Here is a 144,179-nt window from a genome sequence, read left to right as displayed (position 1 = left end):
ATAGTCAAATTAAGTTATGGACAACAAGCATAAGTCAACATTCAGCTATGCAGTCATGGAGTCATTTATGGAAAGTATTTTTTCATTTACAAATGAACTTCGATTCATAAAGTCTGCACTGCAGTCTGAGGTTTTCGGTTACATGCTGATTGCGAAACAAAGAGCTCAATGATAAAAACTTAAGTTTTAATATAAGTAAGAGACAGATGAGAAAAAAAAATTTGAACAAAGAGAGATAATTCAGCTTTAATAACGGTTTATTGAATGAAATGTGACCGTAATGTTGCATATTATGAAGTTGGTTTGGATAATGCTTTGAGAGAAACGAATACAAGAAAGGTTTTAGCTCCTCAGCTTGAATCAATACATAGAATTTTATACTGAATCGTTTTAATGTCAGATGAATTAATAAACAGTGGGAACAAAACACAAATGTCCCTGCATTCTCTTAAAGGATTTCACTGATACACCTGATTATCTCAGGCTTCTAAAATACAACATCAACCAGCTTCTCATACATTTAAAATCACCATTATTAATCTTCACTTTAAAGTACAGTGTTCAAGATGTTGTTTTGCTGTTATACAAAGCTTGATTGGATCATTTTGTTTAGAATTCACTTTGTTTTTTGTTTTGTAACAAATAGTGACAGAGCCTGTATGAGCCTATCAGGGTCTGTTTGTTTTGTTTGCTTTGCTTGGATTTAAAAAAGACTATGTGAGTTAAAATAAGTTAAAATATGGACATGTGTTACTGTATTTATATGATAAAAATAATAACATGTCAAAGCATTGATTTTTTTGGGGTGGTGCTGCTCAGGCATGAGTCTTAATCTTTTTTTTCCTGATATTTATTCTACCTCAATATGTTACATCACTTTCGTCGTAAAAGTTTACTTTTTTGGTTCAAAATGCATCTCGCTGGTTAAAATCATGCTCATTGTCTTCCCATTTTGTTGATTCTTTCGCTTCTTTTTAAAAAAAAATATATATATATATATATTTTCCTCTCTATCTTGTTCCTCTCCAGCCATAATTACACTTGCTGGAAATCCAATTTGATCCTGCAGTTTAGTCTTTTCGCTCTCTATGTAATTACTGGTACCTCCGACACCTGTATTGAACACATCTTTCATGGTTACAATTCTGTTTTATTTATGTGGGGACGATTAAAACGTAGTCATCTCACTGCACTTAGCATTAATGTGTAATGTGAAGGGGAGGGGGGGTAGTACGTGCATTTGCGTTAATGTTTAGTTTAATTTGGATTGTGTAGTTACATCCTCAAGTTGCTTGCCCACTTGGCGACGAGCTGGAAACACGACGCAGACACATTGAATAAAGTTGATATGCAGCACACGGTGCCAAACAGTGTTTACGCATACTTCGGGTACAGGGCGACGTCAACACTCATTTGGATTGGCTTTACAGGCAACCCGATGGCAGCAAGTCCAATATTTATTCTGCTTATAGTTCTGCTTTGCTCCGCAGTAACTCCTGGGGGAAATATCAGGCTCTTTAGCTGCTAACTGCCTCAACGGCAAGAGGCAAACTTTGTCTCTCAGCTGTGCAGGGCTGCACCTGTAGTGTAGAATGAGCTTAGCAGAGCTTCGGCTCTGACGCGGCCGCAGCACAAAGAAACAGAGCGGATGAAAGCAAACAAATCAACAATGAAGCAAATAAGAACTAGAGTCACCAAAACCGGGTTATGGTTGAACTCAAAACCCATGTAAGAACATCCAAACTCTGCTCGTGAGGCAAGAGTGTAAACCACAACCCCTCCATGCAGCCCTGGCATCATTAGATGCATCTCCAGATTAAAAACACATTGTGCGAGTTATAAAACTGAGGTTATAGCTGCAGATGTTATTCTGAACATCTGACGGTAAGTGGACATCACTTATTCAAGCAACATTTGTTTTATTAAACAAAGTGTAACACATATACGCTTTATTGTTTGCAGACAGATTCTCGCTGCGCTTGTTGCCGAGGTGGATTTGTCTCCTCAAATGTAAAATTCATCGGATGCTGTGCGCGGTGTTCTTTGTGCCGTGTCGCATGGGTCCAAAGTACCTGCAGAGTCACCGTATAGCATGCTGGCTGTGCGAGTACCCCATGCAGCCTTTGTTGAGTGTGTGAACTTCCTTCTTTCATGTCGAGGAGGCATTACAAACAATTTACCATTTTAAAGTGGCAGCCTGTATTTTGACCAAAGTTAAGACAGCCCAGTGTGCAGCAAGGCAATGCAGCAGATTTGCGTCTCGCAGTGACAAAAGGCGGCAGATTTTCTTGTTATTCACGGTTGTTTTGTGTTTGTCTCATTCCAGACGATGAGTTCATCTGTTTCTGTGTTTGAATGAAAACCAAACTTAATTGTGTTTTTGATGAATTCAAATTCGGCCTAACAAGCTCCTCCAAGGTGACTAAAGATTATCATAGAAAAAAATAAAGAAAAAATACGGAAGGGAGAACGCACACCTACTGTATTGCAATAAGCTGAAGCCCCGGAGGCAATAAATCAATAAAAGAAAGCCTCTGATAAATTTATTCCAACTTTCAGCTGGCGTTTATTCCAAGTGTCTAAGCTCAAAATGAAGATCATAAACTCAAAACCATGAGAACCCAGAAGAGAATTTGAGGGCTTCACAACAATCCTTCCTCATTAGTCGTATAAATCAGTTTCTTACTCGGAGATTACTGGATTCTGACCTGTTTGTCCCAAATCCCCCTTAAGTGAAATGATGAGCAAACGAGAAATTGATCTGAGACAAATTATCTCGCCCAGTTTGAACCGGTCACGTCCTGCTCAGGTGTGAGAGCAGCCCACCACTTGGCTGTTGTATGAGCCGAAGCCACCACCGTTTCCTTTTAACTCTGGGTTTTGTTGTTTTGTTTTATGAGCAGTGGCACATTTTTTAGAAGTGTATTAACAACATTGTGAAATATTATCGACATTAATGTTTCCTCCGTTTGGGTTCAGCATCCTATATTCAATGTCTAATCAATCTTTAAGATGCCCAAGGTTTCTACAAACTAGCTGGACAATGTGCAGTTTGCCAGATGATTTAGATGAAAATCTGAAGTTACCAGTAACAAAGTTTAGTAGTTTTGACGTTTTTGGATATCTGTGTTTTTTTCAGATGATAATTATTTTCCACTTTTACTTGCTACTTCGACACTTTTCAACTCTTAACATGCTGAAAATTGACTAACTATTTGTTTCTTCCATGGATGAGGAGATTAGTTGTGAAAGGATCAAGGCTCAATACTGAAGCTGCAGAAGACGCCAATTTTAAGAGTTTCAGTTTTAGGCCAATGATTGAATGCCATGATCTCCTGTTTCTGCTTCCACAATAGTGTTTCATATACAATCCAGCTTCGCTATGACATTTTTTCGGGGGTAATGTAGACACTTATTTTGTTTCTGACTCAAAACTGTGATGCAAGTTGAAATATTGAGGATAATTAAAATGCTCTATAATCAACGATGACACGGTAAAGTGAAATGTGTACTTTAAGAGAATATAAAAATCTTTTTTATTTGTTAAATGTTGGATTATTTAACCCCTCCCAGCCCAAATGTGAGGCGGACATGCAGGAATCCTCCGAGTTATAAAACTCGACTTCACCCCCTTCATATCGATTAATGTTTCTAAAACCAGCAAATGATACAAAACGCTCAAAATAAATGCACTTTGACATGTAAGTAAAGTGCTGCAGCTTGAGAACAATTGTGGATTTTTACTCTCTGCACTGGAGCTAAAATGCGATGTGCAACAACAAACCCAAACAACTCACATGTTGAAAATAGAACTGGTTTATACTTAGTATCTCAAAATTGCACAATAAACACCAAAAAAAACATACATATGTATGTTTAAAAAAACGCAGTTTACTTTCAAATCCGATAAACAATCATTTTACGTCTTGGATTTTTTTAGGTTTTGCTTTTCTTCTCACGTGAAATTTCCAGTTATTCGTTTATTTATTCAGGGTAATAGTAAGCTGCACCTCTGTGCCGGCAGCCAGGTCAAGTCAAGTGAACTTTCGCCTTGTGAATTTTCTGCTGCAACAAGACGTTTCAGCGTTGACCTCCGACTGTGCGGCGGCGAGACTGTCATGTGACTTTGATTTCACCTTCGTGGGTTGCTGTAAAAAAAAACAACAACAACAAACAAAAACAAAGCGGTCTGCACGCGGCCATGAGCCAGAAGCGGATGTGGAAACACATGCCTCCTGTCCCATCAGCTTAAATGAAACAAAGCTTTGCCAGCTAACGAGCATGTTAACTGACCGTTAGATACGCTCGTTAGCTCTCCGGGCATTATTTTCCCATTTCTATAACTTTTTTATCGACAAAATGTTGGAGCAGAATGAGGGAGCAAGAGCACAGAAATTCTGCGGGAGCTGTTGTGTTTGTGTGGCTTTAGCTGAGTTCACCCGCGTAACACACAGTATTGCCGCTACGGCAGCCATCTACAAAATAATAAGTGTGCGGCGTGTTATCTGTTGCTGTGCTGCTTTCTATTATGAAGCAAGTCTGTTGAGTCTTAACAAAATGAAAGAGCATCGTATCATATTTTTACAGCGCATGATTTTTCATTTTCCTCTTTTTTTCCCCACCGTGTTACCTGAAGATCTTGAAACCGTTCCATAATTTATCAGGTCAGGGGGCTTTTTATTATGCTTTCTTTTTTTTTCTTATTATTATTATTGGTATTATTTTTCCTGGCTCCATCTGTGACAGGAAGCAGCAGACTGTGAAAAGTAAAGTCAAAGAGTTTGACAAAGAGCAGGCACTGTTTAATAACTTTTCTCCTTTCTCTTAGTCTGAACGTGAATTTTTATGTCGCGAGCCATCTCATATTCGAAGAAGGGGATTGTTAATGACTCGTTAGGCACTCTGAGGAGTAAAAACTCTAGAAACGAGAGCCGTCATTGCGTTTGCGCCGTGGACGATGATGAATGGTTCCAAACAGGATTTTTAAAAGGTTTTGGTTAAACACCGTGACTCCATTTCTATAAGGTTTGTGAGCTTCTGTTGCACATAATTGAAAGACCCTGACAGAGACCAACAGCTCGTTAGAAAAAAGAAAACAACAATACAGTATTTTCTACTTTTAATAATTAAATTTTCCCCTCGTATAGTTTTTTGTTTTTTTTCCTGAAATTGGCCGGGCATGTGAATGTGATGACCAGGTTTGGTCTCAGCCAGTCAATGATGAAAAGCTGGGGGGGGGGGGGGGGGGGGTGGGGGGGGGGGGGTAATTCATTAATATCGCTGGTAAAGCAATTATGAAATATGTATGTGGAACACATTGCATCAGCGTGATGAAAGTCTGTCATTGTCCTCACTGCTGGTTTTAGCATTGACATTTTAATTGGTGATTTTCAGCTCTCATTCTGCACCAAAAATACTCTGACGACGGAGAAAGTTTCTAGGACATTTCAGAGAGAATGTTAGCTTCTAAGCCGGTCACATACACACCCATGCACGCTGACACAAACACACACACACTCACACTCGCTCACACACACACACACACACACACACACACACACACACACACACACACACACACACACACACACACACACACACACACACACACACACACACACACACACACACACAGCAGAGTCATTGAAATTGAGTAGTCTGACTGCGCCTTGTGTGGGCTCAGTGACAGCGTTGATTAAACATTAAGGAAGAGATATAATGCCATTTTACCATTGTGAGTTATCCAACCCCTTTGTACTATCATTTCATCTTTGCCCTTGAACTCAAACACATTGCCGACTGACAGGAAAGAAAGAATAATGATAATGAATTATGCATAAATGAGAACTTGAATTCATCTTTATCCAACTTCGGAAACTTGGTGCATTTGAGGACCCCTGAGTGTTATTTGTCATGCAGCTGACAGGAAACGCTGCGGTGGGCGCTTGTAAAAATGGTTCAGTGTCTCTGGCAAAATGAACAGTTTTGTGCAGCGTCGTGGACAGCAATCCTGATCCCGCCCATCTTTGGTGGGCATTAGCAGGTGAGAGATGGAAGAAAGGAAAAAAAATGAGCAATGTGTGCGCTGCTTTTTCTTTCAGATCCTTTTTCTTTTGTTGTCAAATGACGGCGTCAAATTATCTGCACATTGGAGTTGAAATACCTGGTCTGGTTGCATCCAGCATCTGTTTTGCTCAATATATGAAATGCAACAGCACCAGGACACTTCCTTTCTTCCTTTCTGCCTAACACTGTATGTCTCATATCTAATACTCTCAGATGCAGCAGCCGCTGAATTTCCTTTTCCTGCGAAACAGTAAAGTGACAACAGAGCCTGTGATTCCGGATGAAGTGTCTGCTGAGATACAGAGGAGCAGCAGACATTCAGAGAGCGGATAGGATTTCTAGCAGCAGCGGTGTCTCACCGATTGTTGTTTTGTCATAAGCTTGTCTGATCCATCACAGTGGAGTCGTAGTTAGTAAATAGAGGTCATAGATGTCTTCTCCTATACATATCAATAATGTCGAAAGCGTGAGCTTTAGATACACTTGGACAATCAGTAAAAAATTGCAGCCAAATACACTGATATATTCATAGCTTTATTCCCACCCAGGTTACACACTTATCACTTTCATTTTGGCCAAGATATTGCTGTTGGGATACGTGTAATTTTCTCTGCAGGCCTTCACATTTCCTGGATATCTTATCATCAGCCTGTGCCCTTTGATATCATGAACTTTTGAGCGTGATATGAAAGGCGGTTTTGTTTGCTTCTCATGAAGGTGCGCGGCATAGTTTGTGGGGTTTTCAACGTTTTTTTTTTATTTTTTTTTTATTTTTACTCTGTGAATCCCTGCAAATTATTTCTGGGAAACTGTGCAGGGGCGACTCGTGTACGGTTGGTTTCCAAGTTACAGATGAAGTGCTGTTATTCAGACATGTTGAGTTTTTCTTACATCTGCTCCCCGCAGTGTAATAGATTACCCGAGGCGGCTCTCAGCTAACCTGCCAAACTTGAGGCGAGAAAGTACAACTTTTAGGCTGTACCATTTACTTTGAAACAATCCACTGGTTGAGTACATTTCAACTTTCCATTATTACAGAAACCACAAGCTTGTACTTGCCCTGTGTCCGGAATGGAGAAAAACAGATGATAATAACAAGCCGTGCGACATGGATACTATAACACCACTGCTATTTAGCAAAGCTTCAGTAATGTTACTATTGACAAAGCACAGTGAGACTTACCATACTTAACTTGACCTCTCTCGTAAAACTTTGTTTTAGAAAAATAAATAAATCTCCCTGTTACCATTTTGAAAAGCTCCTGTTGACTTAAGAAACACTACAATAACACAGATCCCAGAGTCCATTAAAAAGAGTAACTACTACTTGGAATGTTTCACTATTTTTATCAACATCTTGCATTATGTTCTCTATGCTCTCCCTTCATTATTGGAATAATTACTTTTCACTTAATAATCAGCCTGCTGAGACGCTTTCGGAGTGTTCCGAGGTCATTCTGACTTCTTTGTTAAAGCCAGCAAGGTTTGTTTTTTTGTTTTATTTTTTATATGAGTGTTTTTCTTTTCCCATTTCATTATTCTGAAATCCAAGCTATGACTTTAGCTTTGTTAATAAACCAAACAACGCCTTAGGATCTTCCCTGCCTCCATGTGTGTGTGTTTTTTCTGAACCACTTGGCCGGTCATTACAGTGTTAAGAATGGGATGAACAAACATCCTGAGAACATAATCGTCTCCGGGCCACTGGAATCTATTTTCTCTACATTGGAAAACAAAAGCGTCACGAAGAAAAGCAAATACATTAATACTGTGCTCCTCAACATCAGATACAATTCTGACTTTAATTGGATCTGTCTTACCCAGATATGTGTGTATTTTTCAATGATGGATCAGTGTACTGTAGCGTTCAGAAAACTGCAAACCATATTGTTTTACAGTACTGTCTCTGTCTTTGGTGCTCGTGCTCTTTACAAGTGGGACACGGACAATTGTGGTCACTCCACCTTCAGGTTAATAGCTGTCATCACATTTTGATTGCACTGTTGCGAAATCCTAATTGTTGCACAGAAATCTTTTTTTCTTCTCACTGAGATAAAGAAGCCAAACAGGAATGGGATGAAATAATAACAGTTAAAATGGTCAGCTTTGGTAAATGGGATGCTCTCATTTTTGTAATTGCACCTTCACACACGGACAAAAAAACCCATGAATCATGTTAGTTAACAATTTCGTGTTGTTCTCCCTGACGCTGTAGCAAATTGTCCCTGTGACCCATTATTGTTTTAAGTAGCATCATTAGTCTAAGTGCCCTGTATATTTATCTGTGTTGTAAAGTTACGGACCCTTTGATAGAAAACAGCCATTTCATAACTTTGAAAGTGATTATACTTTTAAGAATTGTGTTGAAGCATATGCAGCTATTTTAATTCACTTGTGCACGGGGAGGCACTCTGCATCCAAGCTGCACTTGATAAAGGTGCTATCACCATCAATGAAAGCAATAATTATCACAACAACACATACATAAGTCCTCTATTAGATTAGGACCCACTTTAATAGACTCCCCGCAAGTGTGGGACTGGAGGCTTAATGTAATTGGTTACGAGCTGACACGGCGAGGTAGGAGTCACAAAGAATCAACCAGATTTATACTGTAGCTCAGCCATTTTTCCTCTCCCTCCCCGTCTCCTGCTGAAGCTTTATTTGACCACTCTAATCGCTCCTGTCCTGTGATCTCACAAGTGTGTCATATAAATGGCTGGCGCATTCTGTTTATTTTTCCCATCCATAATACATAGGGTATCTAAATCCTGCTGGCGTGTGCAGGAAACGGTGGGAGAGGGTGAGAAAGAAGGGGGGAAGATCAAGATAGAGAGCGAGAGAGAGAGAGAGAGAAAGAGAGAGAGAGCGAGGTGGCTTTCTGTTGGTGCGAGGCATAAAGGCTCAGAACAAAGTGGCAGAAATACATACACATAAGCCGACAAGAGCCGGCGAGGCCACGCACTGTGGTCCGCTGGCTGAGAAGTGGTGATTTGAGAGTTTGGAGCTTAGAAAAGCTTTAGGCCGAGTTTGATCTGCTCCTCTTCCAGTCGGTATTCAGAATCGGCCCCCTAACTATTGACTGATGCTCACCTGACTGCGAGGTCACCCCCCCCCCCCCCCCCCCAAAAAAAAATAAAGTGAGAAAAAACCCAACAAAAAAAACCAAAACAACATATTTTAATTCGGCTGTCTGGAAAGAACAAATTGCTCTCTTGTGTAACCTTTATCTTTCTTTATCCAACAGACACGGAACAATTGTTGTCTTTGTCCGGCACAATTCAGAGAATGGCGCCGACATTTCCATACACTCACTGGTTCATTTGCACAGCAGATCCTCGAGCTGGAGTCGTTTAGAGGCACAGCACAGTGTATCAGATGAAAATAAACAGGGGGAAGAATATGTTGTGCCGGCGTACAATCACCAGACACAGCCCCCGCCATTTCTGTTTAGCTGGGATTTATAGATTGAAGTCAGTAAATTCAGTGACTGGTGTTGCACATAAATCTGTATCCTAATCATATATACATACACGCGCCAAGGCTTTCCCCTTACATCCATTACCTTAACTACAAGTAACCGAATCAATAAAAATGCAGGCATATTTGTAATTACTGTATCAACATTTTTATGAGATTTTAAAACATTAAACAAGCTTATTTTACTTTTTCTACCTTCCGTGTACCTCTAGTATTAGACAAAAGCCACGTAAGTCAGGGCTTCAGCACGAAGATGGTTTTACTGTGTCACTGGCAGAGAAATTACTGTCCTCTTTTATTTACACAGGCATTGGGAATCAACTCCCCTACCTCTTGTTATGAACCAAAATTGGTTCTAAATGTTGCAGCTTTAATAACATACAGAAAGTACGCAGACACAACACAGGATGCGATGAGCAAAAAGTTCCCAAGTCCTTAAAGCCGATTCACACAATTCACTTATTCCTCTATTTGTTTTGTTTTGACTGATAGCTAAAGCTGTTAAACATTTTCCTTCTTGTTTCTGATCTATTCTCTTCTGCTGCTCCTCTTTGCCGGGGTCGCCACAAGTAATTGTGGAAGTAACTGCAATCTACATAATGGATTTGCATAGTTTTTACACCAGGTCCTGCTTTCCAACCTGAATCTTCTCAACTGTCAAGTCAAGCCACAACCTAATGCAGCACCAGGGGTTTGATTTTATTTTGTTCAGTTCTTTTCTATTCTACCCACAGGAACACAGACAGATTAAAAAGATTGTGAAAGAAATACTACCTCTTTTCCCTGCACATTCCAACCACTTTAGGTTCATTAATAGTTTTAAGAAATAGGGTCAAAGTCTGTGTGGAGTTATAATGCTAACAACAGAAAAAAACTTTGAATTGGAGCCTTTTTGAAAACTGTTCAGGGTACCTATGCCTCCTCTCCACTGCGGTTCTGTATGTGATTAATATTTGACCAGTGCACATTATCATGTGTTTTAGTGGGCGCATACTGTTGGTTGCCATGTTAAACATGAGAGTTTATTTTCCACTGGCTGAAAACAAATCCCCTCTCTTTCCACAAACTCGCCGAGAGCCCGACTAACTTGGCCCGCGGTTGATTGTGTAGCTGCGTACTTCTTGACTCATCTGCGCTCATATATATATGCAGCAGCCCATGAATATTTCAGCCTTTAACCCACAGCTAGACAATATCAGTGGAACATGAGTGTCATCTGTTTCAGAGAGATTATTAAAAGAAATTTTTGCCTTGCGTCCTCCGAATGACTCACAACAAATACAAACAAAATCCTACTCTATTGTTTTCTGGGACTCTTTTTTTTTTTTTTTCCCCCCCAGAAGGATTTTAATTTATTTTTTTTTCCTAATTTATTTTACATTCTGTGTCTTGCAGCAGAGCTTTATGCATAAGCTGCTGCTCAGAAAATGTGTCTCCTCTTGGTTTACTGCTGGTATTGCAGCGCAAAGCCAGGATAAACAGGTGCCCGTTCTGAGATTATTCAGTGTCGGGGAAACATTTGGAGCTGAACCGCACACTTCTCTACCTTCTACAGAGTTCATAGAAAGTACAAAACATGTATTTTTACCCAGCGCAAATTAAACACCGTACAGTGGCACGAACTGAAAAGAAACAGCCAAACACAAAAAAATTGTAGTTTTGCTTTTCTGATCCCAGGTTTGTCCAAAGGTATTATCCTTGATTTGATGAAGCTGTCAAAAGTGTCATGAAACGATGGTTTGGAGACAGCAGAGGATCAAAGCGCGTCTTTCTAATATCTGCCGTTAAGTAGTACAAGCATTCAGGAACTGCGTTCTGCAGAACTAAGTAATTACACCTGCCAAGTGTTATTCAAAAAAAGTCATGTTTTCCACCAGTTTCTCGGCCCCCTAAAACCCAATCTAGGCTGCATGAATGACAGGATTGCAAAAACTGTGGAAAAAGGAAAAACGAGAGTGACTGAACTGGAATAGAAGTGTCGTGGGGAGAAGATGGATTCCTGTGCTCTCAGTGGAAAGCTGTCATAACAGTCCTCGGCAGCTGTTCTGGGAGCAGCTAGGAGTCGCTGGAAATATGTCACACACACCTCCACTCCTCTGTACAGGCCCAGGCAGTAGTCCCACCTAACTGTGCCACATTTCCATCTCATTGTGGTGAAAGCCACCCAACAGAGAGCGAGAGGAGCCGGGGGTGGGGGGTGGGGGTCCTTTAATTTAGTCTCACAAGAAAGCTTTATGCCCCCATCCGCCCCATCCCACAAGAGAAGGAGTGCTCAGCGGGAAGACCTGCAGACGTACATCGGCCTCTCGTGTTGCTCCCCTCCGTGCCTCCATCAGATCTGCCGTGATGAGGAGTGACTGCGTAATGGGAATGAACATACACCCTCGTTGCTGGTATCCTTGCTGTGTAACCATCGAGTGCTGTAACCGGTATGTTTCCCCCTCAAAACGGAGTCGAACAAATGTACAGCATTAGAGTTAACAGCAGCGAGCAGTCGGGGGATCCGGAGAGTAAAAGTCATGTCATGGCTGATAAGACTCAGCCCCTGGCCCTACAGGAGGCAGTTTAAACTTTGGAAATTATGAATGCCCACCAGACTCTTATACCATGTTTGTACTCTCAGCCTGGAAAGCTCTGTGCCGCTAATTCTTTTTGCTCTAGTGGTTTGCAATGACAATGTTGGCACTTTTGTGAAACACCAAATTAAATGTGATACTTCGTTTATTCATGAGGGTTTTTTTTTTTTTTTCACTGTTATCTCACTGGTTAAGGTTTTAAGCTCAACATATTCAAGACGAGGATCCAAATAGGTGTCTAATGAAGCCGTCACAGATGCTTCAGGCAAATAAACTGCAGACAAGAAATAATAGCGTTGGATTCTTGCAGGCCACGCTGGTGATGCTAAGTCCTGTGAAGCGGTGGTTTTCAGTGTGGGTGGGCCTCCGTGCGGTGGCACCACAAATAATAACCCTAACCCACTAATTATTGGGAGCAAAACGGAAGAGTTAAAACTTTGTAATAAACTTTCACACGAAATATTAAGACATAGCTGATATTTGATTTAAATTAAATATTGAGGGGTGGGGGGGGGGGGGGTCCTCAACGAGTCCTCAAGGGGTTAAAGCATCAAACTAACATGAGGATGTTCAGTTGCTCCTGGATCCCAGATGTATATAATAGTTTCCAACTTTCAAATACAGCTTGAGACAAGTTGAAAGTGGCACAATGTGGTTAAACCTCTATGGAGTGGAACCTGGTTAATTCCTGTTGTAAAAGTTAAAACCACGAGCTCCAGAGCTCTCCCAAACTGGCTGGATTTGAGTATATTGGGAAACGTTTGATTGGATCTCTGAACTCTTCAGACACATTTGAATTATTTGTTCATAAAGATTTCATTCTTTTCATGTTCTGAATCTTCTTTAGATTTATATTTTTGGGCACATGTGACCAACGAACCCGCTGTAAGTGCACTCATAGGTACGAGTCAGACCATCTCCTGATGGTATAATGGTTCGATCATTGACCTTAGAGTGAGAACACCTCCAGTTTGTTTTCAGCATTAGTGGATTTGCATGTTCGTTATTTTTTACAGGTACTCCCGTTTCCTCACACTGTCCAAAATCATGTGTTTGAGGGAAATTGGTTACTCTGTATTCCCTGTGATGAACTGGCGACTTGTACGGTGTGTAATCTGCCCGGCCCTAAGTATAACAAAGCAGTATAAACGATGGTTGAATAGAAGAAGACCCTGGTGTTCTCTATGTGTGCAAGTTTGAATTTCCCTCGGGCATTCTGTCTTTCCCCCCACAACCCAAAGACATGTTGATTGCTAACCTGATTTTCCTGCAGATCTGAAAGACTTTTGTATGACTCTTTGTCTTTGCGGTTACCCTGTGATGGACTGGCTACTTGTCCAGAGTGCACCCCACCATTATCCAGTTGTCAGCTGGGATGAAGAGTGGATATGAATTGATAAGTGGAAGTAAGTGTTGGCACTCTCCATTTCTCCTCAAGGAAATACCAGGCTGCTCCTTTGTATCACCATGTTTATCGCTTCCTTTGTCCTTCCCATGTTTGTCACTGGATGCATCTTCAAACACCTCGCTGAAATTATATCAGTTTGTCAGGGCAACGTGACTGAATCAAGACAACCGAAAATACAATAAGTTGGTCTGTAAAGCCAAATCACATGGTAAATATATATTGTAATGGGCTGTAATCATTTGAGCCTCATTACAAAGTACAGTGATGAAAAGCTTGTTTGTATAAGTCTGTAGAAGTGTAAGGGAATTAATGATTTTTTTTTTTGCATCATGATTTTTCTTTTTTTAATTCTCAGATGTTATTCAGCATTTTTATATCCTATTTAATAAGTAAATGTGGCGCCACAAATAGATACAAAAAATTACTTTAATAATCTTAATGTATTTGTTCCTTGAGGCTATAGAGCAACAAAATGACTTTACATTTGTCACTTATAATCAATAAACTCAATAATATCTGTCATTATATTTCCCATCACGGAGTTTGTTATAATCACTTTAATCTTTCGGTAGAATTTCACATAATCTACCTCATATTAGGTGTCTCCAACGAGAATGAGTCTGACTCTAATAATTGAGTTTAATTTATTTTCTTTAATACTTTAAGATAGATTTGTTTGTTGACTTGCTGGAGGACACACACACACTGTTTCTCCACATTCTAATCAAAGGCCTCGCATCCATTGAAGGACGCTGCTGTGTCCTTCCAAAGACCCGAAGGCTAGCCAGAACCTGCTTCCTCTCCAAAAATGAAGCATTTCTAGCAGATAATAAACTAATGGTGCATCCGGGCAACGCTCACCAAGTTGAAAAGGTGAAAGGTTGTCCCGAGCAGGTGTCCTTGAATGAAGCCTGTCTACTGTGAATTGACAGTCTTTTTGTAACCACAGCTCTATATCACTGATTAAAATCACTAGTTGCTTGATTTTCACTGACTTTACAAGTGAGTAAGAACTGCCGCGAGGTGTTACCAAGTGCATCCTAAACAAATAGAAAATCAATGAAAAGTAAATAGTTTCTTCCATTTTTTTTTTTTTAATCAACACAAACATAGAAAGCTAAAATGACTAATAAGCAAACATCACAAAGTTTAAAAGAAACACTTATATGCAATTAATCTAAAATAATGAAAGTTTAATGGTTTTTCACTGAACTGAATCGTGTGAAAAAACTGAAACTTTTTTTATTGAGTCAACATTTATTTGAGGTGCACCTGTATTTTAGCTGCAGTAGCGTGCAATCCCTTGACTCCGAGCTGAAAATAGATTCAGAAGATGGTATGAGGTTGTTTTTTTTTTTATACTAGAGCAGTCCTCACCTGTTTTAATCAACACAATTTGTCGCAAACTTGAATATAAGGTCAACTTCTATGAACAGGCTTGTCATTCACTCAGTTCCACGAGTTAACACACGTCTAAATATATGAAATTCCCCTTTTTTTTTTTGCAGCGAGGATTTAGAAAAGCATATGTTTTGGAGATGCTGTTATCTAAAGCCTCCACTGCTGTAAATGTAGAGGAGCAAGACGCATATGAATCATAATGTAAAAGGGCATTTACCAAAATATTTTATTAGCTGCAGAGTATAGAAACCTCCTGAATACCCAGTAACTCGGCTGCTGATATTGTTTCACCGGACGAGAAAAGGATAGAATTGAATATGAAAAGACTCCACAATTCATTCCTTGAGGCCACACAGTGGTGGTTGGAGAACCCCGGTTTGTTTTTCTGCAGATATGTGACTGCTGATAATCAAAGTGTCAGCGAAAAGCTGTGCTTAATATTCAGCAGTAATAATGTATCTGTTTGTGTTTGTTGCCCACTTTTGAAAAGTACCTGTCCAAAACAAGTCAGGCATGGTGAACCACTTGCATACTTTTTCCGCTTGGTTAAGTTTACGGAACGACTGCGATTTGGGTTTGATGTTGCAGGAGACAACTGTGACTTAGATGTAAAACCTTCATAGCATATAGCTTGAACCTTGCACTATATACTGTTAAAAATGATTGTTTTGTTTTTTTTCGTTTCCAGACCCCACAGCTTCTCCTATCCTTACACAAACACTGTATTTCTTTGACTGTGAGCGTAATCCAAGCAGCAATTACATTTCTCAAGATGTAAACAGCAAATCAAATTAACTCCAGAACATCAGACTGACATATAATTGTCAGTCATTCTAGAAACAATTACCAGTCTGCAATAATGGCCTCAAATGCTCTGGAAGGGTTTTTCATCAGAATTTAGACTTTGGCTGTAGGGATTTTAGTGAATGAGCTTCACTACTGATGCTGGAAGATGTAATCTGATACATGTTCATGGTCCAATTCTTCCCAAAGATGATTTAGAAGGTTTGGATCGAGGCTCACTGTGAACCATCAGGTTTTCTAACACTATTTAGAAAAAAATGAATATTATCCTTCATGTGTAGGATCATGATCATTCCCCGAAGCCAGAAACAGGCTCAAGCTGGGAACATTGTCACGATGAAGCGTTATGACCCAATAATTGTTGGTTTGGTTGTCCCTGTGTTGAACTGCAGTGTTCATTAAGGTCTCCTCTCTCCTCCTGTCAGGGTGCATACATGTGTCGGAGTGTGATTGGTTGCTGCAAGACAGGTGGTGAGTGCTGATTGGGCTGACACAAGAAGACTAGAGACAGAAGGTATGTCCGAATAGTCCCTTCTATCTCCTTTCCCTTTTCCTTAACCCCCAGAAGTGTTTAAGTGGCTGTCATGATTAGGGACGTACAAATTGTCTATTAAGTAAGGAAAAGAGGCTCAATGCTTCCTTTATAACCTCCTTTAGCCGAGGAAACACTGATGCATCCTTTACCAATGGGGACAAGATAATGCTGCCCCACCTGCTCATCTGAGCGTTCACAAAAACTCACAATGACTCAACACAGATCATGTTAAATTACCAATGCAATAATATGCCTTGAACAACTTTAAATAATCTAAACCCTATATCCCAACTATGAATGTTATAATGTCGTAAAACAAACAGGGCAAAGTTAAGTTTTTGAGCCGGCTGTTCTCAGTTTGCATTGTTTATTTATTCACATTGCAGCCTCTTTTCCTTTGATGTCAATTCAAACCTTGTGATATTTGAGATTAAGATTAGAGGCACAGGGGAAAGTGTTTCTTGTGCTTCTTGTAGTCCATTTTTGGAAATTTGTAGTTTGATCATCACGGCAGACGTCACTGACCTGCGCCGCCGGCGGATTATTATTACGTCACCGAGTGGAAGTGTGGTCCAATTGTCACAACAACATCCTTTAGGAAGCCTCCGAACACTTGGATGACGTCACGGGGTTTAGGAAAAGTGGATAGGAAAGGAGATAGGAGGGACTATTTGGAAGCACCCAAAGCGTTTTTAGACCAATGGCTGCTCCACAAGCTCTCGGCTCCCTTTCACCTTTCCACCACCAACAAAACCAGTTCTTGGATTAAGTTTGTGTAGTCTGATGTGTGAGTTCCTTGTCACTGTGTTAAATAGATGACAAATCCAATTTGTGTTGAGTAGTATTATTGTGTTTAGTACTGTATATAGGGCACTTTAAGCAGTTTAGGTATGAGTGAGAAGGTTTTCTTCTGCTTTGAAAGGTAGGAATTTAGGTTAGAAAATGGCCTTTTGTTTCCTTTTTTCCTTTCTTTGTTGGGTAAGTTTAGGGCCGATTTGTGTATTTTTGTGTGTTGTTTTAGGCACATCTCACATCAAAAGTAAAATAAAATGCTTTCTTTGTATTAAAAAAACATGTGACTGTCCTTTCTTGGGAGTTGGAAGAGCAGAGGGACAAACCATGGACAAAACATAACAGAGATAAGACCATTAACACACGAACGTCAACGTCTCAGCTATAATTTATTCATTCAATTTACCGGTAATACTTTGTCACTGATTTCTTTTATATTGCTAGTGACTCATGCAGTCCTGTATCATAATTTGTACATTAACATTTCAGCCTGAACTGACCAGTCTCCATCATCAGATGCCGGCTCTGTTTTTTTAGATTTACTCTGTGAGACACACTGTTAAAAGTGAAAAGGTTTAATACAACCGCCTCACTCCCTATATCTGCATGGTTTTATTGTGAGATTTACGGCTGAGCCTGTAAATGCAACAGCGCGCTATTCCAATTGAAAAGCAACACAAAAATAAATAAATAAACAACATAAAGCCACAGCAGTGACTATCAAGTGAGTCCCTCGGCCTGCAGTTGCATATGCCAGATGGGATAATGATGCAGATGCAACAAGTTAAAGTGGTGACTGGTGGATGAACAATGACACGTTCATTTATTCGTATTTATTTCCCAAAACACTCCAATGACATAACAACCATAAAAGGATATTTCTGTGCTTGATTTTAGTGTTTCGCTGCCTTTAAACAGATCACGTCACGTTACCGAGCTGGTGAATTACTGACCATGATGTGAACAAATATAAACATGCATGCAATAGAAAGCAGGCATGCATGTGCTGATTACACAGGCGGTGGACCGAGGGGCATAGATGACTTTATTAGCACCAGAGGTCAGATTATATGGTTTTATTGTTTAACATGCCCACATCCTTTACTTAGCAATAGATGTCATCATCTTCTATTGCTTCCATTAACATTGTTGTCGTCAAAGTCATTGCTGATATCAAAGAACGTCGTGACATCTTTATAGCTGCTGCCCGCAGCGACAAAGCAACAAGGATTTAGAAAAGCATCATTTCTGGAGACGCCAATATATGGAGCCTTTGCTTGCGATTCGTGCAGTGGAAAGTTTCCTATAGAGCAAGATGGCAAGTGAACAAAATCTCCCTAAATAAATCAATATGGAAGAAAACTGTATGATTTATTAACAAATATTTGGCCCAAATTAAGACTCAAATGGACTGAATTGGCTCATAGTCCCACAGAAAAAAACACATGGGACAGCAGCCGTTGTTAACGCAGAGTCCTTCAAACAGTAAGTTCTTTTATAACCTGACGAGGAAGTCATAGATCCCATAAATAGAACTACGCTTTTGATTGTGAAAAGGTTGTTGAGCTTGATAATCGCGGCAATTGGAAACCGATTTTAAGTTCTGATGTGTAATTACAACAACCCAATGTCAAAAGCTCATACCCCTCAAGTACCCCTCAAGTACAGGCCTTTAGCATGACTATCAACTCCAATCTGTTACCTTGATTTCTGCGCTCACCTCTTTCGCAATGGTGTTTTTCTTTAAGTGGGACTTTATGCAAACCCCTTTGAGTCAAGATCATTTACAAAACTGTGAGTAGAAATACAACAAAATGGGGTTGTTTTTGTGTACTTAATGACATGTTTTACATCATAGATAAAACTGTGCACATTCATTCAGCCTAATGTTAACTACAGACCTTTTTTAGGCTTTTAACTGAAGATCCCTTGAAACAACTCATCGACTTCAGAATGAGGCAAATTGAAGTGCTAAAATACAAAGTTATTTTCAGGTTATACGACTCATTGCTCAACACTTTCTTCAGGCAGAAGTAAAAACACAGTCAGGGAGTGTAATCTGAAACTGCTGCAAAACACAAAATATAGTAAGTCTGCAGAAGAGACTGCACATCAAAAAGTGGAAAAGATGCATCTAAATGACTGTCGGGTTCATTTTTCATTCACTCATTCAAGTTCATTTCCGGTTTTCTCATTTTTTAAAAAGATTAAATTCAAATTTGATCCAGTTTCATTTTACGTCCTTTAAAAGGTTTTAAATATAGCTAACCAATGGTGATGGTTTTATACAGGTCGCTTTTGGTGAGAGGAAAATGAGTTTTGAAGTTAAGACTATAAATGTTTTTTGTATTCTCCTCCAATATTGAAAAGGTTTTTTTTTTGGGGGTTTTGCCGTTAATTTATTTTTTAAAGAGAATACTCTCGTCTACAGTTAATGTGTGGTGAGGAAACCTGTTTCAGTCAGTGGCTGGAAATGTCAGCCTTCCCAGGATGTTGTGGCCTTTCACTGTAATAATTTCCATCAAGAAATCAAGAGTTTACAGTCATTTTCTCAAAAATTGCTATGTAATTTTCTCTACTTAATGTGATTCATAGGAGAAAATTTTAAGGCGGGAAGTAGCATTTTGTTATTTCAACTACTCCTAAAAAGTGACTCATGTAATCACCAGGTGTGTGCATGCCTTCTTTGGGATTGCACACCGTATAATGCATTGTAAAATTACATTGTCCTTAAAATGGGGAAGGCAATTTGTTATAATCACTACAGTATGTAACCGTTTATAACAAAATGCGCAAAACATGATCACATATTGTATTCAGGCTATTCATTGCAAAAGGCGGCAGATTATAATAAAATTATGTCTTACCACACAATGAAGTAATATTTGCCTAATTTTCAGGTTTCAATATAATGCAGTGTATTGTGGTGTTACAGGGCATCCCAGAATATTGTTTAGGATATTTCAAGACATTCAAGAATCCTCACAAATTTTACAACTCCAATTATAATAATTATTACAACTCCAGAATTCCCAAACTGTCTTGAAATCTCACACATTCTGGACAATTCAGACATTCTAGAAATATGACACATTCGAAAATTTGGATCTCTGAACAATTCTGGAATCCTGAACACAAACGAGAACTCTCACAAGGTACACGTGTCTCGAACATTCTAAAATCATTGACATAGAGAACTTCACGGTGTCTTAAACTAATACATTGTGAAACTCTGACGCGTCCTAGTATTCCCACAAGTCTAGAACTCTGAATTATATAGAATATAGATTAAAATTCTATAACTCACAAACTTTTTCATCTTGCATAACTTCCAGTTTTTAGGAAATTTCGTTTTGATGGGGAGAAATTTGGAAAATTGCAATTCCCGGCAAATGTTGCATCGTTTGAATATTCTATTGAGTAAACCCTGATTTGGAGAATGAATGTAACCCACTCATCAGCAGCCTAATAAACTAAAATAATCCACCACTCTTTTGCAGACCGTAGTGCGGCTGTGTGGCCGGTTACTTCAATTCTGTAAAAGTTTGCTGCGCTTTCTCCCGCATGTCCACAGCTAGAATTCTACTTGTTCCCTCAGCAAACTGCGGCAGCTTGCAGCTACCGCACTGTCTTTCCTCCTGAAAATGCACAATCAAGATTGATTTGTTGTCTGATCCTGGTCTCACGATTAAATGGCTCCTTCAAGTGGTGATCATTTCAAAATGTGACAAACCTGGATGTCTTTTGCATGTATTTTCCAGTACAATCGACTTGTTTTTTTTAGTCATGTGGTGGTTTGAGCGATTGTGATCTGACTTTAAAACATTAATGTTGAGTCAGTTTTTGTTCTCAGATTTTAAAGATGGGCTCGCTAAATATCTCCTGTACCTCCCACCTGTTGCAGAGGAGCTGCTTGATAGAACAAGCAGACTTGTTTTTTTATTTTTTGTTCCTGCTTGCTTTTGTATCTGTTTAAAGATTGATGGAGATGAGGTGAGAGAATAAAGTGAAGTGGTGAGTGAGACAACCAATTACGTGTCGTGTAATTACTTTTCCAATGAGAAATTTTTCAAATAACACTCATAATTATGCCCAATTGGAATGATGTGCAAAAAATAGAGATAAAACCAAAAAGGAAAGGGCATTATGCTTGAAAATCACCACTGTCGAGGATCAGAACGATTCAAATTGCCACACAGTAGTTGGATTTATAAAGTAATATGGAAGAAAATGACATGTTGTGAGCGGCATGTCTCCGCCGAGATTGCGTAATTTGTCAAAAAAACAAAAACATGTCATTGGAATGATTTGAAAATGTAATAATCCCATCACAAAACGTGCAGGCTGAGAGTGAATGTTCAATAACATGAACTGAACATAATCCAGCACTCACGCAGCCATATTTTATCTGTGTGGGGAACGACTCGCATTGAGCCACAGAAGATACAGTAGCTTGAGCAGGGATATTTTCAGGAGGGGGTGTATTTGTTCAGTTTTCATTTTCATTCGTCCCCTCTTGCAAATCTTCACGGGTGTGTGTCTAACGTAGTCCTGGCCGTCTGTGTGTGTGTGTGTGTGTGTGTGTGTGTGTGTGTGTGTGTGTGTGTGTGTGTGTGTGTGTGTGTGTGTGTGTATGCACAATACATCTTCATATAGGCCTCTGCATGCAACATATAGCGGCTTTGACAGATCGAAAACCAAAATCATTTCTCACATCACGCCACACTGGGCAGTGTAGATTTTTGATTAACAGCTGTAATCGAACTTGAGCCCCTCTCTCTGAGCCATTTCCCCTTGGCTGTCCAAAAAAGAACCACGTTGGATTTCGAGCTGTCTCAGACTTCAAAAGGGGGTGAGGTGGGAAAGAAGTGAGGAAGTGCAAGTGGAGACACATAGACACAGAGAGGGTGGGGTTGGTTAGAAGGGTGGGAATGTACTTGAAAGGGAGATAGGGAAACAAAAAGATGTGTGTGTGTGTGTGTGTGTGTGTGTGTGTGTGTGTGTGTGTGTGTGTGTGTGTGTGTGTGTGTGTGTGTGTGTGTGTGTGTGTGTGTGTGTGTGTGTGTGTGTGTGTGTGTGTGTGCGTGTGTGCGTGTGTGCGTGTGAGCTTTGCGTTCGTGCCGTGAGAGAAAAAGGGCTGTTGGTGGTAAGCAATTTCCAGTCAATAGACCCCCAAAAAGGTAGGAGAGCAGAGGACGCATCACCTTTGGCCAAGTTCTAAAGTGCTCATTTAAAAAAATCTCAGAAAAGTTGCCGAGGGTTTTAAGCAGTATCGACTTTCCTCTCAGTCTGCGAGGAATGCCTGAAGGAGAACCCGCTCAAAGTCCAAGTGAGCCCACACAGCTGATGTGCAAATGTGGGACAAAAATCCATAGTGGGGAAGACATTTCTTTCCCTTGGCTTCTCTGTTGTCAGCATAAAATATAACAGGACAGTAAACTGATACTACTTGTTTACGATGCTGGAGCAGAGAAGATGCCAAGGATAAGTGCGCGTGTGTGTGTGTGTGTGTTTTTCAGAATCAGTTGTCATTCCAAACACGTGCGGGCGCCATTTAATTTGCCATGTTACACCACAATAAATCTGCCCCACCATCATACTAATGTTAACAAGAGAGAGGGGATTTGGATGAACTTGTGTCAGGCTGATTTTTATCACTTTTCTGATCTAATCTACTCCTCTCGTTGTTGTTGTTGTTGTTGTTTGCCATCCAGCCATGCTGGAACTAACTAAAACAACAACAAAAAAATCCCACTCGATATTCAACTCCACCCAAGCGAGCAGTGTGTTACTCCCACAAGACGGTCTGACATAAAAACGCCTGGAAGCCAGGAACCACAAAACCCAGCTCGCGAGCATGTGAGGATGTCTTTCCTTAACCCCTACATTAAAAATCATATTCATATAAAAATTAAATCCGCTGTACTCAGACTTCTACACCAAGATAGATTAAAAAAAAAAAAAACCTTCTGTACTTTAGGAAGAAGAGCAGAGTTTCTCTTCACAATTCCCAGTTTAATTTCACTCTTCAATACATTATGATGCAATTATGCATAATTTGGCTCCACTGTCTATAGAAGTCTTTATTACATATAACCATGCATATGTATAAGGGCTGCCGTTTTATTTCTTTCTGTCTGATATTAACAGCGAAGGAGAACACAGGAGTCCCCAGTGTCACCTCGCGCTGTCAGCTCACTGTGAAACCAAGGTCAAATGTGGGAGTGATTTACTCTGATCCCCGATCATAATCACATTTTTATGTTAGGTCTGCACTTTGTGACCTTCAACTACAAGAAATGTTGGTATCATGGATTGTATACTGTGTGAGAGGTGTTTGGTGTAGAAGTAGGGAACTGGCAGTGTCTGTGGGTGTGTCAGTAATCGATAAAGGTGGTCACCTGCTCTCCCGACGTCGTGGCGTTCAGATTGTTAAAATTAAAGTTGCGTTATTTGTCAGTTTTGCTACACATTTTTCACGCGTAGAGAACTGAAATGGCATTTTGCTCTCACACGACAGTTTAGAAATAGAAATTCCGCCGATTATTGAGCTTTGGAAATATGTTTTCTCTTGACTGAAACAATTTATACACATCCCGTGTCCATTCTTTAATTTTGAGTTTTCTATAGATCACTGTTGGTTGTAGTTGGCGTCCCTTTTATTCATCAACCACGTGGTACAATGTATGGCTCAGCAGCGTAAATATTTAATTATTTGACCAAGTGTGTGTCAGCAATTCACTGTCGTGCTTCGTCTGCAGCCGCCTTTTTATGGATGGATCAACAGCTATAGACATAAATAGGAAGGGAATTATTCAGAAGGGTGTGACCCCTTGGGAGCAAACAGGCTTTGACCTTGTGGCTTCTGCATTTACCTGTTCAGCTTATATATTAAATGCATCAGTCTTCTACAAGCGTTTTATCTCTGTTTGGGTAGCAGGGGATTCCGACACAGTCCAAACACGAGGACACAACCATAGTAGCTAGAGGAAATCCACACAGGCACGGGAAGAACATGCAAACTCAACAGAAAAACACTAGCTCAGAGGTGAACCCGTGTATTCATGCTATTTATTTCATTTTGTGATACAGATTTATGGGAATCATTTTTCCTTAAATTAATCTGCTGGTTTGAAAAGCATTGAAAGCACATGTGAAAGAGGTCAGATGTAAATTTGCTTAGGTCAAGCCCCCTTTTGACAATAATGAAATAAAAAATATTTTCCTATTTTTCTCGAGGAGACGGATCAGGTATTTCCAAAGTGGGTCAAAGAATTTCTGTTTGGCGTTTTGCTCCCTGGTGGCAATAAACAAACATGTTCATTAAGAATAAACAGAGCGGCTTCATAATTGTATAATTATAATTGTTGACCATAATTGCTGGACAGAGCATGTTGACATATTCAAGCGAAGAGGATTCAAAACATTAATTGGAGCGGCGTACAGTTCGCTAACACATATTCGCCAGAGAAGTAGTTCAATAGAGAACAGAATCCATTTATTCCTTTTTCCTAACATCTCGTGTCTGCTCAGGGTTTGTTTGAAGGTTGTCACTCCAACACATGGCTGACAGAGACAGACAGTCACACGGGCTCGGGATGTCAGTTTCAAGCATGGATTTTACCAAGGCTGGATGTGGGAGCAGAAGTGAGACATGCAAACCCAGTGCAGGAAACTGTAGGCAGAAATGACAACACCATTCACCCAGGCACAGTGCACTCCTTGTTAACGGATCATCCTATTATTTCAACGACACATGTATCATTTTTTTGTGGTTTTTGTCATTAATTCTAATGGTGATCTTAACATTGTGCTCCGTGACATAATTGATTGGCTGTGAGAACATTACTCAGGGCTAAAAAAAAAAAAAAAAAGTATCAGGTTTATTCAGCCTTTAAAGATGTATTAGGAAAAACAAGAGAGAACAACTCTTTAATGTCAAAGTCAGAGAATGAAGTTAGCAGGGTTGAACAACCCTGTCTCCTGGGAATTATCTGTAGCCTATACGGGAATAATTTGTTTTTACCAATTTTGTTTTAAGAAGAAACACAACAACTGCAGGGGTTTTGCGTCATGGCAACCTTCCCTCCCCATTAGTTTTATTATGTTTTCTTGCAGCTCCAGTCGTTCACACATGTGAGAAGGAGTTCGGGGTTGATGACAGGTAGGCAAAGCTTTCACGTAATGAACTAGGGTTTGCAGCGTCATAAAAACATTCTAAGACATTTGTGAAGGACTTATGCCATTATGCATATTTTCTATATGAGTTTGATCAAAGTTTGGATCACAAATAACTCCAGCTGTTCCCAGTCTCTCACTGAACTAACACACAGAGAGATAACGTCACGTTTTTGCCTCTGATTACGCAGAACTGTAGTTTTTCTTTTCCAAACTGTAAACAATTTCTGTGAGCATGTAAAACATATTAGGAAACATATTTAGCATATGTGCCAATGTTATTGTGGTTGTTTTTAGGGTTTATAAAGAATAAACAACAACTAAAATGTCTTATTACTGTTATCAGATCAACACCTCACGGAGTTTCAAAAATGTTCATTCACATTACAACCTGTCCCATTTTTTTCCCCTGCTGCTATAATTGTATGGCCTTCAAACTGTATGGAGGACATCCTCTAGGCGTACAACAGGTCAGAGGTGATGCCTTTTCCGTCTTAATGTTCGAGAAAGAAAAATCAGGACAAAAAAAATTGGTGGAAATAGGTGTTACGGAGAGTTTTCTACTAATCCATAAGTGTAACTGTTGTAACAGTGCCAGTATGAAAAGACTTGCCAGATCTCAAATGCTGATAACTGCAATATCTTATGAAGTGGGAAAACATCAACAAATCTAGCATTCAAGCACAAATTACTTCTTGGCGCGGCAACCTGGGCTGGAGGTTTGCAATGTGGTTCAAGCTCTGAAAAGGGGGATTTATCCTGCTACACTACTCCAGCTACAAATCATGGGAATTACTGAATCTTACTGCTAGTTCCTAAACCTGCCTCACGCCCCAAGGTATCCAGTTTACCATCTCCATAAATACAACGAGTAGTTAACTATGGCGATATGCACTGTGATTAGTTGGAAACACCCTCCGTTGGTGAATACTGGTCAAAGATTTGCAGGGAGGACGAAAGAGGTTAGAATTGGCCCAGGACATTTGAGAGATCCCTGCAAAGAGAAACGTCTCAGCTGTGTGTTACAGATGAACTTACAGCTTGAAGAGATCAAGTAGATTGTATTGATATCCTGACAGGCTTGTTGCTGCCTTCATCCTGTACAGAAGACGAGTGAAGAACAAAGACATCAAAGAGATAATAGCAATACAGGGATTCACCAATGAGGAGAGCCGTGTTTTCGGTGACAGGGTGCAGTTTATTGCACGCGCAAACTGTCCTAAACTACTCCTCCCACTGTGATTTTAAAATGCCTTTCTTTCATCTCGACGATGAAGGAGGTACAAAATAAGTGTTTTGCCATCTGCAATAAAAAGGAAGTTTCTCGTTTTAATGGCATGGGTATAGCCAAGCGGGGAGTGCACCTTGCTGTTCATCTCCTGCATACGAGTGTGAGCTGTCTGGGTGATGGCCATTATGGTTCCTACTACTGCCTGTGCGTCCTCTCCGCCGGGATCACTGAAGTGTTGGAACTAACAAGCTTGGGATGCAGACAGCGGATGCACAAATGGGATTTTGTCCTGAAAGCTTTCGAGTTTGCTCCCTGTCTTCGGCAGACGCAGGAGAGAGGGTGGCAACGTTTGCGGGGACTGTCTTGAGTTATGCGCCAACAGAAATGAGATGATTACATCTGATAATCTCGCTAATGATCTACACTGGGGAGGAGAGCACATAAAATTGAATGAGCTACACCGATGTACACAGTTTCAGTCTCATACTCTCATCTGTTTTTTTTCCCTCTCATTCTCTTTCACTGGAGCTCCGATTTATGCAGAATGCGAGATGTTCTCCACCCAGGAAGATATGCAATATTCCTTGTCATAGTTTAAGCTCACACGCAGGATGTAGGGCAGAGACACAAACAGACAGACACTTTAAAACTGTTCCCCAAGATATTCCTTCATATAAACACAAATGCCTGTCTCTTCTTCTGTCTTATTCCCCCCCCCTCTGCCTTCCAGACACACATGCACACACAGAAAGCAGCAGAGAGTGAATCCGCACATTGCTCGCGGCCCCAAGGTTAGTACAGATTAAAAGATGTGTCATTGATGGAAAAGGCTCCTCCTCCCTCCCCGGCCTGTCACAGTGTGTTTAGGAACAACCCACTTCATTTTCGCAGCATAATGGGTAAACAGAGTGTGATCAGTCCAATTACCCCCTCATTGCAGAGGCGTTCTGGCGGGAATGGCCTGTAGAGAGAGTTAGCTGTCTGGCGCGCGGTAGAGTTGCAACAGTAACACCTGCTGCCCGGAGCCCTCACTTGTATGAATCTCAATTTGTTTGTACAGCCATGCCAAAATACGGTGACCAAGAAGCGAAACCTTTGAGGGGGATGGCATTGATGGTCAGCCTCATGATTGCTGTTTTATTTTTGTTTTTGCTTTTGCTGTCTGCACATGTGTGCAAGCAAGTTCAGAAGGTGTTGTTCTTGTGTCAGCATCGCTCCTTCCACTGGATTGTTTTGTTCTTGACTGTGCAGCTTTCAAGGACTGTGAATTTTCTTATTCCCCCTCTGCACTACATTTTACAGCTGAGTAGATGCATGATTTTGCCATGGAGACCTAAACTACAGTATAGAAACAAGCAGCAGCCCTGAACATGAATTCTGAAAAAGGTCGATAATATAGTTTTACCTGTTTTCAAGTGATATCCACCCTCAGAAAAAGAAAGGTTGGATTTTTACCATTTGTTTTATAGCCAACAGGACTGTTTGACAAATGAATGCAAGTATAAATGTCAGTGAATATTTTCAGGATCTACAGTGAGTTTACCTGCAAAAGAAGCAGAAATTGTATTCAATTTTTTTTCCTCTATGGAACATACAATGACATATCTGTTGATAGTCATTGTCCCAATTAGTCTTTGAAGACTGTAGAAGTTCTGTTTGTTCATTGTTTGCCCCTTTGGCAGCTATTTGACTTTTTTGTATTAGTTATTCTAATAACTTTCTGATTAAAGAAAAAAGCTTAAAAAATATTGACACAGAGTTTTTTTAGCAAGAATTGACAGAGAGACAGAGAGCTCTGTCAGCAGGAAGTAGGAATTGCCTTTTGGGATTCATTTGGCTCCACTAATTGAAACTAATACCTTTGAAATGGCATATTGATTTGGCTGAAGCTCAATTTTTCCAAATGTGCACTGTAAAAATGAATGAATAACACAAATTGTGGAGGTGCATACAGTTTCTTCTTTTATAAAGGAGTTTGAGGATTGTTGCCTGTGTGGCGCCACAAAGTCATGAAGATGATGCCAAACATATTATTGTGGGACTTCAAAGTATCTTTTGTTTCCTGGGCTGTTGTGCAGTAGAATGCCTCAGGCAGTTTGTGTTGGTGGCCTAATTAAAAAAAAGAAAAAAGCTCATAGTGTCACTAGGTATACAGTGTTTTTTTTTGTTTCTTTTCTTTTTTCGCTTTTAAAGAAGTCAACATCACTACAGTACAGCGCTCCACCTTGAAATGGTATCTGTTCGAAATCTGTGCCTTCATCAGTAAGTTCAGGTGACTTTTCTCCCTGATGTGCACGTGCGTGTGCGCGAGTGCGCGGATGACAGGTGAACCCAGTGTTGATTGATGCAGGTAAATGATGTTTTTCCCTGAGGTTTCAGAGGAGAGGAAGAAAAAGAAAAAACCCTTGCCACATAGTGAACACAGTTGCGCAAAGCACAAATTACTTTTGCTGTCAGCGGTTCCGACTCAATCAAGCGCTGTTTTCGGACAACTTTATTTTATGGGTTTACATAAACACCCTGTGTTACTTAATAAAAAAAAACCGTCGCCTCAGACAAAAATGAAAATCGTGAAATATGTCAGAATGATTTCGGGGGATTCCAGTATTTATTTATTTATTTTTTCCATTCCAGGCGTCCTCGTGAACAATGGGCTCTCACCGCTCCTGCAGTCACTCTCCGTCGCGCGTTTTCCTGATGCGCAGCGCCTCTCCAACTGCTCCCTCACTTTGACAAATTCCTGGACGTGAGCGGGTCTGCTGAACGGCTGCTTGCTGCTGAAGATGATCCCCTGAATATTTTAGAAGTTGAGCAGCCCTGCCACACTTCCCCCCCGCTGGTTGACGATCAGATTGGAAGAACACAATGGGACTTTTCTCATTTTGGAGTTTTTCTCTTTTGGCTTTCGTTTTGCTCTTCCCCTTTCACCCCAAGTTTGTGGCTCAAGCGGAAATAACTTTTCCCAGAACAATAGACAGATTTTATCGCCTGGAGGTAACGCCATTGGAGGCAGGTGTCACCACAGTGACAAAGGAGTTGGAAATCTCACACCAAGTCGACAATAACGCGAAAGTTTTACGCGCGTTTGAGAAGAGGGTATCCGGCGCTCTGAAAACGAACAATGGCCAGCAATTGGGGAATGAAACAGAGAGTGGAAGTGATGCACCGATCAACATCGAACCAAACATCCGTGGCGATTTCCAAATACCTGTTCAAAAGTATGGCAACGTATTTGAGGAGAGCCGAGAACGACCCACAGTCAAGATATTATCAGAAAACACATTTTCTGTCAGGGGGAAGAAGGAGAAAAGGAGTGTGAGCGCAACATACAACGATAACGTGGAAAGGAGTATAAGTGGAGAAGCGCAGTCCAGGGAGCTGTTTGTGGAGACTGTCCAGGGTGTTTCCAACCCCCGAGCCGAGTATCGGCGCTCTGGGGAGGAAGCCCGAGGGTCTAACCAAAGACAAAGTGAGCCACACCTGGACACTTCTACTTTTGCTCTGTCGGGAGACTCGGCACACAACCAGGCGATGGTGCACTGGTCCGGGCACAACAGCAGCGTGAGTTTCAGTTTAACCTAAGCATACCTTCTTCAAGATTCCATAGAAAACGAAATGTCCCACAGAGTAATCATTTTTTGATTTCTTTTTCTTTGCTTGAGATGCAAATTTGGAACGTGATACGGATTGACGTGACACATTTTTACGCACAGCTGTTTCAGTGCGCACGGAGGTATTTCTGTGCTGTAAATTAATAGTTATGGTCTAAAACACGACTGAATTGAATCGTGCATTTGTTCTCTTTAGATTGATTTTTATTTTTTATCTGTGGTTGCCATGCAAAGGTCGTGAATGTATGCGCACTGCGCGCCTTTTGGATGTGACTGCGTACTTGCAGGATTCCCTCTCACCCACTTCAGCCAGAATAGAATCACTAATTTCAACAAACTGTTAGTCTCTTGAACTTCAAATTAAGAGTTTTCCCCCAGGCAACTTTGATGTGACACTGAGCCGTGAGAAGGGGCAAGCATTTTGGCAGCTATCACAAGGCATTAATTATTTATGGGGTAATCAAGTAATGCCTCACAGGAAGGTGTAGTGGCCACAACTTAAAAAGAATTCTGTCCAACTTGGCCCTTAATGTAATGCAGAGGTGACACTAAGTGACCTTTCAGCAAATTAAACAAGCTTTTGTCATTGACATTTAACTCACACTTAGCAGTTGTCCAATTTTCTGGGTGAATGCAATGTTGCAGTATGCTTGTTGTTGAATATGATTCCAAGCTTTACACTCTGCGCAACTTAAATGGGTGACTGGACATAGCAGTAACCATCCAGGCTTGTTCATTGTTCATCTAAAACACACACACACACACACACACACACACACACACACACACACACACACACACACACACACACACACACACACACACACACACACACACACACACACACACACACACACACACACACACACACACACAGCTGCATGCTCAGTGGTTGCACAACATTTTACCATCACAAAGACAAAACCATGGAGAGTTTATCTTACTTAACATACACAGCGTGCAAAAGTGTTTGCAAGCAGCAGCATTTATCAGGCACAGAGATCTTAAAACTACAAAGAGCCCTGTATGAAAAAAAAAAAAAAAAGCTGCTCTGCAGTTTTACTTCAGGTAATTTAGATCACCTTAGTTCACTGGGCAAAAGGGTGTGAGGCAGGAACATTAATCTCCGGCCACATCTAAAGATTTCAGTGTCCCAGAAAACCTGCAAATATTCGTTCATTATGCAGAAATGCAGGTATATTGTACTGGGTGGATTATATAATGGAGCCTCTAATTGTATGTTACATACTCTGTTTTGTGGTGCTTGTCATACGGATAGAGGCATCACAGACTAGAGCCATGTGGATCAGTCCAAAAATGCACCTTGTAAAATCTTATTTGGGAGATGTATCGTGAAATATGCCTTTGGTATGAGACGTCTTCACCAACGATGGCCTTTTGTACTGCAGGACACTGTTCACTGGATCATCACTGATGGGCTTGTCACTGCAGCCAGTCAACATTTGAGATTTATACAGTCTGAACCCCTGTCCGTGCTCCCAAAAGTACGAGTGAAACTGCGGAGCATAAATTGATGGCATTTTACGACTAGATGTTAGAGCTCGGGCTGTATTAGATGTAAATGACTGATAATAAATCCAATCTTAAAGGGACATTTGAAGGGAAATTACTTCATTCTTGTGGTGTAGGGTAGTTCTATCAAATATTCACTTCAAGACTTTGCCTGTGATCCGGCCAAGATGTAGAATCCCACAGGGAGTAAAATGAGAAAAGAGGTAGAAGGTGACGGTGAAACTGCCAGTGGAGGAACTCCAGAGTTTGGATTTGATAAAGAAATCTATCGGGTAAAACCTCAGATCTGTTTAAAAATTTGTCCCTCAACTATTATTCGATTTTGGTGATTGTCAGAGACATCAAAGCCTCGAGTCATAGCTCTCTGCTCTCTGACTGTAGGAGAGATAACATTGATTGGACTCGACCATGGGAATAAAACATATATGCTACACAAATAAATTTTTAAATCCCTGCTTGTTAACTACATGTGGTATTGATTGGGTGTGCATGTCTCTTGCTCCTTCAATCTGTTGTGAATCTGCATGGGCATGGTAATACGAAATTTGCCTGCTTTGTAATAATGTGTGCTCTGAATATGTGCAAAAACAGAAATTAAAGTAATTAAAATATTTCTAAATATTGGCTGGGGAGTGTCCTGTCATGGCAAAACAATATTTAATTATTATTTTTTTGCCTCACATGGGCGCTCAAGCTGTGGTATGACCATGGCGGTAATCTTTTGAGGCAGATATTACGGCTCGTCGTACACTCAAGGGATGCAGAAACACCCCACCCCCCCGGAGGCAAAAGTCTTAGTGTGCAAGCCAGCTGGTGGTCAGGGAGCTATTGGCAGCCAAATGATTTTTAGGCTCCTGACTGGCCATTTTCACAAGCACCTCACACACACGACTGACCAAAACTGGGACAGTGTGTTGAAGCTGAGGACGGTAATGAGGTCTTTATCGACTCCACATCTCATGAGCTTCCAGTGCAGAATGACACTGTGATTTGTGTAAATACAACCCGCATACCACAAAGTAACGTCTGCCCATCTTCACTGGCCTACTATTAGTAGAGGGAACAGACACTGACGAGGCCAGATGTTCTTCTTGGCCACAGAGTCAATCTACTTGTTTTGGTTTTTTGTTATTTCTTCCAGTGTGGCAATAGTCAAACCAATAAGTCAGCTTGGTATAACGTTGTCCTTTTTGCCGTGACGGACTGGAAAACGAGACAGGCCCTCTGGGCCATGTTGTTGGCGTGCTTAATCAGAATGAGGCCATTATTGTTGCACATAATCTCATTGGTATAAATAGATAATAAAAAAGAGGAAATGGCACTGCCCTGGGGGACACCTGTGTTAAAAACCGGTTCATTAGACAGACAGCCTTTCCATTTAACATGCCAGAGCTGGCTGCACAGAAACTCCTTGATCCATAAAATCAAATGGAATTTGTTCCCAATTCACAAAGGCATTTGACCAGAGTTTGAGGCGAATTACAGGATGATGAAAAGTACATTAAAAAGCTGTCACCGTTCTAGCGCTTTGAATGCAACAAATGAGAATATTTCAATATGTGTTTTCTTTACTTGTGAGGTCCCTCCTTTGACATTTACATTTACTAACATGCTTGCATTTTATACACATTTTTAAAATTTCACCATCATGATTTATGATAAAGTCACAGAAATTAGACCAACCATGTCAGTTTCAGTCAATGGTGCACCCAATGTGATAATGTGAAGCTTTCTGTATGTTTTATTCACACCACACTTGCAACCCCAAAGGATTCTGATCCATGCTATGTTTGAGGAAAATAAAGAGTTTCATTTTCTCTCATTGCAAACAAATTACTTCTTGCTGTGCCACACTTTTTGGAGATTTTTGAGCATTAGGGAATGTCTCTATTTTTATTTAGTGACTTGTCTCCTAATGTTTTTGTTTGTTGTTTTTGTATACCGAATATGGATGTAAAAGTTGCAGCCCCAAACCACAAATGAACAGCAAAATATATCTTTTACTTCTTCCTACCGAGAGCTTTTTCTGTGTCTACCTGTTTGTTCCTGGAGGTGTCAGTACCACTCGCCTCTTCATTAATCCAGCCTGTCTCAAGCCTTTAGGGGTGCACTGTCCACTGATGTGATTGTAAGATGCTGATTGAAACTGCAGCAATCTTTTGTACTGCATAAGAGGGCTTGAGTCAAGCTCCCAGAGCAGGCAGAGTTAATGGTGCTGACCATAAGCCTGAGTGAGTGACGCGTTTTCTCATGTGTTGCAGTTAACCGCGGTTTTGAAATGTATTGCTGGCACAGGTTGTTCTGGTTCACCGGAGATTGTTGTGGTTGTGTAGTCTACACGTTCAGCCATCCGTCATGTTACTTTTGCAATGGCAGTGACATGAGATGGGGTTGTGACGGGCCAGAGGCTTTAACAGCCCCTGGTAATGTAACTTTGGCTAAAACAGTAAAGCCAGAGGTTCAGGACTTTATTCTGGTGCCTCTGTCAGATATAATGAGCTTGGGAAGCCAAGAATAGCTTGATCATTAACACGAGGCAATAGTCAGTTCACACCAACATGTAGTTTGGTTAGCCACAATCAGAGTTGTGATCACAGAAGCAGGAGTGAGTCTCCACAGCTCTTTAAACCGCCGAACCAAACACCATGATCACGAGTAAAGCCAAAAAACACACCTTATCTCATAACAAACGCTCATGTTTGGCTCCTGGAAGTGCACTCAATACGTGGGATGCATAAGAAAGGGGTTGTTGTGGAAACTAGAGCAGCTTTGCCAACAGTTGAATTATTGTGGCCACTTGACTTATTCGGTGTCAGGTTTGCAGGGTGTTCCCAGTCTGCAGTGTGAGATAGAACAAACTGTCTGATCTGAGGTGATTCCACTGAGCAGTGTACAGCACTTACAGGCTCTGTTGTCAACACCTTGGTGCCAGATAACACACAGCACGTTCAGATGTCTTGTTGAGTCAACGACCTGGCGGACCACAGCTGATGCAATAGCACACAAACAAATGACGGCATGCAAATGTGGGACGTTTCCTGTCCCAACAACCACTAGAAATGCAGAAATGTGAATTACGCAGATTCCCAGGAAGGTAAAATACTGGATCATGTTTGTAGTCTCCGTCTACTTCCAAACCAAGTAATAATAGGTGGACAGCAGCTGCCAGTCATTAAAAAAGAATCACGTTATTTCATTAAAGGTGTGCCTTCAAATCAATTTCAGCTCACGACAGTGATGTACGAAATCTGCTGTGTGTTCTCAGTTATGCATAAAAATTTCAGGTCCTCGCATACTCACATTTGTATGGAAGTGAAGCCAAATTATCTCAAATCCGCTGCTGCCTGAGTATGTGTGGTAGTGACAGGGGTCGCAGAGCCGTAACATTGAGGTCACATCCATAAACTCTGCTTAACGCAGCTGTCAATCAGAGCCACGAGACTTTTTGGATTATTCAATAAAGACTCTCAGGTGAAGGCATCAGGAATGACCAGTGTGTTGATAAAATAGCTAAACTAATTTTGTGTTTAGTAAATAGTTTCGTAGAAGGACTATTTACTTAAAATATATTATTTTGGAATTAGAAGTTTTAGTACAACCAACTACAGAAGATGACAAGATGTTTGGATTTCACACCCCAAGTCCTGTCTTTAAATACATGATCTGAGGAGTAACTTAGTAACAGCATTGACTAAGTGAGCTTTCATATCAGTGGTCAATTAGCGAACATGAAAATTTATTGCCGTGACTACCAGAAAAAGTAGATGAATTAGAGCCAAAATAAATTAAACCTTTGATAATTGACTGGATATTAACCCAACATAATGTACCAGAACCATTCAAAGTAACTTATACATACCAAGCCGTGATGTATTTACATTTATTTATTACTACCCTCACCAGCAGTATGTCGTACTTTGATTTCACGACGGTGTATTCTTAATTCCTTCATATTCAATTTATTCTCTGAAACCACACACTAACTATCCATGATTTAATGACGTATCAACATCCCTAGTTGCATATCAACACTTGTTACCATAGCTATTAGTTAATGTTAACGCTCACTAAATATATCCTACACAGGGCTGTGAATGTCTTATTTTCAGCTTCAAACCTGTAACCATGCTTGCTGCAAGGCTGCAGCAGGCAGGAGTTGGAGCTTTACCTTGCAGTTTGTTAAAGAAATGTTCTGGATTGGCCGCTTCTGATCATATGCCAAGAAAGAAGAAGTGTTCACATTGTTATTTAATTTTTCTCTTTGCCTTAGTTTTATTTTTATGGCACACAGGATACCAGTTCCACCCTCTGTGTAGTAATAATTCATTAAAATCCCAGTTTTTACTCCTCAAATGACATGCATGTGTGCCCTTTTTGTCATGAATCATTTGTGCTTGGGGACCATAATGCATCACACCAACAAATCCTCTCAGCACTTCCCCAGCACTTACAATTTACACTTGCAAAGTGCATTTTAAGCAGCAAATAAAGGCCCACCACCATCCGCTGTATGTTCAAGCCCACTACCACTCTTTTATTTCTTTCACTTTCTCTCTCAGACACACACATGCATACGCACGCACGCACACACGCACACACAGTTAGAGTTCAACTTTAATCAAAGAGACGAAGCGGGTGCAGAACTGTATTTGACAGGTTTGCATGTGATTAATTAGTTTAATAAGTGTCGCAGTGAGGTAGACACATACTATAACTGTGATTAGGTTATGAAAACAAATTTATGCATTTTTTGATTGGAAAAATAATAACATTGAAATTCAGATTGGGAGACAAGTTTATTAATCATCACGGAGATAGAGCTCAAACAAGCAATACCACTACATGAAGCAAGTTTTGATTCCTAAAGGTCACTGCTAATTTTATCTTCGGTTTCATCACTGTTAATGTTAGTCAAAACCGAGAGACTCCAATTTGGTAATGTTGAATCCTGAGACTTGCTCAGCCTTTGCTCGCAGCAGCACAGCAGCGACTATCATGTTTAAGGATGACTGGTATTGCTCGGGTGGCAGTCGGCTTAAATAATGGTTCGACTTGGCACTTTACAGCGACAGAAATGTATTAGTCGCAGGGGGAAAATGGTTTTTGCTATCTAGCGAGATACAAAAGACCCAACCTAAAGCACCACACGCACTGTGCAATCAATGGAGATGATGGAAAACTTCCAAACGCAAAATGACACATTTGGAAAAAAAAGGAGAATACTCACTCAGTGGGTATCCTCTAACAAATCCTCTAAAATGACTGGCTGCTTTCACTCTGTTTGACAACAACAAACACACACATATAATAAAAAAAAACAAAAACAGATTATTTTCACAATTGAACACAGTGTAAACAATCAAATAAGTTGAGATTGAGATACAGTGACAAACCTGACAGGAGTACTTTTCACATTCTTTACTTCAGCAAACGTAGAAGAATTAAATTAACTTTTAGAATCACAAAGTTCTGAAATGGAAAAACTCAAAATAATTTTTTGCCATCTTTATTTAAACTCAAATCAAGTCCAAATTTTTGCTCTGCTGTTATCTTTTCAAATTTGACAACAGTCAGCTTAGTTAAGGCAGTACCTTGATATTCAAGAAAAAAACACCCCGGTAGAATAATTTACTGATCAAAGTAGAAAAGAGGTGGTCAGGAAGAAGGAAGAAATTGACTTGGAAGTGAATCAGCATTTTGTAGCATGCCTACTTTTCATTTCGGAGGAGTCAGTAAAAACAGATGGGTTAAACTAGTATTTACTTTCCATTAAAAAACACAGTCATTGCATTATGTTCGATCAAAAAAGAAGATTAAAAGATTAAAGACTAAAGACTAATTAAAAGCATCCAAATAGAGTGTGATATAAGACCGTAAGTCTAGGGGATAATCATACGCAATAAATACAGAGCATTCATGGACACACCTGAGGTTATCTCAGGATATTTATCTTAAAGTCAGTGTCAAACACTCCTGTGTGCCCTTAACCCATGATAAAAACCTGTTGAACAGCATCACACTCCCCTAAATCACACATAATTCTCTATTTATAGCTTAAGAATGTTGTTTGTTGGGAACGTTTGTGACTGAATTTCTATAAAAGATTGGCGCTATGTTATTTATCATCTCTGTCCTGCTACATAATCCAGAAAGTACCTTCAATATAGCTAAATGCATTGCTCCTATGTTTTTAAATGTACAACGCTTCACCAATGCACCTGTTCTTCACAGTTAAACCTATTTTTGGAATTGATCAGGTGAACTAACTGGAAGGACAAGAAGCTTCACGAGAGCGTACAACAACAGCAACTTTGTCAATATGTAGCAAAAAAAAAAAAAATGTAATCATGCAATACCCGATCATCATCAATGTGTAGTTTTTAGTTGAAAAAACAAACCAAAAAATAAAACAGGAAAACGCGCAGAAGAGACCAAATATAGTCACTTTCCCAGTAAAGGCTTAACAAGGCAAAAAGCTTTATTTTACACAGCTTGATTTTCAAGCCCATTTGGAATCGGTCTCCTATTGTGAAACGGTAGAAGTTCATCCATGTCGCTGGTGTTTTTTCTCTCGCTCTCGACTCAAGGCCTTTTCTCCACGACTGAGAGAATTTTTGAGGTGTGAGGCATGAAAAATTAGAGCTATACAGTTAAAGGCCGAGTCATTAATTCTACTAAGTTCTGCTCTGTATGACATAGTCCTTGAAAAATGGGGGGAAAAAATCTGCATGTTATACGGTTTAAGATAAACTAATGTTCCTGTTCTGCTTCAGTCGGGTTCCTGCCCTTCTTTATGCCGGATAACAGTGATTCTTTCAACACAGTGATAATGGGTAAAGGTAAAAAGGCTGAATTATATACACAGGCAAAATAAAGCTGCCACATTTAAAATAAAAGAGAACTATGTGCACTCATTTACATTTAATTTAGCCCTTGTGGGTCACTCGTCCCAGTTTTAAGGAGTAAGGAAATAAAGATATTAGGTTTTAAATTTCGGGGGTAAAAGTAAAGGACGCGTGGAAAATCTTCTGCCAAGTTTTTGTGCTCGCTGACAACACGCTGATTGTATTAACCCATGCAAATTGTCATCATCGGGATTATCATGAGAAAATAAATTATACCAGCAACTAAATGAAATCTCATTACAGTCACCATTTCACACGTCCTCTAGAGCCAAAGCCAATAGATTTTAATTCCTGATTTCACACTGTGATTTTCTGATCGACGTCAAACTGCGATGATCACAATATTAAAATGAGCATCTTAACAGTTTTGATTTGGATTCGATTTTTCTTTTTTTCTTTAACTGAATATACGTTTAACCCACCTTTTTCCACACTGGGGTAATTTAATTCCCCTCACATCAGATTGTTCTTCGGTTGCCCACCAAACATGACTCTTTATGACGTGCAGATGTTCTGCAGACAGCCACCATTAGGATGCTCCAACACGAGTCAGCCCCTCGCCCTAATTAGCATGTTTGAAAAGTGAGTCCCCATACATGAGTTTAAACACCGTTAAATTTGATTGTTTTTAAGAAGCAAATAAATAATTAACCGCCGCAAACAACCAAATCGCTCAGATTGTCACATTATGCACAATTCATGTTGAAGGACGTCATCGCAGCCGCAATTATTCAATGAGCTCAAATTGAGTCAACGCGAGGAACAAAATGGTAAATGGTGTTGGCTGAATTATCCACCATGTGCTCTGGAAATTAGATTTGATGAGGAATAATTTGCAGGGGCATGTTTTAAAGGAATCACAGAGCTGTTTTGATCATGTCTTTATCATATAATGTCTGCAATGAGGAAAACTCGGGACATGATTTGATGCTGAATATGTGTTTTCATACAGTTCCCACTTATGTGGTGATTCATTTATTCAACTGAATCCCACCAAATCGGAGCCTATTGTGTTTGAGAGATGACGGTCCGGCTTTAACATTATAAAGTGCTTCCCTCCTAACCGTCACAAAAAAAGAAAATAGGGACCTGTACGGGCGACTTAAGGACGTAAATCTCAGCGGGTTAAAACATCCGCCATGACTTTTGCAAAGCATTTTCCATTCAACACGGCAATAAACCTTGTCTTCCTCTCAGATTTCAGCTCCATTTTTAAATATGAATGCAATGTTTGAAGAAGCTCTTAATTCAGTTATCCATTTTTTTATACAGCAAAACTCTTTCAAGCCATGGAAAGCTATCTCTATAATTACATCCACTGTAACAGGTGAGTTCTAATTTGAGGATTTGTAAAGCTCTCGCAAAGATTTAATCATGAAACTAGAACTTTCAGTCACTTTTAACCCAGTGACTATATTTAGTAGCTTCACAGTTTGTCTAATAATACCAAGTGAATGACAGAATATACGGCTGAGTCGCTCTACTAAACATGAATGTTTTTGTCAGCTTCACTTTTGCAAACAGTATTGCATTTAATCTCTTGTTTCCCACTCAGTACTTCTATTAAATTGAACTTGATAGGATTTAAAAAAGAAAAAAAAAAAAAAAGTATACGATACCGTGCTTGAACATTTGCAATGTACACGGAAAAATGTGTCCAGAGACTGGTGGGGCGGAGGATCACACTCGTTAAAGAACACCTCAGTAACGTACTTTATTTAACCGAGAGCAGACCGATGAAACTCACAGCTGCTTTTTGTATATTACTGAGAGTGGGTGTGTCCGCCAGGGTTTGAATTCACTGTAATAAATTGATAAATCAGGTTGGGAACCACTGATAGAGTATGACTCAGGTACTTCAATGCAAACAGCACATTATTATAGGACGGTGGGCGTCTGAAGGACGGGGCGTACTGTAATAACGGCACATTGTATTTATTTTCATGTAAATTCAGTTGCATTTTTCATTATTTTTGGAGGTTTTTAAGCTTAGTGAAATAAGTCTGTGCTCGGTTTTACACTTGGCAACAGATTTCACAATATAGGATTGACAAATACTGGAATCTGCGACGCAAATAGGAGGTTTTAATTCTTGTCTTTATTGAGAAAATGTTCCTAGTTGAAGTTTGGTTTGGACTCGGAGGGTTTTCCTAGTGGTGCACACGTTTTCCTTTGAGTGCCATCGTTGTGTCTCACAGTCCAAAAACATACATTTGAGGCTAATTAGTGAGTCTAACTCGCCTGTAGGTGTGAGTATGGTTGTGCGTCTGTGTGTGCCCGGCTGGTGAACTGCCCAGGGTGTACCCCGCCTTCACCTATCGGCAGCTTGAAGTGACTCCAACGTCCATCATGCTGGATAAATATATAGAGAGGATGAATGTATGATTATAATAGTATCTATTTCTGTGATTTTAATAAGCACAATACTATAAATAACAAATATCTATTCATGTATGGTTTTGTCCTATAAAGGGTTAATGCAATGCAATGCCATACATCCATTTAGTTTCCTGTCATAGGTGCTGTTAATAACTGAAGAGGGAAACAGGCGGCTTCACTCGGCTGCTTGTAAAACTTTTACTTCAAAAATGATTCAAGAAATAAAAAAAAATAAAAAAAAACGGAATATGGCAGGACACCCCAGAACAAAACTTACCCACCTAATTAAATTAGAAGCAACCCAACTGTGCAGAAAACCGCCGACCGCCACTTTCCAACCGCCTCGCCATCGCTTCAGTTTAGTGCAGGAACGTCGCACCGAACGCAGTCGCGGTTCCTTCAGACGCTAAAACAAACATATCATATATATAAAAGTGATTTCCATGTCAAACAAACCTGAACAAGTTGCCAGTCCCTGCCTGTATGAAAAATGCAAATAAGTGACGGGGAAGAAAGACGAAATGAGGATATGCGGGACACATTTAGCTTGTGATCTGAGTCTCGCAGCACTTTTGGCAGTGAAGGGGGTCATTTTAGGTGGAGGGCTTTTCTCTTCCAAAATCTCAATTTGGACTCACTACCGCCTTTGGCTCCGGCTCAGACCACCCCGGGCAGAAGCCAAGCCATTAGGAGCCAAAGCTGTGAAGGAACAGAGGAGACGAGAAGAAATGTCTAAATGACATTAGCTTGAGACTTACTTCTCGAAAATGGAAGCCAGTTTCTAAACTCATCAAAAAAAAAAAAAAAAAAGAAAAAGAATTATATGCAATTAGATTTCATAGTTATTCACTCTGCCACATTTTCAATCTTGGTTGTGCTTCATGTCTTAATGACACAGTGGAATTATCACCAGTGAGAGAAATGTAGTCATGCTACTGTACCTCCAACCTCTGAACTCCAAATATGAGTAATCACTAAAGCGCAGCGCACAAAAAAAGAAGAAGAAGAAGAAAATAGGCTGCCAGGGAAAAATGGTAATGTTGTGTTTTTGGCTCTCCACACTACTTACAATGCATCAAATTAATTTTAAATTGCAATGAATGTGACTGAAACTTTGTCAGATGTGTCAAAACATTTAAATGTCGTCTGAAATTGCCATCAAATTTGTCCTTGAATGCTGCGTTTCTTGTTTTCCACCTTTTTAGGAGGCACAACAACATCAAAACAAGAGAAGGGAAGAGAAAACGGCCAGGCACCAGTTTACATTTCCATACCTACTCCATTAAGAAAAATGTTTCCTGCATGTTTTTTTAAAAAGTAAACAAAAATAAAGCAGACCAATCAAAATCTTATTTCTTACTGAGAGCAAACAGATTATTTTGTCTTGTTGGCCGCAGGAAAACGCACAACATGCCCCCTACCCCCGACCAAAAAAAAATAAAATCCTCACAATAGAGCTGTATTTGAACTGAAGCCCTTTTATATTCAGTCCATTTCATTAATTTCCTCTCCATAATGGCCTGAATTGATTGGTGAAACCTCTCAAGCTCGGAAGCATCAGGGTTATATGACCAAAGCTCAGGAGTCGGGTGGATAAGCAAACATACAGACAGCAGACTAATGCACGAAGGGACATTTCGCTGGGGTTTACTTGATGAAAGCAGCATCCCCCGGAGTATGTTTTCACCTGCAAAAGTACAAACAATCAATTGGGTCCACAGATAAGATGAGGACGGAGTAAGGCCTCTCTTTGACCGCGCCATTTCTCTTAAAAGACATTTGTCTCTCTGCTAAGTGCTCTGCTTGGGAGACGTCCTCACAGAGCCACAATCAAGATGTTGTGTTTTTCTCCCTCCACCCACTTGCAGTGCATCTTGATTTTGCCCTCGCTGCTGTCGAGCCTTAAAAAAAAAAATTTATGCAAATTTGCAACCAATACTGTGTTTCTTTTCTCTGCAGGTGTTTGCGTCAGATAATTTCTAATGGATGCATGAATATATTAATCTTTAATCTTAGGGAGGAAAAGTGGAATAACAATTTATGACTATCACGCTGGAGATGTTGTGACACTTAAGTGTTCAGCTCATTTCGATATACAGATTACTTCCTCCATCTGCATCGGTGCGAGATTTTTAAGCATGTTTGTCTGAAAACCCACTTGGCTCAACAAAGGAGACAATACAATCAGTTTTTATCGGGCTTGAACGGTGATCTTTTCCCCTCATTGCACGGGAGATGAAAATTAACGCTGATAGTCGGGCGACAGACCTGAAATGTGTTTCGGTGTGGGTAGGAGATCTGAGACATTAATTAGATAGTTGACTTAAGGAAAGCACAGTGTTTGTCAAATTACTCAAATGACTCTTTCTTGCCCTTGGCTTCTGTCTCCCTTCCCTTAATGAAGTTGAGAATGTAATGAGCTTAACGACAAATGAAACAGGTTTTTATTTTTGTGTCCTCAGGATTGCATCTGTGTTAACAGGCCAGTGAATTGCGGTGTAGTGAGGTGAACAATGGAGTCCCTGCTTGCTCCTCCCGCACTGATATGCCAGCTTTTGGTGTCTGATAATGGGCAGAATGCATTCGGGGGTCTCCATGGATCAGCGTTATTGGGTAGACTCGGCTCCTCCAATCCCGTTCTACATGGGTTTATTTTTTTTATCCCACCTCCACCTCTCAGACCACATCCCCTACTTTATATGTAAAACTATAATGGTGGGGCGTAAATGTGTGGGTAACTCTTGTACACTGACATGTAAAATATGAATATATTATGTAAATAATGGACATTATCTGAAGAAAGTAATCGTTTTTGATATACAGAATTTAGAAATCTCTTATTTTGCGAGGCATTTGTGTGAATGTACCTTTCCTGTTCATCATATCTGCTCGAATATATCTCTGACCTTTTTTCACATTGTTTCATTGCACGCTTTTCTGAATGTAGTTTTTTAAAGACACTCCATAGCATGACCAAATAGTCAACCGATTTGGTATATAGATTTAGGAATTCCCGTCACTAATGATACAATCATAGATTGGATATTTGACCTTTTGCTGCTGGATGCTGGCGCTTTTTTCAGCCAGCTGTGTCGATCCGGTGTTTGCTTCTGAGCAGGTAGTGCGGTGGATGATATTCTGCAGGAGAAGCAGGACCTGCAAGAGGCAAGAGCAAAGAAATTGTCGTCCTGCAATTCAAAGACTGTGTGAAATCATTATAGTCCTTTACTACACCCTTTTGTAACATTAGCAATTAATGTGTTTTTAAAAGTCCCAATAAGCACGAGTGCTTACAGTTTAATGAATTTAGTGGCCCTCCGTGTATAAATGACATAAAATGACACTTTTTTTCTGAATTGTTGCAGCTTTACTGAAGACCCGTTACTTACTGTATCAACGGATCTACACACCCAGAATCTTAATGCAACTTTGCTCAAGGCAGTTCGATTGTCGATGAACACTTTGTTGGAACTGTAAGAATGGAAGAAGGAATCAAAGTTCAAAGAAGAAAAGTGAAAAGAGGGGCAAAAATATATAAATCTTTTCCATTCTTTTTTTTTTTTATTATAACTGCATTTTAAACTTGGTTTTAAAATAAAATCTTCCCCTCATACATCTACGTATATGTGTAACTGAAATTACCTAACTGTCAACCAAGAAAATAAAACCTATAGATGGAGTTTGTTTAATGTTTACCCTCGTATCGGTTAAATCATTCTGCGGTATCTGTTTTTATTGGTTGGTCCTGTCTAAAACTAACTTTTAAAACATTTTACAACATCATCATGCTGTATTTACGACACTATACTTTTATCTCCATTGGCTAAATCGCATCTGTAATTTGAGCAGAGCAAAAATAAATGATTACAAACTGTTGTTTCAACAACAACAAACATTGTAATTTACTCCAGAGGTGGAAGATACGCAAGGGTTGTACTTAAGTACAACTACTGCTGCATTTTTAATGGTACTCAATCACATGTTCAGTTACCGTTGTTAAAACACTGATGATAAAATGATAGTAAATAGAAATTTTCCAAAGCATTAAATAACCTGCATGTTGCTTTTAGTTTGCTTGTGTTTTGCTAAGAACACAGCTAAGAACAATACTTCTGTTTGTGTGTGACGTCACACACAAACAGAAGGATTCAAATGAAGGTTTTTGCATGTAAAGTTGCTGGTCTTTGCTATGGAGTGATTGGATGGAGCGCACGATTCTCCAAAAGCACAAAAATGAATGACGCCGTGCAAGTTATCAAATCTATCGAAACTGTACAGCGAATGAGTTTAAATTTGGATTAAAAAACAAACAAACGAAGGAAAATAAAAATATGGAAGTAAAAATCGAATCTGTCAGAAAAACAACCGATGAGAGGCAGAAAAACGACTGCAAGATTGTAAGAAGACACAGAAAATATGTTAGCATGAACAACAGCAGCACCTCTGCTAAAGATTGAACCAGTTTGAACCTCGTTTTCAAACATGGTAAAACAAGCACAACACAAACATTTCCAGATGTTGTGAATCACAATATTCCATAGCTGATATTGCATATCTGCCTCGATGGGTCAAGTTTGTGCTCGTTTTTACAATGTAAAATCTCTTGTAGATCGGGAATTTGACTTTAAAGTATGCCAAAAGGAAACTACTTATTTCGTAAACAAGTGTAGACACAAAGTATTGGTTTTGTATTTACAAGTTCTAATTTTAAAAGTAGATCACCTGGAGTGACTTGTACTTCTGGTGTTAATTACAAGTGACATTTCAATAATACACAAAGTGCCACTGGTAAAATTACTTCTTGATTAAAGTGATGAGATTATGTGTGATTTGCCGCCACTCTTCAGGAAAAAAAACAACACAATAAGAACGAGGGAAGGAAGTCAGTATTTGACAGAGACATTTGAAACAATGCTATTTGGAAGCAAATCTGTGATTGGAAAGCCTGATTAGTTCATTTTAAATAGTGCCACGTTTGAAAGAATCTTTCAGCTCCACTGCTCATCCTGCAAATGCATGTAGAAACAATGTTACTACAACAGCAGGAATCATCCACCAAACACAAATGTCCTCCCTTCTTCCTCTCACACTTTAACAAGGTTTTGTTGGAAACATTTGTGTTCCAGCTTTTGAACTGTAAACAGTTCGGCGAGATCTGCAACACTGCAGGTACGGAGAAAAAAAAGAAAAAAAAAAGCTGTCACACAAAAGCTTGTCGAATTACATTTGACTGAACCACTTGATGGATTCAAAGCCTTCCTACACCCTCTTTTTCTCTTTTTCTACTCCGATAAGATCGCAGATGTGACCTCGTCACAGCTGCCAGAGAAAGGCGGCACATTTGGTCAAAAACAGGTCAGAGAAGTAAAGTTTCTCTCTCTCTCTCTCTCTCTCTCTCTCTCTCTCTCTCTCTCTCTCTCTCTCTCTCTCTCTCTCTCTCTCTCTCTCTCTCTCTCAAGAAATGTCTTTAATTAGTGAAGTCACATTTCAGCGGGTTGTCATATATTTTGATATTGTGGTTAGACTCAGAGGAACGCACATAGACAGGGGTTAATCCCAGGAGACGGCTCTCTCTGTGTATGGATGTGTTTACCCTACAGTACAACACACAAAAGCTTATGTGTATTCATGAGAATGTAAATGCGTATCATTTTTGCTGTTGAACTTCTCACAGGTTAAAGGTAAGTACGGTAAAACAGAGTCAGGGCTTCTCTGCTGTTCGCCATTTTACTACCGGGGGGGGGGGGGGGGGGGGGGGGGGGGGGCGTACATCATTCACTGCTATCAAGTTTGGGGGTCCCTTGGAAATTAATTTAGCTCATTCAGTCATCCCCTCTGGTTAAGTTCAAAAACAGAGGCAGATCTACATGAAAGTGGCTGCACTCCTCACGTTGCTAAAGATTGTTCCTGCTTGCCGTGATGCGTCGCTCATTCGTGGGGGAAAAGAAACATTGTGGAGGTGTGATGTTTAGAGTACGGGTTCATTCTCTTCCCTTGGCTACCCAATTAAACAGAGCCAATATTTGAGGGGTGCCGTCTTAACGATGCCATACTGGGGGCTGAATAAGCAACAGGTTTCATTTGAAGCTGGGTGCCAGAAAGCACAATATCACTCGGCTCATGTGCAGCAAGAGTGTATTACATTTTTATTAATAACCATATTGCAGTACAGTACGCGGAGATGATTCATATCTAAATTGCGAGCCGTGTTGAAAATCTCCTGCCCACCATCACGTCGTTGAGATGCCTCTCACGTCCCACAGGGACACCCTAAAATTTGAGCTTTTTTCTCTCTTAAAAAAAATAAATAAATAAAAAATCGGATTGATATGGACTTTTTGCAGACATGATCTGGCCTAACAGCCTGTGTCCGTGACTGTATGCGCCGCATGGCTGAGCGCCTGTGCGAGTGGAGTGTGCAGACCTGAGACATTTGCGTGGAGCTGATACAGTACATCACGATGACATTATGGCTTTAACACCTGTGTTGCCATGGAGGCAGGTTTCTTTTTTTTTTTTTTCTTTCCCCCTCAGCTGTCTGAAGGGGTCAAAGTCTTAACACAATCCAAACAGCCCTGAATGCGATGTCTGTTTACGTTCTCTCTTCCATAACGCGTGAAGTACGCTTGATTTAAAACAAAATACCTGGAAAGCTGGTTTTAAAAGGACGGCATGCTGAAGAGTGTGATCGAGTGCAAGTGAAGAAGAAGTGAAAAAGGAAAAGGAAAGGGACAAGAATAGAATGTTGGGATAAAAGGATGACTAAACCCAACTCCTCTGAGGGTGAGAGCCAATCTGAAAAATGATTGGTTGACTTTCCCGGGGCAAAGCTCTCTTTGCTCACATCAATAAAACATAAACATGAATAAATGCACTGCTTTTGGCCTTCCAGGGCCCTTACTTAATTTCATGTATGCAAGTGAGCGATGATATGCATGGAGAATTGTATTTACCTAGAAGGCTCAAAATAATTCTGGAAGCCATTTTGTGTTTGTTTGTTCCCAGTATTTACATAAAAGCAAGGCTGCACCATAAACTCTTAGACTTCTGCGTCGAACGCGGCTTTATTTGTCGGGATCTCGCCGGGTAAGTCACACATCTGGCGTGCTCTGCCTACTGGTCTCTGCATTTCCATGTATAGTAGCTGCTCCCTTTTGACTTGAGCCAGAGACGCACAGCCTATCAATAATGTTGAAGACGTGGGAGCACATTGTCTCCAGTGATGTACTCTTGATGTATCCACTTAGGGACAAATCATCCAAACAGTCATCTGCCTCACTAGTCTGTTGGTCCCCGAGGTGGATCATCACTGACCCGATTCACTGGGTCAGCCTTTTGTTAATGAGCCAACCACACAAACACGTTGACAACAGTTAAGGGGAAAGCTCCTAACGGCAGTAACAGCTCGAATGCCGAGAAGCGTTTGCTTCCAACTTTTGTTATTTGAGGCTATTTTTCCAGCTTTTTAAAAAAAACAAAAAAAAAAAACATATTGAGCTCAATTTGTGAGCCCTTGATGAAATTGGGATGCACATGCAAATTGGTACAAGTGATTGAAACCCATAAAACTGTTCGCTCATTCAATTAATTTGCTGCGGTGGATATTTGAATCCCTCTGGTAACAAAGGAACTACCTCTAGTTTGACACTGATAAAATCAATTCAAGATTCAATTTACCTCTTAGTATTTATAATGTCCCATGACACAGAGCCATTGTTGCTACCAAAAGAGAACCGAGGAGACAAACGACCAACAGTTTGGCAGAGTTTTTCCCTCGTATCTATTTTTCAAAGCAGGCAATTAGGCCCAACATCACAGCCATTTAACTAAGTCTGTACTCCAAATTGATTCAGACTCTAGCGTTGGACCTCGCAGACATGGTGCATTTAGTTATGCAAATGCTTATCTCTCTGTGTGATTGGTTAATTAACCTGTAATGCAGATAGTCCCAGGCATGCACAGTGGCCGTTTGATGGCTAAATTGTGGGTCAATTGGGTTTTTAACATTTTCAAAGCAGACTTACAGGCGTGTCTTTGTTCCACCGAGTCTTGTGTGGCTTTTCACGGTTTAATGACTCGTTCCACGGGTCCCCTAAGGTTAATGTGTTTAAACTGACTGTAATTGAGCTTTTGACCCATCTTTCATGGCTTTCTTTTTTGAAAATCATCATATTATGTCATGTTTCTGCTCCTTGATTGTTATTCTCCACTCTTCCTTCTTCCTTTCTTCACGCATTGCCCCAAACTCTCCACCCTACCCCTCTTTCCAGCATGAGTTATGAGCGTCCCCATGGGAAGTCATTTATAATGCCATTGGAGTGACAATAATGCGTTTGCACACCATTTCACTCTGCCCTCTGTGTCTTGGCAGGCTTTTATTGGCCACTTTTTTTTTTGTTCCCCAAGAAGCGCATTGTCCAAGCGTCTACAGCGGACATGCAAAATCATTTAGCCCAAAATCAGAGCTGCAGTCTCCTGCCATTATCAAAATAAGCGGCGTGACATGTGCCGTCAAAGCCCATTTCAATATAGATTTGTTGATGATGTTACAGACAAACTAGTTCATTAATGTGAGTGCGAAATCAGTAGAGAAAGAAAAGAGGAAATGAGGGAGTGGTGCAAAGTAGCTCCTGACTACATTTCTTTTCATTGTTCACTGAACAATTATGTTCCAATTTTTGCTGTCAAGTAGGTATCATTCCACATGAGATACAGACACAACTCTTGACAGTCCGCAATGGATTTGAAAGAAAAATCCTCCCACCAGTAGACTGACGTCCCCCTGACATGAGGATCACTTGTCATTGGGATAACATACTGTACGAGGCTTATTTTCACATTAGTAAAGAAATACAGCAGACATGTTGTACTCATTCCGCGTCATTAGGTGGAGACAGGTAATGTGTGCACTTATGCACGGGCTTTTTGATGCAGACCCTGGCACCTAATGGAATGTGTCTGTTGCTGTTTCGTTGCAGGTGATCTTGATTTTGACAAAGCTGTATGACTTCAACCTGGGGGCCGTTACCGAGAGCTCGCTCTGGAGGTGAGTTGGTCTGACTTCATTGTTGGTTTCATCTCCCCCTCCCCCATTGCACCGAAATCAAGCAACATGGATTGCTATGAGGGCCACGGATATGTCATCCCCACTGCCAGGGCCATGCACTTTGATCACTATGAAGTTATATGAGAATTATATCTACTGATTTAATGTAAAGATCTGACAGAATTAGACATTTCCACCTTAATATGTATTTCGATTTAGATAGAGATTTACACTGAATATCTAGTGCAAATGTGATAATATTGCACCTCGTCCTCCCATCACCTGTTTGATGATTGATTTTTGAACATTGGCCGCCGGCTTCATGTCTTTAATATAAGTAGAAAGGTTACCCCATCACCGTGGGAACTTTATAAAAATGCAAAAGCACAAGCCCCCAAAAACAATAAGAGTAATATATTCATAGATGGTGCTGTATACTGTAAGTGTGATTTATAGTGCTCTCTCTGGCTGGGATATGAACAATCAAGTTTCAGTGGAAACCAATATGAAGTATGTTTAATAAAGCGATCTGAAAGTAGTTCAGATTGAACCCTCCCCACATCCTGCACACCCATAAATAACAAAACTAACACCACAACAACTTTTTTTACAACTCCAACCTATTTTCTGTCTATGAACAGATCAACAAAAATCTTTCGAGAGGCTATTTCTGAAAGAGAAACCGGAAGGCTGTTTTAAGGGATTCTTTGTTTGGACCTGTTCCATTTTTCCTTCTGACTTAGAAACTTTTTGATTGATTGTCATCTGTAACCTTTTGTTTCAGAAGCAATTGACATGCAATTGCCACTATATAGCTGTAGTAATTTCCTTCAGTGTGTATTGAGAGATGACTTACAGTGCGCTGTCAGGTCATAAATAAGAATGGAATTCATTAAGGGTTATACCATAGAGCCCAATCCAGCTACTGATATGCCTTCTCTCTCACCTCTTCCATTGCCAGCAAAAAACTCATTTCACTCCGAAATGCACGTGAAAGGGAGACCATCAGTCCGCCAAGCATGGATTTTCAAATTAATATCAGTTTCACCAGAGGCGCCACCAAGATTTACACCCGACTTGACACATTTTGAAATCCCATATTGTGTACAGGAGGTCTTCCATCATCAAGGTGTCTGCTTAACAATGGCACCAGGAGTAAATTAGAGTGTACCTCAGGGGGAGTGCGAAGGCTCTTAGCACGAGTATTAGAAAAGCAGAGATTTGAATGTTATGAAAAGGAAAAAGAGTAAATGATTTCTGTGATAATGCAATAAATGATTTATGACTACAGCTGCTGGGCCTCTGTTGGTGGCAAAATGCAGCGAGCAGATCAATGAGTGACTTGCGGAAGCAATCTAAACACACATCAAGTCTCTTTTATGCTTCCAGATGACTACACCCCAAAAGAAAACAACAAAAAAAAAACCTCCACAATATAATAACGTCCTTTAAGAGGCTTTTAAATCTGCTCCACAATAGGAGACAGATCTGCCAAACAAAAGGAGTGTTTAAGCATACACAGAAATGTGTTTAAGGGGAAGTCTTTGAAAGCAATGTCAACAGCAATTGGGATGATTTAAGTTAATGCACAGACAATGATGGCAGACACTGGTTGCCTATCCAATTATACAGGGAAATTACATTTGGAGGCACTCAGATAGAACTGAGAGCGAGGACTAGGTGTTGGTGGCGAGGTGAAATATGAAGATTGGGATGACAAACACATCTACCCTTGTCACGGGAGGCAGCAACGTGAAGTGCAGGTACTTTAACATGTTTTGACACGTCCACATGTCTTATTTTATTTAAACACGAGTCCTTTAATTAATGACACCAAGGAGAGGATCAATTACTGTCTACTATTTCTTCCTATTTTTAATGTCTTTTATAACATATTTCACCTTAAATTCCATTTAGATAATTTGTTGCACTGCAGCAAAAGTACACTGCACTTCAGTCTTTCCCCGCTGAGAGGGAAGCGGACTAAAAAAGAACGAAACTAAATATCTAAATCAGTTGAAAGCAGAGAGAACAAAAGTCTATTCTGGCTGTAATTTAAGATAAAAAGCTATATGAAAGGGGATTTCACCCTGCACTTAAAAGGATGCCTTCAAAATTCTAAGCTCACAGCCTTGAATGTGTGAACATCTTTCCACATGAAAGCGGAGTTATTCCTTGTATACTGCAAGCTTATATTTCCATCCCTCCGAAGGATGTTATATTCAACAACGACGGGCATGCTTAATGAGTTCATCCCTTTTGACTACAAAATTCACTTGATTCACTTGTGTTACTGTTGACCGTTTTGCCAAACAGACATGAGTCTTTGCAAATTAATTTCCTTCCTCAGAGGCAGCCACTGGTTTCACTGCATGTCGGTGTAGCATGAGAATCAGCCTGCAAACACTGGTAGCGTCTCAGCTGACATGTGAAGAATGAATGTTTGGTGTGTGTGCACGATGTGTTTGTCACAGCTGCGGCCGCTGCTGTTGTTGAGCAGGAACGACATAATTGATATGCCAACCTTTAAAAACGCGAAAATTGAACAAACTCGGCTTATGCGTCTCCTGATAGCAATACTTTCTTGTCTTGCGAGCATTAGAGCTTGTTACACCTTCAACACAGCAGCAGGGCTTTGAATTAGCCCCAGTGCGAAAATAAGCACGCTTAAATCTTTACTAAATGCTAAAGGTACCTTGTGGAGTTTTTTTGTAAACATTCTCGGCACGAGGCGTGACGTACCTTCCTGAAGCATGAAAAGCCAATTGCAAGCGTCATCTACTTAGTCAAGTATTTGCAGAGGTTCTTCTTTAGATGCGTGTCCAAAGCTGAACTCATCATGCTCACATTGATAAACCGGCTTCTTTCCATCCATTTATTGTCTTTTGGGAAAATCCCAGAGATTTTGTACCTAGAGGGAAACTCATCACTTGAGGCAAATGCATTAATCTATCATTATTACTGCACCGTGACAAGTGGTGTACATGTGCAGCACCACTGTATCGTCTATAATCAGTTACAGTGACATGTGCCCACCCATGTTTATTCGGATGCATGTACACCCTCTGGCTAGTCAAGTGTCACATGACAAGAGTGAATGGACTGGTCTTATGGAGCTTACTTTCACCAATTCAGCAGCCTAAAAGTGCTTTAAACGGGTCATCACACTAATGACGGCAGCCACAGTGCAATGTGCTCGAGCTCCACCGGGAGGAATTTTATGGTTCGGTGTCCAAACACACGGCGACACGGGGACCGAAGGGGTTAAACATGAACGGCTGGCCTGCATTACATTATGTAAATGAGTATTGTGGTAACAATGGGATTTGTGATCAATTCAAACACTTATGTCGACAATGTCATTCTCTGTGTTTGGGATTCATTCTTCCAATTAACAGTGATCTCTCTCTTGCCACTAATTCACACTAGTTGCAGACTGGGCCATGTTTTTTTGTTGTTGGTTTTTTTCCATCACGTGATTCAGAAGAGGAACAACTTGCTGCTTTTCTCGCTTTTGAACGTTTTTCTTTTTCCTTTTCTTTTTTGTGCTTTTGGCTTCCCTGCCCTGTAGCCTTCAGACATGAAATAATTAAAGCTGTTAGTTGTTTTTTTGTTTTTATTAATAATGGTTTGTTTCTTATTTGGTAATGACACAATTTCTTTAATTTAACCACGATTAATCCCATTTTTGTTTCAAATGAGGACTTTTTGATCATGAATGCAAAGTGCATGAAAACAATATTGACACATTTCAGTCAGTATTTTGCAATATGTTCATTGCACATGTTGATATTATAATAATTATATAAATTTGTGGGGTTGAAGCAGATTCATGTTTTTTTTTATGTTGTACAACAACCTAAAACAACCTAAAATTTCTTGATTAATCCCGGAGGGAAAACTTTCTCATGTGGGCTCAGAATAATTGAGCATTGAGCAGTGGTTTGTATATTTGTTTGTTCATGAAGACATCATTTATACTAGTAATTTGATGTCATTTTTATGCACATTGTATTTGATTCCATGCCATCTATTGAAGTGAATCGCTGTTTATTCTGGGAATAGGCAACTTGGATCATGGTGGTCACCAGAGAAATTTCATTTACACTCCTAATTATGACCAAACACTTCTAGCCAAGGGATATACTGAACACATGGCTACTAATATTTATTTAAACTTAATGTTAATGCTGTAATTTATAATTTATTCAGCTTAGTGTTTACTTTAGAAATTATGTTGAGATTTGGTTATTTAGAAATTTGACAGGCCAGCAGTTGCCCATGTGTGGTTTGCACTGTGGCGTTACTTCACAGTTTGAGTTTTTCTCTTTATATTTAGATTTTTACTCGGATTGACATGCATTACTGATTCAATACTGTTTTTCTCAAAATTTGCATGGATTCCACCATGTGGCATCGCACATCAGAGTCAAGCTTTAGTGAGCCAAATGAGGACTCCTGAAAAGATTTCTCTATAGTGGTCAGTCAGAATTTCTCTTTGACAGTGATGGTTTTTATCCGACTGTTTATAAAACACATTTCTGCTCTGCCACGCTGACTGCTTGAAAGGTCTGCTTCTTTATTCATCTGCCACCCACCGCCTATTTTACACATTTGCTCCTTTTTTTTATTTTTTATAATTTGATCACATACTGTAGACAGACTAATGGACTAATGATGATACACTTTTTTGGTTTTCTTTTTTTTTCCCCCGGTGTAACACATTTCTTAACACAGCCACAAGAGCAACGAAAACACATTAGGATGACGCGAGTGTCTGCGAGCTGTTTTTCATCCCTTAAAGCAAAAGGCAGCCTGAATGGTAGAAAATCAATCTGAAAATGTATGATATGCTCCGGAGAGGCAGTCTTGTAAAGAACAAGTGATCTGCAGTTAATGGGCTAAAACATGCCAAGCCGCTGCTATGGTGCTTTAAAATCTGTCTCTAATGGATTTTTGTCCTCCCAACATGCCACGATGTTTTGTTTTGTGTCCAGATCAACGGATTACGGCAGCACCTACAGCAAGCTCAATGACAAAGTGGGTTCAAGGACGGTTTTAAGCTACCTGTACGTCTGCCCTACCAACAAACAGAAGGTTGGCATTTCCCTGCTGCTTTTATCCCACCGTCTGATCTCTCACAAGCTTAGTCCTGACATCAAATTACAGTTTCTTAAAATTGCGGCCAAATGACAGTATCGCTGTCTCTCAGTCTCGCTCTTTCCTTTCCTCTTCTAATACTATATCCCTCGTCTGGCCCTCTGTACTTTAGATAATGATGCTTAGCGACCCAGAGGTAGAGAGCGCTGTTCTCATCAGTTCAGATGAAGGGGCAAGCTTTGAGAAGCATCCCATTAACTTCAACATCCTGAGCCTGCTCTTCCACCCTGCACAGGAGAACTGGATACTGGCTTACAGTCATGACAGCAAGGTAACTTCTGAGTGAATTCTCAATGCCCCTTTTTGAGTGAAAATAACTTCATATATGACCCTGAATGCATTAGCATTTTTTGAATTTGCGTTTTCCACGTGGCTGGGGTGTGAATCTGCTCGTTACCAATGTCTCCCTCCTGAAACTTTAACTGTGACGAAGACTGGCCTAATTTTGTCTTGCAGCTGTACAGTTCAATGGACTTCGGGAGGAAATGGCAGCTCGTTCACGACAACGTGATGCCAGGCCGGTTCTACTGGTATGATTACTTGCGTCACACTTTCGAGCCGTTTTGTGCTGTGATTGATTGTAATTTGCATAATGATAGTGTTGATGACCCTTTGCTGTCACTGGCATACTCTGACCTCTTGTCAAAAGCAGATCCCTCCCTCAGTGGCAGTCAAGCACAAAACCGATTACATTCATGTCACGTACACCTGAAGGAATATTGTGTGTTTTTTCTTTTCTTTTTTTTCCTTTTCATAACACTAACATGACATGCTGTTTTTGTTGTCGCTGTCATTTAGTAATCTTGACTGCACGGGCAGAAGGCTTGAATATTGATGCAAACCCGTTTATCCCCGTTTGTCATGGTATGTGTCAAACCAAGTGTGTTTTTCAGCTGGAAAGGAAAGGACAATGGTTCTAGGACACTCTCTCCACATGCATGGACAGTGTGACGCTCGATGAATAAGATAAGCGCAGTGGGTATAGCAGCACCCGAAACAATGAATTATCTCTGCTCCTGAATACGCTTCCTTCATGCACATTATACCAAATAGTTATTTTTCAAACCGTTGTTGCAGCCACCGACAATTTCATAACAACACACATTTGCCATGGTAGATATTTATGGGGACAGCGGATATTTTGTCACCCTCTCCTTTGTTGTTTCCTTTGTTGATGCCTTGGTGAATTGAAATTAATTGCTGCTGGTGGCGCAGATTCCACACTGACTGATTTACAGGATGATAAAAACATATTGTTACGTGTTTCTCAGGACAGGGACGTCCATCTGCAGCCGTGAAACTGCCTCCCTCTCTTCTCTGTTTTAATCTTTTTTTTTTCTTCTTCTTCTCACCCACCACCCTCCTTTTGTTTCTGCCTCCATCCACCCCCCCTCCTTCCCCACAACCTTTCAAGGGCGGTAATGGGCCTGGACAGAGAATCAGATGTTGTGCACATCGAGACGCGCATCGCGAAAGGCCGTGAGTGCAGCACTCCTCTCTGTTACAGTAGCAGGACCCGCAGGACCCCTTTGCCTCTCATTTAGAGTGAGGTCACGGGCAAGATGAGACTTGTTCTGCTGTTCATATCGGTCCCCGATGTCTAGTAAAGCAGCAAAGGTGTCTACTGGCAAAAATGGAGAGTTTTAGCGAGCTGATGGATGGTTCCTCCCCTTAATCTATCCCCTGTGCTTCATAGACAAACCTCAACTCTCCTTTTCCAAACGCCATGGATGCGTTCTGTCGAACCAATTACAGGAGTTTCTGTTGCTTGATAAAGATACTCATATTCCTCCTGTGGTGAGAAAATCGGTGTCTGAATTAGCATACAAACTCACACAATGACACCTTGAACTTTTTGTTGCTGCTTTAGTTCGGCATATGAACTCATTTGGATTTTAAAAGTACCGGCCGAGCAGCATCAGTGGTCGAATATTCCTGAAGATTAAAACAGTAGAAGCAGTGAACCTGGTGTGGATTCAGCAAATATACTGTATTTCTACAGCTGCTCCAATAAAGACAGTTTTAAGGGTAAATTGTACTTTGATCATTAGTGGGGAGTCACAAAGTATTTGCTTTCCCTTACAGTATTTAAGTTGACTTTGATGAGATGTGTACTTTATTTATGTACTTGTTTTTCATTTTATTAGTATTTACTATTTATTCATAAATTACTCAAAGATCATTGGCATTTTAAAATATTCAAAGTAAATTCCCCATCTTTATCGTTATGATATACAGCTGTACAAGAAATTAACATGTCTCTATCACATACTAATACAAATTGAGATCAGGCTTGTCAGAGTAAGGTAATGCTTCTTCTGTTCTTTTCAAGTCTCACTGGAAAAATTAATGAGAAAATATTAAATGATTTTCTAAAGGTCTTATGTGTGACTCCAGAATTGACCACATATCAGATTGTGATCGTGAACAGCGATAAAACAGTAGCAAACAGCACTTTAGTCAGTTTAAATACATGTTCATAGTCACTTGAAAATCAATGAAAACAAGACATTTTTATAATGTTATGAAGCCACAGCAGACACTCTGGACAGGACATCAAAAGTAGACATGGTTGGTAACTTTAATAATGCTGTACGTTTTACTCCTGAAATGTTTATAACACTTTTATGTGTTACTTAATCCAACTTTAACAGATAATAATTCTGTCTCTTCCTGTTGCAAGAGCAAAAACTGTTCTGACTCCGGAAGGCTCTCAATCACATAATATTGTTTGTCCAAGCTGCCAAACAGGACAAGGGAAAAAAACAAAAAACAAAACAGATAATAATTCTTATTATAGTAAAGGATCAAATCAACTGAAAGGACGACTGAAGCCAGAGATGAATTTAACAGCGAGGAAGTTACAACAATGTGGAAACGTGGAAAATAATTACGTTTTTACTTTATTCTGCAATACATGTGGGATTGTGATTGTTATCCTTCACTTGTTTTGTGTTTGTACTTGCAGTACATTTTAATTTAACTTGAGTTGATCAAGTATTTATATTCGTATGTGGTGTGTTTTTGCTCTTTGGATCTGGGGCGCTCTTGCCACCTCTGCTCCTGATTGAGTTTTTCTTTCTTTCAGGTGCTCAGTATGTGAAGTGCAGAGCTCAACGATGCAACGAAGGCAACCGGCAGCACCTGTTCCCCGGACATGTAGACACCAACTCACTAGTTGTGCAGGATGAATATGTTTTCACTCAGGTTTGCACAGCAGCACATGGCTTCTCTTAATCACACCAAGGCATTCGTCATCATTTCATGCAAAGGCTGCGGTCCTCTGTGAACTTTGCTTTTCCCGTTTTATTCTTTTTGTAGATTATTTTTCTTTTTTTTTTCAAGCTCTCTTGTGCACCCAATTCATGCTTTTCCATCAAAATCCATATAATGGCTTTCCTCGCCACACCTGTTCCCCCGCTGGCCCGATGTGCGTTTTGATTATGTTTTGTCTCGTTCATGTCAAGGCACGCTCAGTGCTTGAGTTTCCGCACAGACTTACTTCATGCCTGAAAAATGTGTCCGCTCGCTGAGAGCACATGGCAAAGGAACTGTGAATAGACAGGTTGGTGTTCTGATTACAATTGACTCCGACTTTGACTCCAATCAGACAGCTGCAGTCAAGGTCATTATTAGAAATTTAATTTTCAAATGCCCTCCACTGTCATTGATTTCCATCCATAGCTGAGTAATTTTCTCTGCACCGGTCAGGCTTGATGCATTTGGTCATCCTTGTTTGACTGCAGTTACATTTGAGCAAAATAAACGGATAGTTTTTCCTGGGCTACACGCCTTCATTTTGAATAAACACCCTAAATGTTTGGTGTTGGGTTTTTCTTAATTTATTTATCCACAGATTTAATCTTTTGATATGCTATGATGTTGCAGCAGCGATACTTTAGCGGTGACCCAGTTTCACTTTCAACACACTTAATCCACAGACTCGGTTGGAATGGCTACGATGTAAGACTGTAAATGTATGAGAAAAATATATCTCAGTGTGATTCAGAAATGGTGATTCGATAAAAAATTCCCAAATTGCATTTAGCAGAGATGAGATTGACCGCCGAGGCGCGGGCGGACATGTGGAAGATGCCGGTGAAAATAACTGGACACACATAGAGTGTCTGCACGGAGCTGAGGTGGCACAGATGACTTTCTTGTGACTTTCATTGCTCGGGGCAGTTGGATTTAACTTGACAAAGAGTAATGAGGTTATCGATTGGGCTACAACGAAATAAGCAGTCTTCAACACCTCCAAAGTCTCTTGGGAAAGAAGGAACAGCCAAGTGCAACATCCTCAAAAATGTGGCCTGGGAAAATGCAGCTCATTGATTTTCGATAGATTATTCCATTAGAGCCCTAATGTAGTGTGTTGGGGGACAAACACCATCCTTCTAGTTGATTAGAAAATAAGCAATCAAGTAGTGTTGGCCTGCCTGTAAGTGGATGGGAAAGTGGTAGTGCATTAAGATCTTCAAGACGCACTGTAGATAAAGCCAACACAATTTGCACTGCCTCTCAGCTTTAGACTAATTGAGATAATGATAATAATTTCTGTTGTGACTGTGATTTCAGGCTGCTTTTCACACTACAGAAAGGAGAGTAAATTTGTGAGCATTTTTATCAAGTCAGTCGTGCATTGTGAATGAATGTGCCTTCTCCGGGAGATTCTTCTGGTCCCCGTTTCACAATGGGGCTGCGTTTAGGATGCAGGCTAATTCACAGGCATTATGGTGCAAAGTATTACACGCCCAAGCCATTTTGATACTTATTGATTAAGTAACAGTCAACAAGGCTTCTAATTGAATCCTGACCAAGTATATGCTGTGCAAAAAATGTTTTAAGTGTCAATCTATTGAAACTGTGCTTAATTCACTAACATGAGAGAATAACCGACCTACTGAGTAGTTTTAAAACAGTATGTGTGTTCCAGGAAAAAAAGGGCATATTTCAACATATTTAAAGAAAAATAACTACAGATACTATATTTGTGCATTAACAGATCAGCCATAACATAATGACTGCTGATGGGTGTAGTGAGGTCTTTTTTTTATAATTAAAATTTTCGATGAATATAAGTATACTGTACAAAAGACATGGTAATGTAGATTAAACCTGTACCCTATTACAATCCATCCATTTGGAGCCAATCCACACTACCTATGGGTGAAGGTAGGGTAAACCCCCGACAGGTCAAAAGCCCACAACAAGACTAATAAAAAGAGAAAGACGAGCACATGCACGCATACACAATTTCTGAATCACCAGTTGACTTCAAATGCATCTTTTGGGACTGTGGGATGAAACTGGAATGAATGGAGAGAAGTGACAATTCTAACCACTACAACACTGTGTGTGCCCCCATTATATTCGTTTACGTCCATGTAAAGCCAAATGTAATTCCAAGACTCAGTAATTAAACATAGAATATAGATGTTTATAAATTGTAGAGTCCCTCCTGAGTGACACAGATATATTTACTTGCACATCTGAAACCACTGACGGTGGGAAAGTGAAATATTAGACAAACGCACTACCAAAATCAAACATCTAATAATTAAAATAACCGAGAAAGAGTTGTTTAGATCACAAATTAAGGTGTTGTTTTCCTGTAGTTGTTTTTCAATAACACTGACTATATCTTCTTCCATTGCATCTATAGGATTGGGTTAGAATCAGAAAGGATTGGGCAAGAGTAAATATTCGAGTGAGTTTGACATTGGCCTGTTGGTGATAGCAGGACACACAATGTTAGAACATCTCAAAAACTGCAGCTCATATGAGATGTTCCCAGTCTCATGTGGCCAGTATCTATTAAAAGTGGAGCAAGGAAGGAAAAGCAGTGAAATGTTGACAGGGCCATGGGTGGCCAAGGCTCATTGATGCATGTGGGACGTGACGGCGCGCCCGTGTGGGCCGAGCCAATAAACAAACTACTGTGGCTCAAACTGTTGCCGACGTTAATGCCGCACCATATAGGAAGCTATGAAGAATACACAGAGTATCACTGCTTTTTGCTTATGTGACAGCAAAAGATTGACATATTAGATTGATTGGTGTGTACAGTATGCATGGAAGAAATCATAAACGCGATTGTGACACGCTAAATAGTCCAGTTGTTCTTCAATATACAAAATCTCTCCGTATGATTGACGTTGTTATGAGTTGATGATATTTTAAGATGATTATTAAGTGATTATCTAATGCTCTCAGATAGCCATCATGTTCAGGCTGATGAGCAGAGAAGCTTTTAGTCTTCGCTATCACTCACACAGTTGCAGTTGTCATATTTACCATTGGGGCTGCGCAATTTTAACCAAGTGGTCACAATATAATTGCGTATTCAGCTTTAGCACATCCCAGCATGTCCCGTATGTTCCAACATCCCTCTCCATTTTGTGTCATCACAGCCTACGTAGGCCTACATGGAAGAGAGAATCATGCCCATAGCACCACGTAAAATGAAAAATCCCAAAACCTTCCACATGTCGTCAGATTAGCGAGTGATTCAATTGCTTTGACTTTTTATTTTGAAGGTAACCAAGTCAGGACGAGCCAGTTACTTTGTCTCCTACATGAGGGAATCCTTCAAGAGGATGAAATTACCTAAGTATTGTCTGCCGAAGGTAAGAAACAAAGACACCAGGAGACAGTCTGATTTGGACTTGTTGCTTATGTTGTTGTTGTTGTTGATGAGATGTTGTACTATTCTTGTTTGTAGTGAAATGTCACACTGTATCTCTTTCTGTAGCTGCAGCTCCCTTTTGTTTGCTGGCTTGTAGCTGTAATCCCCCCCCCCCCCCCTGTTCTCCCCTGCAGGACATGCATATTATCAGTACAGACGAGAAGCAGGTATTCGCCGCCGTCCAGGAGTGGAATCAGAACAACACTTATAGCCTGTACATCTCCGACTCCCCCGGGGTCTACTTTATCCTTTCATTAGAGAATCTGAGAACCAGCCGAGGACCTGCCGGCAACCTCCTGGTCGACTTTTATAAGGTGTGTAGTTAGCCTTGTTGCCGGACTGCTGCTGTCATCGCACCTCTAATTCACCCTCCCTCCTACAACACACTCACTGAAAGCGTCTGTCAATATACCGAGCTGTGATTATAATTACAGCTGTACTTCATTGATTGGGAGCTTTTAAAATAAATGCCATAACAGTTATGTGACAGTGTAAAACCCAAGTATTTGCTTTTTATGTGATTTTACTTCACTACTTTTATTCACGGGTAAAGATTTAAGATTTTACCTGAAATGTGTAGGGCCATCTTATAAAATTTAATACAGGAAAATCCATTGAAAGTAGATCAAATAAACCTAATACCAAAGCCAATGGTGGGTTTTCGAGTAGTGTTGCATACGATTTGGCACATTTTGCTAAGAATACTACATTTTCGATGAGTGTTAAGGTTTAATGATATAATTCATTTGAGCCATAGCAACCGCAGCAGAGACGGAGTGTTGATAAATACTGAGCTGCTGTTTTGGTTTTTCTTTTCTTATTATATTTGTTTAATGTTGGATCATTTCTTACAAAATGTCACAGACAATGGTGGCTAATTCTATTCTATTCTATTCTATTCTATTCTATTCTATTCTATTCTATTCTATTTAGTCTTCAGTAGTGTTGAACTGTGTTATATATTCTGCCCCTTTCACGTAACTTGATTGAGTTGATAGAATATGAGAAAACACCTTTATGCATGTCATTGCAGCCAAACACTGATATTTCAACAAAATTGATGTGTCGTTTTAACGCATTTTGTCAAAGATCTTTATTTTGCTCATCTGGTGCTTATTTATCCTCTGACAGACATATTTGTGGATTCATTTCATGATTTAGATGTCAAAATTGCTCAGATAATAATGCGTCTTTGCCGTTTTCCTTCATAGGTTGAGGGGATTAATGGCATGTACCTCGCCAACAAACTGGTAGATAATCTCATCAAGACTTTCATCACATACAACAAGGGACAAACATGGGCCCTGCTGCCAGCCCCCGCCACTGATGTGCTTGGAAATAACCTTCACTGCATTCTGGTGAGCTTGTGCCTTTGGGCAGGACTGAATGGATGCCTTCATTCATGCAAAATTAAGCTCGTGACATATATCATTCATCAAATGTTTCAACCTCATCAGCCGCGCTTCGGATGTTCTCGGATTCAGAGCCATGTTTTGCCTGCCAGGTGCCGGCTTCGGCATCAGCCCATCTTTTTAGCCTCCTAAATGACCAAAGAGATGCTTGGCTGGAGGATTCGTATTATCAGCGTACCTCACAGGGTGTCACCGCGTTAAGTTTCAGGGGTCCAGACTTTCCATTAACCTTTGTGATTTCAATTTACTACCGGTAGTCACGCCGGACTAATGAATGTTAGATTACACTGAATTACATTAGGTGGCTGTATTGTTATTCAGTGGGTATTATATTCACCTAATCCAGCCAGTATGTTCAGTAGAGTCTGAAGTCATGTATATCCTTCAGGTAATAGTAGGTTACAAACTTTCACTGTGTCGTACACGACCGGTCTGCTCCCGTCTGCTTTCTGAACCTCGCCAACCTCAGCGCTTTGAAAAGCCTTATTGATGTTTTTTCTGCATGCTTTAGTCAGAGAGATGAGTGAAATGATTTGAATCAATTTCGCCAGTTTTATCAGTGCATCTTGGAGAATTTTAATTACATGCCTTGTTTGCTTTAGAATGAAACAATTCAAATGCCCTCTGTGTCCTCTCAGCCATTTTCTCATTTTTTCTTTCTTTTTTCTGGCGGAGGAGATGAGAAGAACAAAGTATCTTTGTTTTATAAATGGTCTCTGAAAATGTTCGCACTTTTCTCTCAATGAGAAGAATGGTTTGAAAGCAAAGCTAATTATAATTGCCTCTGTTGAGATCTGAGATACATACTGTTTTCAACTTGCGCTGTATTGGAATCCGTTTTGTTGACAGCCATTTTGCTCGCTGCATCTTCACCTGGAGATGTCTGAAAATCCCTACACTTCCGGACCCATCACCAGCAAGAAGTCTGTGCCAGGAATCATCGTGGCTACAGGTACAGTTCCCTATGGAGGGATGAGACTGTAGTTTGGTTACTTTTTAGTGAGTTTATGTGATTTGCACCTGTAAGTAAAGTAGACTAACAGTGAGTCAAACCAGACAGAGTGACAATAGACCTCAAGTCTAAAAGGGCACTGACATTCAGACGAGGAACCAGCAATAACAATTATGTTATGAGACCAATCACATAATCAATGAAAACATTGGTAAGTAAGAGGTAAAAAGACGAAGTGGAGTTTTTTTTTTTTTTAAATTCCTATTCTCTCATGCTTCTCATAGTCATAACTTCTGTTTTTGAGATTTAAAACATTTTAAAATCTAAAAAATACAAAGCAGGAAAATAGAGCTTTGCCCACATTTACTAGTCATTATATTGGCCCAGAGGACGTCTGGCTCACAAGTGAACCTCTTAGTTCTGTCAAGAATATACTATTGTAATGAATAACTAATAGATGTTGAATGGTATCTTGGAAAAAGGAGCAGATGCAATCACTCATTACGCTTTCTTTGGCTATTTTAGAACCATAAGTTCTAAATAAACCGAGGCCGAAGATGCTCTACATTCTATATGTTAGTTATTCTTTGGAGAAAAGTGTTTATAAACAAGGAAAAGAAGCATCAACAGAGGGGCTGAGATAACTACAATCACGCGACCATCAGCAGAAAGGATATTAAGGCATCACAGCTGCTGTGGACAAAAGCAAATGTTGGATGATCATGTGGATGTCAGTATGACTCAGAAGGACTACTTAACCAACAATTTCCTCCTTTAGCAGACAGAAGTTTAGTGAAATAGTAAGTTACAAACAGCGTAATAATATTATTGATCAGTTACTGCCATCAGTAGTGGTGTTACAGTAACGTGTTACTGTAACACCCTAGTCCCAACACTGCTTGTTTCTCAGGTGAATTAATCACATCTGGCCCTCTTTCTGTCATTGAAATCAGATGTGGATGCCTCATGTCTTGAAATCTCATATTTTGGGGTGAGATGATGAGGTTGCAATAAGTCATAAACTGGTTTTCCAGGTGAATGAGAACACGTGCTAATTTGTGAAAAAAAAATTTCAACTGATTGTGCGTATAGGTTTGTTGTGGAGTCTTTGCTATGTATGCCGACTGAAATCATTCATGTTTTGTTTTGTTTTTGTACTCAGGGAATATTGGAACACAGCTGTCCTCCAGCAACCTTGGGATGTTTATAACATCCGATGCAGGAAATAGCTGGAGACAGGTGAGACGCGTCTATACGCTGTGTTTACTTTCAAGAAATCTTGTAGTCGTGTCGGAGAAATGAGTGGAGCAAATCAGTTCCTTTCTCTTTGCAGATTTTTGAGGAAGAGCACAATATTTGGTTTCTTGACAATGGAGGGGCTTTGCTGGCTGTGTTACACGCAGTGACACCAATTCGACACTTATGGTAGGTGTTGCTCATCGAGCAACCGCTGACGCAGTAATTACCATAGGCAGGCGCTGTAGGTGTTGGACTTGTAGTGGGAAATTACCTGTCCGCAATTTGGATTTTTTTCTTTTTTTTTGGGGGGGGGGGGGGGGGGTTGATGCGGCATATGATTACATTTAATGTTTTGAAATGCTGATGGGCCAAGTTTGCATGATTATTGTATCGACAATGCAGCTTCAGAACAGTCAGAGTGATTTCCAACAGAGAAGTGCGTTGAAGCTTTGTACTCCTGGTTGGATATGATGGTTTGAGTGCTTTTATGTAAATGAGTGAGAAGCAGGGTGGAAATATGAGACTGAGAATGCTCTCATAAGTCCCTCATACTGTCGAAGCTTTGTAACACCATCTACTTTCATGTCCCTGCACACTACAGCCCTGTCAAAAGTGATTAAGCTCAGACAAAGGTGATTTGAAACCTGCCCAAATCTATTTCTAATGCTACAACCTGAGTCATATCTCTCTTCTTTTTTCTTTTTTTTTTCTGTTGTGTTGTCACCTTCAAAAAAATTTACTTGGGCCCAAGGAACATTTGTTCTGTTGTTCAAGCCTGTTGTCGAGATAATTTTTCACATTGAAGAGAATTCAAGGCGCTTCATTTTTCAGCTGCGGCCAAAGCTAAACGACCTCAAACCTTTCACCATATTTCTTTCTGCCTTGCGTTTCATTGTTTAACCTGTGTGCTTGTGAGGTTTAATGTTTATAGGAACAAAAGACCAACATATTCATCCACTGTGTGTGGGTAAACAGGAATAGATAGAAATCCATACATTGACATTTGTTTTCTTTGTTTTTTTTATGCAGGATCAGTCTGGATGAGGGGAAGAAATGGGACCGCCACAGTTTTTCCTTAGCCCCTCTGTATGTGGATGGAGTTCTAATGGAACCAGAATCTGACAATCACATCATCACGTAAGCAGAGACGCACAGGTACAGTCTGGGAGGAATAAAACAAATATCAGGCTTGACGAATTAGTGCCTCTGTTGATGTAAACAAAGAAAGGTCCGATGGATTTTCCCCAGCGACTCCCAACACTTCATCAGAGGAGACGCTGTCCCGTCTGTCAGCCTAAATGACAGATTTCAGATGTGCAGGTGCTGCCTGTCGCATCAGAAATCTGTACATCTGCGTCGCCGCATATTCTCTGCTGACATTTGCTTTTCCTCCAAATGAATCCTGGTGTAGGTTTTTTGGACACTTCAGCCATCGGTCAGAGTGGCAACTGATTAAGATCGACTACAAGGGTCTGTTCAGCAGAAGATGCATGGATGGAGATTATCAGACGTGGTATCTGCACAACAAGGTAACAGGAATCACTTTTGATGTATTGCTAACTTCAAGAGATGCATCTTGTAAGATAGATCTTTTGTTTCTGCCTCCTTTTGTTAATGTCCTATGTTTTTGTTTATTTATTTTTGCTCTAATCTATTTCGTTTCTGTCTGGTAGGGCGAGCTGTGTGTCATGGGTGAGAAGCAGATCTATATGAAGCGCAGGCCGGGTAACCGCTGCATGTTGTCCCAGGACTACTCCAGAATTTATTCCTCAGAGCCGTGTCCCTGCACAGCATACGATTTTGAATGGTAATGATATATTCTCCACATTTTCCCCGCTTGGATTGTACCATTCCTCATGTTTTTTTGTTTTTTTTATTTCTTCCCCCCGTGTCCTCCAGTTTTGTTCATCACACGTTTACCAAACAGCCCCTCCACTATGAACACGTAATTCAATTGTACGGAATTAGAGCCGCTTGTCGACGTTTGTAATAAAACACTCCAGCATCAATTTGCAGTACTTCATACGCCTTAATATCCATCTTCTATCGCAAATTTACTGGATAACCAATATGACTGCATTCATCCAATCTAATTATAGTTTGAAAAATGTAGAAGGGACTTGAAAAAGTTTTCATCATGCTACTGTAATCTGCATAATGTCAAGTGACTTATTAGAATTCAATTAATAATAAATCGTTAAATGAATTTTAAATATCTTTTTTTTTTTTTCCCATCAGTGTGAAATTCTGTTTGATCCCGCTTGTCTGACAATGTCTCTGGTTGTGGTCTTGAATTATGCCGCGAAGCTCCAACCGCAAAGCATTTGCCCCACTACAAAAGCTTGTCAGAGCCAGATTATTTTGAGTAGCAGCGTTTATCATTTCATGAAGTGTTGTCGTGTTTTGTTGTTTTATTTTTTTTTCCTCCTGGCAGTGATTACGGGTGGGAACGCCAGACGAATGGGAAGTGTTCCCCTGCTTTTTGGTTTAATCCAAATGGTGTTGCTAAAAGCTGCAGCAGCAGCCAAACCTTCCTTAACAGCACAGGGTAAGTGGCCCCCAATGTTCAGTCCATCACTAAACAATATTATTCCATTCCACCTTGTTTGTCATGGTGTTCTGAATTTCAACAGAAAATGCTACTTCACTGCCTCTTGCCTCGGAAATAAACCACAGAGAGCTGAAAAATGTAACCCACACTGCACTCCAGCACAGCAGCTTTTGGCGATGCAGCAAGTTCAAGCTGGTTTAAAAGTGGCAAAATTAAGGAAACTCAGTGAGGCGTGTGTGGATGCTAAATCTGTGTGTGGTGGCTGGACACGCTTCGTCCTGCAGTGAACTGCAGAAATTAAATTGAAGAGCTGCTTACAAGTTGAAAATATTAACGGCGGTGGTGACACCTTCCGGAACCATTAAAAAAAAAAAGTGTTAATTTTTTTTTCTTTCTGTTAAGTAGTTCTGTAAACATAGTCTTGTCTCTATGTTTGTGCACTCTCTTGGTTGCTTCATCAGGTTATCTGATCCAACAGTACTCTTCTGTCAATTATACAGTTGTTACCGTTGTATTCCTCATAAATGTATTATTGAGGTTGTTGATTGCTGTGGTGTCGCTGGGTTGTATTAAATCAACGTGGGCTTTTAATAATTCTGTCTCTCCATTAACATATCTGAGAGGGGCAGAATATTAAAAACAAATTTCATATAATGCACTCAAGAACGACACGGACACCCACTACAAACTCGTTAATTTAAAAAAACAAATCAGGCTTTTTTAAGTTCATTGCAGAGCAGGGCTGCTGTACTGGATTGTATTACATTATAATGGGGTTTCTAATAAAGTATAGAATATGATGAGCCTTAACAGTAGTTCCACCTATCTGATAATGTATCGATGCTGCAGTTGTTCGCATGCTCACCTCACAGCGAGAACATCAGCTGGAGGGTTTTCTCCTCCCACATTACAAAAACATGCATTTTAGATTCAATGGTGAATCTAGATTGCCCTGTGAGGGACTGACCCCTGTCCACGGTGTACTCTGCCTTCACCAAGAGTCAACCGCTCTGTGATAGATAATATAGCAGCTCCTCCGTTGGCCCGGACCACCCAGATCATTAGCCTTTGCTACACAGCTGCATCAGTGAGTCAGTCATGATCCTGCCACTTGTTCACTGCTTTTCGTTCCCTGGACCATTTATGATAGATACTGACAACTGCAGAATGGGAACAAATAACAACAGGTTCAGTTTTTCGAGAAGTCTCCGATCCAGCCGTCTTGGCTCTTGTCAAAACCGCTCAAATTCTTACACCTGTCTATTTTGCCAGCTTCCAACACAGCAAATGATCAGTGACGACCAAGCTCAAGATAATCCATGTCCTTCACTTTACCTGTCTTAGTGTTATTGCTGATTTCTGTGGCGCTCATTTGTATTTTTTTTTATTTACATTGTCACTTGCAAGGTATCGTAAGGTTTTGTCCAATAACTGTAAGGAGGGAGGAAAGAACCTGTACTCGCCCAAGAGGGAGGCCTGCCGTCCCAGACCGCCTCGAGGTCTCCGGCTGACCACCGGTCCGGGAGAGCTCAGCGCTGCCGTCGGGAGCAACGTCACCTTCATGGTGTATCTTGATGATGTGAGTCACTTAAAAGCCACTGGTGTTTTTTTGTTTTTTTTTTAAGAAAGAAAAAAAGATATAATTGTATCTGTATTGTGCTCGCCTTTCAAGCCTGGTTCGACACCAGCATATATACACGCCATTTTAAGAGCCACGACCACTGAAGTGCTCTTTAGAACTGCAGAAGTGCTCGTGAAAATGGGGTGAAATCGTGTTTCATCCACCTCTAAAGGACACCGTGAACCAAGGTTTTCATCATGCGATTAATAAAATTTGAAGTAATACACATAGGTCCATTACAGTGTGTCCTGCAGTAAATATGCTTCATTTGAACATATTTTTTCATCGTACAAACTGTTGTGTAAGTACCAGTAAAGGAAGAAAAAATGTATCAACAATAGTGCATTGGTAGATACAAACAATGCCTCAGGTCTTAATGGGTTAAAAGGTCTGTTTAGTTGAGTATTTATGTACAGTACACTGCTTTAAATATGTTTACATAAAATTGAAGGTATTACATTTCATTCTGAAGGGACAAAGATATTATAAATTGTTTTGTAGAACCATCGACAGTCAGAGAGATTTCTCCTCAGTCTCTTAAACAAATGCTGAGCTTCATCACAAGAAAATTCAATGATTAAAAAGTTGCTGGTGACACAAATCGGAAGTATTTGCAAAGCTTTCTTCTTCTGCAAACTGTGGAGATCTCGGTCACATTTAAAGGCAGTGTTTCTAGCATTTATTGAGATATTGAGCCCAAAACATTGATTGTACAGCAAATGTCTCACATTTACGAAATTGGCGCCACGTGTGAAAATCAACACACAGAAGATACTAATGAATTTTTTCTCTTCTAAGATGATAGAAGTCCTTAAAAATCTAACATTTCAATCTATTTTTACCAATACCTCATGTTTTTTTTTCTGTGAGCAGATAGAAACAGTGTCGCTACCCAGGAATAATCTGATCACAGGTGTAACTATTTTTCTCGGAAGTAGTCAGAAAACTGCTGAGCCGGTGGTTTAGTCCAATGTAATTTTTCACTGCTGTGAGCACCACCTGCCCCACGCTCACTTGAACTGTTGCAGAAATGTTTCTCTAAAGACTGGCTAAATAAAAACAAAGTCAGTGACAGAAAAGTTTTGGAAATCAAACTAAAGAAAAACCTTAAGTCACTTCTTTAGCCTGAATGACTTCAAGACTCAACTCATGTCTGGAGACCCTTAGGTCACATCCGATACGTTGTCTTCTGTCAGGAAAAGACACAGTCCTGCAATCGGTTAAAGGAGGTTATACAAGGAAAGTTTTTGTTTTATGACTCCCAAAAAGGTGAAGTTCTGGTTCGGAAAACTCCTGAATAATCAAAGATGTTGTACAGAAACAAACCAAGGCTATTTTACTGGAGGCTTCTTGTGCTCAGGACCCTCTTGTGTCCCCGTACACCAAACATAGCTGGCAAAATTACAAATTTACCTGCAACTGAGTTATAGGTAACTTTACAGTTGAGCATGTTTCCCACCCATCCCCCAATGGAAAAATCGCATAATTATACTATTCAACCCATTTTTCTCCTCAGTTACTTGTCTATATTTATTTAGTTTTGCATGATTTTAACTAGAAAAAAGTCCCACACACTCTTATTTCGGGACTTCTATGACCTCCTTCACCCCTGCAACTCTCTTTCCACGTTTCCTGTCTTGAATTTCTGTCTCTTTCCATTCACGCACATCCATAAAGTGTTTGTGACACCGCTCAGAAGACGTCTCCGGCGCCGGCACTTTAGCGGCGGCCTGAGCTTTCCTCGCTCGGCTGTGGTCTGACTGAAGCGTCCTGACCTAAGCCGTACTGACAGATACTGTGTCATACCTGCTGTCCACAGGGAGACTCGCAGAGGACGAGCATCCAGCTCGACTTCGGGGATGGCATCAAGATCACGTACTCTAACCTGAGCAGGACTGATGATGGCATCAGGCACATCTACAGAGCGACTGGGATTTACCGAGTGACAGCCTCTGCGGAAAACAGCCAGGGATCTGACAGCAGCACGCTGTTTTTACACATCACCAGTACGTGAATAAGAAACATCATTACAGATTCTTGTGGCAGTGCATATATGCTCCCCCTCTTTCAATGGGTAGTCACATTCCCACTCCGGTGAATTTCATTTCAGTCATGGTTGTGTTACTTCTATGCACTTTAGCCCCGGAAAATGCAAAAGCACACACCTGAAGCTAAATGTACAACAGCTGCGGGCTCAGTTCTACTCACTGTTTGCTGCGTGCTTTTAGTTGATGCATGTATGAATATGTGCTTGTGTGCGTGTGTGCCTGTTGTTGCCTCAGGTCCAGTGGAGCGCATGTATCTCTCCGCTCCGATTGTAGCCATAAGGGGGAAGGAGGCTAATCTCACTGCGTTGGTTTGGCCGAGTCACACCAGAACTTTGACCTTCTTCTGGTGGTTTGACAACAGCTCCGAGGTGAGAAGCTTCTCCTCCTCCTCTCGCCGTTTCTCCACACATACAAACGTTTATTTTTTCCGTCCTGTTTACTTCCATCTTCCTCCATTTTCCCACTCCTCTCCTGATGTCCTTGTGTTGTTGTTTACAATCTAAAAGTGTAAATCTACAGAGCTTTCACACAAATCATGTAAAATGGTAGCTGCACGTGCGTGGCCTGTGTCTTTCTGGATGATGCGGCTTGGATGGCTGGTCATATTTATTTATCACGTTGATTGTGTTCACTGCAGCAGCCTCCTCCTCATTATACAGTGTGTCAAGGGCTGCGTGTACATTGTTTTCTGTATTCAACTGAGAGAATGCGGGTTTTTCCGCTGCGATTCTTTTTGTTTTTCTTTTCTTTTTTTTTGTACTCCAGCCCATTATAACCTTGGAAGGAAGCATCTCGCACACGTTTCAGAAAGTGGGGAAAAACAAGGTCACGGTCCAGGTTGCTTCTGGGAGCACTGTGATGCAGGATTCCAAAGATATAACTGTTAAAGGTGAGCAGGGGAGACAGTCTTCAAAGCACTTTAATTGGGGAGACGCATGTTGCATGAATATGCAGGATGATATCTGGAGGGGAAGCGTGTGCTGCGCCTCTCGGCCGGTGCCGCACCCTGCGCTACGTTGACGTCAACGTGGACTCATCTAATGAATAAAGTGTCACGGTGTGCGAACACGAAGTCTCAAGGAGCAATTAACTTCACGGCGCATGTTGGCAAATGAAAAAAGACAAAACTGAACATCAGATTAATCAAAAACTAAACTGGAAGCAGCGTCGGCTCATAACAGATATCACTTCACCTCTCCGCCAGAGTTCTTCAGGTCACTGCTGTTGTCGTTTTCGCCCGCGCTTGATGAGCACAATCCTGACATCCCCGAGTGGCGAGAGGACATCGGCCGTGTGGTGCGGACAGCTCTGTCACAGGTACATCAAGTCCCGGGAGATCTTTCCTGCAGCCAACATCGAACACAGGTCACTTTTAAGGTCATTACTATTTTATACCTGCACGCAGTAATGACTCGGCAGTCCTGGTGGTCCACGTGAGATCTTTTTTAGTTGATCTACAATGACAGCCACCACACGGTTACATACTATCAACTGAAGCATATGCCAAAACAGTAAATCTGAGTTTCAGTCTTGGAAGTTCGAACTCCTCTATAACTGTCTGTTGTGTTGCTGCAGGTGTCTGGGGTTTCTGAAGATCAGCTGATGGTGTCTCTTTACCCGGGACTCCCGACCACAGCAGAGCTTTTCATCCTGCCTGATGAACACACGTCTATTGAGCACAAGAGGAGGAATGAGGAAGCTCTGGGCTCGGTAAGACTCACAATGTATAGATATGTGTTTGTGTCCAGCTGACTGTCTGGCTGTTTATTTATTTAAATAAAGAATGAGAGAAAAGCTGCTTGAATGATATCTACCGAGAAATAATTATCTGCAACATTGAGAAGAGAACAAACTCAGCTCCACTTATATAAGCCTTTTTCATCAATCAATCCGTCTTATTTACTTTATTTATGTAATTTTATGGTACTCTGGACAAATCTTGAATGCACCACAGGAGACACACAGTCAATTTAGAGACCGGAATTCACCCCAAAGACAACCATGGGCATGTCTTTGAAAGTAGGAATTAAAACCAGGAAAACGGTGCTAACCTCTACCCCTTCATGTGATTTAGTGTCTTTCTCATTTCTTTTTTTTTTAATTCTTCTTTTGTTTTGCAAAACATTCAGCACTTAAACCTATTAGGTGCTTTGAAGGTCTGCAGCTACCTAATTTAATTAAGCGCACACTGGACACAAAGAGAAAACATACAATAAAAGACTAATGGTTTTATGACTCTGTAAACAATGTAGAGTCAGACTGTCACACCGAGGTGGGAGACGGTGGCGCTTTCAGTTGCTCTGAGCAGTTTAAAAGCAAGTCAGTCAACTTTGAGAATGAAAAAAAAAAAAAGGACCAATTATAACAATAATAAAGATAAGAGTATATAAACACTGCTGTAAGACATGTTTCTGGTATTATGTTGTAATATTGCTCAAATGAGAATCTTCCATAATCTATATCTACGGTTCCACAATACCGTGTCATCCAAACATAATGTAGCTTAAATCAGCACAATGTTTAAAGCATGGAATCTGTGATTATTATTAATGCACTGAATGTGGCACTACTTGCCTTATAAAGTTTTTATTTCAACTGACGTTAGGGAGAAATTATGGATTTTATTTTTCCTGCATCATTACTTTCTTTCACTCCAGCACTAATTTCAACCTACATGGATGAAAAAAACTGACAAAGAGGCACCGCTTTTTTTTTTTTTTTTTTTTTTTTTTTCAATCAGTGTTTTTCATGCACAAAGTGACAAAAATGACATCTTCCCCCATAAAAAAAAAAAAATATATAACTCAAACTAGAGCAGATAAGAGATGGAGACTAGACCTTGAAGAAAAAATTAATGTGACTGTGTCTTTTTCTGGGAGAACCAGTGATAACGGCCAAAAGTGATCCATTTAACGATGATGACGAAACACATTACTCATCCGTGACCCTGTTTAAGTTTGAGGAAATGGCCGATGGAGATGTTTTTCAAAGTGCTGCTTTTCACTCTCATGATCTCGCTGTATGTCAGCAGTAGTGGTGGTCATTCATCCTGAATGTGTTCAAATTTCTATTTTGCAGTTGGTGATGAAGTGGTTCTTATCTTGACTCATCTCCTTTAAGGTTTTGGCGTATTTTAAGAAATTGAAAGCATCTTTACGAAGAAATGTACAAACATTAACTAATGGTAATTTAACAGAAGCCTGAGTGTCTCCTTTTGTACAATCTGAATCAAGTTGAATGTGTGGTGTTTTACTCAGTAAACTGGCATCAGTCACATTTCCTTAATTCTGCAAATGAGCAGAGAAGCATCTTTCTCCACATTGTTAAATTCATACTTTAGCAGCTAAGTGTAGATTAATGGTTTGTGAATAAGTGAGAAGATCATAAAATGCTATAAACTTAATGCATCCTCTGTTTGTTTTTTGTCCTTTTTGTTACTTTCTGACAACAGATAGCAGATATTTTTGTCACTGCCCTGAACCAAGGTCTGATCCGGTTCGAGCTGAAAGCAGACATTCGTATTATTGTATACATGACTCAGCAAACCTTGGGTAAGTTTTTGTTTCTTAATCCTATTAACCCCCCCCCCCCCCCCGACCATTGCCAGAAGTTGTACTTAAAATCCCTTTGCAGGTACATAAAACAAAACATCCAAATAGGCCTTAGGCCTAATGTATGCCAGTTAAGTACAGCTTGTCTTCCAATCTGCAGTGCATTTGTTCTGCTTGCCGATGTGCGAAAGATAAAACAAGTCTTTCTTAGAATAGTTTGACATTGAGTTTTACTTAAGAGCTGAAAAAAAAAACACAGAAAAAAAAAACCAAGGGAAAGACAAAGAAACTGTGTCTCCGGAGTTGATTTATACGATATTGTAAATCACAGGTTTCACACATCCTTCACAGCGTGCCAGTTTTTTACCTGAGGCCGTGAGACAGCAGCTCTCTTTTAAATCAGCCGATCAATGACATGATTGACGAAGGAGCCGCTTGGTATGCGCTGAGGAAATTGGCAGGGTCACCGGGTCATTAGCATATCGCAAAAACGTGTCGATCAGCCCCACCTGGCTTTACCCTTTTCATCCACCGATGGATCAGTCTTCATTTGTGTCTGCATACAAAGGTCTGGGTTGCCTTTAAAATGATCCGGAAAGGTCATAGACTTCATAGGCTTCCGTGTGAAGGAGAGAAAGATGGGCGGCCAGGGGAAATACTTTGAATATTGCATCTCAGCATTTAAAACGCCATGACTATGCATAGGCTTCTACGTGCGTGACGGCCCCCTGGGAGGAGCTTCGGACCTCCTAAAGGTTCGCTTTAGCGCCCTGAGGGGATAATGTGCAGAGAACAGCTTTTGAAACGGTACCTGCGGTTGTTACATGGCACGGGGGTAATGAAAGTAATATCCTTTGAATAACACACAAAAGAAATTATTTATGACATTTGTCTTGGTCGCTCATTTCATGTGTTTGCGCTGCAGCACCACTTGTGGACTCCAACGCCATCCACAGTGGGTCAGCCATGCTGATGCTGCTCAGCGTGGTGTTTGTTGGTTTAGCTGCATTCTTCATCTACAAATTCAAAAGGTGCGTTACCTCCGAAGGTTGGGCGGAAATTATATTGATTTCACCTGTAAATCACAAACTAATCTTTTTTCTTTTTTTTTTATTATTGCACTGCTGCGTCCTTCAGAAAAATCCCCTGGATCCACGTTCAGACTGAGGACAGCCACGAGAAGGAGCCCGAAGTGATAAGTACAGTCGGGCAGAATGACACCATGTCCAAGGTCAAGCTCAGCGAGTTTCCCTCCCCGAAAGAACTCATGGAGAAAGAGATGGAGGCCAGGAACAGAGGTACTCATTCATAACTTTACCACCATCCGAAGTGATTAGTTGTCACACTGTTGTGTTGAAAGACACATCCAAAACGGACAAAAAACTAACTTTGGATAAATTCAAGATATGCTTACAAGATTTTCAGCCCCTTCAAATTTGAAAATACTACGGAGCACCCTGAGGGGGGCATAGAGAGAAAAAAAATTACACGAGGGAATGAGATAATAAGTCGTTCCCTCAAGTTGATAACGCGAAGGAACCAGATTGTTTCATTCCCTCGCGTTATATTGTGGCGACTGTGGAGCTGGTGGTTGTAATTGAACTGTTGTGCTGCAGCGCACCTGCGCTGTGTCACACAAAAGTCAGCTGCGTCGGATATAGAATTTAGAGGTAGTTTCCGTTGTCGTTTTTAACTTGAGGGAACGACTTACATTATCTTGTTCCCACGCATTCTTTAAATTTTTTTCTCTCTGGCCACGCCGCAAAATACATAAAAAAGAAAAGAAAAACAAAAAGAACTTGTGCAGTGGACTAAAACATCTAGATCGGCTGTGATTCACTGCACACATGATGGGACTTCTGTGTAGGGCTGCGGGATGCTGTGTCGGACATTATTTGACATTTTGTCCTCAAAGTTATTTTGTTGTAATTAGAAAATAGTGTGAGGATTTTGAAAAGAGACGGATGGGGCAGAGCACCTCTCAAACCGCAGCTTTGCAGGGTGTCCCCCAGTCTGGAGTGATCAGTATCAATCAAAAGTGGCCCAGGGAAAAAATTGATGAAACAGCAACAGGGTCATGAGGGGCTAAACCTCATTGATGCATGTGAGGAGAGGAGACTGACCTGTCTGATTTAATCCAACAACGCAACAACCGAGCTGCCGTAGCTCAGAATGCTGCAGAAGTTGTACATGTCGGAGTATCGCAGATTGTGTAGCACAAGGGGAGATGCTCAGCACACCAACATTTTGGTCACTATGATGGCCGATGATATGAGTTTATTTGAATTCAAGAATATTCTTAGTTAGATTCCTGATTCTCTGATGCGCTCAGATATCCATCATGTGCAGGCAGTCAGTAAATGCTTGGCGGGCAGCTGTGCAAAGAGAAGCGTCCAGTGTTCACTGTCATTCACCCAGTTCCCACCGCAACTGTCAAATGGCCAAAAAAAATGATCCACCTGGCTGGGTTTATATAATCAACTGGGCAGCCACCCAAATGCAGCCTATGTAGAAGAAACTCTGAGCTGTAATTTGGCGGCATTACATTTTGTAACTCCATTTATGCAGCATCCTTCTTGTCCATGTAAGACATTGCAGAATTGAATCTTGGTTTATGCACAGAAACGCAATTACACGAAAGGTGCACTTTGATGTAAAGGTACCAAGTAAAAATGCAATATGTCACATCAAAATGTAGCAGTCAAGATACATAGTGGAATGTGGAAATAATTAATAATATAAACAATCTGCCAAAGGCAGTGTGTTACTGCAGCGTTACAAAGTTTTAATGCCAAGGAAAAGTTAAATACTGAATATTAAATATCTTTGAAGAGCGCTGCTTCATTAATACAGGATTTAAAGGATGACTGTCACTGCAAGAGACTGAAACTGATTAACATTTTATTGCCCCCAAAATACACCACCGAGCATCTCAATGCATTTTCAACCGTGTTTGGCGTCGAGACAGTGCACAATGACATTGTTTCAGCCCTCCTTTTTCTTAAATGGCTCCTCTTCGAGGGAGGCTACCGAGCCGCACATTGAAGTGCAGCACACGTCTGAGGTGCCGGAACATCTTTATCACTGCAGTGTGTCATATTTTTGCAAATTGCACGTCACGAGCACAACTGCAGCATCTGCACGGAAAGCAGATATCACAGTGACAAGTTAACTTTTTGATTGCTGTGCCTGACATCCGTTGTGATGTCTTTTGGATGAGTATTATTCAGTCCCCGCAGACAGCGTGGACTATTTGACAAAAGTAGCATTGCGGTGCTCCTGACATAGACATGTGGGCTGCAGGCCTTTTTTCTGGTCACTCAGCACTTTGGCTTTTCTTCATTTCTCAGCTGTTTCTACCTTTCCTGGTCCTTGCTGATCTGAAACAAATTAAGCCCCTTTTGGTTGCTTTCAGAAGTGTTTATTACCAAAAGGGTCAGAGCAGCGAGTCCGTGATCCGAGTCTTGGTAGATTAATCGAATATACAACCTGCTGTATAAAGATTAGATTAATACTTGTCAGCTTGGTCACATTTTTCACCCATTGAGATTTTGGCTGAGATACAGATGTTGCTCCAACCTGAAGCATCTTGTATCCGGCTTCAGCAATTTTTAAAGAGCATCATTTAATGGGACATTTTGCAAATCGTGGTCACTGTTCATTTGCTAGATTATATCCTTTTTTTTTTTAATAATCTGCACAGTTTCTTCTCACTGTGGCCTTCCTGAGCAACCTCAAATATGGATGTAACCTTTTGTGGGGCTTTTCTTCATATTTGTTTGAGAATATAAAGTCAATGGAAATTAGAATATATAATTAAATAGTTGTTTTTGGCAAAGCATCCTTTACTCCTCATTCATCATTTTGTGCATCTAGTAAGTCAGATTGACAGTAAAGGTGAGACATTGAACCTATTTAAAGAATATTTTAGGCCATAAATGGTAACATTAGTGATTTTGGTGATTTTAAAGTTTTCCAGATCATTTTATTTAGAAATAGTCTAAAATGGTGTGTATTCTTTATTAGATTTAAACCATATTTCTTCTAATATTCATTAACACCCTGAGTTAAAATGTTTTAGTTTCTAAGTATTTAATTTTTTTAATTGTTTCCTTTAAAACGTTTGCTGGACTGGAACTGGAATAAACACAAGAACCCCTCAGATGAACGTTTTCAATTTTCCAGGTTTTTTTTTCCTTTTCTTTTTTGATCCAGCCTGTGGGAAACATGCCCCCTACTAAAGGAGAAAAGCATTAACTAGTTCTAATTTAATTAATGTCTGGGTTCAGTGACTTTATGTCTCCTCATTTTGGGCCAAATGGCTTTATGAGCTCTAAGAAGAAGAAGAATCTGCTAGTTGTCGCTGTGCTGCCGGGGCAATTAAGTAAAATTATAGTCAGATCTCAGAAAGCTTATAACAAAAAAATAATGGCTTGAACATTTCAAGCAGAACTCAACAGACTAAAATGAAAATTTCTGTGTAGGTTTAGTAAAAGATCACCGTTTGATTTATGCCGAGTTATTAAAATGACACCTCACATGGGCTCCAGTTTTATTATGAGCAGAAATTTACAGTGGAGCTGAAGTAAGGATTAATTAAGCTGCGGAAGAGACTCGGGCGTCTGAACGATAAATCGCACCAGGCAGGAAGTTGTCAGGATAGATCTTCTTAACAATCAAAGTGGTGAGTCAAGAAAAACGTTCAGTTTTCTGATTAGCATCATCACTCTCAATATCCATGCACCGTGAAGACGAAGTAAACTTCTTTGAGACGAAGCCAGGTCAATATTATGCTTCTAAGTCTGCTGAATGGCCACTTTAGGAACATCAAAATCATTTTAGTAAATAAAGAATATTGGAACAGTACAAACTTTAAAAACCGGCTGACATTCAGTTACAAAACTAAGCACATGTAATCAAGGCTGAAACCGGATTGTCAATGTTGGGAGCTTTAGTAAGTAGCATCTTAATTATGCACAAAAATTAAGAGAAAGTGTGTTTGGTCTGTTGTTTCTTTGAATATGTCTCCCACTAGTAGAAAGCCTGAGCATCTCCCATTTGAAAAGTGCCATATATCTGTATGAATATGCATTTGTGGGATGGGGAGTGAGCTGAGTTTGTGCACCTGTGAAAGAGTTGCCAAATTGATCAAAACACTTTTCCTTTGGCGTCGGCTCCTGTTTGGTGCCGCTTGTAGGATTGGATGATTGAAAATTAAAAAAAAAAAAAGACGGAAAACAACTAACAAGACCTGTGTCAAGAAGCATTCTTGTTACAAAGAAATAACCTACCAAACACAAGTGTCATCACTTTTCGTGCAGAGTTTATGGACATTCATAAACATTCATATATACTGACATCTATTGGCTTGTTGTACATTTATCTGTGTCTAATAATTGTTTAGAAAACCTCTAAAACAATATCAAAAGCCAAAATCTGGGACAAACTCAGTCTACGTTGACGCACTTTCACTGGTAATACGTAAATAACCTGAAGTGTAAATACTCTGACATTGTTTTAAATTGTCCCTTAACTTGTACACAATGACAGACGTTGTGCATTAATAATTAGCATTACTTTTTGTGGATAATTATTGGGTGGCTGTAATTAATCACTTATATTCCCCACAGGGTGAAAGGAGGTTGCTCTTACTGTTGAACCTACACAGAATTAATATCTGAATCTGCTGCTGCCCTGAGAATTTATGTTCATCATTGAGATGCCCGGTACACAACTTCCACATTTTCATTTAATTTCACTCTTTCCAAAGCTTTCTGTTTGGCAACCCGCCGTTCACGACCTTCATAGCAGGAAAGACACAATTACAAACAAGCTGATACATATGATGTAGCATTGAGAAGCTACAGTATAAATAAGCAAAATATTTACAGGTGTAGAGTGTAGATATCAAAAACAACGTTTAAAGAGAGTGAATACTGGTGAACGCTACCTGCAATTCATCCTTTGTGCAGATCAAATTAAGAATAACAGTATGTTGGCCATAAAAGACAAAAAAAAAAAAAAAACGGTACACACAGAAACTGGCTGTTGCAGTCATCCATCCATCTTCCATACAGCTATATCTAATTCAGGATTGCAGGGGCTGGCGCAGATCCCGGCTGACTATGGGTGAAGGCAGGGCACAAAACGGGCAAATACAGGGAGAAAGACAGCCACACATTCCCATTCACACCCAGGGGCAATTCAGAGTCACCAATTAGCCTCAGGTGCATGTTTCTGGACCGTGCGAGGAAACTGGAGTAGAAGAAAATCCACACACGCAGAGGGAAAACATGCAAAGTCCACAATGAAAGCCCTTGAAGCCCAAATCACACTAGAACTTTCTCACTATGTGGTAAAAGTGCAAACCTGAACACCACTGTGCAGCAATTTGTGCAGCTCCTTTAGCATCTGAAGTGGCCAACAGTATAGATCCTATAAATTGAGCTAAAGTGGAGCAAAATCAGACAAATAAATTTGAAATGAGGACAGAAATTCTCCAGGGGAACTTGTCTTCTGTGTACAGCCACTCTGGAAGTCTGTATATGTTTAGAAAATAATTATTTCTAACTCTAATGATTATGTTTGCGAGTCGTTAAAGTTAAAGGATTCCACTTTTGCTTTGATTTGCAGACTCTGCTGAGTTTTACATGACAAACACTGCATTTAACCTTTCATATCATTTTAATATTACAGCCCCCCCCCCCTCCAATTTTACCCTACAAATTGTAATTTTGAAACGGACCACAGGGATCTTCGCTTTAAAACATGCTCCTTGTAAAGGCAATTTAAATCTCATAAATCATTACTTCTTTCACAAACCTGAGCTGACAGCCGGATCTTTACTTTGATGGATTTACTGCCAGGTTATTAGTTATATGGGTGAACATGAAATTAGCTTCACGCTGCTCTCCACAAATGACTGAATCGAGGCTACTGACGCAGTTGAGACGTTAAAAGTTCCACCTTTGTAAAAGCCAGTGTTTGCACAATCTCAACGACCCCACTTGTCATGGCGATCCTATCTTATCTGCCCCTTCCATCGCCAGCTCAGCCCGGCACCGACAGGCTGCTGCTCCTTTGGTGTGACAACAGGCAGATCTTCAAGCCAAAATGCATGGGTGATGAATTTGTAATTAAGTGTAAAAGGCCCTACAAGTCATTTGATCTTCAAGTGAGGACGATTAGGGAGGACTGGATTTAACTTTGGTCGATGTTAAAAGCTCCTGCGTCACTCCCAAATGTCATCGGAGTGTCAAGTAGATAAAGCCAAAATATCCGATGGCGGCAGATTGTGACTGTTCATGTGATGTCAGCTGATTGCCTCTGTATTTACACCGTGTTGTGATTTGTCGCCCTGTTTCCAGGAGGAATGGGAAGAAATATGGAGAGAATTGTAACCAGGGAATTTCCCAACTGTACTAATGTCTAAGACATGAGCTCTGTCACTGAGTAAGTACAGGTTGTTGTGTTTCAATTGTGCTGAAATAGTTTGCAATGTCGGCATTGTTCTTTTTCTTCTTGTTTCTCCCTTTCCTTTCAATTACTTATTCCACGCTAATAGCTGCTATTGTTCAAAGTCATGTTTCTTAATTCACGCGGATAGAGTAGACATCTAGTTTACGATACTTGATAAGGATCAATCCACTGAGCCAGACTGCAGGGCCTCTAGTTTCAGGGCTGTGAACTGCTGAAATTAGCTGATAACAGCACAAAATGTCCAAATAGCATCAAGACTCCCGAGCTCTTCACCACTGCCATGGATCTGACATCACTAATATGGGTATTATATGAATATTCAGATGATGATGTGAATTGTTAATTTCATTTTTTACTCCATTTGACACATCTACATGGCTCCTCATTTGGATAATTGACAGATAACAAGCACTCAAATGAAAAATCCCAGAAGCTTTTGACGGTATGATGATGTAGAACAGTGGTTCACAATGCGTGGTCCAGGACACCCTTGAGATCACGAGCAGTCCCGGGGCTTTGCCTGCTCTGAGATTGTTTGCACATGTTAGGGGAAAATTATAATATCTTGAATCGAGAGCAGATCTGGGAAACAATACATTGCTTTTATGTTTTTGTTTGTTTGTGAGGGTGGGTGGGTCCCTCAGCGTTTGGCTTCGCTGTGATGTTTTAGCAAATCAAGAATAGAAGAGGATGTCTCCAGCCTTCCTTGAAGGCGATTTAGGGGCGCTCCGAGGAAATTAAGTTGGGAACCACTGCTTCAGAAAACAGTCTGAGAAAAATACTGATATAATGTACGTAAAAGGAGTGATATCTGTATCCAAATTAAAAAAAAAAAAAAAAAAGGTTTTATTGTACTGGATGAATTCAGCATTGTCCTATCATCACTTGTTATGAGGATATCTGCCCTCCGAGGGATGTTATGTTGACAATATACAGGATTTTAAATGATCAATGTAATAAAAAATGTCTGTTTCCTCTATCTGAGAGTACTTGTCTAAAATGTTTTCCTCCCACTTTAATAATTGCCACTTCCACTCAAATTGCTAAAAGCTATGAAATCTGACAAGTGTAAAGTTTTTATTTCACATTTGATAACTTTCCTTTCCTTCCGTGGTGAAAGGATAATACAACCGATGCAACAAAGAGCGGTGGGTTAAATCTCTAAGACCTGTTGGAGCAGCCCGAGTGTAATTCTCATCTTTAGAGCCGACTGCAACACGAGCGGTTTCAAATGATGCCGTCATTTTTAAAAAATCTCCAATCGATAATGTGCATCGTGATCTGCAGGGGAAAAAAAGAAAAAAAACATGTGGGAAAAGGTGAAATCTCATTGTGTTCACCTCTGAAATGGAGAAGAGCAGACATGTTGCAAACAATCATAAAGCGATGAATACAAATGCTGCCTCAGGTCTGAATAGTTTAGACAGAATACAAATGGCTCTGCCTCGATAAGACAGAAATCAAATAAACACAATGTCGGGAGTTGTGTTGTTACAGATTTTTTTCAAAGTGTGTTCTGAATTAACATCTACTGCCCTAAAACTAGATGTCCAGACTCAAGATGTAAATAGGATATATGGCATCATCTAAAATGTATTGAAATGTCCACATGAGAGTGTGTTAAGATTTGATCTGTAAGATAACGCAGCACTTTCAATGACTGTTTCTCAGATGATGGTTCCCAACAGGAAAGTCTGGTTTTTAAAAAAACTGACATTTTGACAACTTGTACATAAGAATAAGAAGGAAATTTCAATCTTGTACACTAACTTCGTCATACTTCATTGTAAAGTCAGCCAACAACAGTGTGTCCACGACTTTAAAGTGTCACAACAACATGTATGTCCTCTTTTTTTCTATTTTTTTTTTATTATTCAATATTAATTTCTACAGTAGCATGCCCTAATTATCTGTGATGGAGAACTAGAAAAGACCATATTGGGGTGAGCCAGTACTGTATATGTATCATGGTGATTTTAAAGTTTACTTGACACATTGAACTAATTACTAAACACCGTGTCTGATAGTCTAGTGGTGCAAATTGCTCAAAAGTTGTGCATGATATAATCTATGATATTGTTCCTTTTTGGTTGATTATATACAAATTGTCTTGTTTTCAATCACATTTCTTACTGTGAACAAATTGCCATTTTGAAATTGTTCCAAAATAAATGTATTTTTATAAGAAACCGCCTCTGTGCCTATTTTTTGCATGCACTTACAGTCTGTGTCGTGGTGGAGAGCCAAAGGTTCTATAATGATGACACGCCAATCTGCCTGATGACTGAATAAATGTGTTTTCATTACTGATTTATCAACTTTGCCACAGTCCTCCTATCTGAGCCACAGGTGCCCCGTAGCAGCCGAGCATCAGCCTCAGCATACTGCTTTTAATGATCTCACAGAGGCTCTGAAGTCACCTTTAATAGGGAGAAGTGTGATAACACCCATGTGAAGGTTCCCATCTGACATTTAGACTGAGCTTCATTCTGCCTCACTCAGTCTATCACTCACGTTGCCCATTACTGATGGTTTCTGTTTAATGGAGACAATTACTGGGGCTGTTGTGAAGTGATGGGACACAGATGATTTTGTGAAGAACCGCGGGTATTAGTGTTGCTGCTTGTCTGCCTCCTGGCCTCGAATAAAGCATCTGAACATCACACACGGCGAGGTCGGAGGACAATCCTGCGTGGTTGATTGGCTAAAAAGTGTCTTTTCTCCACACACACACACACACACACATATACACACGGCTGCAGCACGCGGGCCCTCGTTCCCCTGTTTTGCATTTTGTTTGCCACTTCAACAGCTCCGTATCACACACACCAATCTTCATCACCGCAGCAGCCATCAACGCCCCGAGAGTCTTATTCTCGCTCCTGCTCTCAGTCTGAATTAACACCAAGGCCTTTTCTCTAACTGCCCTGGGATGTACGGCGGCCCACAATCAAATTGAACAGTGACAATCACTAATGGATGATTCGCTGCAGCCAGACACTGTAATGTAGCACTCAATGAAAGGAAACATGCTCATCAATTTCACACTGTGGCTAACACAATATTGCTGTGGGTTATTGTTGTGGGACATTTTTCATTCAAGGTGCTACCCAGACTGGGAAAATCTTCCTTGTTGATTGTGTGTGTGTGTGTGTGTGTGTGTGTGTGTGTGTGTGTGTGTGTGTGTGTGTGTGTGTGTGTGTGTGTGTGTGTGTGTGTGTGTGTGTGTGTGCCTGTGCATGTGCATGTGTGTGTTTGTGCGAGTTGATTTCCTGGCGAGGGGATAATTAATTTGTTGCACAGTGGGAGAGGCAAGGAACCAGCCCATTAGAATCACTCCGGGCTACTTGGTGCTTTTCATTGTCCTCCTCTCACTCAGCACCGTTGTATCATGCAAAATAGCTGCACTGAAACTTTGGGCATGCTGAAGCAACACTTGTTAGGGAAACAAAGCAGAAAAAGGCAACTAATACCACACAGCCAATACACATTTCCATTTAAAAAAAAAAAAAAAACACCAGCTGAAGTGAAGGCATATTCTTTACAAGACATAGTGGACTGAATATCACAGTTGAAACATCAAAAATAAACTGTTTATGTTTTTTGGGGGGAATGACTGAAACAACCAGCCACGCTGCTTTATTCCGCAACCATGTTTACTTCTGCAAGATCAAATGAAAAACACAGTAACAACCCACTGAGCAATCACATCACTTGTAATGGATGACTTGTCTAGCCTCTTGATAAACAGAAAATACCACAGTTCACATTTCTAACATCTTTTTTTTTTTCTTTTCTTTTTTTTCTTCTAATTTTAAGTAGCCGGAAAGAGGAGGGAAAACAAGAAAAGAAAAAAAAAAGAAAGAAAACGTCATGCAAATATGTTCAGAGTCATATTCACAAGTTAATTATCGGGACTTGAAAATCTTTGTTGAATAACAAGCACAAAAAAAATACAAAATCTTCTGATGATCGTGTGAAGAAAGAAGAGTTCGTCTGAACACGAGTTTATTTATGCTTCAGGCTCAGTCGGAGGGAAGAGGTATGGAGAAGCCTGTAGTCAATTTGTCTTACTGACATATGATGCTGACAACACTTAAAAAGAAAAGTTTGATGAAGAAGAACTTCAGTACTTATCCCAAAGAGACAGCAGCTGACCAAAGCTGTGTGCGTAGGCTGAGCCTTGTTGACAGGAGATACGTCTTCTCTATCTCTGTGTCCCTTGCAGCGAAGGAGATGAACAAATCTGCAGCCTTTTTGTCCGCCGAGTCCTTGGGGGCAAACTTAGGAGAGGCTGCAGGCTCCTCTGCATCACTGTAAACTGAGGAAACGCCGTGTGTCGATGCTGCTGGTACCATCTCAGCAGATAAAACACTCCAGAATAAATAAAATGAGTTATAGCGCAACTTAAAGAAGAAGAAGGAAAAAAATGCATTCAAAACCTGCTGTAGGCACCACAACATTCACAGTGAAATCAGCTCAAAGAAAAGATGACAAATATGTAGTAACTGTGTCAAGGAGTCTGTGGTGTTGCGATTCAGTGTGTCCGTCATCTCAGGTGACAAATAGCAACTAAACTCTTTATTTCCAAGCACAATTGTGGCACCAAAGCCCTTTCTTTGCCGCATCCCAATAACTTTGCAGCTCTGGAGCTTTTCTGTTGTTAACAAAGGAATTATTCAGAATGTACATTTTGTATGCATTGCAGAAAGCAGAAATGTACATGAAATGCTGCTGGCAACGAAGAAATACCGAGCACAAGTGTAAACGTCACCACATTGTTTAACAGTCAAACTGACCGTGTAAACTACTAAAAGACCGCTGCTGCAGTATTAGTCCGTATAAATGGTTTCGATTAGCCAGAAGGTTTTCTGTATAATTGGTGTTAAAGTGGATTTAACATGTTATGAGGTCGGCTTTCGGTCCGGAGTCCTTCAGCGCCACTACAAAATGTCACATTTCAGCCTCCTGAACAAAGAGAGACGGCTCAGATTCCCATCTCCTGCACACACCTATCTCCTATAATCTTCTGTTCTTATTTTGTTATGACATATATAACATTTTGAGCGGCACAGAGACGGGCTTGATGGAATACACAGATCTGGGACTAGGAGCTCTCCTTCATCTCCTGGATATTGCAAGCTTTCATTTGATGAGAATCTGGTGATAAGATTTACTGATTATACAGAGCTTAATGAATCTGCTTCCCTCACTGTCTTAGTCAGATAAGCTATTTCCACATAGTTAAAGTAAACTTCACAAACACAAGTCCAAAACAGAAAAGAAATGAGCGTATTTTTGGAGGTATTATTACACATCGCCCTCCCCTCCATACTGCAGTTTGATATTTTCATGTTGGAGCAGACGTAGCTGTAACCAGCTGAGACAAATTACTTATACTTCTTCCATTATGGATGTACATTATTTACATAAAAAGATCAACGTCCTTGCAAAAATACAAGTATTTCAGTCAAAAAGTGTTCCTTTTCAAGAAGCAAGTATAAATCTGTACAGACTCCTCAGAGGGATTAGGCAGCACAGTGTGAACTGGTCCATCCATGCATGGGTAGCAAAACACTCGAGACCATTCATTGTGACCGTGGTTTCATAGCTTGCTGGAAGTAACTGCCAAAGAAGATGTATTGCTTTCGAGTCGGTCATAGACTCTCAACATTAAAACACATGGGGCGCTTCATCAGAGAGCTTGATGTCTGTGTGCGATGGCAGGTAGCCTGGCAAGGGAGAAGAAAGAAAAGAGACAGAGGAGAAATTTTATGTTGCTATTTGAATAAGGGTGTATTTTTTTATTTATTTACATTTTTTTATTTTTTTTTTGCAGACAAACACATTTATCTTGGACGGGTCGATTGTTTAGCTACGGGTGGAGGTAAATCAGCTGGAACTTCATAGATATTCCTTGATGAAAATGCTTTCACCACTCTGCGACTTTCCTGGTGCACTAATTATTTTATTGGGTCAAATAATTCACCTCGACAATCTCATCACTTTAGCTCTCACTTGATTGTGCCTCACTTACTCGTGCATACTAATGCCTCACTGTGGCAAACCCAGGCTGGCAAACACATAAAAAAATACAGCGTTATGATACTCATGCTGGTAATATACGGTGAAGAAGAGCAGCGCAAGTCATGTTTCACCTGTCTGTCAGTGAGCGTCAAGCTTGTGAACACTGTTTCTAATATGTAGGGGCTTCATTTGTCATGTTAAATGCTTGTTTTGGGATTAAAAACAGTGCTGCTGATAGTTTCCGCTCTTAGATCCCTTGTGCACAATTCAAGCTGAGAAAGAGTTTTATGAATTGTATGAAAATATGTCAGTTGGGACACTATGACAGTGGCTCTCTTCTCACTGCCACGTTACTGTTTATGATTCAGTGTCAAACTAAACATTTAACTCATCTAATGTGGCAAAGAAAGATAGAAAACAATATCTACCGGCATCTCAACTTGCAAATTAAACAAAATGTTTATGTGCAAGCCAAAAGACAAAACAGCTACCGCTACAAGCAATAATTTACTGAATGTGAAAGGTTATTTTTCTCCTCTCAGAGTGTATTTTTCCTGCCAACTTTGTGTACAAGTTCTGCTTCTCAAATGAGGCTATCATTACCTCTAGGGGTGTTTAAAAGTACTGCAGGGTGAATGGAGGAAGGAAGGAACACCTCTAAATGATTATACTATGATACAATCAATAAAAATGTAAATATGTTTCATGAGCAGCATTTATATCATACATCACTTGTTTTAATGCAAATGTGCAAACTGCAATAAACTGGAACTGCTGTAAAACCTCACAGCAGATGAGCGCAATGAACACAAATGTCCAGTGAAAGTTGTTTAAAAGATTCAACACAAACCCGACAGCGGCAGATTCTGCATTCTGGCGGAAATGTTTAAATTAATAAAAGTGTGTTTCAGTAAAAGGGTTGATAGTGCAATACTGTACCACTCTCTGACTGAAAACAGCTATTTTGGGAAACAGGAGTATTCATATTCTCACTGTAAATTTCAGGTCAGTTATTGAGGACTATGAAGAGACTAAATGTTCAGCTTATAATCATATAAATTGAAGTCCTGAAGTGGAGCTTTGTAGTGTGACCAAAAGGCTGTAATATCCTGCTGGATTCTGTTCTGGAGTGGATCATTTGGATGATCTCATCCAATAAGTAGTGTAGTAATGAAGAGACGAGACTTACAAATTAAAATCTTTGCCATTTTCAGTTTGCATCATGAATTAAAATCTATTCACTGTCATTATGTCAAAAGGATAGTGAAAGCTACACTGATCAGCCACAACATTATGACCAACCTGCCTAACATTGTGTAAATCCCCTCTTGAAACAGTCCTGACACATCCAGGCATGGACTCCACTTCATCTCTGAAGTCGTGCGTTTGTAATGGTCAATGATAGTTAGTAAGATGTGCTGGAATAAAGACGTTAGCAGTAGATCCTTTAAGTCCTGTAAGTGGCAATGTGACGGGGCCCATGAGACTCTTTGCATCAATGAGTATTAGCTGTTCATAATGGTTCAATGCCTTTTCTTCCTTCTCTTTTGTCACAAGCTGATGGCTGCGGACCAATGAAGACCACACAAATTTTGTAGAAACGCTGGCCGAGTCATCTGGTCAAATTGCAGCCTGTCAAATACCCATGCCGATCAATGTTTCCGTCTCTGAAACACAAACTTGACTTGCTGATATATATATATATATATATATATATAGTGCTCCCACTAATAGGTGGTACACTGAAAAGATCAACATTATTCAGTTCACCAGTCATGATGTTTTGGCTGATCGGTCTGTCAAACAACACGATAGCTTCCAGAAACAATTGTCAAAATGCACACATTGTCTGTGTTTTGTGTGTGACTGCTTCTGAATTACTAATGCCAAGTCTGACGTTTAGAACAAACCTAAAATACTATTTACCTGCTTTAAAAGTGATCCCTTCATTGTGTGTTGTAATTACAATCTTACCATCCTCTTACGAATGACGACCACAGAGACATGCTACGGGAGGTTATTTCAATTAAAGTAGAAACTCCCTTGTTCAACATGAGCTAAGAAAACACAAACCTGAATAGACCCTGAAGCTCTAAACAAAGCATATAGACACATAGGTACCTCTGCTGTTTGAGTCCAACTGTACATCCACATGATCCAGCGAGGTCAGTTTGTCTCCCTCAGGGTTCGGGACGGCGATGGAGGTCACCGTCGGGATGACCTCTTGTTCCTTGTCGGGTTGCTCCGCGGTGTACGTGTTCATCCCCGGGATCCTCCTGCAGGTCATGCAGAATGGGGAGAAGGCTTTTTTTTATCTTTTCTTTTTTTAAAAAGGAGCAACTTAATGGAAAACCTGCCATCAGGTCTGTTTCGCTAATGCTTTCACTAAGCATAAATGTGTCCCACACTATTTTTAACTGTTAAGGATGGGAGAGGATTGCTTGAAAGCTGGAAACTGGGGCATTTTTTGCATTCCGCCGGGCATTGCTCTCTCACTTTCATATTGTTCACCTCAGTTTTCAATCAATTTTTCATCCCCTCAGATGCATCCCCAATTCTGCTCAAAACTAACATCTTGCATTTCTAATTTCAGATTCCCCCCCTTGTGATTTCCTACTGCAGCTGGTGCTGTGACATTTGAGGGAGTTTTCAAAACTCAAAGCTGATTTCTTAATGTAGTAATTACAATCCAGAAAGTTAAGTAATGTTTTACTTTAGAGTGATTAAAATTCCACACTGGAGGACAGGGAAACTGGTCCCCCGGCTATGATTGGCACGGGATTACCTGCAGCAGAGGATGCTATTTACTGTATGTCCCTCACTGTATAATATATGTTGTCTCAGGACTTATCTCTTCAACCTTTGCTGCCATTCTGCAGAGTATGCCTCACCTTGGATGGCTGTGTTTAGCATTTCTGAAAGGTCAACCCTCACATTGTCAGACAGATGAATATTGATAACTGCAGGACTCTGACACCCATTCAGCACTCTAAGAGAATTGATTAGACTGTCATTCCCTGTAATATTCTCCAGATTGAGACAGAGGGGAAATTGTCGTATTCCTCAAGCTATTATTGTGTCGCTGCTGTCCATAACTCTGAATATGACGAGACTGGATGGTGGAAAGTTCCTGAGCGGAAGATATCTTTTTTTTCAGAAATTTTCATAGATATTTCAAAGATTAGTTTCCCTTTGACTGTGTCATGTGGTGCCCAGGGTGCTGTACCTTTTAAATTTATATATTACAAAGACAGCCAGGCCCATCAGCACGACTGACACCAGCATGATGACTGCAGTGCCACTGTGGGTACTGTCACTGCTGTCCACAAGGGGAGCTGTGAAGGAGAGACGTCACAACAGTGTGTCCATGTGTACTTCAAAAAAGACTTGCAACAAACATATTGAAAAAAATATTGAAAGTTGTGAATCGAGACGCTGAAATCCAATAAATACTTAGATTACAAACAATGACTGATGCAGCCTTGTTTTACATCTCTACACCAGAAAAAAAAACAACAAAAAAAACTCTCATAGTCCTGAAATACACCACTCCCTCCCAACCCCCCCCCCCCCCCCCCAAAAAAAATGCCTCAGCCTCTTCAGATAGGTGGGTGGTAGAGATGCACACGTCTCACCTGGAGACAGCCGCGTGGCGAAGACGTTCACCTGCACCCCGGGTTTGAGTGTGAACTGGATGAGGTCCTGGTTCAGAGCACTTAGTAGAACCTGAGAAAGCTTTAAAGAGGAGTGACAGAGGAGGGGAGACTGTTAGCAGCAGCATCTGTACAGCAATATTCCACCGTCATCAATATTTCAGCCACAGTCATTTCATCCAACAGACTGAATTATGAATCGGAATTTTTGCTTCCTTCTAAAGAGGAGCAAATGTTGATATGCCACAGAGAGGGAAGCCAAACCTGCTGCAATGAAACCTAAAAGGCTTTTTAATGGTGAGGGGAAAAACCTGGCAGGTAAAAGGGCGTTCTGCTCCTGAGGTGGCAGTGACATTTAAATAAAAATATCATCCTATCGTGTTTTAATCAGAACAGGAAATTTCACCACCCATATTTTATTTTTTTTAGATTTGCCCATTTAAAAGTTCAGTGGGGCAACATTATTGGAAATCAAAGTATGTTCTAATATCCTACAATTGCTGTTTTAATTTTTCCCTCCCTGAAGTGCCTGAAGTCCCCCTGCTTTTCACACCTTGATGAGGCAGTCATTTAACAAGAGACCAAAAAGCCTTCCCAGCACCCATTGAGTCCTTAGCCATGCCTCACTAATTCCATCTCGCTCTTTCTAAAATCTTTCCACTGGTTAAAATTAGACTGCTCTACACAGTATGAATAATTACTTTTTGTTCTAGTGGCATATCAGGGTCAGTAAATCTATTACACATTTTAATAAGCTGCTCCACACATACACTCAACACATGCACATGTATATGTGTGGGCGCACGCTCACATAATGCCTCCACGCTGCAAGTCATTCACTGGAGATGAGAACAGTGAACTGAAGATTTATTACCCTATTGTCTCCAAGGTTCTGCCAGGTAATCAGACAGGCTTTAGATAAATACATCTCCTTAATTCCCAATCCAGGCCGCCTGCCCCAGTTTGTCTCCTTTCTCAATGGTGCCAATTATATGATGCATCAATGTAATTAAATACCTATTAACTTCATTCAAGACTGACTGTGAGCCAGCAAAATTATGTTTACTTGTGATACATTGTGGTCCCCTCCACGATGATAAATAATTGAGCTGCTCCGGCCTGTGCTGCAAAAACTGCTCTGCTTTATGCTTTTGTTTACCTATTTGACGTCTCCATGATAAAAGATGCATTTCCACAAATCTTGTTTTGCAGAAAGACAACAATAACTTAAAATGATGGCATTATCATTGCCCAAAGCTTTATGCAGGGGACTTGTTTAGGATTTCAGTGAGTCTAATGACACGTTGCTGTGATGCATGGTGTTGTTTCAGAGCTCTGATGGACGCACAGCTTTCAGTGCTTTTACATGGGGAGACATTGCCATCTAGTGCTCACTTGTTGTATTACTCTTTAGGGGGGGATTCTAAAAAGAGTGCACTTGTGGAATAGGATGAAATATTCATCACTCTAGTCATAAAGGCACAAACGTCTCATCTGTGAAACAATGAAAGCAATCAGAGAGACCAAAATGTTTTTTTCTGATGAAAAACACAGATCGTGGGTTTAATTTTGTGTGATTAAAAGACAATAAACGCACAAATACAGCTCTTTCAATAAGACAGCGCTGGTATATTCAGCAATTTAGTGATGACATTAAGAAAGTGTAGAGTTGGTATTAAAAATATTGAGCAACATAAAACGTGATAGGGCTGATGCGAGCGTCAAACTAATAGCAAAGAAACATTTTCTCTTGTTCTCTCTGTTTCCACTTAATGGACCAAACCAGACTCTGAGCGTGTTTTAGCCCAATTACCACCCAAAAATGTACAGAGCTCATTACTGCTGACCTTTTCCAAAGCACACCACCGTGTTTTGGTTTCTCCTCCCCACCATGCAGCCAGTGGCGTCCACTCATTCCACTGTGATATGAAAACACAATTACACAGACTTTAAACTTGGCTGACTTCGGTAATCCATCACCATGAGCATCATGTCCGCATTTATTTTTCTCAAAGTTAACCTTATTATTGTGCGGCCATCGAACGCTGACACGCTGAATCAAGATGCATTGAAAACGGCGTCATTATGCAACGTTAATGTAACTCTGACAGAAATAACTGCGGACGTGACGTCTCATTGTGATGTATCGCCACACCAGAACAAGTTTCAAAGCCTCTTATGTTGCTTTCACTTCCTGAGTGAAATGAATGGAAACTATGGCTCAATAATAAAAAGAAATAACTGATTGAAATGTTTAAAGATGCAGACGGCGCAGTTGTGTTGGGTAGTGTACTGTGAATTTCTCCCACAGTCCAAAAGCAAACATTTGATTTTAACTGCCGACTTTAAATTGAGAATGCGTGTGCCTGCCTCTCTCTGTGTTTGTTCTGTGGTGGTCGGCCTTCACCCACAGCTTGGACCAGTGACCAGTGACCTTTGACCCCGAGTTGGATAAAGCAGCACAGAAGATGGAAGGATGTTTGAAAAAGCAGAAGAGCGAAGAAATGGAAAGTAAACAGTGAAAACACTTGAGAGAATGAAACATTGGTCCATTTGGTCTTTTGAGTGCAGTGAAATAGCTTTTGTATGAAAACTAAATTACTGAAATTATTTTCTGAATAATAATAAACGCAAATTTGTTTCGGTCAATTTAAAATGACAGCGAAGAAGCTACATTATTGTAGACTTGTCTGGGAGACTGCGCATGGGTTTGGAAAGCAATTGCCAGACATTGAGACGACCTCAGTAAACTCAGAGGGACATTTTTGTTTATTGCTGTGCATGTTAGTGGGTGTCATTTGGTTTTAATGGGTGTTATGAATGCTGAATCAAAAATTCGTCCATCTATTTACACTGGTTTATCCAACACACACAGATACACACACTCACAGTCCCACTCAGGCGATTTGAGAGTCTTCAATTAACCCCAAATGCATATTTTTAAGCTGTGGGAGGAAACCACAAGTGGAAAACGTCTCTCAAGCACAGAGAGAACATGCAAATCCTTCCGGCAAGTCCCAGCCAGGCTCTTAACCAGGGACTTCTCACTGTGAGGTGACAATAATAACCACTGCACCACTGTGTAGCCCTTTGTCTTGCTCACAGTAGCATATTGGAGCAAAGTTGCAGAAACACAATTAAAAGTTTCCAAAGAAAAGATCAGAAGACATCACATACAGTAATGTTTTGGGTTTTCTTCTCTTCCTCTCTCTCAAAAAAACGATCTAACTAACAATACATCTATTGAAGTGCGGGCTAAAGAGACTCTGAGTTAAGTGTGCCGACTATGTTTGATTTTTATCCAAATACGTCTCCTAAATAAATAAAGGGGGGTAAAAAACTGGGTCAAGTTACAGTTTGCAGATCTGAGAGTGGAGGTATGTAAATCTAGTAATGTTTCATAAACTTGTGAATTCTGCTCTAAATTAAGAGTGCACATACAAAGGTGTCCTTTTGTGAAGTGAAACATCATGAAATGGGTTTTCTTTTTCGATACAATAGACCTGAAACCCGGCTGAGTGGTATTCTTGGGAGAGGCTCTCTCCGGGGACTCTCTCTTACTGTAACTGCTGCAGCAAACCACATTGTACTGAACATCTGCCAGAGGCCATTAGAGTGATTTGATGAGACCGCACCTGATCGAGGTGCGCCCACTTCTCATCCATGGCTCTGTCTCTGGACCTCCTCTCGGGCACAATGAAAACCTCTGCTGTGGTTGGTAAGCCTGGGAGCACCGTGACCAGGAGCTGATCCTCGCTGATTCCTGTGACCTTTAATAATGACAACAAAGCCTCATTAAAAAGCTTCTTTCTTTATTTTATTAAACTGACACTGTTTCAGGTGATTTTTGTCGCTTCAGGCCTTATGATCCACGGAGGAGGGATCGCCCGTATTAAAAGGTAAATACTCACCACTTTCTGCTTCATATATCATTTGCCTGAGTACCAGTCACTGTCACGATATAATGTGGGTGAAGTGAAACATGCAAGTTCAATTTGACAGTCTTTGGTAAAGGCCAGGGCTTTTAGTGCATTTATGCCATAACCAGAGGTCTGCTGTCAGTTTCCGGGTGTAAAGCGGGGTAATATCTGACAAGACAGAAGGTCAAAGTGGATGTTTCATACTGAGGGCTACTGTAGGATATATATAGAGCTCAGTATCCAGGCCTTTTACATAACCTGCTGGGTTTTTTTTTTTGTTGACATTCCCACGGTGTCTAAAAGGAAAAAACCAGACATATTTAATCACCATTACATCCCTTATACTTGAGGATTTGATGTTTTCTCACTAGTATTTAGCACTTTAAAAGAGCAAATGGCAACAGACATAGCCTTGCTCTCACTGCCCTTTTAACTGTTTTGACATGTTCAGTGGGAAGTCTGTACCGTTAATAATGATTTCAGGGGATGTTGGTGTCAGCATGAAGAGGTTAACAGCTAATTACATGGCAAGTGTTGGTTAAAGATGCCGCAAGAAGCAGAGTGAAACCCTCGATGGGGCCACATGCGTACATTACAGATGCGGGAAAAAGCAAGACGGGAAATGTTATTTCCTCCAGCCAGACTAGAATTTTTGTATCTGCTGCTAAAGGCAATATCTAAATGACACTTTGTAAAGTGCGGATGCATACAGCTGCAGACTTTACCTGAACCATGCAGCGCTTCACGACTCTGCCGATGTCCTCCCTCCACTCAGACACCCCCGGGTTCAGATCGTCCAAATTAGAAGAAAAGGATAAAACATGTGACCGGAAATAATCTGAAAGCCAAGCAGAGATGCCCTGTTTATCTTCAAGAGACAAGAATGTCAGTGTACAACAATGCACCTCATGTCCTTTACACGACCTTTACCCTGACCGTGAGGCCATCTGCACTGAGTCAATGTGGGATTTCCATCAGAAAAACCTGGCAAGCTGAAGTTCTCGTCGAGAAGTTGAGACGTATTCCTGTGTGAAAGTTCACCTCCTCCCGCACTTTCTGCCTCTGACCTTCAAACTTCATCCTTAAAATTAGTTTTATGATTTATTTGCTAGCATCATTGCCTACTACTAAATCCTCAACTTTGTTTATCAGGGACAACAAGACGAGACAGTTAGAGTTCCCATGATAAAACGTATTGATCATGCACCACTGACAGAAAGAAAATGAACTGCTGCTCACTGGAGACCTGCTATACTTCCTCATCAGCCTCAGAGAGCAGCCGCAGGATTCCACAAAGTGACATTTTTTATTCCAATCTGATTTTTGGGAACATTCGTAAAGAGCATATAAAAAGGAGCAACCGAAATATGAATGTTGATCTCCCGCCCTGGCGTCTCTATGTATGAGAACAGTTTCCAGTTTTATGATCCCCACATGGATTGATTATGCCCGGTTGTGTAGTCCTGTTATGAGAGACGAGACATCTTTTTGTTGCCTTTTGGTTGAAGATTGAATTAGTCATCTCAGCGATATGAAGGACTGAGGTATGTACTGGTTGTACTCGCAGCAGAAGGTGTTTGTGTGCAGGTTCAATTCCAAGAAGGTTGGAACAAGTTATTGAATAGAAATGGCAAAGATTCCCCACTATAATCAATCAATATTGTATTCTTTACAAGAGAACACAGGCAACATATCAAGTGTTCACAATAGGACAATATCGCTGAAGGTACAGGATACAGAATTTTTATTTACAAGTTTTGATAATAAGTTCCTTAAAGGACTCGAATGCCATTGTGTCTTTCTATTGATGTGTATGTGTTGTACAAACTGGTGAAACTATGATAGAAATGTAAGAGTTTAGCTCAAGACAACACTACTGCTTCCTAAAGCACAGAAGTGGCATTATTTAGACTTAAAATATTTAGATTGTATTGGCAGTGTTGGTTAAAGATGCTGTCACATGACTGGATATTTAAAAAAAAACAACTAAGTCTCAGAAACACAATTAAAAGTTTCCAAAGAAACGATCAGATGACCCCTGACCCAACTATTTCAACATGTGATGCCAGGTGATATGGTAGAACGTGTTACTTTAAACATCTGGAGGTTGTGTTTATATTTGCCTAAAATATTTTTTGCATCTTATTTGGAAAAGGTAACTAACTTTATAGACAAAAAAGTTTGAATTACTCTCGGTCGCATTGTAAGTTCATATCTACCGGCCATTTTCCAAACTTTTGACAACATGACTTCAGTTATGTTTCATATAAAAAAAACCTTCAATGTTTTCTAAAAAAATCATTTAATCTAATGTCATTTTTGATCAGAATTAAAGCAGTCCCATATTAAAAGCCAGTAAAAATTAGTGTGGAGGTCATTGTAATTAGGATGTTTATTTGTTTACACAAATTGAATACCTATTTTTTTAGCAGATTGTTTGGCAGCAGTGTGGAAATAAAGCAATAACATGTACCATAAACTGCCATCTTCATCTGGTCCTGATGGACGGTGTTTCCAACCGAAGCCTGCACTGTGACGGAGTGGCTTCCTTCCTTGGCGAAGGTGAAGGACATCGTTCCATCGAGAGTCACGACGGGCTGAAATCCAGAGGAACAGGATTATTTCAAACCACCCACTGTTTGCACTGTGCAGGATGTGTCGAGGAAAAGTTACCTCTGTTTTGTTATCAAACCACCAGTAATATGCCACCGTTCCCACATTACTGGGACGCAGGATTGTTGTGAGGTTCACCGCTTTGTTCTTGACAACCACAGATGGAGCTGAGAGCTGCACCTGCTCAAGTTGACCTTTGAGGGAAAACATAAAATACAAAAATCACACCTTTTGTGAAAATGTTGGGGCGAGAAATCGCTTCGAATTTCAGCAAAACCCACAGAGTTAATGATATTTGGCCTCAAGTTTGACTGCGTGGAGGCCAATGATTGACTGTGTGGAAGCTGATTGCGCTTGTCTGCGGATGTTTTGATGCTTTTTGCACCCTGGGAAATGTCACCATTACAATCTATTATAATGAGATGAATTCGAGCTGACCACCGATGCTCTTCTCTGTCAATGAGCAGACAACAAACAGCTGTCTTTTTCAACCCACGCAGACTGAATGGCCTCTCAAAGTTTTGGATGGAGATTCAGAATGGAGACTTGCATTAATGAGCCAATTTGAAGCGGCGGAAAGTCATGAGCCTGTTTGCTCGAGTGTTTGGTATCTGATTCTTTCCTCCGAAAGGCTCGCAAGTTGACCGATGTTGACCTTTTTAAGGACTGTTGGATCTTGTGGTCTGGAGTGTAGCGCCTATAAAATATCAACCAGCCTAAACAACTGCTGCAACATGGTAAACACCAATGAAATCTGACAAATATTTCCAGTTGTTTTTTTTTTGTTTTTTACTCACAGGAGACGTGTAGGTAGAGCGCGACCCTATCGAAGCCCAGACTGTTGCTCGCTGTGGCAGAAACTTGGTAGATGCCGACTTTATCGTACATGTGCTTGACCCCGCCGTCGATGGAGCTGATGTTACCATAAGATATGGCCGTCCCGTCACCAAAGTCCACCGTTATGCTTGTCATGGAGCCAAGACCCTTCACACAGAAAACGGAAAACGCTGTCACTCACGGCGTAGCCCTCGTGTGTCCTCGCTGACACACAACCACTGCATTTTCCTTAACATCTACACAGCGAGGTCATGTTGTGAACCACGTCACTGCAAAATTATTTGACACGCTGGCGCAATTCGGCCTCTGTGCCACAATCCTGACGGCGCCTCCCGACACAGCGCGCTGAATAAATAGCGCAAGGCCCGAAAGCGTCACATGAGGTGCAGTTCAGTGTCTCTGTTTATGTGAAGTCAGCACCTCTTCCAGAAAGACCAAGAAGGTGACGTTCCTCCCGAGAGTTGCGACCAGCGTTCCCTCGCTGGTGAAGAGCTGGAGGCCCCTGGGAGCCTGAGTGGGGCATTTCTGTCGCCTGGGGCTGTACTTCAACAGAGTTCCCGCCGTGCAGTTGTTAGACGAAGCCTTACGATATCTGGAATTCATTGCAGAAAAGACATAAATGAGTGGAAAAGCAGACACATACATTACGACACACCGCGCACAAGGGAGGCCGGCGATAAGAGATATGCTACAGCGGTTCTCAAATATTGTTATCTGTGGTTTCTTCAGCTCTGTCAGATTCGCTCATTAATGACTGCAACCTGCTGTCAAATAAAAGAATTTGACGTGGCCATTATTGCACTTTGTCGAGCTGCGCCAGTCACAGTCTTCATTATTATATTGATCGGTAGCAATAAATAAACATACGATTAGCTTAACGCCAATAACCATGCTTGACTTCTGATTTAATTTGAAAAACTTGATTCGAATGGATTAATAAGACTTTAACCTAATGTTGGATTATGTTTCCAATGTGTTGATGCCGGTTGATGTTTAAAGTGGGAATCAGAGTCTAATCAGAATCAGACAGAGGACCAAAATTTTACATTAGAATAAAAAATAAGAATGACAGTTAAGATAGGATTGGAGACCCAAATCACAATTAGAATCAGATTCAAAATTACAATAAGAATCTCAATAAGTGTTTTGAATCCTGGTTGATAGTAACTGTGAGGCGATATCATCAGGGCTGCACAGAAAGAGTTAAACAGCATGTCACATGTACATTTGCAGTTCTCGCTGGCAGTGCTTCAAAACAAAAACAGTTTGTTGAGGTTGTTGGTTTCAGTTAATAAATTTTTAGATTATTTTATTTGCATTTTTTTGCTTTTGCGATTGTGATTTCTGACCTGTTGCAACCAGGAAATAGATGACGTAGAAATACAATCAAAGGCAGTACGGCTCCATTCGATCAGCCAAATAGGTTGACTTACAGAAAATAAATGTCCAGTGGATGGAAACAGAATCTTCCGCAGTACACTTCTACAATATGTATAGTATGAATATTGATAATGCGATGATGAAAGTTTTGCGATATGTTGTGGCATGATAACATGAGAAACAACTTCTTTCACACCCTTGCAGAGATCACACTGGCAGAAAAAGCAACCTTGGGTTTTCTTTTTTGTTTAGTTTTTTTTGCCATGCTTCACAAAACAAAAAAGCTGATTTGTCGGTTCAGAAACGAATGACAATTTCTTTGGAGTAAATGTGCTTCACTCACAATAATACTGACGGCAATAATGAACACGAAAGTATTTCTGTCTTGACTTTGTCTATTAAAATACATGTGTCCAATGCATTCCTTTCCCTCCCGAGGATAGGAAAGGAATCAGGCGTACCCAGTGGTGTTCAGGAAGCTGTCCCCGGCGATGCAGTCTCGGGATGTAGCTGACGGAACAAACCAGAAAGCTGGAGTGCAGCTCCCATCAAGCTGCCGCTCAAACCCATAGTCACTGTTTCAGTCGGAAAAAAAGACACAGCGGGGAGTGATCAGGATTAGTTATCATTCATTCAAAATCGCAAATGGAGATACGCATCTCCAGTCGAACACGCGTCTACTACGGAGTGTTCCCACATCAGAGTATTGATGTCTTAAGTATTGGATTTCAGAAGCACAAAAGACATTGTGTGTTTACACAAGCTATTATTATACCTCGGCAAAGTCAGTTGGAGCTGTCAGATTTCTTTTTATCGCGATCAGCGAGAGAAAATGTCAAGAGCCAAGAAGTCTTCAAGTACTAAAGTAGTGTTAAGCTTGTATTTCAGTAGTCAGGGCCATTCAATCAGCGCCGGCGAGATAAGAGAAGATAAAAGCGCGTCTGAGACAGAGGGATGTGAAGGTATTAAAGTGACACTTGTTAAACATATTAGAGGAGCCTGTACAAGAGTGTGAAAAGACAATTAGTGTTCATATTCTAAATCTGTAGACAAGTAAATAAAGCGGGATGTTGTTTGCTTTCACAGATTTAATTGTCAGGATCCAGCTTGAACACTTTCTGCTGTAATCAGTCAGCGACGATGTGACGTGACCATAAGCTCAAGACACTTTCCTGTGTTGTTGATGTCACTGATTTCAGTTTTGGCTCATTAAAAAATTCAATTCACACACGACCATAACCACTAAGAAAGGAAAACATTCAAAATCCTGAAATATCTATAACAACCTTTAAATTATTTTTAAACCAAGTGGCATCTTAACTCCGCAAATACAACCCAGAAATAAGAAGAATAATAAGTTGTGAATCATAAAATATACCATCATGAAATAGTTGTTCTGCCGTAGGTTTGCTTCAAAGACTCTGCCTCTGGAGATTGATAAAGTGTTGTGCATTGGATTTAATGAAGTGAAAGTGGGTGTAGCTGCAGAGAAGGGAACTCACCACTCAAAATCTGCCTCTGTGCACGGGCAGGAATCTGACATGTGGGAAATATACTGATCTCTGGCCTTGACACATCGAGTGTTTGCTTTCAGTTTTTGAAAGATTCTCCTCATTCCCATGATGCACACTTCTCCCTGTGATGAATAATGCATCATAAATATTTCTGCAGCTCTGTTTCTCTTCTTCTTCTTTTTTTTTACTTTTTATTGTATTGCTAAATCAAAGGAATTCTCTTGAGCTTAATCAGCGACCAAATTTTTGGCAGTCATCAACAGTCAAGTAACGCAAAATCTGCTTCACCTCATCATGTAACTGCCACGTCAGATAGTCTTCAGATGTGCACCGGTGTTGAAAGATGGATCGAAAGTCGATCTTGACGAGCTGCCACTCGGATCGATGGCTGAAGTGACCGAATATTCTGCATAGGCCAGAAAGAAAAGAAAACGAAAAAAGTGAACATCTTATAACCATGAGGAAGAAATTAATTTCCTACATCTTGGGCTCATGGAAACCACTTTATTTTTATATACACTCAAGTTAGTTTTCATCAAGATATTGAACCGTATAATTATCCAGCGCAGCCAGTAACGGCTGGAAAACATGTAATCTGTGCATGGTTCCTTCATATCTTACGTCACGATGAGGGTGTCCTCTCCAGGCTCCCCAAGCACCCCATCAACAAAGAGCGGAGAGGAGGTGAAGCTATATTTGTCCCAGTTTCTGCCCTCATCAAAACTCAGCCTGAGGGAGAGAACAATGGTTGGATCACAGACAGACCAGCCACAAATAGAGCTGAACTCGGTAAGAAAAAGCCTCGGCAGGAAAGCAATCTCGCTCCCTGTTTTGAAGGTTGAATGCGGCCTCTACGTATAAAGATGTGGTGCATCCTTGGAGAGCCTCACCAAATGTGTCTAATTGGCAGAGGTGTGTGTCGGATGGCCACCAGAGATCCTCCTTGATTCAGAAAAAACACACTGTACTCTTCCTGAAAAACCTGCGGAAAGAATCAGCTTCACTTTATCAAACCACTGAAAAACAACAAAAAAAATCAAGTCTACACAAAGCAAAATGCCACTGCCAACAAAAGGATTATACATGCTCAGTCTTACACAATAAACAAACCCAAAACCACAATTGCTCTTCACAGATTCTCAGAAATGTGAATAAAGGAAAGCATCAGTCCAGTTTTACTCTTTTAGTGATTGTTTTTTTTAGGAGTGTTAAGCCAATAGCAGAAATCTGCATGTTCTTTTTGTATTATTATTTTTATTTTATTTTTTTAAAGATCAGGGAGGCACACGACTGGCTGTCAAACTCCCTTCTACATTTCATTGGAAATGGGACTACACCACCAACAACTGAAAAGCGAGAAATGAAATTTGGAGCTCAAACCTCAGACTCCTTTTTTTCTCTCTATCTCTCTCTGTTTCTGTTTTCAGATGAAGCTTGGCTGAAGTCATATTTTTATTTTCTTACTTCAGTCCTGTATTGCATTGACTGGAGGTCCCAGGCAAACTCATTCCCTATTTGGTTGAAAGGATTTGAAGAATGAAGGATGACTCTGGTAACGCTTCTGCTGCAGTGGTGTGAGCAGTGTGCCGGCGCCTCCGTCACAAAGTGAACACAGTTTGCATACTGTACCTCTCTCCAGGTGTTTCCAGCATCCGACGTGATGAAGACACTGATATTGGTCGAGGTGAGCTCAGGTCCAACCACACCTGACAACAAAAATGACGGGGCGTAAATTCAGCGCAGCAGTTTTCATGTGAAACGTAAGAGAAAAGATAGAACTCATTCCACGCTGTTAATTGTTGTTAGACGAGAAAGACGGCGGTCTGAAGAGACCAGATCAGACTGCGAGTGCAGAGGGGATATGATCAAAGAACCGCGACGGGTCCAGGAGTAAACAACACCGCGGCTGTTCAAAATTGAAGTGCAAATCAAATAATCTCCTCACCTGATGCTATTATAATTCCTGGAGCCGAGTCTTTGCTGATGATGTTACCCGAGGTGTAAGGACTCTCTGACACATGCAGGTGGAGGTGCAGCGAACAGTACGGCTGTGAAAACACAAAGGGGATTAATCTGCCGAAGTCAAAACATGAGAATAAAACCTCTGATATCAATCAGACTCCGGTGAAAGTGTACACCAACATGATACCTGCACTCATTAACCGGTGCGGAAAGTTTCCGATCATTCCTCATGAAACTGTTCTGGCAGGCTGAGTTTCACTCATTAGTCAATGGAAATAAAATTGGCAACTATTCAGATGTGCAATAAACTCATCATTTGTCTATCACATCCGACAGTAAACTGAATATTACTAAGCGTTGGACTGTTGAAATCGAAATAATAGCAAAAAGAGAAAATAGAAACTACAATTGGTTGCAGCCTTAGTGCAGCTGCATCAAATTAATCAACTCTAAGTTACACTGGAAGCTCAACATGTTCCCTTTTTTTTTACACATTCAATACAACACAATGTGTTGGGTTTTTTTCTTTTTTAATTAATAAGGTTGGCTTTATTACAGCTTTTTAAATTAATCTGTAGGAGTGTTAAAGAGCTCCAGCTCCATATTTAAAACAGCAGGAAGGACCTGCGGTGGAAATGGCATCTTCTCAGTGTATCTGCGGGAGATTAAAAGGCAGTTGGGATGATGGGATACGTATATGGGACTTTTTTTCTGACTCGTAAAATAGATGAAGTGCCCATATATATTTCATTTATGGCTACTAATCTCCTCCATATAGGATTGTTGTCTGGGTCTGCCACTTTTGTTTGTGCTCATAATTACTTGCAGAAGGTCTTTCAGGAATGTGTTTTTTTTTTTTATTTTATTTATTTGTTCTAAAAGGCGATACGAAGCTCCCAGCTGTTGATTACCAGTGATATAACTGACTATATCACAATAGCACAAATGTACTCTACTTCAACGCAATAAATACGATACAGATTGTAATCTATCCACGGTGTGGTTTGCAGCCGAGATATTTGGATCTTCTATTCAATCTCACAGTTATTAAAGTTACATCACAAGGAGACCAGGGTAAGCAGATCAAGGGAATACAATTCAAAATCCAAGAAGAGTATGGCTGACAAGTGTCATTATTAGATCTGAATCAACAGTTTTGTCGTGAGCGAAGTAGAAGAGTTGGTTCTCGTCAGACTCTGAAGAATTTCACTGCATCACTGGAGGCTTGCGACTTTAGGAGTTTCTGCTTTAAAAGTGGATGGAACTTATTTCATGATTTTAGTATTCAAATTTTAATAAAGTCATTTCTATACACAGATTTTTGTAGAATCTAAAAATGTGTTTTAGATCTAAATTATTCCTCTTTCGTTATGATTTCCAAATGACAAACCAAACATCTTGGTGTCATAATTACGATATATAAACGTAGCATTAACGATCAGTACCAATAACTCAGGAAATGAGTGAGATGTTGCTAAACTGGAGAGAAAATAATCTCATGTATTATGAAGGTCAGTGCAGCTGCAGATATTTTCGGATCTATTGAGCGACTTCACATATTTAGGCGCAGTGTCTGACCACAGTGTGTTTCAGCGCCGTCTTTTTGAGCTCATATGATGGAAATCCAAATACCCAGATCCATCTCTCGTCAGTGGCCCACTTACTTGTTCACAATAGACCTTGTTTCCCTGGAGATCGGATGATGGAGCCTGAAGAAGACGCCAGTCTCTCCCCTTGTTGTATGTGATATAAGTTTTCACTTGGTTCTCCACAACTTTATTTGACAGGAACACCCCTTTAATCCCGGCAACCTGCGAACATGAGAGAGGGAGAGCGGCGGGGGGAAAAATAACAAAAAAGAGAGAGGGAGAGAGAGAGAGAGGGGGGGGAGAGAGAGAGAGAGAGAGAGAGAGAGAGAGAGAGAGAGAGAGAGAGAGAGAGAGAGAGAGAGAGAGAGAGAGAGAGAGAGACGGGGAAGAAAATAACCGTAAATTATTCAAACTTAAGTAAAGCTGAAGGCCTAGTTCGGAAAAGGAAGAGATGTCTGAAAGAGATAGTTTTTTTGACATGGAGCACTATTTTGGACCATCTGTAGGACTCTGCAGGATGAAAACAACATATGGCACAGCCCTGAGATATTCCTTCTTTGTATTTTATGTGCATGGAGATACAGAATCTTGCATGCAGCTTATCGTTTGTTTGGTTTTTTTTCCTTCCATTTCAACGAATCTTTGTCAAAGGAGGCGGAGGCGACAGTTTCTTTCACCGGTCACTGCAGATGAAGGCTTTTGGGGTTAAATCGTGTGTGGAGGTCGGTGTAACCACTGCAGACAGTTGGTAACACTGTGATGCTTTTACTGCTGGCTGGAGATGACAATAATTGAGAGTGATGCGTGCATGTGCAATCACTGCAAACCTCAAAGATAAGCCTGCGCACATGAGGACACATGTTCGGGGCACAAGTTAAAGCTGCTATTTTGCCTGCCCGGGGACTATGAGCTTTTCCTTTTCTTTTTTGTTTCTCTCTCTCTCTTTTTTTTTTTTTTCTTAATGTGTGCTTGGATGGAGCGTTATCCAAACACTGAACCAGCCAAATGCTTTTCTGCGCACCAATAATGTCACATGAAACAGAAGATAATAAAAGCAGCCATAAAGTGGATGTGAAAGAGACACTCAGATGCGGCGGAATGAATACAATGTACCAACATCTGTTCCATTATGGTGAGGACATCCAAGACATCTGAATACAGGGTGAGCTTAAAAAAAAAAAACAAGAGAGCGAGAGAAGAAAATCAAGAGTAACTCAGAGGAAAGTTTTGAGCTGTCTGTTGGTACTTTACTTGTCAGAGTCTCTTTTATTGTTAAAGAAAGCTCACAAACCAGGAATTTAAATTTGCATGGCGCTCTGAGATAAACTTGGTGAATGGGGGCTCTTTGTTTGCACGCACTCCCTCCACGTTACCTTCAGTGTCCTCGAATAGAGGGAGGACATGCAGACAAAACAAGGTGAAAGTGCTGGTTAACAAGTGAAATAAGCAAATTAACTGCTAAAGCTGCGAGTGATTTTAATTCCGCTTCACAGCTGAAAGTAAGCCTTGTTTTATTTACTGGTAAAGTGATCATTTTATTTATTTAACTAATATAGAAAAATGCCCAAACCACAAATGGACCTCGACTAAAACTGTTGCCTGGAGCTGTTTTCCAATTAAATGTTAGAATAAACAATTAACTAGCGAGGAGAGAATAGTGGAATAAATCTATCTTGATAATCACACAGCGAAAACACCAGAAAGAAAAATGATACCTTCGCTTCACTTCAGTGAGGCAGTAAAGCTAATTCAAGAGTTTTGATTACTGGTCTGATAAAGTCAGGCATCACCTTGACCTACAGGATACTACTTGTTCTTCATAATTCTAATCCTCCAAAAATTCAGAGTCACTCTAATAAAATGAAAATGAGATGAAAAACAAATTACTCTCTCGAGTATGAATGTACCATTCCCACATTATATAATACGTTGAAAAGAATCATAGTGACTAAAATCACAAATATTTCAGCTTCTAGATTAGTGACACATATCATGAGATTTCTGTGAAAAGTGGATTCCATCCTATTGAGTATCATTTTCCCACTACATAATGTATTATTTACACACAGTGACTTAAAAGCACTGGGCATATGTTTGAAATCTTGCACTGTGTTTACATGTACAATGCTTTTCTTAAGCGCAGTCTATAGTTTATTTATGATATTTTCAAGTTAAATTCATCAAAACCGACTGAAAGGAAAGCTGCTTTGCAAGAGAAAGTGAGCAAACACACCAGCAGCAGCCCCTGTTTTACATAACATTACAAGTAAACCATGTGCAGTGTAAGCATTTCAGCAATGCACACTTGTTATTACACGTATGAGATGTTTATATCAAATATAATCAGTATATGAGGATATCACTCCAGAAAAACACATGATGTGCAGTAGGATATTAATTAAGATCATTTTGCAGAAGAGAAGCTGTGTGTGAATATCCATTGGTCTGATTGCAAATAATCTTGAACATTGAACTTTAAAGTGCATCTTTTCTTCATCTATTGTGTTGAACTTGCTCAACATAATTATTGCTTTTATGAATGCGTTGAATGGATTAATTTAGCTTTTATTGCTTTACGTGTTTAAGCACTCTCTCCTCACAGCAAGAAGATCCCTGGTTCCAGTTTGGATTGGGCCTAGGGGTCTGTTTTTGTGCATGCATAGATTTTCTCACACAGTCCGGAAACATGCATTTGAGGGTAATTGGTGACAATAAATTACTTTCTGCCCGTTTTACTAAGATCACATCAACATTCCATATCTGGCTTTTCAGTATTACTGCGTCTGTTTTTGATATTTTTGATGTTACAAATATTTGACACGCTGGCGAATCGTGTCTGCAGGCCATTGTGATGGCCGGTAAATGTGCGTGAAGCTCATTTCTCAATTTCCCAGAGATCATAAATGGTCTCCGAGTTATGGTAATGAGGAGTACGCGTGTCAAATCCTGTCAGCGGGGATATCATAGGAGTTGAAGGGTTAAGTAGGAAGAAGACATGCAACCGGATGAAAGCGGCGTTCATACCCACCTCGTAGAGGTCTATCATGATGTTGCCCTCTGGACCTCCGCTGCTCATGACATCGGCTTGTATCAGCGTGAAGAAGAGCCCCCTGGACTCGGACATGTACAGGTTGTAGGAGTCGTTCTGGTTCCAGTCCTGGATCGCTGCCACCACCTGGTTATCGTCTGTGCTGATAATCTGCAAGTCCTTTATATAGACAATTCATGAGTGGATACGTCCGTTTGGATTCCACCGTTACCCTGACAACACGATTTTGAGAGCTCATGTAAACGACCAAAACAAAGAAGTGTGAATCCTCAGAGTGGTGTGCACGTGGAATCAACACAGAAAAGCGCTATTTGTCACTTCTTGACAACCTGCAGTCAGGATCTGCAGCAATTAGACCTCAGGCATTTCATGCCATGCACTAAAAAGGAACACAGGCACTATTTGATTGTGCTAAAATCCATGACCAGAGTGAAGCGCAGTGGGCGATATGTGTCCTTCTCGGGGAACTTTTCACTGCGTTGCACGGCTGGATGGACGGAGAGACAGATTTATCAGAGCAGCGCTGTGGGCACTCACTTCCTCCTGTTGTTCCGACATGGCCTCTCAAAGCACGAGACCGCCCCGCTGTGCTTACAGTGAATGAAAATCATTGCAGATTTGTGCCAATGCAAATGGACTTTTCTGCCAGAAAAAGTTTGTTTGGAGTTGAGGGGAACACTTACTGTGCGACTCCAGAGTCATCTTTTTTTTTTTTTTTTTTTGTAAATAAATGTCTGCTCATGCCATTGAGAGGGCAACTGGAAAACTGTGAGTGGGTCTTAAATAAACAAACATCTCAGGATAAAATTATGCAGGACTGAGTCAGTTGTAAGGACAATAAAAATGGTTGAGAAAACAACTAAATGGATTACTCCAAAAAACAAAACTATGACTTGTACTCAGTGTGTAAAAAAAATCAACCCGCAGAATGTCTTGGTGACACCATAAAAACAGCTCACTGGGGAAAAAGGAGATAATTTCACTACTAATCAGCTCTCTAACTGCATGGTTGAGCTTTGATTGTGGTGAATTATCCCCATCAAAACACTACTAACCAACTGTCGCTCTACCTTGATGAGAGCTTGTGATACCAATTACCAAATGGCAACGTCATAAAAAGCATTACATGTCTGAAACAAGAAGTTCATCGGTGACGATGGTACGCATAATGACTGCGTGTCAGAGAAAATTGAGGCAAGATAAACATCTTTTCGTACTTTATGTTCATGACACCACAATGATAAGGTTTGAGTTGAATGGCAGAAACAAGACCGTCAAATGAATCTCTGTGGAACTCTGGAAAAAGACTGGTTTAGTTGTCTGTTCATATTAAAATGAAGCTTCCAGTAACTTAGCAGGTAAACATGGTGCACAAGATATAACTGTAATCACTGGTGGCATTGTGTGTGTCTCACCTTCCGATCAGAATTTCTATGACGCTATTCACTCCTTGTACAATAGGATCATAATGAGGTTTTCATAACATAAGAAGAAATATGTGCTACTGCTCATTATTCTTGTCTCAGCCAGATGTAACTGAGTCTTTTAAATGTTTTCTGATACACATTTTGTCGGTGTAATGGTTTTATACCTTGACTCTGTATTGAATCCAGGTTGTTGTACAAAAAATATATGTAATATAAGCATATGGAATAAAAACTAGACAAATCTGTTGCAAGTTGCATCAAATTGCTGTGGTGACACTTAAGATTGTTATCAATATTTTCATTATTATTATTAGAAGTAGTAGTAATAATGATGAGAATGCCTAAAATGATCCTTAATGGGCAAAGTGGAACATCAGGTTGACTGATGTCTTGGCCATATGGTGGTGTAGTATGGGAAGAAATAAATAGTGTTGGTACAGTGCAGAAGATCACTTCAACTGATCAATACTTTTTTGGAGGAAATAAAGTGTGTTATGGGGTTAATCGCACCTGTTTCTCTGCATGCGTTTCATCCCACCACACCCTCCCGGTGCTCTTACCTTTGGCAAAGTGTACTTGGGCAGCTTCATTGGGTAGAAAGCGTTTCTTTTATAGGACACATAATGGACGGACTGGCCACCGACTGGCACCTACGAAAGCCACACAGGGAGATTTACTGAGCATGTCACATCAGGTAAACATTTATAAACATTACCCGCACACAGTATAATCGCCGTTATCTTGTGTGAGACTAGTTAGATTGCCATCAAAAGTCAAGAGTTTGCTACTAATTAGGATGTTTTGCATTATGGCAAAGTGGAGTTGTCGTAATGCACAACACAGTGATTTCGATTTCACCCCATCCTTGCCCGGGATAATGGCCCCTTTTAGTTAATGAAAAACATGACTGTACATTAGGATGCGACTGGATGCATCGGTTTTACAGCTTTTAATTGTATTTTAATGAAGCTGGGCTTCGCAATAAAAACCCACCTGGATGAAAACGTATTCATCCTGAACCACGAGGGAATTAGGGATGATAAATCCGGGGAAAGGCTTGCCCTTGTTTCCATCAGAGCAGTTCTGAAGTTTACAAGTTATGTACTGTGACCCTGTGGGTAAGCAAGAAAAGACAGCTAAAAATACAACAAAGACAGAAACAAACAACCTTCTGGAGTCCACGATCAAGGTTCAGCAAAACGCTCATGGTTTTAAGTGAGCAAAATTTTGGAGGCCAAATCTTTAGTCCCACTAATAGATAAAGTAGAGAGAGCTGTCCCACTATGTTAGCATCAGCCAAATGAGGCGGTCTCCCCAGGGATAGGGCATTAACACACAAGGCCTTATGGATGTGCCCCCCCTCTCTCTGCGCCGTGGCCAAGAAAAGAGCCAAGTCACAGCCCCGGCCCTTGAAAAATGAATTAGCTTAATCGTGTGAGGAGTCTCCATGCAGCCTCCTCAGATGGGAGCGCAGACAGTAATCTCTCAGCGCTTTTAAGTTCAGGCTTAAGCGTCGCAGCTCATTTTACTAATCGGATGTAAAAATGTGTCCTCATTTGTAATTTTCACTATGGTGCGTTTCGGTAATGCCGAGGTAAGACGACGTCACGACTCACGTCCGTCGGAGACGTTGATCTCCAGGTGAATCATCCCCTGCTCTTTGTCCAAACCCAGCCTGGACCTGCAACATCATGATCAAGCTTCAGGACCAAGGCCATTTAATAGAACACTCATCTATCACACAAATCAATGCATGTGACTTATCAACTCACTTTGACATGTTTTCCAAACCAAAAGATCAGTGTGTCTCTTTGTTGCGGATTGATGTTTACATTTTTTACAACAAATTGTCCAAAAAGAAAAGGTTTAACTTCAGTATCAACTCATAATTACATTCGTCTTCTAACTTACACTATTACAACTAACAGAAATGATAAAATATTGACAGGATCCTCTCGCTTTAACTGTTTGACCTGCTTGTTCAATGAAAATTCAGTTGCTTGCCAAGACTAGGCAGGTTGATGAAAAATAGTACGGTCATAAGCTCTTAAATGTAATTAAAAAAATGTATAAATATGTCAGAATGCTGAGCGATTAAAGAGTTTACTCATTCAACATATCAGATATATTTCTTATAAAATAATACAACACATTTACATACATTTACAAACATATAGAGTAGATTTGCACTTCAAAATGTCGTTTCTGAAAAGTATATGACTGTAGGATTACATTTACAACTCAGGAGAGTCTTTACAGCCTTATTAATAATTGTGTCCATGGGGAAAAAAGTCAAATTAAATTAAAAAAAAAAATTCATTTGTTATGTGACAAAGCAGCATATTTGTTTTTCCGTTATCTCTTTAATTACCGAAAGTGAAGCCTCGCTTTTTATTTAGACAACAAGTCTGACGAGCCAGCTGGGAAGCACTGATTTAAATTATGACTTTGCGTATATCTAAACTAACCCTTCAAGTTATTCATTTGGAACATCAGGTGGAGGGAAGCTTCATCCTCGACACCGCTACTGTCTGAGAACGCACTTCAATAAAAAGAAGCCGTGCAAATACGTGAAATAAAAACCCTGTTAGAGCGAAACACTTTAGGAGCATGTTGGTCATTATCCCGTTCTCCACCATTTTAAATCAGTCTGTTTTAAATTACAGTTTCGTTAGTATGTTGGATCATCAGACGGCCATATGAAATAACTCGTTTTTACTGTTCTCATAGGGGCAGTAACCCAGCACCCTATGCTTTAAATACTGGCCTAAAAGACGTTTGGCCTACAGAAGCCGTTACATGCAAGGTGCACTTTGCCATTTCATTCACTTTCACCGGATATTCTTCATGGTAGCTGTTAAGTGCAGAGCGACAGGAGTGACCACTTGTTGTATTAATAGCAGCTGTTGTGACATAAGATGGGTTTCTTCTCATTTTCCATACTGTGTCTGAACTATAATATAAAAAGCTCCCATCCTGCTTCCCTCAGCACTCTGTAATTGCCTCACAGCTCCATCTCTTTTAATGGACTTTCTGTCAAATACTTCATCCAATTCTATCAGTGAACAGCAGCCCTCGCTCTTAAATAAACCCCTGCAGTGTTACACTATGTTCCCCCATAAGTAACACATGCCGCTACCTCTGCATATAGAGGGGAGCTCGGTTTTGTAAATCAACTTTGTCAATTTCTCTCTTTCTATTTTTTTATTTTTTTTTTTTTTCTATTTTCCGGAAGTGGAGCAGTGCAGGATGATATGAAAGTTCCTCCTTCAAGCTGAATCTCGCAAAAAAAATAGGTTGTGTTTTATAATTTAACACCAAAATACAGATATTTATGTCTTTAATTTGTCTTTTTTATTCAACCTGTAAATAATATCTAAACATGCAATTCTGACTGAAAGTCTGTAAACCACTGAACAGATACCCTGCGATAGAGAGGGGGAATCAGTATATTTGGGTGTTTATTTCTTGAGATACGCTACAGTGCAGCGCTCAGGGTGCTCAGAGCAAACTGTTTGAGATGTGTTGAGGGGACCATCTGTTGAGGTTTGGTACAAAACTAAATTATAAACACATTTTCTCAAGAAAAAAACCCAACTACAGTCTTATATGTGAGGCAGATTTCTTTTTCTATTCAAACAGCATTTTGGAAGTTAGCCGGAAAGCCTGGAATAATGCTCTCTCTTGAAAGAAGTGATATGGGTGACATAGGTGTGTTTTACAGCTTGCTGTAGAGAAGAATATACGCTACAGGTCTTTGTAAGCACTTATTTCTGAGGAGATCTTCTGGGAATGTGGAATCAAGAAGCTGTTTTCAAAGTGAAGCCTGCAAATCGTAACCCCTCTTAGTGTGGGCATGGCCGGAGTGAATGTGTTTTAACAGCATCGGGAGAAGGATCAATCGACCCATCGAGATTCTGTCCAGCAGCTGTATTAACAGCAAAAACAGATAAAAACCAAATGACTCGATCAAGTTGACCAAGCATCATCATAATGTGCACAGAATGGAAACATGGACATACCAAGGAGTGAGACTGAGTTGAAAATTCAGTAAACTTGCATTTTTACAGCAGGGATGTGCAGTAAGTGGCGATAGGGCTTCACTTATTATCGTAAAACCACAAAACAAATAATAGGAGAAATTATTAGGTCTATTCTGTCATGTGCTATACATTTAAATTATATAAGATTCCAACGAGTGGCATGAGTATCTTTTGTATTCTCATGATTTGTCACCAAGCTTGAAGACACCTTTTAGAAAAGTCCTCACTTTTCCTTCCATTAAAACCAATGCATTCTATGTGTGTCTGTAGAATATTTTGTCTTTCTGATCTGATATAAAATTGCTTTGATAAAAACTGTTAGTCAGTCAGTCAGTACCTCTGCCTCCCTCTAGGTGGCCATGCTGAGCACACATGGTTCACACTTGTTCTGCGATTTCTTTTCTTCTACACTTAAAGCAAATTCATTCCTTCATTGCTTTTCAGTTTGTCCAAAATCCGATGTTCACTCCATCAAAGATTTTATGGGGTTTTATTACATTTATTAATAACCTTATAGTGTATCCTATTAATCTTTAATTGTGTTTTCTACATAATTAAAAATACTTGTAAAACTAAAAATATTTGGGATCAATTCTAAACTATATTTCTAGGTGAAACGCACTTCTACACTTTTTATGAGTTTTATGAGGCTATAGGACACTATGGATGACCACATCAGGACTGTGATGGCACATTAAATAACACATGAAGGAGCAGGAGCAATGTTCTTTGCTCAAATATGTGCATTACTTAGGTGCAAAAATAGAATTCTGATATGAGATATGAACCACAATCAGTAACCAACGTACAAGCTGACCACTGAATCACAAATCTGGGCTCTTAAGTTAATAATATAATAATAACCGAAACACGTCAGCACGTTGCAAAACGCTAAATGTATGGCAGCGGACCACAATCCTTACAAATGGTCTCCAATTTACCCCACTCATATTTATTTATTAGGAAAATGAGGTTGGATTGCTTTCTCTGTAGAGTTATGTTGTACACAACTGTGTTGATATTTTGGGTGTTTTTTTAAGTCTAATAGTAACTAACCACATACACACCCACACAGTGAATCCTTAAAATCTCTGTGTAGGCTTGAGGATATGCAAATGTTTGTAGATAACTGCAAAAGAAAGAACCATTACCCCAAAGTTTACCTCCCAGAGAAAAAAAAAAAGCACATCAGCACGTTCTATATTGCTTCTCAACTTCCATGTGAAGAACGTGTCATACATCCTTTTTCCCTTTGAGGATAAAATATCAGCCTCATTAAACAAGATAGTAAACTGCATTTTTCATCGCTTTCTCTAAAATCCACTGAGTCATTTCCTGAATGTTTTTTTACTTACCGTCGCAGTGTTGCGACGTTGTACATCTAATGCTCGGCTTCGAAAACACGTGTTTCACTAAAGTCCTTGAATATTCTGGGGTTGTGTGTTTTTTTTCACAGCCAACAACTGTAAAACTATTATAAATTGAACGTTCACCCCTGCCACAAGCGCAGAAGCAGCTCCCATAAGCTCACAGCACTGAAACAGGCGGCAAGATCTCTGTCCCTTCCTCACCTCTCACACACCAGGTATCAACCAAAACAAATGCAAAGCTGAAGGCTTGTGATAAGATGTGATTTGATTTGTAACACGCTGCGGTATCCCAACACCGCGCCGGCAATTATTTTTATGAGGAGGCATTCAACGAATCAAATATTAATCAGTGTGTGTGAGCCAGACACTTAGTACATTATGTAAATAAAAAGAGAAAAGACAACATGCATTATTTATCCAAACTCGATCTGCATTCCTGAAAACATTGTTTTAAATGGGATGGGCGAGTTTCACTCCTTCATTTGTCTTTGCTGGAATCAAACTGAAACTTTGTGTTTCCTAAAAGTTGGTGCAGTGACCAGCAGTGGACTTGTCAAAACTAGTCAAGCAGACATTAAAAACCTAATAAAAGAATATATGTCTCAACAAAACTCTGAGTACTTCCATAATATTTACTATATATCAGCATAATTATTCAGAATTATTCACCAAATCACCTATAGCTGTGAAAAAAGGTTTTAATTGCATCCGGCATTTTATTCGACGTGTCCCAGACTCATAATTTGATCCATCGCATCACGTGGCTGTTCAAGTATGAATATTCAACAATTCTCTCCTTTTTACGTTATAGGCTATAAAACAGCCATTTACTAAAGTGCAGGATTTTGGAATGGACCTTTAATGATGATCAAGTTAGTAAGCCAAGTTAGGATCTTTATTCATAGATGTTATTCATGTGATCTGCATATAAAACAAGTCTGCACCTAAAATCGACACATGGCTCAACATGATCAGCTGGGACGCCTCATATGTTTTACCTTGATAGAAATGCAGACAGTTGTGTAAAAAAAAAAGTATATATTCTGAAACACTTAGAGTTTTAACTTCATTGTCATAGATTGCCTTTTTAAAAGACTTGTTAACCTTTTCCTGGCTGTGGTGGTGATGTTAGTATAATTGTGTACACATACAAGTGCACTATAAGTATTTTTGGGAAAATCCTGACTTTTCTGTTTTCATATTTAATTGATAAAATAAGTCAAATTGATATTTGAGTTTTTTAACAACGTGTACATCCAACAGTCTGCCACTGGTCGGCTGTATATCAGTAAATAAGTTTGTATAAGAGTGTATTTAATGTATGTTTTCTCTATCGCTGGTGTTTTACTGCTTGTTGACCCACAATTTGGCCGTTAGGCATAATAAAGTTCCCATGGTGCAGTTGTGTATTTGTCAGTGTCGAATCCGCAGCTTAAACATTAATAATCCTGAAGCGTCATGATTCAACTTGTATCAGAAAATAAAGTTACAGGATGTCTGGGCATTGAAAGAATACTGACGTAACTCAAAAACTGTTCTACGTCTGCATCTTCAGAATGGATAATTGTTACTATCAGATGATTTGATTCTTTCACTTTAGCTCTGATTGATCAGCTGTAGACGTTGAAACGACGATGAACCACTTTTAAGAAACTAAACAGCAGAAATCCCAGACATTTTGAGTTAATATGTAGGAAGCAAAAGTAAAAAGTCAAGAAAAACACAAATATATGAAAATTCTAAGTAAATACAGTGAATAAAGTACAAATACCAAATGTAGTCTCATTGCATTTTCTGAAAGTTCTCCTCAGAGTCTTAATGTTGGACTGGTAAATGGGTTCAAATCAGATTTAATTTCTTTTCTAACTTTGCTGTAAATGAGTTTCCGCCCGATCCTTTTCCCATATGTGGAACAGTTCTGAGAGGAAAATGTACACAGTTTAATGAACATATTTAGTCTGCATGTCACAACATGTGAACCGATTTCCACACGGAAACTTTAAACACTTTGTAAACACTTTGGTTGGTCTCACCAGTAGAATCTGTTGGGGATGACGTTGTCGTGCACAAGCTGCCATTTCCTCCCGAACTCGACAGAGACGTAGAGCTGGGAAATGGGAACACATAAATCGATAGATATGGGATGTAGAACAGAATACAGAAAGATTTTTATTTTTTCCAAATTTATGTCCAACTGTATTAACAAGAAGCGGTCAAATTTGTGTACTTTGTGGCATCAATACTACTGAGTGCGTACTTTTTGTGAGAATATTTCTGCTATGAGCATAATCCATCAGTTCCCGTACAAACACAGAGAAACTGTGAAGCCAAATAAAGAGAAGCCCATTCACGTTATTTGTCCTGAAACCTTGAATAACAAGCCCCCCCCCCCAAAAAAAAGAAGAAAAAATAACGGGAAAAACTGGCCTTTGTGTAAAAATCAAAGAGCCTTCTTCGTGCACTAACTCATTTAGCTGTCATTGTAATTTCTCTCTATAAAGCCATTTTACTCGTGTTCGAGCACAGCGCCTGTCATCTCGCCTTAATGATCGAGCGCAAAGCTTCTAAAGCCCTCGGCTTGACGAGGATAAGCAACATCATTTTGACTCATCTAAGAACTTGCAACTTATAACGGACATGACGGCCAATCAATAAATGCAAAATGGAACCGGGCGCAGATTCATTTAACTCGGGCGGCGGTAAGAGGAAAAAATGAAATTTGGCTTTATAAAGATGTACAGGAAGACCTGAAGGCAGGCTTCTCCAGAGCATCTTTATTTTGACCCATTGATGGCTCTCAAGCAGGCTTTCACCCCACCCCCACCCCCACCCCCACCCCGCACACCCCCTGCTCCATTTATCTCACTTCTCAGACCTTGACTGTTTTTCTCGAAGAAAATCAAGTCTTCCAATAGCGGCTTGCAGAAGCCAGGTTTGATGTCTGCGATGTTGAGCAAAACAGACAGCAGGGTTCTCGCACGGTGTAATAAAGGCTCTGTGTTTGTGTGTTTGTGTATGTGTGTGTGTGTGTGTTTGTGTGTGTCTGTGTGCGAAATGTGGATTGTCTGGGCGTGTCTTCCTTGTTAACTCCCCCCCTGTGCCGTGTAGGACACATCCATTCAAAGCCGTCTATAGCTTGACTCTAAGACTTTTTTTTCGGGGGCTCCGGTCATCAGCTTTTATCTTTGCAGAATTGGACAAAGAGGTTGTGAAGACCGTGTCCGGAAACTATTCAAATGCACGCTTTGGACAATGACAGCAAACTCTATATTGCAGTGTTGGGTCACAGGATAACTGAAGCATTTTACGTTTTTATTCCAGCTATTTCGCGTTACCTTTTGGTCATGGCTGTAGGCCAGGATCCAGTCCTCCTGCTCGGGGTGAAAAAGCAGGCTGAGGATATCAAAGGCTAAGCTGTGTTTCTGATAGGACGCCCCCTCGTCAAGGCTAATGAGCAGGCTGCTCTCCACCTCCGGGTCGGTCAGTAGCATGATCTGAGGCGAGACGTGAACAAACAGACAGAGGAATCAGCAGCCCACCTTGACAGCATCCATGCTGCAGGGCTTAAGTGTGCGCCGCTTGGAACAGACACACAATGCAGGCCCGTGCAGGGCTGCAAGGTGGGAGAAATTATAATAACTCTGCCATACTGAGATGATAAATGTCAGATTTATGCAACACATCCAGGATTTCCCATGAACCCTATGTTGAAAACTCACCTTCATTTTATTGTTGGGGCTCACGTACAGGTAGCTCAGAATGGTTTTTGTCCCAACTTCCTCATTAAGTTTTTCATACGTGGTCCCATAATCAGTTGACCTAAAATTCAATTATAGGATAAATGACACAGGTTTTTAGTGGAGAGTAAAGGAGAGCAAAGCTACACCTACTAGTTAAAATGCTGATGGTATCATTAAGCATATCAGGCAAGCAGAAAATTGCAACAGCAGAAGTCATGAAGTAATTTGCTAGATGAATGGAGATTTTTTTAATTATCGAAATAAACAAGAATATCCTGTGTGATATGCATGGCCACAACATTAGATATTATCATACTGACACTCACCAGACTAATGTTTTCATATTATAGAAATCAAATAGGAGCCTAGAGGACATTTTCACCTACACGCTGGATGATGACAAGTCTTCAAAACTTTATTTTTTTTTAAAAACATGCACACTCCAAAATATGGATTTTATTTCATTCTTTGTTCTTTGCTTGGATGTCTTTTTTTGTTCCTAAAATACTGGTCTCCGTTGCTTGGCGACATTAAAAAAAAAAATGCATTGAATAAAAAACAGAGTGGCTTTTACACACACTTTTCAGAGTGTGTGTAAAAAGCATGTGAGAACTATGCTGCCAGTTATGTATTTTTTTTCATTCTTGTGTGTGCATGACATTGGCTCCATTATGTCAATTTGTGAAGTCTTACAGACGTCAGTATACCAAAAAATGATAATGAATTGCAGAAATTTAACAAATCTAACACCATTACTTCAGCAGATATCCTCTTCTTTAGTAGTAACTGTACAAAAACTAGTATATTAAAAATATATAATGATGGGAGCTTTCTGTTCTCTACAAATCAGTATTACACTTGTGATGAAGGTCACAATATCAAAAAATAAATAAAATAATTTAATAAAAAGCATGGCCTTTGCACCAATATCAGGTTTTTATTCTGCTGCAAAAAAGGAAATGGGAAATGTCAAGTTGGTGACTCAATGTGAATAGTTTTTTTTACAGATTCTTCAAAAACAGCATTGCAGAGTGTCATTAATTAATTATAATGCTTTGAAGAGCAACAACAGCTTGTTCTGTTGTATCTTTTATAGGGCTCAGGCTTACCTCCATAAGGAACTCTCCGTAACTCTTCCTGAGTTGAAGTCGTAGTATTTTGTCAACATGAGAATCACCTGCAACACAGATCAAACAGATTACCGGCTTTCAGGCGGCGCAACATCAGATGCGAACAGCGGCAATAAAGTGTCACGTAGCAAAGCCGCTCATGTACACGTCTATTAAGCTCCCTGACAGACAGTGCTTTATTAAACCCGATGCAAAAGTGTGAAGACACATCACCTCGCTGGCCTATTTGTAGAGAGAAGCCATGTGCATATTCTCTGGGGATAATCCGATATGTGGCGTGATGGCTTCTGAGACCCGGTGGACTACCAGCAAACGCTGTGACTAAATGAATAAATAAGTCAACGCCGTAATTTATTCGAGGCACACAAAGGCAGGCCTCATAAATATCTCGGACATCTTTTTTGGTAGAAGACCATAAAATGTGACAAAGTCATATGTGGTTTACAGTTCACAGGCCGTCACTTGCATGAAAAGCTGTAGATTACAAGATGTCATGTAAATTACTATCAATATATAGCTCGCGGCGGACGTTTCAATCTGCCTCTTTTCCACAGAAATACGTGACTCTAAATCAAAATCGGCTTGTTTGTGTTTTGCATGTCATTTCTCACGCATGAAGGGCTGTTTACAAGCTTTTAGCCAGTAATTTCTTTAAACCTTTAATGGCTAAATAGCATAAGGAAATGTGAGTATATATACTTTAGATTAAATTAATGCAATTAAACAGAAAGTCATTCACACAAAGGTGTTTATCGCATATTTGTTTGTCACCCTTTTCAGGAATTAATTGCCCCAGAAATGTCCTGTCTGCACCGTGCAATCATAAAATCTGCAGATCATATCGCTCTCTGGGGACGACTCTCTCTGTGCATCTTTCTCTGCCTTTCATAGCTGCCTTCTAATTATAAAGTGTTATGGGTGTTTGGGGTAGCATTCCTGATGATGAGTAAAAACTGCATCATGTAAACAAGAAATTTTGACTCCACCATCAAATCCAATCTCACAGAAGTCTCTTTCTAGGCTTGACTCAAAAAATAAAAAGTCCATCTTTCTCACCTTTGATGAAAATTGGCCCCCTGTTAAAGATAATTGCTCGAGTGAAACAGAACTGACAAAATTAAAGAGTTAAATAAACAAAAGAAAAGACACTGCCAGCCAGCCGCACCTGACTGTGGATGAAAGAAGACTAGAATCTGGACAGACAATCATACGTCACACTGCTGGTCGGTTTATCAGTTTATAGTCACTAAATAACCAGAAAAGCATGTTTATGGACTGCAGGAGGAAACCAACGTAACCTGAGAAAAGTCAAAAAAAAAAAAAAGATATCAAGCCTGGACAAGAACTGTGTCCATGTCCAAACTAACCAGCAGGGACAATATAGTGCTTTCACAGGAGACATGGCTCACACGTGTTGAATGTGTGCAAAAGCCTTATTCAGATGGGCTGCTGCCTCCCAAGAAGGGCCTGACAAACGTCTGAAAACAAGGAAAGTAAACACATAAAGACCTAAACTAGGAATCAAACCGGGAATCGTCTCGCTGTGAGCCGACACCAAATATACAGCAGTCAACCTCATCAAGTCATTATTTCTTTGCAGGAAAGCAGCATCACATATTAATTCTAATGTCCTGTTGTGTTTGTTGGTGCATTCAGAGATTTCTGTAGCCGTGCGAGATGCAAACATTTTTTCTTTGTTGTAGGGTGGTTGGAACAACAAGCACTGTTTAAATCCGTTGTTCAGCCCGTAAATCATGGTCAGAAAAAAAAGTGCTATTCCAGAGAAAAAGGCAGCATCCACCCACAGGTAGACAAAAACAACAACTTTTACTAAGTTTTTCATTATAAACAAGCAAATATTTGTATAGAGATCATTATTTTTTATGTAATTCTACAAATCAATGCAGTGACTAATGGAACTGCTTGGCTTCATACCCTGTCCATTGCCTCTCTTATACTTTGTGAATATTAAATATGGCCACACATCCTCTTGCTGTTAATAATGTGCTCATATCCTCCGTGTAGAGAGGCTGACTAAGAAAAATCTGACTTTGCTTCTACCCTGTGCTGAATGCATGAAATGCTCTTTATGAGAGCTACTCCAGACATTATTCGCACAGCTTGTTATAACTTTGGTACCAAGTGTCCAGAAAGGGCTGCAAAGATTTATGGTCTCCTAGTAATATGGCCTTTACACCTTCCAAAAGTCATACCCTCATGGACACTGTCATACACAATAAAACAACCAGCAGCAGTCTGAAAATTAGGAAAAATTACACCCACTCACATCCCCGCACCCCCGCTTCTGTATTGCAATTAACGTTATGCGTTTACTTGGAAAGACGCCAGAGCTTACAGTGAGATGTACTGTAATGTGTGTCCACCTTATTGCGAGCCAGGAACGTTTCCTGTGTTCTTAGCGATATTGAAAGCGGAAGGTGAAGCTTTATGGCTGCAGTTAACACACCAATACAGCGATTCAATATTCCCTTTGTAGATATTCCTATGTCAAACAGGTGTTTGAAGCTCAGCGTGTCACAGGTACCATTAAATTGCTATTTCAAATCACTGCGTGACGGCTCCTCCATTAATGATCACATTATGGACCGGACCACGGAAACGCTATATTTAAATAATCATGGCATATGTTTTAGCACTTCTCTCCCTTTGAGTTACCAAAAATAAATAAATAAATGGTCACATTTGGTGTCAGCTACCAAGCAGTACGTCGCACACGAGACTGCAGAAGCACCAGGGCATTTCCAAAACGGGATAACTTGACATCCAAGAGCAAGCAAATTGATTTTTTTCAACTCTAATCCTTTGTAAATCTTAAACCTTGGAAGTAAATGGACTGGGATGAATTCGATCATTATGTAAGAATGAATAGGGGTTTAATGCTGACTTAAAAAGCTTAGGGTGAAGAGATTACTGGTGTGAAAGGAAGGTTGTTGTATGAAGAGGCAAAGAGGTGGGATAAAACTATGGAGGAAGGCGGAGGGGAGGAGGGTGGATTCTCTTATTGAAGGCTGAACACCTGAGACAAATGAAATGAGCAACAGAGCACGCATTGCAATTCATTCCCACTCACAGCTACCCGTTGATCCGGCCTTATCAGCTGTTGGAATTAAGTTGCCTCATCAATAAAACTGTCATCACATTTAGCCACAGCAATTAAACAGATGGATGATTCCATAAAAGCAATTGTTACAGGCGTCACTGACTGGAATATTAACAATAAGGACAAACGTTACACGTCAAAACTTGGACGTGTTTGTAAGATTTTTTGCTCTTTTCATATAATCTCCTGATCCTCTTTGAACCTGCACAAATATAAACACATCCACAACTGTGTTATACAGGGCATAGCACATTATGGTACTCTTGTAAATCCAGTAATCACATTGCAGGCACTGAGCCACTACAACTGTTACTTGTGTTTTGTACAGGATTTGGTCGCATGATGATCAGAAAATCATCCTCTTCTGCACACTTGAACAACAATTGCCCAAGTCCATGTGGAAAGAACGAGTGTCCACCTGTTAAGCCAGATAGGAACAGATTTGCAGAGATGGGACAAACATGTGATGGTGAATTTCAAACTCTGAAGCCAACTGTGCCTCATACATGTTTCCATTTGTTGCTTCTCGGGCTGCTTTTATTTATTTTTTATCAGCTTGTGTTGTTGCTGTGGAAGTTTTTTTGTAATACAGATGATCCTAGACCAGACATGTGCAATTAGAATTCCCCATTGTGTGCAACCCACAAACCAAATAAATAAAAAAAATATTAGTTTTGGTTTCTTTTGGGATGGAAGGAGAAGCTGATATCAGCTACATTTGACAGCAATTGTGAATATGCTGCAGATACCCGAAATCCATTTAGAGGTGAAAAATTCTAAATGCATGCTAATTTGCATACATGCAATTATTAGCCATAATTCTCATATATACAGAACTTTGCCCCACGTGTTGTAAGAGTGAGTTTCTGTTTCTTTATTAGTCCTAAAATGTGCCATTCCTTTCCTGTCGGTGTTGTTAATTATTCTAAAAACAAAAGCAGAGACAACTGTATTGCAGATTACATAACACATTGAGTCAAACAAAAACAGAGTTCATAAAGTCATGCGGCACATTAAGCGCGGCTGCAGCTGGAGTGCAGCTCCCAGGTTGTTATCAAGGTTTTGCAGAGTGTCTTAGAACCTTGGGGAGAGCCTCAAAACAACTCGCTCAACAAAAGTTGGCGAATGAGACAAATTCACTGTTCAAGGGAATAGTGGAGATATGAAGGTCAGTGGATAGATAGATAGATAGATAGATAGATAGATAGATAGATAGATAGATAGATAGATAGATAGATAGATAGATAGATAGATAGATAGATGGTGCCAAGTGATGCAAAAGTAACACAGATTACTTTACACAAGGAGTAATTAAGTGAAGAAGCAATGTCAGACTTTTTCAAGTCATAATTAATGTGTGATATATAATCTTTTTTTTTTCTTTTGGACAGTGACCTCTCGCTTTGCACCGACGGTGTCTCTGGTTCAAATCTAGGATGGCCTCTGAGGCCTTTCTGTGATGAGTTTGCGTGATCTTTCCGTGCGTGCGTGGGTTTTCTCCCAACGCTCTGGCTTCCTCCCACAGTCACATATGACGCATTTGAGCCTAATTGGTGTGCGTGGTTGTCTCTCTGTGGACCGGCGACCTTTGTCCGGGGATGTGGCTTGCCGTTATATTATACACTAAAACTATATTTGAAATGAGGAGATCATAAGATGAGACATCGTGAGGCATTAGAACTTTATGTAGTAGTCGGTGACATTAAATGTCATAACAGAGGCAAACTAATTGGAAGATGGAAAGTGTGAACACCAGCTTACAAGTTATCAACACCACCGAAGTGTTAACAACGTGGCAACGAGTGCCTCTCAAAACAACAAACAGAGTATAGCCAGCAGATTTAGAGTCCTCCAGGGACATGGATAGCATAAACTTGACCTGATAAAATCGCCACATTAAACAGCATCAGTTAACATCTTTAATAAAGCAAGAATCGTCCTCCTCCATTACTGTGTTTATTATTGCCCTGCCACTCTCTATGCAGCGACAAAAGCCTGCAGCAGGGCCCACAGTTGTACACTCCAATACCACCTGAGTGAGACACACAATGTACAGAGGCTTTTTGTGTGTCACATCAATTTATATCACTTCATTAACAAAGGCAAGATTTCCTCGTGGGCCAGATGCTGCGGTGGCGCTGGGTTGTTTGAAGTCAGAACTGTTGGCTCTCCCACAGATAGCAGGTCACTGCAGTCATAAATTATAAAACAACTTCACAATATCACTTTGCGCATCGTAAACTATTGGTGTCCTGATAAAGCTGGATTATAAACACAAGCAGGAGTTAAACTGCCGTAAATGTGCCGAAGATTTGGGTAAATGAAACATTTTCAGTCGCTGACTCGAAGCCCTTGTGTGAGGCATTGTTATGGGTACGTGCGATTTACTGTCATTCTTGAAGCAATAAAGTTAAGCTCTAATGTGACTGATGACAGCACTTTGTTGCCTTGGCAGACGGTAATTCAACTGATCTGTGAACATCAAATAAACACTGTTTCCATCGGTGCAGGTGCGTCTCCCCAGCAAAACAGCATGCGTCTGACTTTATTGGACCTCTTATGTTGAGACAACAGCCCTGTGTCGGAGGAGACACTTGGTTGATAAGTCATCTGAGACCACTCCCTCCATCCTCCAGCTTACATTCTCGCATCATTTGGTTTTTCGCCATAAATGAAAGCCCCGGCGAGTTCAGCAGCCATGGCTAAGGCGGCCCGCTGAGCTTGGAAGCTCCAGCATGCATGAGGAGGGGGTCGGATCAATGCCGGCAAGATTAGACAGCAAGTGGGTAGGTTTTTCCAGCCCAACCGAAAACTTCTTCCCTCTGTGCAAGTTCTTTCTCTCCTCAGCAAAATTTAAAAAAAAAAAAAAATCCTTTCAAATGCTTAAATTTTAAAGTGCTGAGCGAGATTCTAAAAGATTAGTCACATGTTTAGGAACTAAAAGCTTCCCAGGCTCTTTAATAAAGTACATTTCCTTTGACATAAATAAAATAAAAACAGCTGATCAGATAAATATGCCAGGCAAGGATTTCTCTCACCCATATGCCTTATTAGTCTCACCAACTGTGTTTGACACCTGCTCTTTGCCAGAATGCATCACTATAAATTAAAAACGCACAACTTGAGTGAGTGAATCAAAGTTATGGTTTTAAATGTAAGGCTTTTCCTGCAGCAGCCAGATGGTATAATTCATGTGAACGTGTAATGCAGGTGGCCTCTGTAAAATGAAAGTGTTGTGAGGCACAACCTGAGCAATGAGCAAAAAAACCCCAAAGAAATACTCACACACACACACACCGCAACAACAAACCAGGCGAGCGTTTTTGATTCATCATTGGAAAGAAGAGGCTCGCCAAGCTGCTGAGAACTGAAAATGCATTTCAAAAGACATATTTAACTTCTTTTTTTTTAATGCAAGAGTGAGAAAAACGTGACAAAAAATGGACAAACAGTGCAGAAAACCTGAACAGCACCTGTATGTACTAGTAGGGTGATCAAACGTCCGCTTTTACCTGGACATGTACACATTTCTGTCCTGTCTGGGATGGGACGTATAAAGTCACAAAAGTGTCCATGTTTAAATCTTTTTCAAGGGACTAATAAGTATGTATTTAAATTGAATGGAGCTTCATGGAGAATTGCACGGTTCTTTGTTGTACGCGATACAATCAATCTCCAAACGGTAACCTTGAGGCCAGCTCTGCCACGCTCACAAACAAAGGGAGCAGACATTTGAGTGCCGCTTTACTCAGGAACTGTAGCAAAACTTTCCATTTACAATCCCAGGGGAAAACTGACACGTATGTGTCGTTGTCTAACCAGAATTTCAAAAGAGAGATATTATTCTATTGTTGTATTGTGGTTTTCTCACTAGAAGAGGCATTTTTTTTCTATCATCATTCAATTCCTGAGCTATTTAAGTTATTTTTTGTACTATCGATTGTGGGAGAATAATTTAGGCATAACAATGTTGAGTAACGCCCGAGAATTTGAAACTGTGTCTCCGGTTATAGAGAGACATGATTTTCTTATAAAACTGGGCTTTCTATCCATACTGAAGGCCTTCTTTCTATATGCTCAAACTATACAGCATCTCTGAGTGACCTTCAAATATCATTGAAGTGTCTGGAGGCCAGGTCAAGTGTCCTCACAGTATGGTCACAATTTATACAAGGCAAGACACGACAAATGTGACACAAAGGTATAATGGTGCAAGCGGAGCCCTACAGTTACTGATTCACTGCCAATAAATCAAAGGGAGCAAGAGATGACGCAAGAAAATGAGAAGGTTATGGAACAACAGGCGACATAGATTGTAGTAAAAGTGTTTGTGTTCTACGTAAAACAGAAAATTGCACTTCAAACTCTGTAAATGTCATCGCTTTTATACCTCTATGCGTCCATTGCATTGGAATGGGTTCATCAATGATGCCTAACGTGGTGAAGGCGGTTTGCAAGTTGTCTTTGAGGCCATTAAACACCTTGAGGTAACAGACAATCTTTCTTGGAAGCTTCGACCATTCGTGTTGCCTCTAACGTCAACACTGATCCCAACGACTCCTAGTGGCTTTACAATATTTCCGTGTATCCGAAAGCTTCCGGGAGACGGACAGATATACGTATGTCTCTGAGAGTATGTATGCACGTTTAACAAAGAGCAGTAATTAGCCTCAACATGACTTCACCACGGTATATTGGTCACCACAAATGTGGGATTACCCGTGATAGAAAGTCCTTCTTCTTATGGGAATCGTCAGTTCTTCATAGTGTCCTGATAGAAGCTGTTAAGTCAGGTGGATGCATGAGAGAATTCATCAGACAAAAAAAAAAAAAAAGCAATGGTCATATTTTTTTGACGTTAATTGTCAGGACGTGATTTCATTTAAACAATACAAGTGCAAATTAAAAAAGCGAACGTTTGGTTAACAGCTGCAACTCCAATTATTCTGAAGCTTTAGCAGCTGTTCATGAAACGACCGTGAGTCACAGTGAAAACAGGCGGAGCGCACAGTGCAAACATAAGTTGGATTCAGGCAAAAACAAAGAAACTCAAAGACGTTTGTTTGATCACACAGGCGATCAAACAAACAAGGGAAAAAAAAAAACTGGAAAGAGGTGCGATCTTATTATACAATGTTCCTGGCAAATTAACTTTATTCTGGTCTGGAATAAAAATCTTTACCTGATTTGGAGTTTTTGTTCTGTTATGCGCTCAGTGGAGAAGAAAGGAAACCCAGGAGGCGAACACAGCTTGCTGATAAAAAAAAAACACACTCAGCAGGATTTCAAGGCGTTAGAGAACCTCGCCACAGGAAGGCTTGGTGGCTTGGCAGAGCTGAACCCAGCCTGCCAGTAGTTTCTTTGCAGCACAGGAAACACCACAGCCACAAATCTAACTCTTTGTCTTATGCTGTGTGCGATCGAGTGTTGCAATCCTGACGATTATGTATTTCATGAATTTATTTATGTGCGTGATTTTCACTCCCCGAAACAACGCTGCGGCATCCTCCTCCTGCCCTCCGCAGCCTGTCCATCACAGCCGCCCCGGAGAGAAGGGGAGCCGGTGGAGGTCCGCTCCGAAAGCATCGGCTTGTCTGAGCAAATCAACATGTTTTATGAGGCAAACTCCAGTTATCCAGAACAGGGCTGTTTGTGGTGCAAGGCTGAAGAAGTGTGGTCAAGGTGCGGAAGCCTGGTGTGATAAAATGGTGGAAAGGTGCTGAGGACTAAATTGAATTCAGCTATCGACCATGTTAAGTCTCCTTTGTGCTCCCCTATGGAGAACCGGGAACAAAAGGTGGTTATAAATGCCAAGACAACCCCATCGTCAGCCAAACTAGACAATGTTGTTATCGGGAAAAGTAACAACAACTGCCATTTCTGTGGTAATAATGTCCAACCGTGTTCTCCTCACAGCGGGGCGGGGGATATTGACAAGTTGATTTACCGAGACAGTCAATATTTTAAACCATTCAAAAGTTTGTCTAGTCATCTTCATATGTATTAGGTTTAATTAAATATTCTGTTAAAGAAATGAAAGGTAAAGACACCAATGTTGTTACTGCCAACGTTATTCATGAAATTCCCTCTTGTGAAGTGGTACATTTAATTTATAAACATTATTAGTTAGCTTTCAGCAACAATAACAACAAACAAGAAGCCAAACACAGCAGAGGTGGAATCCGATTGTTTCGAGCTCCTCCAGAGGGGAGATGCACAGAGGGTATCGAGAGATTAACTTATAGGACCTCCAAAAGAAGACAAAAAAAACTGCAATTGATGTCTCTTTTTATTTTTGGACAACTAAGTGGGAACAAACTTTTGTTAAAAGAGAAGATCTACAGGATGGTATATTGAGATTAAACAATTTATGCCGTTCATAAAGGGCCAAAAAGACAAGAACCTGAACTGAAGATTGCAGATTCCAGGATGTTGAGGCTTTTATTGGCAGTAGATTAAGAATGAGTATCATGTCATAGCTGCAGTCACACTGAGCTGAGGAGAGTTTGTGTATTTATTTCATCAACCTGCTTTCGCTATTTCTTTTTCTCTTTTCTGACATTTCCTGCCATCGACAGTTACATCCGGTTGGACATTGACTCCTTGGTCACATTGTTGACCTGCATTAAAAGATATCTATTATCATATATACTGTATTCATTTCTCTTTTTTACAGAAAACTACTCAAACTTTATTCGGAAACTTAAGTCATCTGCTTGCTGTTAAAACAACTTTTATAAAGGCGTTTCATTTACTTTTTATAAATGAAGTGAGGAATGATATCACTGAGGAAAAATGAGAATCGTGGCAGCACATAGAGGGTCGGTCAGATTACAGGGAAGTCGGTGGTTATTTACTGCAAATTGTTACATTTACTTCACAAGCATTTCTATAAGCATGACTTCAAACTTAACATGAACATATTTTAAAGCAAAATTACTCTTTGACTTTTATATTTCACTGTGCGCTGGAGTGAGCGATTACAAGTGAAAATAACAAAATGAAATGAAAACGAATCAATAAAATGTTTCAATTTATCATTACTAATAAAGCAATAAGGGATATAATGTTTCTCTCTGCAATCATTTCCTTTAGCATGAGCACGATTCCTAACCTGTTCACATTTTCTTGACGTCATCACAACCTGTAAATATGTGATGAGTCTCCTGGTTGATAAAAGAGGCTTCAGTTCAGCGACTACCTCTATATTTTGAGGATCATAATCCGTCGCTTTCTTGCCAAGAGTTAAAGAAGACGATCAATGCCACCCCGGTGTTTCCCTTTTATCTGAGACTTATTTAGTTTTCCCCCAACGCACACCTGTGTCCCTCTTCTCTTTCACAGCAAAGTTGTTTTTAGTTTTTTTTTCATTTCAGGCTCCTTTAACCTGCATATTTAATCATGTTCTGCATTTAGTATTTTTTTTTTCGTTTTCATGCGCCATGCATTGCATTTTAACAGTTTGTGTTGAGTTTGATAAGCTTTATGCTCATATATAACAGTATTCCCACTATAACTGCGGATTATCTATCTATCTATCTATCTATCTATCTATCTATCTATCTATCTATCTATCTATCTATCTATCTATCTATCTATCTATCTATCTATCTATCTATCTATCTATCTATCTATCTATCTATCTATCTATCTATCTATCTATCTATCTATCTTAGTGATATTAACAAGACACTCTCTGGCTCCAAGCCACAGTGCATCCTCCATACAGCAGTTTCAGTTATATTTTCGGTTATATGAGCAGATGTCAGGAGAATCAACACAAATGACAAAACTCATAATGAGAAAGATTTATATATATTTATACATATTTCTTTCTTCATCCTGAAATACTCCTGGGCTCCATCTGCTCATTAATAGATCATTTACTTGTTTGCCTTGGACTAATGACACTGGTGCACACGGACTGAAACATCCCTGGTTAATTACAGCATTAACAACTTCACATTTTGTCTCTGCAGCACTAAATCCGGTCTTTTATGGATGTTTTGTCAATCTGGAGTGGTTTAAGTACAGTAGCCTCCTGCATGGCATCGCTGTTAAAAACGGCTGGGCCATAAATTTGACAGCCTGGTTGTGTAGTGGTTCGGCGATGTTGCCAGACAACAACAAAAATGTCTGCTTTTGGGTGGAGGGCCAGTGTGGGAAGTTTTCATGTTTCGCTTGTGCCTCTATGGCTTTACTTCAGGTACCCTGGCTTCCTTACACCATCCAGAGACATACGAGTGAGGCTCATGTCTGGATTGAAAATCATGTTGGGCCATGGCTGCTTAAAGTTTGAGTGGGTGATCTTGTTTCTATGACTATTAACCATGCGTTGAACTGGCTACCTATTCTACCTATGAACGGATGGAGAGTAAATGCACTGACAGCTCACTCATCTCATGGCCCAGCTAAACTGAAATATAAATCATGCAAGCTCAGATGCACTGAAGTGGAACTTGAAGCTGTAACACATTATTTCATCCACAAATCAGTAGAAGCAAATAGACATAGAGTAACTTGCGACCGCATACCTGGCTTGTCCTGAGTTTGCAGAGGACGGATGAAACAAGGCTCTCAGAGCTCAGTGAAGCAGACGTGGGGAAGCAATGCACTAAGCTATTAGGCACGAGGTTTATGAAGACGGTGAGGCCTTCTACAGAAAGCGAGAAGCTAAAAATACTACAAAACATGGATTGCGCAAGGAGAGGCAGCTCCTCGAGGTTGCTCAAGGCAGAGAAAGAGGTGTTTCCCCATGAGCAGCAAGCCGATGGTGCAACTCAACAAATATTCCAGGCGTTAGTAGGCTTTGAGTACCCACAAGCAGACGATTCAGCTAAAGGCAAAGAGAGATTATGAGCCCCCTGTTTGCCCAACAAATGCAAAAGCGGAGAGATAAAGTAATTCAGTCTAAATACACTAACTACTGAGAGCAAACTGTAGCTCGGGGCCTCTGTAGACGGAGGCTCCCAACAGAGGGCGGATCCTCAAAGTACAAAACAAGCTTTATTCATGGGTTCAGGTACAAATAAGCACAAGGGACCTGTGTGATCCAGAAAACCAGCCAAGAAAGCAAAGGCCAAAAAAACTAAAGAAGTCAACACTGGGAGCAGAGCTGGAATACAAATTACTCACAAGGATGAAATGGAGAAAATCTGACAGAGAAAGCATTGGGGAAGTATATACTGTCGTTTGCCGTGTTAACCAATTAGAGAAAGGAGGGCAGGTGAGGAGCAGACAGCAGGTGCGGACGGTCAGAGGGGTTTGGGCAAAAGAAAGAAAGCTGTAGTCACAAAACAAAACCAGAAGTGCAACAGAATATTTTATTTATTTATTTTTTCATTTATTAATTATCCTGGAGCTCAGGCCTTCAGTGAGATAGATCTAAATGTCGTCTGGTGCCAAAACAAATTTGCCCCTCGCAAGTGAAGGCTCTGAGATACTTTGCCTGTTGCGAATTTCATTGATTTATTATTGATTCATTGCTGGGGCCACCGGACCGGAGTGGAAAGAAAGAGACAGTAAGTGGATTACACTGACAAGAACAACAAAAATTACAGCGACAGCGACAATATCCCTCCAAAAAAATAAATAGAAAAGGTACACAAAAGTGCATTTTGTGTCTGCATGCGCGTGTGTGTGTGTGTGTGTGTGTGTGTGGCACCGTTAACCAACATTATCATGAGTACTATTACAACACACTGCATTTAAAACACCTGGTTTGGTGGAAAACTAAGTAGAACAGATGTGCTCAAGATCATACGGGGGCGAACCAACCGCAGCATACACTGGACACGACCGAGGACGAGCTGACAGCTCACCATTGCACACAGGATGTCAAAACGCTTTCACACCTACAGGGCAGTTCAGACTTTCTAACTCACCTTGCTCGTCTTTGTACCGTGTAACGAAACTGGAACACTAGAAAAAATAACCCAGAATGAAAAAATACAAGGGAAACATGCAAACTAGGCCTCCTGCTTACTCCAAAGATAAAGTTCAGACAAATTAAAACTAAACCCATCGGTCATTTGAACTAACGCAAATGCAAACCATATACTGTAATCGCAAAATAGGTTGTGTACTGCACTGAGAAGATGCAAACTGACTTAAAGCTCTAAAAACACAGAGGAACGATGTAGCTTGTTGGCTCGAAAATGCTTGAAAGTTCAGGTTTGGAAGTGGATCGACGAAGGGATGGGTCATACTTAAAACTCTCTTCTAAAGAAATTCTGCTTATCCAGACAGCAGCAACAAAAAACATTCTCTTTTTTTTCAAGTATGGAACATGAGCCCAATAATAAGTTGTTTTGATACAAATGAAGCATTCGTGAAAATATCTAACATGCTTGTAATTACTGAGTGTGCCATTTGTTTTACGAGCTCATGAATCCAGTGAAGAAGTACCCAGAGTTTCTATATCATTAAAGAGTCCATGTTGATGCAATAACTCAGGCAACAGAGCTGACCTGGGTGAAGCATACAGCATCATTGGAAGCCCCGGCGAAGGGTGAAAAGGAAGCCAGGACAGTGGGCAAAGAGGAATTCTGACTTGAAGACTGACTTGCATTCAACAAGAGTTTGCATTCAGAATGAAAAACCTCAGGTTCATCCAAATCCAGAACCAGAGATTTCCACATCATCTGCAGATGAGAAGTACGGCAGACAGTGTACAAGAGACCAGTGGTTTAACTCAACTTATCTTCATTCAGTTCATTATAGTGAAAGAAAACACCCTGAATCGTGTTGAAAAACAGTGGATGCGGAGGCGACCACACTGGAGTTAAAGCTTAAATCGTACTGATGCATGAACAGTTTATGTCCAGAAGTGTTGATAATTTGTGACCATGACAGACTCACTCATCATCTTATGTTAGTGGCTGCCTCCTGGATTTCGCAGCAGCTTCCTGTTTACCCACCATAAGAACTGTGAGCTTCCTCGGGGAGCACAACTATTCCACAAAGACTAAGCAACTTATATGCGCACACAGAGCACGGTGCTCATTGACCTTCTGGTTCTACTCTGGAAGGTTCCAAATATTCTAACTGATGGCTGCAATGATTTTTTGTTTTCTCTTCTTCTAACCCATATTCCCTTTCAACTGACATCAACATGTTTAGCAAAACAAATTCTGAGAACTGTGAGTGTTATGCACCATCAGCAGATGAGTATTATTAGTGTAATGACTCTTTGATACTACAGAGGCACATACTCTAACCATTCTATCATTTCATCATGAATATGTGTAGTTTCTAACTGATAAAAGCCCATAAATATACCGACGGCACATTAAAAGTCCTTAGTTGGGTAAGCATGGGCATTTCTTGATTTAAAACATGTTCACCGCTGGCAGCTCTTTAAGGCCGAATGTGTCTTTGGATGAAATTTGATAGAAATGCTCCATTAGACGTGCAGGTTTCTTCCAACAGGTAAAGCATTCAAGGCCGTGATGGCACGAATGCTACGTCAGAAGTTCTTTCAAAGTTTGGATGGAGTAAACACTCGTTAAATAAATAAATTTAAAAAATGTGTAAACTCAAATGAAATCCTTGAAGTGCACCAATTAAGCGCCGCGGCTGAGTCGTTGGGAGTCCAGCGAGGAGACAGTTGGAACTGAAATGTTGGATTTGACAGACAACGGCCATGTGAATCAGTGTGGCAGCTGCTTGTGGACTGAGGAGCCTTTCAAAATCTCCCTTGTATTCGAGCTGATTGAAAAGCTGGAACAACTCAGCAGCTTAGTTTTCCGACTGTTATAATGGGAAGAGTGATAAAAGGGAAAAGGCAGATCCGACAACCAGGTTTTTAGCTGCAAAATAAATCCTGTAATTAGACAGGAAACCTAAATATCAAGGCAAGTCGATAACAAGCTCAGACAGTGTGTCTCGCAAAGCCGTACAAATTGGCTGATGTCCTGTAGACCTGATGCTAAATAAGTTACCACATTTCATAATTCGCTTGCAGAAACAACATGTAAACTTGAGAGAATTGAAGCTTGCCCAAAAATGTTGCTGTGCATGTGACAAACTCCACACGTGAGGGCAACGGTGAGAAGTGTCAGAACAGTCTCCCACACAAACGAGCCTCAAGCCAGAAGAGACATTTCACGTGCAACAACGTATGAACACTGCGGGAATTTTTCAGCCTCTATGCTCTTTTTACTTTCTTTGTATTCGTAGGCCAATGTGTCTGCAGTCTGTCTCTTTCTTATCATCCAGTGTTTAAGATAAGGGCGTGTATTGATGTGGAACCGACTGCAAAATGTCTTCTTTTTTTTTTCTTCTGAAAGCTGGATCAAAACCTTACAAGTCGGGCTAGGCGATTTGGCCTGGGAAAAAAAAAAAAAAAGATTTTTTAAAGTAAAATTCGAGTTGAATTCAGTTTTCGATTTTCTTTCTTCAATGCACTTAAAATTTACTGCAGACATCAGATATATTGACAAAAGTGCAATTTTACTGCTGTGATTGTCCTCAGAGTTAAAATGCATATAAACAATGCCAAAATAAAAAAGTAAGTGAGGCGCTGTTATTCAACAAATTCAAGCTTTAACCCAGCAACTATGCAAATCCACAAGAAATGCTAAACGGAATGTGAAAAATGCCCAAAAAAAACAACTCGAATTTTGCTACAAATTCGATAAATCGAGTAAATCCATTTTTTTTGCCCAGCCCTACTTACAGGTGAATTGTAATTATTATGAAGTTAAACGGTGAAGCTCAGTTAATTCTGAAATTGCACTGCTACTTTAAACAGATTTATTAGAAGTACACCAGATGGATAATCTGTGAGCTTTCTGGTTGACCACCTGGCCTGCTCTTGTGTGGAGAAGGAGCGGGTGTGGCGAGCTTCAAAAGTGGGTACACACACATTACAACAGAATTAAACACAAAAGACATTGGTCCACTTCCCCTCCAATCTTTAAAAGTAACATTTACTTGGTTTTTATCCACCCAAGGACAACACATCCCCATAATGTGAGTGTAAGAATAGATTTTGATCCCTGCAATAGGAATGAAAAAACACCCCAACACACACAAACATTAGCCACATTGTGAGCTGGTGGGGAGAGAGTCTGTGCATCATGGAACATTTCCCAAAGCACATAGTTTTTCATGTACCTGTGAAAACAGTTCTGCTATGAGCTATGCTATGCTCATGATAATGATTTGAATCCAAGTCTTTGTATTAAATTTACTCTTACATGTTTGCCAATACATGTTATGATGAGACTTATATAGATTTTAATGAATATTATCAAAGGGCTATTTGGTTTTAAGTACATAAGTAAGTACTTATGTAAGTAAGTACAGCTATAAAAGATGAGCCGGTGCCAGCTAATGTCTCTATTGCTCCCAAATATAATGCTTAACCTAAACTGAAATCCTGCTTGTTATAGCGCCGTAAACTCTCAGCAAGAATCCAAATAAGTCTCATTTCCCAAAAGCTGACCGGTTACTTTATAGACGTGAGTAGTTTCAAAAGTATAGCTTGCCTGAAATCCTTGTTTTATTTTGTTTTGGAGCCTTTATTGCTCTTCACTTATGTGTCAAAGAAATATACAATTCCTTGAGATAAAAGGAGCTCGCCTTGGCTCTGTGCTCTATCAGTGTGCATGCAGCCCTTAGATAATGTATTCAAAATGTGGATTTCCACAGTTATGCTGATGACACAGAATTATACATATCTGTGCTGCCAAATGATACAAACTCCCTCCAATCCTCAATGTACTTTCCCTATATATAACTTTCTAATATTCAATGAAAGACAAATAAGATATAAATACATTTGTTTAGCCCAGGGCCAAAAGAGATATTCAAAGATCTTGAATCTGTGCGTCTCCAGATCAAACCGAGGTATTATAAGACAGTGTGTAGGGCTTTGATCATCATATTAAATTACACCTCCAAATCATTATTCTTTCATCTCGGAAGTGTAGCCATGTCAAAAACTAAATTCATGCATACATCTTGAGCAGAGGACTGCCAGGATACATTTCACTGGCCTGACTAAAAAGTCTGTCAGAGGATTACAGATGAATTGAATTCTGCTGCAGACTCTTGACCAAAGCCAGACAAAGAGCACACTGAGTGACTATGGTCTTAGTTGGACTTGACATGCCTCCACATAGCTTTTACAATTGATTGCCAAGTCTCTTTGCTGGAATATAAAGATCTAAATGGCTTGGGACTGGCTTACATTGAGACTCCATGTTGTTTTAACTGCTTTCACGCTCACTCAAACTCTCCACTGTGGGTTGTTTGAAGTTCAAAACCATATAAGACATTAGAAAATTGGATCCTCCCAAACTGCAGAGTGGCGCTCCCCTTGGATATTAGGGAGACAACCACAGTGGGCATTATTAAGGTACATATTTATTTCTCCTGGCTTCTCTGTTCGAGCTTCACTTCTGAAGCATTGGCCTATACTATATGTAGCACTTTACTACATAACATTGTTACACATTGTCATTGTATAAAATTGCTTTTTTGCAATTTATTTTACTACTAATTGAATGTTTTATGAAACACTTCAAGTTGAATCCTTTAATTGAATGAAATCTACAGTAGTCCTAAACATTAATTTAGTTTGGTGATTAATGCTACTCTTATTATTATTAATATTTATTATTATTATTATTATTAATAATAATAATAATGATAATTTTTTTATATATATAATCGAGTTTAGAACAAGATGGATAGGCTATAAGCCCTGGTTGCAAATTTCCATGTGATTATTGAGCAAATTTACGAACAGGATTTATCCACAACCAAAAACCCCAAAACCAGCAAAATGAAGAAAAGAAAACCTGCAGAATACTAATCCGTGCGTGTCAATTAGTACATTGACCGGGGGAGAAACAACAAAAGAGCAAGAAGAGGGCATCATTCTGGACAAGCAAATATAAAATGTACATTATCTGCTCTTTCCCCTCAAAATGCGTCCATACCTGCCAAGTCAGCCTATCAATAAACAATAGCATGAGGAGAGAGAGAGAGAGAGAGAGAGAGAGAGAGAGAGAGAGAGAGAGAGAGAGAGAGAGAGAGAGAGAGAGAGAGAGAGACAGAGAGAGAGAGAAAGAGAAAGAGAGAAAGAGAGGAGGGGGGGTTGTGACAGGGCATGGGAGACAAACGAGATTGATTCCCTCAAACTCTGCAAGCCCCCAGCAGTGTCAGATTCTATCTCTATCACGCTCTCCGCCGTCTAAACCGCATCTTTAAATGTCTGAAAGTGCCACGCAACATCTGTGAGTGAACGCTGACCACACTGCGTCAAAGGAGGTCCGTGCGTAAATGTGGAGCACCCAAAGTATAGCGTACTTACGCTGCTGTTTTGTCCGGACCAGTGCACCATCGCCTGGTTGTGAGCAGTGTCACTGGCGAGCGCAAATGTGGAACTTGTGAGCAGAAACTCCTCCGGGTCCGAAGCCGAGGCGTCCTCGGCGCCCTCGACTCGGAATTCGGACCAAGTCTCTGCGCTCCTCGCGCCGCGTGACCGTCCCCACGAAGTGCGCACATCCTCGTCCTCCGTCACGTTCAAATCGCTGTTTTCAAGCTGAAAGCTTTGATTGTTGTCATCCCTGGTGCTATTCTCGGACACGTTAGTGGGAGAAGGTTCAGCAGTGTGAGGGATCACTTTGCAAAGTTTGCGGCGATCGTTCGACGCGTCCTTCTGCAGACAACTTGTGTTATTTTCTCCCGACCGCGGCTGCACTTTGGACGAACTTTCTTTGTGCTTTCCGTCCCCCTCGGCCGCGGGTGACCCCTCGGTAAATCCAACAAATTCTGGCTCGCCAAAGCTGGCCTCATCCAGCGCGGAGAGTTCCCGAGGATAAGCTCCGATGAGCGGCAGATGGCAGGAGGGAATGCACCTCACCTCCGCTTGTGTTCCGCCCAGGATGGAAGTTATGGTGAGGAGCCAAATCCACTCAAAGAAAATGATAAAAATGCAGTGGCCAAGGCGCGTCTCCATTCTACGTTGATTCCGGTCTTCGGGCGCGTTAGAAACATATCATTTTGAGTCTGTCATCACCTGGTGAAGTGGAGCCCGTGAATGCGCTGTGGGGAGGTGCAGCAGCAGTGCGCGGACAAGTCTTCCCAAGTACTGATGCAAACGGTGCATCAGAGGAGGAGCTGGAGGCTGAATCCTGCTGGAGAGGGGAGCGGGCCCGTATCCCCGCATCCTCATCTCAACCTGAATAGAAAAAAACATGGCATGGGCGGATACTCTTAATTAAGTTATCTCCACGCAAAATGCACGTCTGTTTCTATTGCTCTCTGTTTTGTTTTGTTTTTCTTTTTTCCAAAGTGTGCCCAATACTGTGTAACTATGCAATGTGTGATATCCCATAAGCAATTACGCACAGAATTAAAACGAGCCTGAGAGGGCTTCTGATGGTGGTGGTCCCAGGTGGGAAAATCTAGAAACATGAATGAGTCCGGTCCTGGAGTCTGGGAGCTGAAACGTTACTGACAGGGGCTTTTATGGAAGATACAATGAGGCTTTGCATTATCCATTAGCACAGGTCTGAGCAATCAATTAACAAGATTGCCTGTGTTCATTGTCAATTATACCATGCAGGTAATGACTCTGTTGCGGCCTGCCTTCAAAATGGGCTGGAAATCGTTTCATTGAGGCTGCGCTCCTGTATTTTTCCCTTCAACGCGGCTGAATCGGGCAAATGCATATTACCCCAAATTTTACTCTCCGTTTTCTATGGCCTCGTTTCAGGTTAAATAGAGGCTTGTTATATGACAGGAAATAATGAGGGGGGATTCAAAGCAGTAGTGGGTAAGCAATCATTCTCACTACAGACCTTCTCTGGTCTGTGCTGTTGTGTGTAAGTAAAGAGGAGCATGCAGGTGCCATGGCAATAATCCTGAACCTGCTATTACTGTGCAATGCAGGAACCCCCTTAAATATGTCGCTATATTTCTCTATATAGTTCAGGCTCTGTTCCACTATAAGCTAATAGTAAACCATTAGAAGGACTAAAATATGTCCAAACTCTGTGATTAGATTCTATTTCTGGGCAACATTTAGTCAATAGGATGAGGATGCTGTTGACTGGTGACTGATGCCGAAGAGACTCCCTATATTGAGCTGTGTTCTCCCCATCGCTCTGAGCTGCGACGTGATCCTGTTCCACATACGGGTCAACTGCACAGAGACGTCTTTCATTGCCAGCCATTAGTGATGCAGTGAGCAGGAGCTGTCTCAATCTGTTTCAGTTAGCCCCCACCAGACAAGGGGAAACCAGTCTATAATGCAGATTGATGGCTGACTGAGAATTTCAATCATGGAGAACACTGGCTAAAAAGCTCAGGTCTGGACTGTAATGCAAACCCGACAGCACAGTCCAAGTACAATGCAGAGTATCCCTTCAACAAAGTAACGCCTGTGTGTGTGTGTGTGTGTGTGTGTGTGTGTGTGTGTGTGTGTGTGTGTGTGTGTGTGTGTGTGTGTGTGTGTGTGTGTGTGTGTGTGTGTGTGTGTGTGTGTGTGTGTGTGTGTGTGTGTGTGTGTGTGTGTGTGTCCTCCTGCGACCCAACAAACACATTTTAGATGTCAAACTAAATCCGAACATCATATTAATTGTTCACAATATTTCGTTTGCTTTACTCTGAATTCAAACGTTCAATCTTGATGAGGCCCGATCACGTACAACACTCGCAACAACAATTATGAGCAACAGTGAATGGTAAATGGATTTCACTTATATAGTGCGTTTCCAGCACATGAGCAGTGCGCACATCACTTTAACATTGTAATCACATTCACTCATTCACACACCTGCCATGCAAAGCGTCTATTCACATGATGCCTGATCTTTGTAACCTTGAAATGCACAACTCTCTGCCACTTCAAAAAGAGAGTTAATTTGCACTTTTGACCGCAACAACACCACAAGTGATTAGAAATCCCAGGATGTTCCCTTAAAGTACAAAGCTCAGTCAGTTGTTTGACTTGGATGACTCAGATTCACACAGGACAAAAATGAAATGACAGGTCCCAGGAGGATGTGACATTTTTTACACAGCTGTGCATCATTTTAACTTACTGCAATTTATTTTTTCAGGATCCATCTGAGTGACAGCTGAGTGATCGTATGAAGTTTCTTCCTTTCCTATGCTTATGTTTAATTGTGAATCATTTTTGCGGCTAACACCTGGTTTTGTTTTACTCATATTTCGCCGATAGATCATTTCAAAAGATTACATTTTTTTTTTAAAAAAGCTACTAATTACCAACATTATTAATTTATCTGCTTATCATCTTCTCAGATCACCAACTAATTGGTTAAATCAGAAAACAGTAGAAAGTCGAATTGGTAACACCGCTGGGACTGAGGTGACATTTTCAAATTTCTGACTGTATCTGTAAAATAGTTCCACATCCCACCGCTATTATTTTCACGACGATATTAATGGAAAGCACACACTTCTGGAAAGATGAAATCAAAGTCTGCGTGAAAAATTAACAAAAGTGAAACAAATGTCAACATTTTCTGTGGACTGATGAGTCAGCGAATAATTGAAGCTAAAAGGAGGCTTTGCTTTTTTTTTCCAATTTTCTTTTATTTTATAATGTAGATTCTTCTTTGAAACCACAGTGGATAAACAAACCTGTAACCATCACTCTGTGTGTAATGAGTTACTATCTTTCAATAACCTGAAGCGAGGCTTTTGAAATCACACATTAAATTCATAAGAGATAAAACATACAAGTGATATGAGAAAGTGTGCATTGAAATTAGACTAAAACATAAGAACCATCTGGCCTTTCACAAAATGTGAAATTGGCTTTGCAAAGTGACACATTTCAGAACTGCTGTTATGAAGCCCATTTACCAGCGTGGCATCTTAAATGTTGATGTTTCACGTTGATCGTATTGGAAAATCTCAATAATTGATCTCGTCTCTTTACTAATTGTTAAATAATGGAAGGTATAGACTTGGCAGCACCACAGGGACCAAGACATTTTCAGGCTACTCTTTTTTTTTTTTTTTAAATTAGACTAAATATCCCACACGTGTAACGTTTACATTAATTTAAAAAAAAAACAGGGAGACGATTGTCCTCTTGAAAATCTGGGATCAAAGACAGCTTAAGAAAATAAGGTGACGATTTCTGCTGACTGACAAGCAGCAAACAGACCACTGAAGCAGAAGATGAAGATTTACTTCTGTTTTTTTTATTGATAATCCTCAGTGGGAGGATGATCTTGTGTGAATGTCACTGTGTGAAAATAAGTAATTATTTTTCAACAAACTAAACAAAGGTTGCTGTTTTTTTTTTTTAAATCACTCTCCAAAATCAATCCATGCAGGGAAAAGCACATAAAAGTGGTTTAGGTGCATCTTCAATAATAGACATTACTGGATGATTCAGATTCACACCAGAGTGGACGACATGTATGTGTGCAACTTTTTGTCTCATCTTTGATGACAGAACACAGATAATTGTACAAATCTTGCTTGTTTCTTCTTTTATTCATTATAGTTATTAAAAAAGACAACATGAAGCTAATAATTACTGACATAATTGATCTGCCTGCCATCCTCTCTGATTACTAACAAATTGGTGCAATAAGAAAACAGTGGAAAATAGTCAGGGTTTGCCTGCACGGAGTAAGGTGACGTTTTCAAATGACCATCCTTTCCAAAAGAAATCCAAATCCCACAGATGGAACAAAGACAATAATATAAATTGGAAGGAAGAAAAAAAAAAAAAAGCCAGATAATTGTCACTTTTGAAAAGACGAAATCAAAGACTGCTTGAAAAATGATATCAACAAATATCAACACTTTATGCTGACTGACAAGTAGTCGGCACATCATCCGAGCTGAAGATGAAAGTTGACTCCTGTTTTTTATTGATAATGTAGATTCTCCTCTGAATGCACAGAGGGAGGATGAACTTGTGTGAATGTCATTCGCTGCGGCATAAGTAATTATTTTTCGCTAAACTGAACGGAGGCTTTTGAGAACACACTTCAAAATAGATCTATGCATAGAAAAGGGATAGAAAAGCCGACTTGTTGTGGAATAGCACAAAATCGGAGAAAGTCCAGCTTCCACAAAAGATCTTCTTGACTTCTCGCAGTCTTCAAATTTGAATTTGCAAGGTGACAGACAGACTTATTACAGCAAATTC

The 144,179-nt window shown here is 40.3% G+C and overlaps 2 protein-coding genes across 2 annotated transcripts; one reads left to right on the top strand and one right to left on the bottom strand.

Moving 5' to 3' along the window:
* The first annotated feature begins 29,197 nt into the window (after positions 1-29,197).
* Positions 29,198-83,936, top strand: LOC308120401 (VPS10 domain-containing receptor SorCS3-like). Its single transcript, XM_080481006.1, has 27 exons — positions 29,198-30,032; positions 49,878-49,945; positions 54,943-55,042; positions 55,218-55,376; positions 55,562-55,635; positions 56,520-56,584; positions 58,194-58,312; positions 61,645-61,734; positions 61,928-62,107; positions 63,005-63,151; positions 64,055-64,157; positions 65,320-65,396; positions 65,491-65,582; positions 66,426-66,533; positions 66,808-66,925; positions 67,070-67,203; positions 67,831-67,944; positions 69,355-69,526; positions 71,388-71,574; positions 71,851-71,984; positions 72,382-72,505; positions 72,821-72,933; positions 73,192-73,326; positions 75,068-75,167; positions 76,093-76,198; positions 76,305-76,465; positions 82,535-83,936. Exons 1-27 carry the CDS (start codon positions 29,337-29,339, stop codon positions 82,597-82,599), a joined length of 3,741 nt encoding a protein of 1,246 aa, XP_080337132.1. The 5' UTR covers positions 29,198-29,336; the 3' UTR covers positions 82,600-83,936.
* Positions 83,937-86,251: 2,315 nt separating this feature from the next.
* On the bottom strand, positions 86,252-140,003 carry LOC308120568 (VPS10 domain-containing receptor SorCS1-like). The gene is made up of 27 exons (XM_080481239.1): positions 139,347-140,003; positions 120,880-120,947; positions 119,750-119,849; positions 119,366-119,524; positions 118,064-118,137; positions 112,234-112,298; positions 111,611-111,729; positions 111,178-111,267; positions 109,170-109,349; positions 106,217-106,363; positions 104,536-104,638; positions 104,220-104,296; positions 103,481-103,572; positions 103,212-103,319; positions 102,879-102,996; positions 102,579-102,712; positions 101,538-101,651; positions 100,117-100,288; positions 99,657-99,843; positions 98,920-99,053; positions 98,720-98,843; positions 96,972-97,084; positions 95,962-96,096; positions 92,309-92,408; positions 91,900-92,008; positions 90,795-90,949; positions 86,252-88,378 (listed from the first exon to the last, which is right to left on the bottom strand). The coding sequence occupies exons 1-27, from the start codon at positions 139,992-139,994 to the stop codon at positions 88,320-88,322; spliced, it is 3,684 nt and encodes a 1,227-aa protein (XP_080337365.1). The 5' UTR covers positions 139,995-140,003; the 3' UTR covers positions 86,252-88,319.
* Between the last annotated feature and the right edge of the window lie 4,176 nt (positions 140,004-144,179).

Source organism: Lipophrys pholis (assembly GCF_963383615.2).
Source record: "Lipophrys pholis genome assembly, chromosome: 15".
Lineage (NCBI taxonomy): Eukaryota > Metazoa > Chordata > Actinopteri > Blenniiformes > Blenniidae > Lipophrys > Lipophrys pholis.
The sequence above is the reverse complement of the archived record's forward strand: the minus strand, read 5'-3'. Positions and strand labels throughout refer to the sequence as shown.

Coding starts and splice junctions, on each gene's coding strand:
- LOC308120568 (XM_080481239.1), bottom strand. CDS start 139,994: ATGGAGACGCGCCTTGGCCACTGCATTTTTATCATTTTCTTTGAGTGG. Junction 111,268..111,610: donor ATGAATACGTTTTCATCCAG/GTGGGTTTTTAT, acceptor TGGCTTTCGTAG/GTGCCAGTCGGTGGCCAGTC. Junction 104,639..106,216: donor ACAAGGTCTATTGTGAACAA/GTAAGTGGGCCA, acceptor GTGTTTTCACAG/CCGTACTGTTCGCTGCACCT.
- LOC308120401 (XM_080481006.1), top strand. CDS start 29,337: ATGGGACTTTTCTCATTTTGGAGTTTTTCTCTTTTGGCTTTCGTTTTG. Junction 69,527..71,387: donor TCATGGTGTATCTTGATGAT/GTGAGTCACTTA, acceptor TGCTGTCCACAG/GGAGACTCGCAGAGGACGAG. Junction 71,985..72,381: donor GGTTTGACAACAGCTCCGAG/GTGAGAAGCTTC, acceptor TTTGTACTCCAG/CCCATTATAACCTTGGAAGG.